General features: G+C 39.6%; 1 protein-coding gene across 1 annotated transcript; it reads right to left on the bottom strand.

The window, feature by feature from the left end:
- Nucleotides 1-46,709: 46,709 nt before the first annotated feature.
- Nucleotides 46,710-109,941, bottom strand: postnb (periostin, osteoblast specific factor b). Its single transcript, XM_061972521.1, has 22 exons — nucleotides 109,770-109,941; nucleotides 106,849-106,947; nucleotides 80,084-80,148; nucleotides 76,655-76,812; nucleotides 76,421-76,585; nucleotides 76,204-76,350; nucleotides 74,305-74,446; nucleotides 73,382-73,594; nucleotides 71,329-71,463; nucleotides 68,393-68,541; nucleotides 68,183-68,319; nucleotides 67,904-68,034; nucleotides 66,029-66,159; nucleotides 65,778-65,880; nucleotides 65,642-65,709; nucleotides 63,275-63,320; nucleotides 62,998-63,024; nucleotides 58,566-58,718; nucleotides 56,542-56,589; nucleotides 56,349-56,426; nucleotides 56,235-56,273; nucleotides 46,710-47,169 (listed from the first exon to the last, which is right to left on the bottom strand). The coding sequence occupies exons 1-22, from the start codon at nucleotides 109,889-109,891 to the stop codon at nucleotides 47,141-47,143; spliced, it is 2,385 nt and encodes a 794-aa protein (XP_061828505.1). The 5' UTR covers nucleotides 109,892-109,941; the 3' UTR covers nucleotides 46,710-47,140.
- Between the last annotated feature and the right edge of the window lie 5,945 nt (nucleotides 109,942-115,886).

Below are 115,886 nucleotides of genomic sequence, written 5' to 3'. Positions count from 1 at the left end.
ACATACCGGTATAGTGAGTTTACATTATTCACCCGAGGAACTTTAGTTATTAGAGTTTCGGTCGGACGGTTTTTGACGGGATACATTTTTGATGTGGTTGTTTCCGGATGAGGAGACGCTGCTCCGTTATTGATTTAAAGGGGAACATTATCACAATTTCAGAATTGTTAAAACCATTAAAAATCAGTTCCTAGTGGCTTATTATATTTTTCGAAGTTTTTTTCAAAATTTTACCCATCACGCAATATCCCTAAAAAAAGCTTCAAAGTGCCTGATTTTAACCACCCGTCCATTTTCCTGTGACGTCACATTGTGAAGCCAACACAAACAAACATGGCGGAAAGAACAGCAAGCTATAGCGACATTAGCTCGGATTCAGACTCGGATTTCAGCGGCTTTAGCGATTCAACAGATTACGCATCTATTGAAACGGATGGTTGTAGTGTGGAGGCAGGTAGTGAAAACGAAATTGAAGAAGAAACTGAAGCTATTGAGCCATATCGGTTTGAACCGTATGCAAGCGAAACCGACGAAAACGACACGACAGCCAGCGACACGGGAGAAAGCGAGGACGAATTCGGCGATCGCCTTCTAACCAACGATTGGTATGTGTTTGTTTGCCATTAAAGGAAACTAACAAATATGAACTAGGTTTACAGCATATGAAATACATTTGGCAACAACATGCACTTTGAGAGTGCAGACAGGCCAATTTTCATCAATTAATATATTCTGTAGACATACCCTCATCCGCTCTCTTTTCCTGAAAGCTGATCTGTCCAGTTTTGGAGTTGATGTCAGCAGGCCAGGGAAGCTAGGGTCGATATTCTTCTCTTGATCATCTTCGGTGGCATAAGGGACGGTGTGAGCCAAGACATCCAGGGGGTTTAGCTCGCTCGTCTGCGGGAACAAACTGCCGCCATTGCTTGCCGTGCTACCGAGGTCCTTTGTCCCTGAATTGCTCACACACTCCGGCAAATTCAATGGGGGTCTGGCGGCAGATTTCTTTGACTTTATCGTTGGAAATGCATCTGCTTTGAGTGTCGCAGGATATCCACACATTCTTGCCATCTCTGTCGTAGCATAGCTTTCGTAGGTAAAGTGTGCGGAACAAACGTCCAATTTCTTGCCACTTTCGCATCTTTGGGCCACTGGTGCAACTTGAATCCGTCCCTGTTCGTGTTGTTACACCTTCCGACAACACACCGACGAGGCATGATGTCTCCAAGGTACGGAAAACAGTCGAAAAAACGGAAAATAACAGAGCTGATTTGACTCGGTGTTTGAGAAAATGGCGGATTGCTTCCCGATGTGACGTCATCGCTCCGAGAGCGAATATTAGAAAGGCGTTTAATTCGCCAAAATTCACCCATTTAGAGTTCGGAAATCGGTTAAAAAAATATATGGTCTTTTTTCTGCAACATCAAGGTATATATTGACGCTTACATAGGTCTGGTGATAATGTTCCCCTTTAAGAAACTCCGCCCTGACAGCTCCGCAAAACACGACATGTCCGGTGAAAAGAGGACGTATGGTCAGTCTATCGTAGCCCGTTAGCTGCTAGCATGCCGTGTGTTGTGCCTTGGTGTGCATTGTTTATACAACGTGCGTTACGCTACTTAATATGTCCGTGTGGAAAGTCGTTCGGTACACCTCCGAACCGAACCGGAACCCCCATACCGAAACGGTTCAATACAAATACACGTACCGTTACACCCATAGTGACTTGTAGATTACCTTCATGTATCTCGCAAGGCATCTTTGGGTTTTGTTTGTTTGAATTTGAACAAAATTACCACCATACTTGTTGTCACTGGTTGTGAAAGTTGTATTGTTTTTATCTTCTACTGTTAACAGTATTTAATTCTGGCTACACTTGTGTGGTATAAATATTACATTATCCATCCATCCATCCATCTTCTTCCGCTTATCCGAGGTCGGGTAGCGGGGGCAGCAGCCTAAGCAGGGAAGCCCAGACTTTCCTCTCCCCAGCCACTTCGTCCAGCTCCTCCCGGGGGATCCCGAGGCGTTCCCAGGCCAGCCGGGAGACATAGTCTTCCCAACGTGTCCTGGGTCTTCCCCGCGGCCTCCTACCGGTTGGACGTGCCCTAAACACCTCCCGAAGGAGGCGTTCGGGTGGTATCCTGACCAGATGCCCGAACCACCTCATCTGGCTCCTCTCGATGTGGAGGAGCAGTGACTTTACTTTGAGCTCCCCCCGGATGACAGAGCTTCTCACCCTATCTCTAAGGGAGAGCCCCGCCACCCGGCGGAGGAAACTCATTTCGGCCGCTTGTACCCGTGATCTTGTCCTTTCGGTCATAACCCAAAGCTCATGACCATAGGTAAGGATGGGAACGTAGATCGACCGGTAAATTGAGAGCTTTGCCTTCCGGCTCAGCTCCTTCTTCACCACAACGGATTGATACAGCGTCCGCATTACTGAAGATGCCGCACCGATCCGCCTGTCGATCTCACGATCCACTTTTCTCTCACTCGTGAACAAGACTCCTAGGTACTTGAACTCCTCCACTTGGGGCAGGGTCTCCTCCCCAACCCGGAGATGGCACTCCACCCTTTTCCGGGCAGGAACCATGGACTCGGACTTGGAGGTGCTGATTCTCATCCCAGTCGCTTAACACTCGGCTGCGAACCGATCCAGTGAGAGCTGAAGATCCTGGCCAGATGAAGCCTTCAGGACCACATCATCTGCAAAAAGCAGAGACCTAATCCTGCAGCCACCAAACCGGATCCCCTCAACGCCTTGACTGCGCCTAGAAATTCTGTCCATAAAAGTTATGGACCTTTTATAGGCCGTATTTTCCGGCCTATAAGGCGCACTTAAAATCCTTTTTTTTCCCTCAACTCGACAGTGCGTCTTATAACCCGGTGCGCCTAATGCAAGGAATAATTCTGGTTGAGAATACCCACCTCGGAGCTATTTTATTCGGTAAATGGTGTAATGGTAAGTGTGACCAGTAGATGACAGTCAAACATAAGAGATACATGCAGGCTGCACTATGATGGGTCTCAAGTAAACAACACCAACATTTTAAACGTTCCATTAAAAATATAGAACATTACACACGGCACTCAAAAATCTATCAAAATGTTTTAGTACGACTTTGGTAAGCTATGAAGCCGCACTGCTTGAAGGATTGTCGGCGCATTAAACATACGAGCATTATTATGGTGTGTGTATAAGGTAAGACATGTTATAAGGCGTTTTGTTTGACAATATTATGCAAAAGCACCTTCTCTTACCTGCTGATCTGTATTTGGGATCTGCATAAGTCCTGAAAAATTGTGCACGTCTGTGCCGACACCGTAGTCGATAAGCGTCTCTTTCTCTATCTTCTTGTTATGGGACATGGTGGTTCTACAGACTGCTGCCATTTCTAATATAAAGTAGTGTAAAGTTCTTACTTATATCTGTCAGTAAACTCGCCATGAAAGCGCTAAAACATACCGGTATAGTGAGTTTACATTATTCACCCGAGGAACTTTAGTTATTGGAGTTCCGGTCGGACGGTTTTTGACGGGATACATTTTCGGTGTGGTTGTTTCCGGATGAGGAGATGCTGCTCCGTTATTGATTGAAGTAAAGTCTGAATGTCATTAAAACAGTTAGCTCCATCTTTTGGCACTTCTTGCACTCCCGTTCTTGCACGCTACACCGCTACAACAAAGATGACGGGGAGAAGACGCTGTCGAAGGTGAGCCACTTAAATACCCACAAAACATTGCACCCGGAAGCGACTGTCAGAAAGTTACTTGAAGATGATCTGTAAAACATAATCTATGCAACATTTTGAACAAAGAACCACCATTACATGTTATGTAGACCACATGGAAGTGTTTTACATTTAGAAAAAAATTATAATAATATCCATCCATTTTTTTTCTACCGCTTGTCCCTTTTGGGGTCGCGGGGGGTGCTGGAGCCTATCTCAGCTGCATTCCGGCGGAAGGCGGGGTAGACTCTGGACAAGTCACCATCTCATCGCAGAGGTGGCGATGAGGTATTATAATATTATGACTCCTTTAATGCGCCCTATAATCCGTTTAGGCGTCCTATAGACCAGTGGTTCTCAAATGGGGGTACGCGTACCCCTGGGGGTACTTGAAGGTATGCCAAGGGGTACGTGAGATTTTTAAAAAATATTCTAAAAATAGCAACAATTCAAAAATCCTTTATAAATATATTTATTGAATAATACTTCAACAAAATTAATGTTTAGAATTAAGTTCATGAATCCAATCTCCAAAAAGGGCACTTTAAGTTGATGATTACTTCTATGTGTAGAAATCTTTATTTATAATTGAATCACTTGTTTATTTTTCAACAAGTTTTTAGTTATTTTTATATCTTTTTTTCCAAATAGTTCAAGAAAGACCACTACAAATGAGCAATATTTTGCACTGTTATACAATTTAATAAATCAGAAACTGATTACATAGTGCTGTATTTTACTTCTTTATCTCTTTTTTTCAACCAAAAATGCTTTGATTAGGGGGGTACTTGAATTAAAAAAATGTTCATAGGGGGTACATCACTGAAAAAAGGTTGAGAACCACTGCTATAGACCATTCATCGGCAGTGCGCCTTATAATCCGGTGCGCCCTATGGTCCGGAAAATACGGTATGCCCTTTGTTTTACCGCTTAGTTGGTCATGTTGTTTTTGATTTGAACAATTAATTTTTACACTTGCATGACATGTTAAAATCTGACTTATAATGTTGCCTGTACAGTTTGATGACGTCAACAGTTTTATTTCCATTTTTGAAATCCGTACAAGTCGATCTTTGTCCCAGAATGGATTGTGTTTGCCTTATGAGGTTTGACAGTATTCCAAGTGAATTGAAGACAAATTAGAGCAGCATGTCCAAGCTTTTTTCCACGTAAGACCAAATACAGAAAAAATTGAAAAATGCGACTGAGTCCTTACAAGTTTTTGTTTTTTGTTCGTAATTCCTTCCCAAAGGTCAGACGAAGAAGAAAACCAAAAATATTTCCACTTTTCTTTATCAAAGTGCTGGCACGTGCAACTTTCTTTGGTCTCATGATGGCTCATTTTGCAGGCATTAGAGAAAAACTAAATGAACAGAGATGGAGACTGCCTGCCAACGTACTTGTTATTTTACTGCTGTGCTTTTATTTTACTTTACCAGCTACAGAATGTGGAAGTTGTGCCGTGCCCGAGAGGGTTATTTAATGTTTATGAAAGTAGAAAGAAATACAGAAAATATATTACAACTGTAGGTAGGGCTGGACGATTAAGGCAACAATAATAATCACAATTATTTTGCATTTATATTGAAATCACGATTAATAACACAATTATTCATTATTTTGAAGAAAGTAGTTATAATTGTATCACCGAAAGTCAACTTTGAATATAATTGAGAAGAACAACCGGAGAGAAATTAGTAACAAACAAGTACACAAAAATAGTAGCAACAAAAAATTACAATAACAATAGCAATACAAAAAAAATGAATTAATTTTATTCTATTTTTTTTACCTTTTACACTCATTTTATCACCACAGAGTGTGTGTAATAACAATTTAATAAAATATTTGTTAAATAAATGCAAAAACCCTTACATGTATTGGTGCAATATATCTGTGGAAGTTGCGTCCTCGCAGTCCCACTGTCAGACACGGCACAGGAGCCCAGCGTTCAGGTTTTAACAAGTTTTTAATGATTGTATGTTTTCACAAAGTTCTCTATCCAGCAGGATGCGACTTTTCAGCCACGTCCGTATCCTCTCTCCCCTCCTGCTCCCGGCCGCTTACTGTTAAAGACAACAGATTATTAGATTAACACGTGTACTACCTGTGAAATCTAATCACCTGCCAGCTGTGTCTTGCCGTCAGCACTGCCACGCCCCCGTCTGATGGTGCTCTGTCCTCAGCACCATGGACAGAGGCGGTGACCTTTGCTCCTGCAGGCAGCGCTGGCCACATCTCGCTCCACAACATCTTTGGACAATTTTTTGGACCAAAAATACGAAAAACTAATCTGTCTGGAGGCGCAAAAAATGAATAGCCGTATATAAGTCTTGTATTGAATGCAACACATGATATAAGTGTCTATATTAGCTATAATAGCCTACTATCAAAATGACTATGTGTCGCAGGCTGGAGCAAATCTTTGTTGACAGAAATGTTGAAATGTAATGTTTATTCTACACATTTTGACAACATTGGAAAACATTAGTAAATCAGAGGCTACTCAGAAGGTGAGATTACTCCTTGAAATGCGTCCAAGTTAAAGGAACCGGCAGGCTGTCTACTTTTAATAGATTTTGATGGATTTATTACAATCTTTGGCAAGCTAGGTAATGTTTGCTGTGGTCTGGAACAACATGGCACACAAACAACTATCAGAAATGCAGCCAATATTACATACAAATAATGTGTCGTGAGAAATCCATCCATCCATTTCCATTTTCTACCGCTTGTCCCTTTTGGGGTCACGGGGGGTGCTGGAGCCTATCTCAGCTGCATTCGGGCGGAAGGCGGGGTACACCCTGGACAAGTCGCCACCTCATCACAGGGCCAACACAGATAGACAGACAACATTCACACTCACATTCACACACTAGGGCCAATTTAGTGTTGCCAATCAACCTATCCCCAGGTGCATGTCTTTGGAGAAGGGAGGAAGCCGGAGTACCCGGAGGGAACCCACACAGTCACGGGGAGAACATGCAAACTCCACACAGAAAGATCCGGAGCCCGGGATTGAACCCAGGACTGCACAGGACCTTCGTATTGTGAGGTAGACGCACTAACCCCTCTTCCACCGTGCTGCCTGTCGTGAGACATGCAAAACTAAATTGTATACAAAGAGGATACGAGTAAAGGATATTAAATGAGCTCAAATATACCTACAAATGAGGCATAATGATGCAATATGTACATACAGCGAGCCTAAATAGCATGTTAGCATTGATTAGCTTGCAGTCATGCACTGACCAAATATGCCTGATCAGCACTCCAACAAGTCAATAATAATAATAATAATTGTATTTGTAAAAAGCACTTTATATTGAGTAAACAACCTCAAAGTGCTACATTGTATTACAAAAATAAAAAAGATAATAAAGAAATAAATAAAAGATTAAAAACTAGAACAGCCAAATAGCTACAGCTAGCATGCACATCTAAAAAAAGGCTTTTTTAAAAAGAAGGGCTTTTAAACCTTTTTTAAAAGCATCCACAGTCTGTGGTGCCCTCAGGTGGTCAAGGAGAGCGTTCCACAGACTGGGAGCGGCGGAGCAGAAAGCCCGGTCTCCCATTGTTCGTAGCTTTGTCCTCGGAGGTTGGAGGAGGTTAGCCTGTCCGGAGCGGAAAGGTCGTGTGGAGGATTTGGGGGTGAGTAGTTCTTTGAGGTAAAGGGGGGCATTTCAATTGGAGGCACTGGTGGGTTAGCAGGGAGACTTTGTATTAAATCCTGAGTGGAACAGGAAGCCAGTGAACGGATTTGAGAATAGGGGTGATGTGGTCATATGTGGTAGAAGTAGGTCTTGCCCAGTTGTTTTATTTGAGCCTCAAAGGTCAAGTGAGGGTCCATTCTAACACCCAGATTAGTGATGAGGATGAGAGGTGAATGTCGTGGCCGAAGAAGGTGATGCTGGTGATGGTGTATGACTGAGTCTGATGTGGGGTGCCGACTAGAATGGCTTCGGTTTTGGAGCTGTTTAGTTGAAGAAAATTGTGTTTCATCCAAGCCTTTATCTCCTCCAGGCAGTTGGTAAGTGTGGATACAATAACATCAACAAAGCTCACCTTTTGTGCATTCACGCACAGCATAAAACCTTTGGTGGACAAAATGAGACAAAGAAGGAGTGGAAGATTGTACATGTAAACAAACTGTTGCGTCACAGTCCACACTATGGTGAGTTCAAGAACCGCCAAAATTAGTAGGACAAAATGATGTTCACCAAATACTGTCATCAGTGAAGCATACATATTAAACTGTGGGCTTTCTAACAATTGGGAAGGTTGTGTCATGTTTGTACTCAAATAAAAAACATACTAAAACAAAACTAATATTTTTCCCCCATCTTTTTCCATTTTCAATCCTTTAAAAAAAAAAAAGCTCCTGGGAGCCACTAGGGGGGCACTAAAGAGCCGCATGCGGAGAAAATGCAGTCGTTTATAAATTATTTAATGTTTCTCTGCGGCCCGGTAGCAAATGCGTCACGCCCCGGACCGGTGGTTGGGGACCACTGCTTTAGGTGAATAAACCCCACAGCTATACGGTACTCATGACTCAGCCTTTTGGAGGCGGCCAAACTCTCCCACGGACACTAAAAGTGGACAAGCATCAACAGGTGGAGCAGCCGACCTACAGAAAGAAATAGTTAGTCATTGGCCAAAGTGTCAGGGCACATCAGGTCGCCGCTCGCGTATTTCATTTTAATGCACGTGATGTCAGCTCGCTAGCTGGCGAGGTCACACTCTGCTGCTGGCGGCGAGCCCGCGGGAATCTTCTCAGCGAGAGTACTAACTTGTTTTCTTACCAGCTGTGTGATTTAGGAATCTTTGAGCCAACATGCATGTTTGAGATCGGATCATATTTAGTTCATGTATTCGGCGTAGTTGCGGATGAGGACGGGGACAAAGTGTTTTTCCAGACAAAAAGAGCCTCTTTCATCTCTGGAAGTCGTTGGGAATAACTGGATCCCTCGCCTCGTAAATCACGGAAAAAAGACGGTTTTACTGGCTGGACGACGATTAAGTTCCTTTGCCTTCATCCACACCACTAAAAGACACTTTTGTTTTTTCCATCCATCCATCCATCCATTTTCTACCGCTTATTCCCTTCGGGGGAGCTGGAGCCTATCTCAGCTACAATCGGGCGGAAGGCGGCGTACACCCTGGACAAGTCGCCACCTCATCACAGGGCCCTTTTGTTTTTTCAATTAAGAATAAAATAACAATTAAAGAGAACAAATACAGTTGCAGTTAACACATTTTCAATTATTCAAAGAGAGAAAAACAATTGTACTTTTTACGTATGGGTAATAAATCCCTATGGATTTGTAGCTGAGATATGTAGCATGTTTTGTTTGGAACATCTTTATATTTTCTGCGTAATTAACACAGCAAAAACAGCACAAGTAGAATTAGAGATGTCCGATATTATCGGCCGATAAATGCTTTAAAATGTAATATCGGAAATTATTGGTATCTGTTTCAAAAAGTACAATTTATGACTTTTTAAAACGCCACTGTACGGAGTGGTACAGAGCGCCAATAAACCTTAAAGACACTGCCTCTGCGTGCCAGCCCAATCACATAATATCTACGGCTTTTCACACACACAAGTGAATGCCCCGCATACTTGGTCAACAGCCGTACAGGTCACACTGAGGGTGGCCGTATAAACAACTTTAACACTGTTACAAATATGCGCCACAGTGCGAACCCACACCAAACAAGAATGACAACCACATTTCGGGAGAACATCCGCACCGTAACACAACAGAACAAATACCCAGAACCCCTTGCAGCACTAACTCTTCCGGGACGCTACAATATACACCCCCCCGCTGACTCCCTAACCCTCCACCTCAACCTTCTCATGCACTTTGTGACTTCAATAATAAATATGGCAGTGCCATGTTGGCGTTTTTTTTCCATAACTTGAGTTGATTTATTTTGGAAAACCTTGTTACATTGTTTAATGTAACAAGGTTCACAACATAATTAGGCATAATAATGTGTTAATTCCACGACTGTATATATCGGTATCGGTTGATATCGGAATCGGTAATTAAGAGTTGGACAATATCGGAATATCGGATATCGGCAAAAAAGCCATTATCGGACATCTCTAAGTGGAATAAATTTTTTGTAAAAGGGTTAAAATGTTAATTCACTATTTTCACCAATATGTAGAGCATCAACTAATTCCCCGAGCTTTATTTCTATGTAAAGTTAAGCCATACTTGCCAACCCTCCCGGATTTTCCGGGAGACTCCCGAAATTCAGCGCCTCTCCCGAAAACCTCCCGGGACAAATTTTCTCCCGAAAATCTCCCGAAATTCAGGCGGAGCTGGAGGCCACACCCCATCCAGCTCCATGCGGACCTGAGTGACGTGTCGACAGCCTGTTTTCACGTCTGCTTTCCCACAATATAAACAGCTAATGATCGAGGGCGAGTTCTTGGTTTCTTATGTGGGTTTATTGTTGTTTCATTAACGTCCTCCCAGCGCGGTAACAACACACAACAGCAGTCAAGTTTTCGTCTACCGTAAAGCAGTTCGTCTGCCGTAAACAGCAATGTTGTGACACTTTTAAACAGGACAATACTGCCATCTACTGTACATGCATATGTGACCCACCCATAATGTGTCACATTTTTGTGTTGATTTATTTATTTTATTTTGTGGTTTGAATTCGTTTTTGGAGCTGTCATTACACATTTATCAGTATTCACATTGGTCAGTAGGGGGCAGTAGGGCGTTTCTTCCCAATTGAATGCTATCACCTGCAGACCGGAAGTGTCTTGTCATTCTGATGAGCGCGACCAGTCTGTGAACAATTGAAACGTCCTGTGTGCTTTTTCCTGCTAGTTTTGGTGAATCAACTCACTGAATAATATCCATGTGATCTTTATAAGTTTAAGTACACATTCTGATGGTGGAGCCTAACTCTAAAGTGTTTGTGAGTTGTAGTTTGTATTTGTGAATGAATCCAGTGCACAGCTGCAGTAATCAATACAAAAAGGCAACGTGAGTGCGCAATGTTTATATAGGAACTTCTGATCCTAATTCAGACTCCCAAATTAGAGCTCCCGTTTTCTTATTGATTTTATAATGTATATTTGTATAATGGGTGTGTTCTGAAATACTGACAGAGAATAGAACAAGGATGGACAATTCAACCCTTAACTCAACAATGAGTAGATGAGTGTTATGTGTGTGTATATGTGTAAATAAATGAACACTGAAATTCAAGTATTTCTTTTATTTATTTATATATATATATATGTAATAATATATATATATATATATATATATATATATATATATATATATATATATAGCTAGAATTCACTGAAAGTCAAATATTTCTTATATATATATATATATATATATATATATATATATATTTATATCTTAACCACGCCCCCAACCACGCGCCCCGCCCCACGCCCGACCACACCCCCCACCTCCCGAAATCGGAGGTCTCAAGGTTGGCAAGTATGAGTTAAGCTCACTGGGGCCACTTGTCAGGTTGTTTTCAGTGACTTATTTGCAACATGACATTAAAGGAATTTTTCCTATCGTTTACAATCATTATGAGGGACAAGAACACACATCTTTTTCTTAAGGCTTCTAAAGATGTTAAAAATAACGCTTGCAAAATGCGGTTATTGGCAGTCCCCGCTGTAGCCTTCAAAGCCCTCTAAATCAACTTAAAAAAACCTCCATCAACGTTTTATATACACACTGCAAGTATATATTTAATGTAGTAATAGACATGTTCATAACAATATGTAATATGTTCAATATTAACCGTATTTGGTTAATATTAGGATTATTCATGTTTTTCAGTCAGTACAGGTTGTTGTTCTATCGCATTGTGTTGTGTACTACAAATTCAAACGCGTTTCATATTGACGTAGAAGTTCGCTTATCTCTTGCCATCGCTAGTTTTTACGGCTATTTCCGAAGCATGCCGATTAGGGCTTCAACGATTAGTCGACAAATGCCGGCCAGATATAATTTGTCACTGACAATTATGTTTGTTGACAATAAAACAACAAACAGCAGTCCAAGCAAAGCAACAAACAATTTGTTGTTGTTATCAGTGTTGGCGCTAGGAAGTCATATAAAGGGGTCCCACAGTACATTTTTGGGGCCCCACTTTTTTGTAAGCGTTTTGAAAACAAATGATAAATGTATGCATTATCTCACATTCTATTTTGTGTTTTGGAAAAAGGTTGTCATAAACGTTACTTAATTCATTACAAAAAAAAATACAAAAGAAAACAAATGTTTATGCATATGTAAATGTATTCAGTTATAAACATTCATTCACTTTCTTCTTTCCTCCGCTGCAGGTATTTTTTTCTATATTTTTATTGAATAAGTTGTAGGTGTATTTATTTCAGTATAAAAGTGTAAAAAGTTATTTGCTTCAGTCATGAAATTATGACAATGGTGTGCCAGGGCATGCATGCATATAACAAATTTGATTGATTATTCTCACCTGTATGTAGATCATCAGTCCTTTGAAAACCGCCACATCTACACTTTCATGGCAAATAATGCCAACAAACTTAGAATTTTGCATGTTAGTTTCAATGTCATTTACAAACCCCGTTTCCATATGAGTTGGGAAATTGTGTTAGATGTCAATATAAATGGAATACAATGATTTGTAAATCCTTTTCAACCCATATTCAGTTGAATATGCTACAAAGACAACATATTTGATGTTCAAACTGATAAACTTTTTTTTTTTTGCAAATAATCATTAACTTTAGAATTTGATGCCAGCAACACGTGACAAAGAAGTTGGGAAAGGTGGCAATAGATACTGATAAAGTTGAGGAATGCTCATCAAACACTTATTTGGAACATCCCACAGGTGAACAGGCAAATTGGGAACAGGTGGGTGCCATGATTGGGTATAAAAGTAGATTCCATGAAATACTCAGTCATTCACAAACAAGGATGGGGCGAGGGTCACCACTTTGTCAACAAATGCGTGAGCAAATTATTGAACAGTTTAAGAAAACCTTTCTCAACCAGCTATTGCAAAGAATTTAGGGATTTCACCATCTACGGTCTGTAATATCATCAAAGGGTTCAGAGAATCTGGAGAAATCACTACACGTAAGCAGCTAAGCCTGTGACCTTCGATCCCTCAGGCTGTACTGCATCAACAAGCGACATCAGTGTGTAAAGGATATCACCACATGGGCTCAGGAACACTTCAGAAACCCACTGTCAGTAACTACAGTTGGTCGCTACATCTGTAAGTGCAAGTTAAAACTCTCCTATGCAAGGCGAAAACCGTTTATCAACAACACCCAGAAACGCCGTCGCTCATCTAAGTGGAAAAGTGTTCTGTGGTCTGACGAGTCCACATTTCAAATTGTTTTTGGAAACTGTGGACGTCGTGTCCTCCGGACCAAAGAGGAAAAGAACCATCCGGATTGTTATAGGCGCAAAGTTGAAAAGCCAGCATCTGTGATGGTATGGGGGTGTATTAGTGCCCAAGACATGGGTAACTTACACATCTGTGAAGGCGCCATTAATGCTGAAAGGATCATACAGGTTTTGGAGCAACATATGTTGCCATCCAAGCAACGTTACCATGGACGCCCCTGCTTATTTCAGCAAGACAATGCCAAGCCAGGTGTTACATCAACGTGGCTTCATAGTAAAAGAGTGCGGGTACTAGACTGGCCTGCCTGTAGTCCAGACCTGTCTCCCATTGAAAATGTGTGGCGCATTATGAAGCCTAAAATACCACAACGGAGACCCTCGGACTGTTGAACAACTTAAGCTGTACATCAAGCAAGAATGGGAAAGAATTCCACCTGAGAAGCTTAAAAAATGTGTCTCCTCAGTTCCCAAACGTTTACTGAGTGTTGTTAAAAGGATAGACCATGTAACACAGTGGTGACCATGCCCTTTCCCAACTACTTTGGCACGTGTTGCAGCCATGAAATTCTAAGTTACTTATTATTTGTGAATGTTTATGAGTTTGAACATCAAATATCTTGTCTTTGTAGTGCATTCAATTGAATATGGGTTGAAAAGGATTTGCAAATCATTGTATTCCGTTTATATTTACATCTAACACAATTCCCCAACTCATATGGAAACGGGGTTTGTAATACTGTGTCACTCTAGCATTTCATCTCTGGCTTCGTGATGACCATAAGCTGTGTGTTCCCCTTTAAGAATGGCGGTATGTGGGGTGAGTGACATGTGTAAGTGAGTGGGCAAGTTAGGAGAGGGAGCGCTAGCATGTTCAGGAGTGTTACTAGCATGGTGGATGTCCGGTTGCTTTGTGGAAAACATAAATAAAGAGTTGTAACTAATCGACAGCTTCGTCATTCCCCGCGCTCCTCGACCACGGTCTGGGAGCAGACAATTAGAAAAAGGTACACCTTTAACATGATGTTTCTTGGTGCCTGGTGAGGCTGGATCTTTGAAAATCAGTGCACCCGGTCGTAAAGGTGTTCTTTTTAGTAGCCCGTTTACATGGCGTGCAAAACATATTTCCATCGTCATAAGTGAGCCATTTGCTGAAAAGTGGTTCCTGAAGTCACTTTTCATTCTTGAGTTTATTGCTCGCCATGACAAAAACAATAACACGCGGGAGTCCTAATACCGGAAATGCAGTATTTGTTATCGATAAATTTTGATAATATTTTGATTTCGGCGAATCAAAATTTAAGAAATTGTATCGGAAAGTGCATTACTTTGAAGTCGACCAATAATTAATAATTATTAATTTGACCCGGCAAATATAAACAAAACAAAACACTGGCGGAAAGCGATAATCGGATTAAAACGAAACAAAAAAACAAGCAAACCGGGCGGTAAAAAAAATAAAATCCGGAAATTCGTGTCCTTTCTGATTTTAATGCGTAAAAAGACGCCAACACTGATTATGATAGAATATACATTCAATGACAGCTAACGCTAGCTATCCAAATTGCTATTATTAGCTAACATCACCTAAAGCTAATGTGCTTGCATGTGTTACGTACGTATACGTATTTACGTCCTGCTGTGTAAAATACATTGGAAGGTTGGCGCCCTCTAGGCATCTGTGTAAGTGTTGCAAACAGCCCCTTTAAGTATATTAATAATTTTGTTTTGAGAAAATAATACAACTGAAAATGTTGCAAAATGTTACCGCATATGTCAGCAGCCAAATTAGAAACATTGTAACCCATTTTGAAATGGTGCTATTATCATTTGTGTACTACCGTATTTTTCGGATTATAAATCGCTCCGGAGTATAAATCGCACCGGCCGAAAATGCATAATAAAGAAGGAAAAAAACATATATAAGTCGCACTAGAGTATAAGTCTAATTTTTGGGGGAAATTTATTTGATAAAAGCCAACACCAAGAATAGACATTTGAAAGGCAATTTAAAATAAATAAAGAATAGTGAACAACAGGCTGAATAAGTGTACGTTATATGAGGCATAAATAACCAACTGAGAAGGTGCCTGGTATGTTAACGTAACATATTATGGTAAGAGTCATTCAAATAACTATAACATATAGAACATGCTATACGTTTACCAAACAATCTGTCACTCCTAATCGCTAATCTAAATTTTTTACAAGTTACCGCCAATGTTGAAATGATACATTTTCATAGGAACGGAAGTAGTAGCAGGTAGCATCTTTTTTTTCACAATGCACTTCTGCCATGACCCGCCCCCGCCAAATGTTTATTGGTTGACGTGTGTCTGTGACGATTGTTGATATACGCCTAGTCTTTTACAGGAATGAGCTAAATAATATTATTTGATATTTTACGGTAATTTGTTAATAATTTCACATAGGGATGTCCGATAATATCGGCCGATAAATGCGTTAAAATGTGATATCGGAAATTATCGGTATCGTTTTTTTTATTATCGGATTCGTTTTTTTTAAACTTATTTTTTTAATTTTTTTATTAAATCAACATAAAAAACACACGATACACTTACAATTAGTGTACCAACCCAAAAAACCTCCCTCCCCCATTTACACTCATTCACACAAAAGGGTTGTTTCTTTCTGTTATTAATATTGTGGTTCCTACATTATATATCAATATATATCAATACAGTCTGCAAGGGATACAGTCCGTAAGCACACATGATTGTGCGTGCTGCTGGTCCACTAATAGTACTAACCTTTAACAGTTAATTTTACTCATTTTCATTAATTTCTTATTTCTATGTAACTGTTTTTATATTGTTTTACTTTCTTTTTTATTCAAGAAAATGTTTTTAATTTATTTATCTTATTTTATTTTTATTTTTTTTTAAGTACCTTATCTTCACCATAACTGGTTGTCCAAATTAGGCATAATAATGTGTTAATTCCACGACTGTATATATCGGTTGATATTGGTATTGGTTGATATCGGTAATTAAAGAGTTGGACAATATTGGATATCGGCAAAAAGCCATTATCGGACATCCCTAATTTCACACATAAGTCACTCCAGAGTACAAGTCACCCACACACACACACATCCGGCCAAAACTAAGAAAATAAACTGCGATTTATAATCCGAAAAATACAGTAAATAATATACCATGATTTATATCATTATTGCAGGAGACTGCAATATAAATCTCAATATGGATTTTAGGACATATAGGTCATCCTCACCAATCAGTGTTAAAGAAATGAATGTAAACAAAACTCTTTTTGTTTTATTCATACTGATACATCCTTGTTATGAAATTATTTAGAAAAGACTTACCGAAGCAGAAAAAGTCAGACAACAATAATTTAAATCAAAGTTACAGTGTATATTAAAACACATATTTTAATGCCAGTGGAAAATAATGTGTTCATGCAGCTGAGCTTTCATTTACAGTAATTCATAATTATCTCTGGTTTCACTGCTGTATATGCTATGTGTGAGTCTTTTTTTCCACATAAATGTCACTTTTTTACAAGCGTTTGCCAAAAAAAAAGCGCATTAACGCTCGCAGCTGCGTCTACTTTACAATAGTCATATATCTAAGACTATAATAGACTACAGGCGGACGGCAGGTTTATTTACTGCGCTACCTGGCACGCAAAACCACACAATAGAAGCACCTCCGGTCTGATTCCTTTCAACTTTTAAAGGAACAAGAAGAACCTGCAGCGTGTTAAAACACAAAACTAAGGTTTAAAAGAAATTATAGTCCCATGACATACGTGTCCATTTATTTCCTCGCTTGTACGAACAAACGCAACGTTAAAACAGTCAGCTCATTAATCTTACCTTTTGTTTAACCTCACAATAATACGCTGCAGGTGTTAAGCTGCAATTCTTATGGTCTGTAGTTCTTGTGATGACACGTGAAGATGTGCCAGTTTTAGAGTTTTTCTCTAAAGTTATAGATGGCGCTAAATTGTTGACAGGGCTTTGGATAGTGTGGTTACCATGGTAATCATGTATAATTATCTTATAGGATTGGAAGTAGCATGTGTTTGTACAAACCCCGTTTCCGTATTCCATCCATCCATCCATCCATCCTCTTCCGCTTATCCGAGGTCGGGTCGCGGGGGCAGCAGCTTAAGCAGGGAAGCCCAGACTTCCCTCTCCCCAGCCACTTCGTCCAGCTCTTCCTGTGGGACCCCGAGGCGTTCCCAGGCCAGCCGGGAGACATAGTCTTCCCAACGTGTCCTGGGTCTTCCCCGCGGCCTCCTACCGGTGGGACGTGCCCTAAACACCTCCCTAGGGAGGCGTTCGGGTGGCATCCTGACCAGATGCCCGAACCACCTCATCTGGCTCCTCTCCATGTGGAGGAGCAGCGGCTTTACTTTGAGCTCCTCCCGGATGGCAGAGCTTCTCACCCTATCTCTAAGGGAGAGCCCCGCCACCCGGCGGAGGAAACTCATTTCGGCCGCTTGTACCCGTGATCTTGTCCTTTCGGTCATAACCCAAAGCTCATGACCATAGGTGAGGATGGGAACGTAGATCGACCGGTAAATTGAGAGCTTTGCCTTCCGGCTCAACTCCTTCTTCACCACAACGGATCGATACAGCGTCCGCATTACTGAAGATGCCGCACCGATCCGCCTGTCGATCTCACGATCCACTCTTCCCCCACTCGTGAACAAGACTCCGAGGTACTTGAACTCCTCCACTTGGGGCAAGATCTCCTCCCCAACCCGGAGATGGCACTCCACCCTTTTCCGGGCGAGAACCATGGACTCGGACTTGGAGGTGCTGATTCTCATCCCAGTCGCTTCACACTCAGCTGCGAACCGATCCAGTGAGAGCTGAAGATCCTGGCCAGATGAAGCCATCAGGACCACATCATCTGCAAAAAGCAGAGACCTAATCCTGCAGCCACCAAACCAGATCCCCTCAACGCCCTGACTGCGCCTAGAAATTCTGTCCATAAAAGTTATGAACAGAATCGGTGACAAAGGGCAGCCTTGGCGGAGTCCAACCCTCACTGGAAACGTGTCCGACTTACTGCCGGCAATGCGGACCAAGCTCTGGCACTGATCATACAGGGAGCGGACTGCCACAATCAGACAGTCCGATACCCCATACTCTCTGAGCACTCCCCACAGGACTTCCCGAGGGACATGGTCGAATGCCTTCTCCAAGTCCACAAAACACATGTAGACTGGTTGGGCAAACTCCCATGCACCCTCAAGGACCCTGCCGAGAGTATAGAGCTGGTCCACAGTTCCACGACCAGGACGAAAACCACACTGTTTTCCGTTAAATATAAACGGAATACAATGATTTGCAAATCCTTTTCAACCCATACTCAATTGAATGCACCACAAAGACAAGATATTTGATGTTCAAACTCATAAACTTAATTTTTTTTTTTGCAAATAATATTTAACTTAGAATTTCATGGCTGCAACATGTGCCAAAGTAGTTGGGAAAGGGCATGTTCACCACTGTGTTACATGGCCTTTCCTTTTAACAACACTCCGTAAACGTTTGGGAACTGAGGAGACACATTTTTTAAGCTTCTCAGGTGGAATTCTTTCCCATTCTTGCTTGATGTACAGCTTAAGTTGTTCAACAGTCCGGGGGTCTCCGTTGTGGTATTTTAGGCTTCATAATGCGCCACACATTTTCAATGGGAGACAGGTCTGGACTACAGGCAGGCCAGTCTAGTACCCGCACTCTTTTACTATAAGCCACGCGGATGTAACCCGTGGCTTGGCATTGTCTTGCTGAAATAAGCAGGGGCGTCCATGGTACCGTTGCTTGGATGGCAACATATGTTGCTCCAAAACCTGTATGTACCTTTCAGCATTAATGGCGCCTTCACAGATGTGTAAGTTACCCATGTCTTGGGCAGTAATACACCCCCATACCATCACAGATGCTGGCTTTTCCACTTTGCGCCTATAACAATCCAGATGGTTCTTTTCCTCTTTGGTCCGGACGACACGACGTCCACAGTTTCCAAAAACAATTTGAAATGTGGACTCGTCAGACCACAGAACACTTTTCCACTTTGTATCAGTCCATCTTAGATGAGCTCAGGCCCAGCGAAGCCGACGGCGTTTCTGGGTGTTGTTGATAAACGGTTTTTGCCTTGCATAGGAGAGATTTAACTTGCACTTACAGATGTAGCGACCAACTGTAGTTACTGACAGTGGGTTTCTGAAGTGTTCCTGAGCCCATGTGGTGATATCCTTTACACACTGATGTCGCTTGTTGATGCTGTACAGCCTGAGGGATCGAAGGTCACGGGCTTAGCTGCTTACGTGCAGTTATTTCTCCAGATTTTCTGAACCCTTTGATGATATTACGGACCGTAGATGGTGAAATCCCTAAATTCCTTGCAATAGCTGGTTGAGAAAGGTTTTTCTTAAACTGTTCAACAATTTGCTCACGCATTTGTTGACAAAGTGGTGACCCTCGCCCCATCCTTGTTTGTGAATGACTGAGCATTTCATGGAATCTACTTTTATACCCAATCATGGCACCCACCTGTTCCCAATTTGCCTGTTCACCTGTGGGATGTTCCAAATAAGTGTTTGATGAGCATTCCTCAACTTTATCAGTATTTATTGCCACCTTTCCCAACTTCTTTGTCACGTGTTGCTGGCATCAAATTCTAAAGTTAATGATTATTTGCAAAAAAAAAATGTTTCATTAGTTTGAACATCAAATATGTTGTCTTTGTAGCATATTCAACTGAATATGGGTTGAAAAGGATTTGCAAATCATTGTATTCCGTTTATATTTACATCTAACACAATTTCCCAACTCATATGGAAACGGGGTTTGTAGAAGCGCTTCTTTAAAGATTCTACAACATCCCGAGGATGCTTAATTTAAGAATTGCAATTTTAACAACGCTTGTTTTAACTGTTTTTGTATTGTTTTACTTTCTTTTTTATTCAAGAATTTTTTTTTAAATTTATTTATCTTATTTTATTAATTTTTTTAAAAAGTACCTTATCTTCACCATACCTGGTTGTCTAAATTAGGCATAATAATGTGTTGATTCCACGACTGCATATATCAGTTGATATCGGTATCGGTAATTAAAGTGTTGGACAATATCGGAATATCGGATATCGGCAAAAAGCCATTATCGGACATCCCTACGAAAAAACTAAAAGATTTGCTAAGTCTTCCGGTATCATAAAGCCCTCCAAAATGAGTTTAAGTTGACGGAATAATAATAATAGTAGTAGTGAAGATACATTTATACATTTATTCAGTAGCTTAGCATACCTTGACCCACATTGGATTGATATTAGATTGTTTATTTAATTAAAATATAAAGGATATCACAGCTAGTAACCACGCTTATGGTCAGTGGTGTGAATACACTATATTGCCAAAAGTATTTGGCCACCTGCCTTGACTCACATATGAACTTGAAGTGCCATCCCATTCCTAACCCATAGGGTTCAATGTGATGTCAGACCACCTTTTGCAGCTATTACAGCTGCAACTCTTTGTCATGTCTGTGTAATCATGTTTTGCTTTAGTCATGTTTTGTTTTGTTTAGTTATTGGACTCTTTAGTTTCTGGCTTTTCACTACCTTGTCTTGTTTCCATGGTTACCCATTAGTTTCACCTGTTTCACGTTTGGACTCATTGTGCACTCTTGTTTGTCACCATAGCAACCCATTAGTTTTCACCTGTCACGTCACGCACCTGTTTCACGTTTTGAGTCACGCACCTGTTTTCGTTAATCATGTCTGTAGTATTTAAGTTCATTGTTTTCAGTTTGTCTTTCTGGCGACATCCCGCATTTATGCTTCTGCACACTCTCCACACACCCTTAAGACCCTTGCTGCTCTTTTTTCATGCCGGTTTCTCGTACAAGTAAGTTTTCTTTATTCATGCTATAGTTTGCAAGTTTTGTTTAATTGTTCATAGTTTCTGCCTTTGTGCAAGTTTTGTGTTTATAGTCAAGTAGTGTACTTCCGCCCCTGTGCGCGCCTTTTGTTTGATCCTTTTTTTTTGTAGTTATAGTGTTTAAATAAATCATGTACTCCCCTTCACGCCACGTATGGTCCAAATCTTTTGCACCTCGGGAGAACAAACCACGCCACAGTCCCAGTCGTGACACTCTTCTGGGAAGGCTGTCCACAAGGTTGCGGAATGTGTTAATAGGAATTTGACCATTCTTCCAAAAGCGCATTGGTGAGGTCACACACTGATGTTGGTGGAGAAGGCCTGGCTCTCAGTCTCAGTTCTAATTCATCCCGAAGGTGTTCTATCGGGTTCAGGTCAGGACTCTGTGCAGGCCAGTCAAGTTCATCCACACCAGACTCTGTCATCCATGTCTTTATGGACCTTGCTTTGTGCACTGGTGCACAGTCATGTTGGAAAAGGAAGGGGCCCGCTCCAAACTGTTCCCACAAGGTTGGGAGCGTGGAATTGTCCAAAATGTTTTGGTATCCTAGAGCATTCAAGTTAAGTTAAATTACCAATGATTGTCACACACACTAGGCGTGGTGAAATTTGTCCTCTGCATTTGACCCATTCCCTTGTTCACCCCCTGGGAGGTGAGGGTAGCAGTGGGCAGCAGCGGTGCCGCGCCCGGGAATCATTTTTGGTGATTTAACCCCCAATTCCAACCCTTGATGCTGAGTGCCAAGCAGGGACGTAATGGGTCCCATTCTTATAGTCTTTGGTATGACACAGTTCCTTTCACTGGAACTAATCCTGAAAAACAACCCCACACCACAATTCCTCCTCTACCAAATTTCACACAATGCAGTCCGAAATGTACCGTTCTCCTGGCAACCTCCAAACCCAGACTCGTCTATCAGATTGCCAGATGGAAAAGCGTGATTCATCACTCCAGAGAACGCGTCTCCACTGCTCTATAGTCCAGTGGCGACGTGCTTTACACCACTGCATCCGACGCCTTGCACTGGACTTGGTGATGTATGGCTTAGATGCAGCTGCTCGGCCATGGAAACCCGTTCCATGAAGCTCTCTGCGTACTGTACGTGGGCTAATTGGAAGGTCACATGAAGTTTGGAGCTCTGTAGCAACTGACTGTGCAGAAAGTCTTTGCACTATGCGCTTCAGCATCCGCTGACCCCTCTCTGTCAGTTTACGTGGCCTACCACTTGGTGGCTGAGTTGCTGTTGTTCCCAAACTCTTCCATTTTCTCATAATAAAGCCGACACGACTGGATTTGTTGCACAGGTGGCATCCTATGACAGTTCCTCGCTGGAAATCACTGATAGCGGCCCATTCTTTCACAAATGTTTGTAGAAACAGTCTCCATGCCTAAGTGCTTGATTTTATACACCTGTGGCTGGGCCAAGTGATTAAAACACCTGATTCTGATCATTCGGATGGGTGGCCAAATACTTTTGGCAATGTAATGTAGGTCTCCACTCACTGGGTCGCTTTAGGACGTGACAGAACACGACTTGGCAAGTGTTAGTAACCGCAGCGTGTGCATGTTTGACCCGGCTTGTCATCGTCTTGAGTCATCACTCACACAAGAAGACATCCTGTCCTGTCTCTCCGTCTGCCAATGAAGGCCGTCCAGCAGTTCAAACTGTTTACATGAGATCCAAATGTTATAAAAAAAATTGCGTAACTATAAGAGATATAACTCGTTCTCCAAAAAATGGCGCTGCAGCTGCAGCCGGGAAGGAAAGCGTGCCAAAGAAGTAGTTGGAGGAGCGCGACGTCGATGGCTCCTCAAAAGGGAGATATTTAGGGATACAAACACAAATGTTCAAAGGGGACATTTTGCACTTTTATGTCAATAAAAAGGAAGTATTTGGAATAATGTCTCTTTGGATAACAATTTCCTCATAATACATGCCAATGAGTTCTAATCCAAACCACCCAGCTTTAGGTTTAGCAAAGGTTTTGTCAGTAGAGGACGCTTTTGCATAATCAAATGCAGAACAGCGACTTTGAGGGCTCCTGAGGTCATGCAGTTTTTAAATGAAAACCAAAGTTTTGCTGGAAAAATCCCACTAAACTTCAAAGTAAAAATGCATGTCTGCGGCAAGCATCAAAGGTTTCATTTGTGGTGCCTTGCTTTTGATTTGGCTTTTTGTGCGAAGTTTTCCACAGAAGTGGAGAGTCGTCACACATGAATACCTTAAAGGGGAACATTATCACCAGACCTATGTAAGCGTCAATATATACCTTGATGTTGCAGAAAAAAAGACCATATATTTTTTTAACCGATTTCCGAACTCTAAATGGGTGAATTCTGGCGAATTAAACGCCTTTCTATTATTCGCTAATTATTTAGCCTAAGCCCCCGTTTCAGCCACACTAAACTATCGTTTAAGGTTCCCCTCCTCTGACAATTTTTTACACTGGTAAGTGCGCTGTGTATTTCTTGAATCTCCGGCTCTTAGCTTTGTATGGACTCATCGATCGTTTACAAACTGAGTTCGGAGAGGAAGTGACGTCAGCGGTTTCGTAACTCGGAGGTAACTACTGGAAATAATATATAATAATAGATTTTATTTGTAAAAAGCACTTTACATTGAGTAAACAACCTCAAAGTGCTACAGTGTATTAAAAACATTAAAAAAAAATAAAAAAAAAATAAAAAATAGTCAAAAAATAAAATAAAAATAAAAACTAGAACAGCCAAATAGCTAAAAATAGTATGCATATATCTAAAAAAAAAGGCTTTTTTAAAAGGAAGGGTTTTTAAGCCTTTTTTAAAAGCATCCACAGTCTGTGGTGCCCTCAGGTGGTCAGGGAGAGCGTTCTACAGACTGGGAGCGGCGGAGCAGAAAGCCCGGTCTCCCATTGTTCGTAGCTTTGTCCTCGGAGGTTGGAGGAGGTTAGCCTGTCCGGAGCGGAGGTGTCGTGTGGAGGATTTGGGGGTGAGTAGTTCTTTGAGGTAGAGGGGGGCATTTCCATGGAGGCACTGGTGGGTTAGTAGGGAGACTTTGAATTCAATCCTGAGTGGAACAGGAAGCCAGTGAAGGGATTTGAGAGTTGGTGTAATATGGTCATATTTCCGCACTCTCATCAGGATCCTAGCAGCACTATTCTGTATGTATTGCAGCTTCTGGATGTTTATGCTGGGGATCCCGACAAGAAGTGTGTTGCAGTAGTCTAGCCTGGAGGAGACAAAGGCGTGGACGAGCCTCTCGGCATCAGAGAGAGTGAGTGCGGGGCGGAGTTTAGCAACGTTCCTGAGGTGGTAGAAGGAGGTCTTGCACAGTTGTTTTATTTGAGCCTCAAAGGTCAAGTGAGGGTCCATTCTAACACCCAGATTAGTGATGAGGATGAGAGGTGAATGTCGTGGCCGAAGAAGGTGATGCTGGTGATGGTGTATGACCGAGTCTGATGTGAGGTGCCGACTAGAATGGCTTTGGTTTTGGAGCTGTTTAGTTGAATAAAATTGTGTTTCATCCACGCCTTTACCTCCTCCTATATGGAAGCGAGTCATCCAGACATGCCCGTGTTTCTTCTTCCGTCTCTACAGACGTTTGTGGAAATCACACATGAATACCTTAAAGGGGAACATTATCACCAGACCTATGTAAGCGTCAATATATACCTTGATGTTGCAGGAAAAAGACCATATATGTTTTGAACCGATTTCCGAACTCTAAATGGGTGAATTTTGGCGAATTAAACACCTTTCTATTATTCGCTCTCGGAGCGATGACGTCACGTTGTGACGTCACATCGGGAAGCAATCCGCCATTTTCTCAAACACCGAGTCAAATCAGCTCTGTTATTTTCCGTTTTTTCGACTGTTTTCCGTACCTTGGAGACATCATGCCTCGTCGGTGTGTTGTCGGCAGTGTTGGGTTAGTTACTGAAAAACAGTAACTAGTTATAGTTACTAGTTACTTCATCTCAAAAGTAACTCAGTTACTAACTCAGTTACTTACACCAAAAAGTAATGCGTTACTGTGAAAAGTAACTATTTAGTTACTTATTTTTTTCTTCTTTTTTTTTTAAAGCTCCAATTAATGCCCTTTTAGCTTTCATGTCAGTACTGTTATTGCACTGGAGAATTATACAATCTGTTGATCAACTTGACATACATTTGTATCACTGAACTCTGCTAAGCAATGTGGTCGACATACAACACACAAAGACAAAGATATGTTACAAAGGCCAATTTGTTTCTGGCCAGAACAAATTGACAAAACTATTTTAAATAGCTGCAACATAACATACATAAGTAACAAACAGCATAATAACAGCATAGCTGTAAAGCAAGAAAGGCACACACTACATACACAAAGCCTAACCAGGCATTTTTTCCTCAAGAAATTCTGACACAAAATCATGTCTGAAGCCCAGAACACTCTACACATTTCCCCAGTTTTAGTTTAGAGATAAGGAAAGATTGGCCTGGCCCACTAGCATCCCTCTTTATGATTGACAGAGTGTGTGTACCTTCAGTTCTGAAAGATGAGCAGAGGCAGAGTTAATCCTTACGTGGTGAAGTGTCATTGGAGTCTCTGTCTCTCTTTACTAGCTTCGTCGAAGCATGTTGCTATGTAGCTTGTTTCAGCAGATTTGAATTGCTGTTTTGGGCAGTAGATGGGATCTTTGATCCAAAGTACAATTTACATTTAACTAAATTGTTATTTTCTTTGTGCTCGACAAAAGAAAAGTAGTGAAAATATCTCCATGTTAGCAAACTCGACTTCTGGCTCCGCCATGATCAGACACGCCCCCCTCCCCCCTCTCCTCCCTCCACACACTCACACTCACACTCACACACAGAGCGCGTGTCTCTCTCTCTTCTCCGGCTTGTGACACAAGAAGAATCAGAACGATGACACAGCTAGCAGCCCTCCGATAAAACACACTTTATACTACAAAAAAAGTAACGTAAAATAACGCAGTAACGCATCATGTAGTAACGGTAACTGAATTACTGAATATAAAAAAATAACGCGTTAGATTACTAGTTACCGCCGAATCTAACGGCGTTACAGTAACGCGTTACTTTGTAACGCGTTAGTCCCAACACTGGTTGTCGGAGGGTGTAACAACACGAACAGGGACGGATTCAAGTTGCACCAGTGGCCCAAAGATGCGAAAGTAGCAAGAAATTGGACGTTTGTTCCGCACACTTTACCGACGAAAGCTATGCTACGACAGAGATGGCAAGAATGTGTGGATATCCTGCGACACTCAAAGCAGATGCATTTCCAACGATAAAGTCAAAGAAATCTTCCGCCAGACTCCCAGGAAAAGAGAGCGGATGAAGGTATGTCTACAGAATATATTAATTGATGAAAACTGGGCTGTCTGCACTCTCAAAGTGCATGTTGTTGCCAAATGTATTTCATATGCTGTAAACCTAGTTCATAGTTGTTAGTTTCCTTTAATGCCAAACAAACACATACCAATCAAAGCAGATGCATTTCCAACGATAAAGTCAAAGAAATCTTCCGCCAGACCCCCAGGAAAAGAGAGCGGATGAGGGTATGTCTACAGAATATATTAATTGATGAAAACTGGGCTGTCTGCACACTCAAAGTGCATGTTGTTGCCAAATGTATTTCATATGCTGTAAACCTAGTTCATAGTTGTTAGTTTCCTTTAATGCCAAACAAACACATACCAATCGTTGGTTAGAAGGCGATCGCCGAATTCGTCCTCTCTTTCTCCCGTGTCGCTGGCTGTCGTGTCGTTTTCATCGGTTTTGCTTGCCTACGGTTCAAACCGATATGGCTCAATAGCTTCAGTTTCTTCTTCAATTTCGTTTTCGCTACCTGCCTCCACACTACAACCATCCGATTCAATACATGCGTAATCTGTTGAATCGCTTAAGCCGCTGAAATCCGAGTCTGAATCCGAGGTAATGTCGCTATAACTTGCTGTTCTATCCGCCATGTTTGCTTGTATTGGCATCACTATGTGACGTCACAGGAAAATGGACGGGTGTATATAACGATGATTAAAATCAGGCACTTTGAAGCTTTTTTTAGGGATATTGCGTGATGGGTAAAATTTTGAAAAAAACTTTGAAAAATAAAATAAGCCACTGGGAACTGATTTTTAATGGTTTTAACCCTTCTGAAATTGTGATAATGTTCCCCTTTAAGGCCGATGGATTGTGTAAATTGACGATAGTTGTTTTTGTTTGTTTAGACAAGAAGCTGTTTTAGCAATTAGCAGCAGGCAAACTGACAAGAATGAGGCAGTGAGGCAAGGCAAGTTCATTGATAGAGCACCATTTGTACACAAGACAAGTCAAAGTGCTTTACAGAAAATACAGTCAGAACTAAAAAAATTTATATACATACAGCCGAGATCAAAAGTTTACATACACTTGTGAAGGACATAATGTCATGGCTGTCTTGAGTTTACAATACTTTCAACTCTTACTACAACTCTTATTTTTTTCTGATGGAGTGATTGGAGCACATAATTGTTGGTCACAAAAAACATTCATGAAGTTTGGTTCTTTTATGAATTTATTATGGGTCTACTGAAAATGTGACCAAATCTGCTGGGTCAAAAGTATACATACAGCAATGTTAATATTTGGTTACATGTCCCTTGGCAAGTTTCACTGCAATAAGGCGCTTTTGGTAGCCATCCACAAGCTTCTGGCAAGCTTGTGGTTGAATTTTTGACCACTCCTCTTCACAAAATTGGTGCAGTTCAGCTAAATGTGTTGGTTTTTCTGACATGGACTTGTTTCTTCAGCATTGTCCACATGTTCTCAGTTTTTGTTTCATCTGACCACAGAACTTTCCTCCAGAAGGTCTTATCTTTGTCCATGTGATGTCAGATGAAACAAAATTGGAGCTATTTGGCCACAATACCCAGCAATATGTTTGGAGGAGAAAAGGTGAGGCATTTAATCCCAGGAACACCATTCCTACCGTCAAGCATGGTGGTGGTAGTAACATGCTCTGGGCCTGTTTTGCTGCCAATGGAACTGGTGCTTTAAATGGGACAATGAAAAAGGAGGATTACCTCCAAATTCTTCAGGACAACCTAAAATCATCAGCCCTGAGGTTGGGTCTTGGGCGCAGTTGGGTGTTCCAACAGGACAATGACCCCAAACACACGTTAAAAGTGGAAAAGGAATGTCTAAATCAGGCTAAAATTAAGGTTTTAGAATGGCCTTCCCAAAGTCCGGACTTAAACGTGTGGACAATGCTGAAGAAACAAGTCCATGTCAGAAAACCAACAAATTTAGTTGAACTGCACCAATTTTGTCAAGAGGAGTGCTCAAAAAATTCAAGCAGAAGCTTGTGGATGGCTACCAAAAGCGCCTTATTGCAGTGAAACTTGCCAAGGGACATGTAACCAAATATTAACATTGCTGTATGTATACTTTTGACCCAGCAGATTTGCTCACATTTTCAGTAGACCCATAATAAATTCATAACAGAACCAAACTTTTTGTGACCAACAAGAATGTGCTCCAATCACTCTATCACAAAAAATAAGAGTAGTAGAAATTGTTGGAAACTCAAGACAGCCGTGACATTATGTTCTTTACAAGTGTATGTAAACTTTTGACCGCGACTGTATGTAAAAAGGGGATGAAGTACACAATAGCGCTTCTTGGAGACACACTGTCGGAAACAATTAATATCGTAGAAAGTTTTGATATTAGTTAATATTCTGGGATCCAATATAAGTGGCCGCCGGCTACATAAAACAGGTGGGTGGTAAAAAGCTTGATAACATTACTTATTTCTGCGGGGGGGATTTTTGTGGCTCCATCCATTGACCGGTGGCCGCTAACCAGAGGTGGGTAGAGTAGCCAGAAATTGTACTCAAGTAAGAGTACTGTTACTTTAGAGATTTATTACTCAAGTAAAAGTAAGGAGTAGTCACCCAAATATTTACTTGAGTAAAAGTAAAAAGTATGTTGTGAAAAAACTACTCAAGTACTGAGTAACTGATGAGTAACATATTCATATCATATATATATATATATATATATATATATATATTTATATATATATATATATATATATATATATATATATATACATACATATACATTGATATATACAGTATATAATTTATAAGTATTTATTTTGCTGTTTTTGTTTACATGTTAAAGGTGTTTTAATGAATATACATGCATGTTTAACATATAGATTCCTTTCTTTAATGAAGACTAGAATATAAGTTGGTGTATTACCTGATTCTGATGACTTGCGTTGATTGTAATCAGACAGTCGTGATGATAACGTCCACGTTTTCAAATGGAGGAGAAGAAAAGTTCCTCCTTTCTGTCTAATACCACATGAAAGTGGTGGGTTTTTGGCATCCTATTTGTCCAGCTTCCATATTCGTTTTTATACACTTTACAAGAAATATGTTGGTGTCAAACTCCGTAGCTTGCTAGCTTGTTTACGCTGGCTTTCGGAGACTCTTGTTTTGAAAGCGCAGGCGCGATGGCGCAGCACTTTTATTGTGAAGACAGGAACGTCCTCATGTGCGGTCAGTCTTGAGGCTTTTGACGGTACGGTTGAAATAAAACAAGTATCTTTTTTCCTTCACACTTTTGATTGATTGATTTGAACTTTTATTATTAGATTGCACAGTACAGTACATATTCCGTACAATTGACCACTAAATGGTAACACCCCAATAAGTTTTTCAACTTGTTTAAGTCAGGTCATGTGACCACCTGGCTCTGTTTGATTGGTCCAACGTCTCCAGTGACTGCATCTGATTGGTGGAACGAAGTGAAACGTCACCAGTAAGGCAGGCACTTTGAAGGTCTGTCTGACAGACCAAAACAAACAGAGCGTGCATTAACAGATCGATAAAAATTAGTAGCGAGTAGCGAGCTGAATGTAGATAAAAGTAGCGGAGTAAAAGTAGCGTTCCTTCTCTATAAATATACTTAAGTAAAAGTAAAAGTATGTTGCATTAAAACTACTCTTAGAAGTACAATTTATCCCAAAAGTTACTCAAGTAGATGTAACGGAGTAAATGTAGCGCGTTACTACCCACCTCTGCCGCTAACACAGGTTTGACTACAGTCCGTTTGTCTGTTTATTGTCCCCCAAACAAACCTAAAACTAGGATTATTGTCCATAAAATGGGTTTTGTGTTAACAATGTTTGTGTATCCGAAACAGATTTATTGTTTTTACTATATTTTTAACTATTTTGTTCCGAGGGCTGTGGTGAGTGAATCATTTTATTTACTTCACTCGGTTTTTGTACGAATCAGCCCTCGTTAGACAAACACTGAGGCAGCACTGTATTTTTATTGTCGTTATTTGCTTTTCGAGATCGCCGTATTTCACTTGTGTCACGTTCTCAACCATTTTGGCGGGGAAAATGTGGCAGGATGAGCAACTGGACAGCTTCTGTTGATGTCAGGCTTTCCTCCAATGGCGCTCTTTGGGTTTTCCGTTATTTTTCCCCGCCAGTAACAGTTGCTTAAAGACTTGTGGTTTCTTATTTTGGGCCAGACATAGTCCCACGTGTCCAGCGAGGTGCCAAGGCCACGCAGATTTATGTTCAATGAATCCTGTTAGACGGCGTTATAGTAAAAATATTACACAGTAACTGTGGGAGATCATTCTCGTATTTGTTGGCCAAACACAAGCTTTACTCTCCAGCAGACACTTATATTGAGGCTCCAGTCGACTGTTTTGCTGAGGTATCTCCTGGTCACTCAGTAAAATGTGATCCAAAGTGTATATGAGGATGATGATATCCTCAGAAGGACTATTGGACCAACTTGCATCACGGAGGAACATCTCAATTCAAAGCTCCCAGTGACCCCTCTGTGACTTCCTTACGTAATTATGTTTGCCAAAACCACAAACTTTTGTTTTCAAACGTGGAGTAGCGGGTAAATATTAACCAAAACGATGGACGCCCTGTTGAATCATGCCCATAAAAGCCACTGACCTGGAAAATAGTGTCTGGCCTGTTTATAAAGTGACCAGAGGTTTACCACACTTTGGAAGAGTCACTTAAAGCAGGGGTGTCAAACTCAAATACAGAGTGGGCCAAAATTTTAAACTGAACAAAGCCGCGGGCCAAGGTTGAACAAATTAACCTTTTAATAGGGACCCAAACAAGTTTTGCATTAAATATTGAACAAGCAAGGCTTATATAACTTTATAGTGACATGCAAAATCGAGTTTCAAATAATAATAATTAAAAAATGTCAATGGCATATCAAATACAATTTAAATAAAAAATGGAATGCCTCTTTTTTATTTGCAGCCTTCTGAGGTAAATATCAACATTAACTTTTTCCACAGGCTAATAAATTTGAAAATAAAACAACAATGAAAAAACCAACCATTCAGTACTTTAAACTGCTCAGTTTGCAACACACTGATCTAATCTGATGTGCCCTGGCAGCTTTTCTTGGATGCTAATTCATTAATGTCGGGGCTCAGGCTTTGAGCTGAGGCAACCTTCATTATCGACGAAGGTGTTTATCAGTCATTATATCTCGTAGTCCACAGTCTTGGGGGCGTGCCTTAAAGGCACTGCCTTTAACGTCCTCTACGAGCTGTCGTCACGTCCGCTTTTCATCCATTCTAACAACGTGCCGGCCCAGTCACAAGATATGTGCAGCTTCTGTACGCACACACACGTGAATGCAACGCATCCTTGATCAACAGCGATACAGGTTACACTGAGGGTGGCTGTATAAACAACTTTAACACTGTTAGAAATATACGCCACACTGTGAACCCACACCAAACAAGAATGACAAACACATTTCGGGAGAACACCCGCACCGTATCACAACATAAACACAACAGAACAAATACCCAGAACCCTTTGCAGCACTAACTCTTCCGGGACGCTACAAGGTGTGTGGGTGGGGTGTATTTTGTACCCTCAGTGTAACCTGTATCGCTGTTGATCAAGTATGGATTGCATTCACTTGTGTGTGCGTGCAGAAGCCACACATATTATGTGACTGGGCCCGCACTCGTTGGACTGGATGAAAAGCGGATGTGATGATTTTCGGGAGGGGCACTGAAATTTGGGAGTCTCCCGGGAGGGTTGGCAAGTATGAGAATTAGCGGTGTTACCGCGGCACCGCCGCTGTATATAATCAGCGGGCCAGCTCTAGTGTTAATTTGATATCGCCTCAAGGGCCAAGTGAAATTACACGGCGGGCCAAATTTGGCTCGCGGGCCAGAGTTTGACACCCATGACTTAAAGTATGTATTCCCTATTGAGTCGTTTACCTTGCAAGAATCATAGACTTCTTTAAAGTACCAGTATAACGGGAAAACAAGTTGACTTCATATGCTGAATTGTGTTTCATTTTATCCGTTATACCATATTCAATTATATTTCCAATCCGCAAAGTATGTGAAAATGTTGTCTAAACCAGTGTTTTTCAACCACTGTGCCGCGGCACACTAGTGTACCATGAGATATTGTCTGGTGTGCCATGGGAAATGATGTAATTTTACCTAATTGGGTTAAAAAAAAAGCTATGCAAACCAGTAATTATAATCCACAGATGTGCCGTTGTTGAGTGTCTGTGCTGTCTAGAGCTCGGCAGAGTAACCGTGTAATACTCTTCCATATCAGTAGGTGGCAGCAGGTAGCTAATTGCTTTGTAGATGTTGGGATCATGGTTTGTCGTGATCCCAATATGCAGACAACAGCGGGAGGCAGTGTGCAGGTAAAAAGGTATCTAATGCTTAAACAAAAAGGCATTGAAGCTTAGGGATGGCTATGCAAAACGCTAAGTAAACAAAAACAGAATGCTGGACGACAGCAAAGACTTACAGCGTGGGGAGCAGACGCCGTCCACTAAGTACATCCGTACATGACATGAAAATCAACAACAAAATAGGAGCGCAAGACAAGAACTAAAACACTACACACAGGAAAACAGCAAAAAACTCAAAATAAGTCACGGTGTGATGTGACAGGTCGTGACAGCACACCTACTTTGAGACAAGAGCTATAGTGATGCATGCTTGGTTATGATTTGAATTCATATCCAACAATTGCGAGAACGACTTTTTACTGTCAATATCGGCTGCTGAGTTTCATTTTTTTAATGTTTTCTGCTGGTGGTGTGCCTCAGAATTTTTTTAATGAAAAAAATGTGCCTTGGCTCAGAAAAGGTTAAAAAACACTGGTCTATACATCCACAAAACACCACAATTTCTAATGACCATTTGAATATTCTGCTCCAAAAGACTTCGGCAATTTCCGTAGATTCTGGATCTGATGATGTCACGGTGGGAAGCAGATCAGTCATACTGGAAATACGCAAACATTTGAAAGAGATCTGCTGTCTATCAAATTCTTTCGTGAGATATGGCGTCAGGGGATAAGCTTGGTCACCCAAAATAAAAAAAGGAACCGGATCTTCATCTTCCAGCAGTTGTTTGGGTAACGAGGGGAAGGTTCCATCTTTCAGCTGCGCGCTAATGGCGGAGTTGGTGAAGATGCGGACATCATGCACGCTGCCTGGCCATTTCACAGTCACATCCATAAAGCAATATTTGTAGTCACACACTGGCTGTATCAGATCCACGGGAGGAAGAGACAAAGTGTTTCTGTAAATAGACTCACAGCTGATGCTGGCTTTTCAACTTTGCGCCTATAACAATCCGGATGGTTCTTTTCCTCTTTGGTCCGGAGGACACGACGTCCACAGTTTCCAAAAACAATTTGAAATGTGGACTCGTCAGACCACAGAACACTTTTCCACTTTGTATCAGTCTATCTTAGATGAGCTCAGGACCAGCGAAGCCGACGGCGTTTCTGGGTGTTGTTGATAACCGGTTTTCGCCTTGCATAGGAGAGTTTTAACTTGCACTTACAGATGTAGCGGCCAACTGTAGCTACTGACAGTGGGTTTCTGAAGTGTTCCTGAGCCCATGTAGTGATATCCTTTACACACTGATGTCGCTTGTTGATGCAGTACAGCCTGAGGGATCGAAAGTCACGGGCTTAGCTGCTTACGTGCAGTGATTTCTCCAGATTCTCTGAAACTTTTGATGATATTACGGACCGTAGATGGGGAAATCCCTAAATTCCTTGCAATAGCTGGTTGAGAGAGGTTTTTCTTAAACTGTTCAACAATTTGCTCACGCATTTGTTGACAAAGTTGTGACCCTCGCCCCATCCTTGTTTGTGAATGACTGAGCATTTCATGGAATCTACCTTTATACCCAATCATGGCACCCATCTGTTCCCAATTTGCCTGTTCACCTGTGGGATGTTCCAAATAAGTGTTTGATGAGCATTCCTCAACTTTATCAGTATTTATTGCCACCTTTCCCAACTTCTTTGTCACGTGTTGCTGGCATCAAATTCTAAAGTTAATGATTATATGCAAAAAAAAAATGTTTATCAGTTTGAACGTCAAATATGTTGTCTTTGTAGCATATTCAACTGAATATGGGTTGAAAATGATTTGCAAATCATTGTATTCCGTTTATATTTACATCTAACACAATTTCCCAACTCATATGGAAACGGGGTTTGTAGTTAGCTCTCTGTGATCACAGCACCGCTAAAGGTATTTCCTCAGCGTTACCACTTGTAATAGCAATATTCCTAATACTTGGTTAATGTGAAGGTCACGAGATGTAAATGGAGTATTGTTGGCGGTTTTTGGGTGCATTGTTAGCCACCTCGTACTAGCCATATATGACAAATTAGAATGCATGAAAAAAGAAAGACATACTTGTTTTTGTCTTACATTAAATAAGGATTGTGAATGATCGGCACAATTCCAAGATAATTGGCAGTTCCTGTATGATGACATCACAGATAAATGGTGTGTGACCGCATCAAATCCACAGCAGATATTTACAACATTCTTACATGTCACGTCTACCCAACCGTGAAATGAGATCCGCTCGTGTCATCGATAATCCTCGCAAGCGGAACAGCCAGGCGCACCTGGAGGCACGGTAAAGAATTCCTCCATCTGTGGCGCCGGCGTGCCGAGCCAACTTTTTGTTCGCTCACGTTGTGTCGAGACAAGCCTTTTGTCTTTGCACATTCACACATCACCTTCACACATCAGAACAAAACCTTTGCACTCAATTGTCTTTAATATCGTGCAAGTTTACAAGATCCAAGCATGAGTATTAACACCTGTATGATGGCGACTTGTTACGCAGTAGTCGTACAGTAAGTATCTCACTGCAGTACTTGTCATCTTCTGCAAACTTCTAGAGGATTATTTTCGGTGTCAAAGCACCAACTCTGTTTAAAGTAATTTAGGGTGACTGGGATTTACTCACAGCTTTCGGCCAAAAACAATAAAGTAGTGAGCCTGAGTGTAAATATCTATTTAATAGCCATAATTTATTCTCACTTTGAAATGATTGCCGTCAGTCTGCTGGCACATTGCTGTTTTTTTAAACCTGATGACTCGTCTTGTCAGTTTGACCACATGTCATCATAGCTTATTGTGGCTTGAAGATGTTCCGTAGTGGTAACATACTCAAGCTATTATTGCGAAGAAAGCCACAACACCTTTTTTTTTTGAAGAACATTTTATTTTATAATATTTAGAAAAAAATTGAAAAAGTTGTAGTCTCTTTCTTTGGTTTATTTGCATACCGGTATAATGCATAAATACTCAGTGACGTGCGGTGAGGTTCATGACTGGTGAGGCACTGACTTCATCACAGTCAGATTTACAAACATATGAACCCTAAAGAGTACCTTATTCACCATTTGATTGGCAGCAGTTAACGGGTTATGTTTAAAAGCTCATACCAGCATTCTTCCCTGCTTGGCACTCAACATCAAGTGTTGGAATTGGGGGTTAAATCACCAAAAATTATTCCCGGGCGTGGCGCCGCTGCTGCCCACTGCTCCCCTCACATCCCAGGGGGTGATCAAGGGGATGAGTCAAATGCAGAGGACAAATTTCACCACACCTAGTGTGTGTGTGACAATCATTGCTACTTTAACTTAACTTTAACTTTACACATACAAACTGTAGCACACAAAAAAGCACATTTAATAAAAAAAAACGTTATTATGGTCTTACCTTTATGTAATATATTGGGTTGGAGGCAATAACCAGGCGAGGTGATGAAGTACGTCTCTTTACTGTAGACTTCAGAACAGACTCAACACACTTGACGTCAGGTGCGCAACACCAGGTAAATCGTTGGCCAACCAAAAAGTAACCACAGTACGCTATAGCCAACATTCACCAGGAGATGGCAACAGACAAACATAGATCACTCTATTACATTCCTCCCCTTTTAGAAATGTAGAAGTAAGTTACTCAAAAGAAATAAACAACCCAACCAAAAAATGCAGCAGCTCAATAAGAAGCCAAAAAGTGCAAAAACAATAATGTTCGTGTTGGAGGAGTTGTGAATGAATGAAATATGAAATCCGTGCTGCAGTCTGCAGGTGTACCTAATGTTGTGGCCCTGCAGTCATTCACAACTCCTCCAACACGAACATTATTGTTTTTGCACTTTTTGGCTTCTTATTAAATAACTTTTTTAAATAGATTCAATCTTGCACGTGGAAAGTTTAAGTGTGGGCTTTAGTTGATATAACACTCCAGCCAGGGGTGCATTCTACGGCGGGAGTACATTCTCTACCACCAGGAGGCGGGATTACTGCGAGCCTCACAAAGTGCGTCTTCGCAGCAGTTTTATGATTGCTCAGCACAAGAAATACGTTACACACATACAGTTGTTGACAAAATACACTGTACATTATATACCTCAGCTAACTAAACTATGGAAATGTATAATATAATTCATATAGCAATACGGTCTCACTGCACAGCAGGCCAGCAGTTAGCCGAGTCCGCAATCCATGGTGAGGCACAACGCAGTGACATGCCTCAACTGGCTGCTGTTCACCGCACCGTCTCTTCTCAGTATTTGAACGGAAAATGTGAAAATTCATCGATTTTGAATAAAAATTATCTAAAACTGGTGAAGTTAAATGGAAAATAACTTTATAGTATAATCACTGGATACATTTAACAATTTAATTTATTTTTTTTCTTTTTGCATTTTTTTTCTTTCCATGATGGCAGGTGAGGCCCCGCCTCACCTGCCTCTAGTGACTGCACGTCACTGTAAATACTGTAAACATTGCATTTACTGTATTAGTAACCCAACTGTCAGTGTTGTATCCCTATTAATGTTTCTACTGGTACTATTGTGAAACTCATACTATTAAATTTTTTTACAAAGGAAAAAAGATACAATAAAAATAATTAAATATACAAAAAGTAATAATAATAATAATTCATTGTAGAATCAGATATGTTTATTCTGTTTAGATTTTAATTTTAGCTGTATTCGAGTAACCTCTAAAATAAAATTCTACAAATAGAAATTAAGATTATTATTATTCATTATTTAAAAGAATTAAGGTCCAATCTTTGTAAAAAAAAAAACATATATATTGAAAAAATATTAATTAAAAAAGCTGTTTATAGGATGATTTTAACTATATGTTAAAGCTACTGTCATTTTCATTCTAGTTTTTAGAACCCTTACAAGATCTCTACAAATGAAAACGATTATTATTCTGTTTAGATTTTAATTTTAGCTGTATTTGAGTAACCTCTAAAATAAAATTCTACAAATAGAAATTAAGATTATTATTATTCATTATTTAAAAGAATTAAGGTCCAATCTTTGTAAAAAAAAAAAAAAAAAACATATATTGAAAAAAATATTAATTAAAAAAGCTGTTTATAGGATGATTTTAACTATATGTTAAAGTTACTGTCATTTTCATTCTAGTGTTTAGAACCCTTACAAGATATCTACAAATGAAAAGGATTATTATTACTTTTATTATTTTTGGTTAGAATTTAAATCCACATTTTTGTAAAAAAAAAAAAAAAAAAAAAAAAAAAAAAACACAAAAAATCTATATTTTTTGTTAATTAAAGTATATGCACTTAATTTGATTAATTTAGTCTGGTGTTCTACAAATAAAAATGTTTAAAAGTTGTAAAATATAAAGTATATTTTTGTATTATTGTGTCTTGCTCAAGGACACAACGGATGTGGCGCGGTTGGGAACCTGAGGGTTCCTGGTTCAATCCCCACCTTCTACCAATCTAGTCACGCCCGTTGTGTCCTTGAGCAAGACACTTCACCCTTGCTCCTGATGGGTCGTAGTTAGGGACTTGCATGGCAGCTCCCGCCATCAGCGTGTGAATGTGTGTGTGAATGCGTGTGTGAATGGGTGAATGTGGAAATAGTGTCAAAGCGCTTTGAGTACCTTGAAGGTAGTAAATAGCATTTATTTAAAAATGTTTAAATATATCATAATACATTGTTCATTGGATTATTTTAAAATAACCTGTTAAACTGTCTTTGAGTATCCGGAAATAAATCTATATACTGTATTGTATTGTATATAGACTTGGCCTTGACCTGGAATCCCTCTCCAGTGGCCCAGGCTTAGACTAAATATTTAAAAAAAAAAAAAAAATGTATCCCCAGACTGTTTCCCACTTTTTTTTGTAAGGGGTGCCAGTTGGCAGACCCTCCTGTTCTGTCTCCCTGTAATGTTTGTCTGCTCTTGAATGGGATTGTGCTGAAAATCTTAGTTTCCCCTCGGGGATTAAAGGGGAACATTATCACAATTTCAGAAGGGTTAAAACCATTAAAAATCAGTTCCCAGTGGCTTATTTTATTTTTCGAAGTTTTTTTCAAAATTTTACCCATCACGCAATATCCCTAAAAAAAGCTTCAAAGTGCCTGATTTTACACCCGTCCATTTTCCTGTGACCTCACATAGTGATGCCGATACAAACAACCATGGCGGATAGAACAGCAAGCTATAGCGACATTAGCTCGGATTCAAACTCGGATTTCAGCAGTTTAAGCGATTCAACAGATTACGCATGTATTGAAACGGATGGTTGTAGTGTGGAGGCAGGTAGCGAAAACGAAATTGAAGAAGAAACTGAAGCTATTGAGCCATATCGGTTTGAACCGTATGCAAGCGAAACCGACAAAAACGACACGACAGCCAGCGACACGGGAGAAAGCGAGGACGAATTCGACGATCGCCTTCTAACCAACGATTGGTATGTGTTTGTTTGGCATTAAAGGAAACTAACAACTATGAACTAGGTTTACAGCATATGAAATACATTTGGCAACAACATGCACTTTGAGAGAGCAGACAGCCCAGTTTTCATCAATTAATATATTCTGTAGACATACCTTCATCCGCTCTCTTTTCCTGGGGGTCTGGCGGCAGATTTCTTTGACTTTATCGTTGGAAATGCATCTGCTTTGAGTGTCGCAGGATATCCACACATTCTTGCCATCTCTGTCGTAGCATAGCTTTCGTCGGTAAAGTGTGCGGAACATACGCCCAATTTCTTGCCACTTTTGCATCTTTGGGCCACTGGTGCAACTTGAATCCGTCCCTGTTCGTGTTGTTACACCCTCCGACAACACACCGACGAGGCATGATGTCTCCAAGGTACGGAAAACAGTCGAAAAAACGGAAAATAACAGAGCTGATTTGACTCGGTGGTTGAGAAAATGGCGGATTGCTTCCCGATGTGACGTCACGTTGTATTCCGAGAGCGAATAATAGAAAGGCGTTTAATTCGCCAAAATTCACCCATTTAGAGTTCGGAAATCGGTTAAAAAAATATATGGTCTTTTTTCTGCAACATCAAGGTACATATTGACGCTTACATAGGTCTGGTGATAATGTTCCCCTTTAATAAAATATTTCTGATTCTGTACTGTAATATTGGCAAGGGACGGGCAAGTGTCCTATGATTGTACTGTACTATATTTACCTATTGGTAGTAGCAGTATAAAGTTATTAAGATTTGACTTGGCATTATTGTTGTTTATGTTTGACATCATGGTTACACAAATGTGTTCTCTTTGGGACATTTTCATCTTTTTTTTTCTGCCCTATGTGATTTTTGGTGCTAACAGAAAGTGTTGAATTAGGTTTAGCCACACATATTCTACACAATACTATCACAGAGTACAGAAGTAGTAGAACTAGTTGATATTGTCCACTTCCAGGAACTTCTTGTTGTCCGCCGCAGTCAACGTTGCAGCCGTTGGACCATAGGCGCCGATCCCCGTGGGTGCTTCGGGGCCCGAGCACCCACGGACAATGCAGAGCACCCATGTGGAATTGATGGCAAATGATTTCTCACCACCTAGCAAAAACCGCACATGCTAAGGTTATCCTTGTCCACACACACACAATGGTCGTTTAAGACCCCCTGCCCCCTCCGTCCGCCGGCGCAACGTGACCTAGTACGCATGCGCGGAAAATGCGCACGTCATAGTCACCTCCAGTGTTGCTTTGTGTACAAGTTCTTAAATTGAACTTATCTGAACAATATCCAATGTTGTGGTATTTCAATTAACTGGAATCCAGTGTGCTGTGGGACCCTATTGTAGTGTATCACACCTAAGCCATCATGAATTAATCAAATCTTTAATGGACATGTCAAAGTAAACAATGTGATAAAGAACATTTTACATCAATCAAACTAGGGATCTAGATATCTGGTCAGGACACTCCTCACTCTTGTGCCTTCACCTTCATTGTCCATTCGTTTTTGGTGACTTTATATACTCTGGACATAGACGTTCAGTCCGCGACATACATGGCGGACTATAACTGATACAGTCTGCTTTGCCAGTCCAAATGCATTAGCCATTTTTCCCGAAGTCTTCTCTCGTCAGCCAGGTAATACAAAGCACACCCTACATTTTTTATCACATCCACGGGAGCACGCATTCTCGTTGACTCTCCTTCGACAAATGGACAAAGTTTTTCGGTAAGTAGAATCACAGCTGACCTCGAAATAGGAAAGTTATCTTGCCGTCTGAGAAGTGTTGTATCCCAAATAGCTGCAATCGCTTTCTCTTAAAGGGGAACATTATCACCAGACCTATGTAAGCGTCAATATATACCTTGATGTTGCAGAAAAAAGACCTTTTTTTTTTTTAACCGATTTCCGAACTCTAAATGGGTGAATTTTGGCGAATTAAACGCCTTTCTAATGTTCGCTCTCGGAGCGATGACGTCACAACGTGACGTCACATCGGGAAGCAATCCGCCATTTTCTCAAACACCGAGTCTAATCAGCTCTGTTATTTTCCGTTTTTTCGACTGTTTTCCATACCTTGGAGACATCATGCCTCGTGGGTGTGTTGTCGGAGGGTGTAACAACACGAACAGGGACGGATTCAAGTTGCACCAGTGGCCCAAAGATGCGAAAGTGGCAAGAAATTGGACGTCTGTTCCGCACACTTTACCGAGGAAAGCTATGCTACGACAGAGATGGCAAGAATGTGTGGCTATCCTGCGACACTCAAAGCAGATGCATTTCCAACGATAAAGTCAAAGAAATCTGCCGCCAGACCCCCATTGAATCTGCCGGAGTGTGTGAGCAATTCAGGGACAAAGGACCTCGGTAGCACGGCAAGCAATGGCGGCAGTTTGTTCCCGCAGACGAGCGAGCTAAACCCCCTATCGACCCTAGCTTCCCTGGCCTGCTGACATCAACTCCAAAACTGGACAGATCAGCTTTCAGGAAAATAGCGCGGATGAGGGTATGTCTACAGAATATATTAATTGATGAAAATTGGGCTGTCTGCACTTTCAAAGTGCATGTTGTTGCCAAATGTATTTTTATATGCTGTAAACTTAGTTCATAGTTGTTAGTTTCCTTTAATGCCAAACAAACACATACCAATCGTTGGTTAGAAGGCGATCGCCGAATTCGTCCTCGCTTTCTCCCGTGTCGTTGGCTGTCGTGTCGTTTTCGTCGTTTTCGCTTGCATACGGTTCAAACCGATATGGCTCAATAGCTTCGGTTTCTTCTTCAATTTCGTTTTCGCTACCTGCCTCCACACTACAACCATCCGTTTCAATACATGCGTAATCTGTTGAATCGCTTAAGCCGCTGAAATCCGAGTCTGATTCCGAGCTAATGTCGCTATATCTTGCTGTTCTATCCGCCATGTTTGTTTGTATTGGCATCACTATGTGACGTCACAGGAAAATGGACGGGTGTATATAACGATGGTTAAAATCAGGCACTTTGAAGATTTTTTTAGGGATATTGCGTGATGGGTAAAATTTAAAAAAAAAACTTCGAAAAATAAAATAAGCCACTGGGAACTGATTTTTAATGGTTTTAACCATTCTGAAATTGTGATAATGTTCCCCTTTAAGGGGTTATCCGGTTTAGTGTAGACATAGCCTCAGAAAAGTAGCGTCAGATTTACCGCCCGTCCGAGCATCTACTGGCAAAAATGTAGATCGGCGCCTATGCGTTGGACTCTTCCCAGGTAGACTGGAACCATTCACAAAGAGCGAAAAAGCCTTGTGTGACGGATGTGCACCGTTTGTAACCTTTTCTCACCTCTACTGTCCAACATAAGCCAACTTCAACGGTGCAGTCGTATATTCTTGTTCTACTAATTAACAATGACAATTTATTGGGAAGAGTCATTCCTTCAGTTTGAAACGCCAGTAAATGTGTCGCCGGTTTCACTTAACGGCGGGACCACATTCACTGTGCCACATCAACAGAAACCTGAATCCCTGACTAAATCATTGATTGGAGTAATAGTGCTGAGTTGTGTGGAAAAGGACCAGAAAAAAAAAAGCCAAATGGAAAAGCCATTGAGTCCTCCAGCAGATGTTTTTTCAATCCTCCATGTTGGATATGTGCTGCTGATGAATTCACTGGCAATGTAAAAAAAATAATGTATGTGTTTTTGAATGGTGTTATGTAGCATGAAGTGGTATAAATATGTAAACGATGTGTACTGTACATTGTTTGCCAATGCGATGCAGTCTTTAGTCTATCTGGGATTTCCTTAACAGAGATCCTAACTGGCTTTCCATTGCACCCCCGTTGCCAAGACGCGTTTAACACATCATGTTAAGCGATGATTGATGCAGCATGAGGGGGTTGAGGTCATTTCCCATGTTTGCGCGCGATCAGGTTGCAGGTGCGTGCTCCATGACTGTGCAGGTTGTGTTACCGCCGAGCTAATGTGCTTAAAGTTGTCGCATAAGGTGAGAGAATGAGATCGCATTAGAGGGAACTACAAACTTTTTGATGTTGGGTCTTTTGTCTGAGTACGTAAGAAGACAGAAACTGTTTTGGTTTGGACTTATGTGTGTAGTTGTATAGCACTGGAACGTTACCCTGTGGTGTCCCACAAGGCTTAGTTCTCCGACCACTGTCATTAAAACATGACATGTTTCTTCAGCCATTATTACTAACTGTTGGTTGGCTTTATGCACATGCAAATGCAGACGACAGCAAATATTGTTGTAATCGATTAGCTTCCATTAGTTATCTTTTACAAAAATCCATCCATTTTCTACCGCTTGTCCCTTTCGGGGTGGCGGGGGGTGCCGGAGCTGGAGCCATAACCACGGTGAACTCTCATAGGCACTGATTCTATAGTTTAGCACCTCTCTGTGTGCAATTTTTACTTTCCACCCACAGTCTGAATGCTTATGTATATAGTATCCATCCATCCATTTTGGGGTCGCTGGAGCCTATCTCAGCTGCATTCGGGCGGAAGGCGGGGTAGACCCTGGGCAAGTCGCCACCTCATCACAGGGCCAACACAGATAGACAGACAACAGTCACACTCACATTCACACACTAGGGCCAATTTAGTGTTGCCAATCAACCTATCCCCAGGTGCATGTCTTTGGAGGTGGGAGGAAGCCGGAGTACCCGGAGGGAACCCACGCAGTCACGGGGAGAACATGCAAACTCTATACAGAAAGATCCCGAGCGCAGGATCGAACCCCAGACCTTCGTATTGTGAGGCAGATGCACTAACCCGTCTTCCACCGTGCTGCCCTATGTGTATATAGTATAATATTCAATATTTAAACAACACATTCAGAACATTCGTTCCCAGGACTGGACTGTGCACCTTACCTCCTTTTGCACTATTTTTCTTTTCTTTCCTTCTCATGTTTTGCATATTTGTAGACTGTCATACTGATACTGGAGTTGCTTTTAATCTCATTGTACCTGTGTATAGTAACAATAAAAGGCATTCTATTCTACAAACCCTGTTTCCATATGAGTTGGGAAATTGTGTTAGATGTAAATATAAACGGAATACAATGATTTGCAAATCATTTTCAACCCATATTCAGTTGAATATGCTACAAAGACAAGATATTTGATGTTCAAACTCATAAACATTTTTTTTTTTTGCAAATAATCATTAACATTAGAATTTGATGCCAGCAACACGTGACAAAGAAGTTGGGAAAGGTGGCAATAAATACTGATAAAGTTGAGGAATGCTCATCAAACACTTATTTGGAACATCCCACAGGTGAACAGGCAAATTGGGAACAGGTGGGTGCCATGATTGGGTATAAAAGCAGATTCCATGAAATGCTCAGTCATTCACAAACAAGGATGGGGCGAGGGTCACCACTTTGTCAACAAATGCGTGAGCAAATTGTTGAACAGTTTAAGAAAAACCTTTCTCAACCAGCTATTGCAAGGAATTTAGGGATTTCACCATCTACGGTCCGTAATATCATCAAAGGGTTCAGAGAATCTGGAGAAATCACTGCACGTAAGCAGCTAAGCCCGTGACCTTCGATCCCTCAGGCTGTACTGCATCAACAATCGACATCAGTGTGTAAAGGATATCACCACTTAGTCTCAGGAACACTTCAGAAACCCACTGTCGGTAACTACAGTTGGTCGCTACATCTGTAAGTGCAAGTTAAAACTCTCCTATGCAAGGCGAAAACCGTTTATCAACAACACCCAGAAACGCCTTCGGCTTCGCTGGTCCTGAGCTCATCTAAGATGGACTGATACAAAGTGGAAAAGTGTCCTGTGGTCTGACGAGTCCACATTTCTAATTGTTTTTGGAAACTGTGGACGTCGTGTCCTCCGGACCAAAGAGGAAAAGAACCATTCGGATTGTTATAGGCGCAAAGTTGAAAAGCCAGCATCTGTGATGGTATGGGGGTGCATTAGTGCCCAAGACATGGGTAACTTACACATCTGTGAAGGCGCCATTAATGCTTAAAGGTGTCATGATCCGTTACCCGGCTCATGGCATGAATTATGTTGATTATGTTTCTGGTTTTAGTCGGTTTCCTGGGTGCACCCTCTTTCCCTGTTTACTGCTGGTTTCCATGGGCACTGATTCTCCTCACCTGTCTTAGTTTTGGCAATTAGTGTTTCCACCAGGTGTTTTGGCTAATCACTCCCCTTTATAGTTTCCTGTCACCCAGCAGTAAGTGCTGGGTCAATGTTTGCTCTACGCAACATTTACGTTTCCCCTGGTTTTCTCCTCATAGTAAGTTTGTGCACGCTAGCATTCCTTGTTTATCACCCTTGGTGACATTTTGGTTTTTTTTGTTTAGCTCCACGCTTGCTAGCGTCCTCTGTTTTGTATTTTTGTCCTGCCTTTTATTTATTAAATATACTTAAAATCTTACCTGCACTCCGCTCCTGCTTATCTTCTGTATTGGAAGGAACAAACATTCTCAACCATGCGTCCAAGACGTAACAAAAGGTACATACAGGTTTTGGAGCCATCCAAGCAACGTTACCATGGACGCCCCTGCTTATTTCAGCAAGACAATGCCAAGCCACGTGTTACATCAACGTGGCTTCATAGTAAAAGAGTGCGGGTACTAGACTGGCCTGCCTGTAGTCCAGACCTGTCTCCCATTGAAAATGTGTGGCGCATTATGAAGCCTAAAATACCACAACGGAGACCCCCGGACTGTTGAACAACTTAAGCTGTACATCAAGCAAGAATGGGAAAGAATTCCACCTGAGAAGCTTAAAAAATGTGTCTCCTCAGTTCCCAAACGTTTACTGAGTGTTGTTAAAAGGAAAGGCCATGTAACACAGTGAACATGCCCTTTCCCAACTACTTTGGCACGTTTTGCAGCCATGAAATTCTAAGTTAATTATTATTTGCAAAAAAAAAATAAAGTTTATGAGTTTGAACATCAAATATGTTGTCTTTGTAGTGCATTCAATTGAATATGGGTTGGAAATGATTTGCAAATCATTATATTCCATTTATATTTACATGTAACAATTTCCCAACTCATATGGAAACGGGGTTTGTATTCCATCTCTATTTCACTAATTATGTATCTGACAATTAAGAATGATAACAGTTTCTCCCTTCAGCATGAACTTCACAGCCGTAAATTGTTTGATCCAAAACATTTTCAGAGCCTGCAGACCTCCTAGCTCTGGTTCTAAACATTTGGATACAAATTAAACACTTTTTTTTTTTGTATCTAAAATCGCTTCCTCAGCGGTTTTCCAGAGTCGACAGCCAGCTTCTGGAGCTGCTATTAATTATTATGACATGGCCACTGAGGAAGAATTCCCCTTGATTAAACACTTGTACTTGGAAACACTTGTAAATATATGAAAGAGACATCATTAGGACTCCATCCTGGATATGCGAGACCTTTTGCAAATCTCTTGTAAACCTTTTAAGGACTTTAGCAATACTGCCAGGCCGTCATGGTCAGGTGTCTTTTCCAAAAAGTGGCACGTTTATATCAAAGAATGCACTTTATTGGAAAATGTTTGGGGGGGAAAAGAAAGCAGGAAAACTTTATATGGATACATGGATGGAAGTGAGAGACTTTTAACAATAAAGAAGCCAGACAAGATAAGACATTTTACTACTTCTTTACCATGCTTGGATTTACAAAATATTTTACTTACGTTTTATGGCTTTAGCTCTTGCATAGCAATAGAAAAAAGTGTAGAATCCCCCCCAAAAAAGTTTAATAGCTACCCCTGATGTCTTGTATTTATAGTCACTCCAAATTGTTCTTTTTATGTACATTTGCTCAACCAAAACACTCTTAAACTGAATATGCATTCAAGGTACCGTTAGTTTTTTTTACGAGAACAGCTTCGATCTTGATGGACGTTTAAAGTGCGTCCACCCTGAGTTGGCACGTGAGTTTCAACCCGTGGTTCGCTGTCTCGCTGCCTCAGTCCCTTCCTCTTCGCCTCCTGCCAGCTTGGGAGAGAAGGAAAAAGATAGTTTGAGACTGGGCTGTTCTGGCTCTCAAACTAACAAATGGCATGTTTAGCAAAGCAAGTATTCAGAGCAGACGATGCTACAGCGTTAGTCAGTTTAGCAATCAGGTGCAGCAGCAAGCATGACAGCAACCAATTAAAAAGCAAAAAGCACATTTTAATGATGGAATTACTGTTTCTTGCTGAGAGTTATGATTTTTTTTTTAGGTCATTACTGCAGGTATTTTACTTGGTTTTGTATAATTTTTCATCGACCAACCGAACCCATATTTTCCGTACTATAATCCGCTACTTTTTTCCCCAAGCTTTGTACCCTGCGGCTTATACAAAGGTGTGGCAATTCTATGGATTTTTCTACGCTAGCGGATAAATTATGGAATGGATTAAGCAAAGAAATCAAACAATGTACTAAAATGATCCACTTTAAGAAACTGTTCAAACTCAAAGTGTAAATAAACATTTCCAAAATATTTCTATGTAAATATCTAATTTCACGATGTACCATATACCGTATTTTTTGGACTATAAGTCGCAGTTTTTTTCATAGTTTGGCCGAGGGTGAAACTTATACTCAGGAGCGACTTATGTGTGAAATTATTAACATATTACCGTAAAATATCAAATAATATTATTTAGCTCATTCACGTAAGAGACTAGACCAGGGGTCGGCAACCCGCGGCTCCGGAGCCGCATGCGGCTCTTTGATCACTCTGATGCGGCTCAGCAGCTTACTTGCTGAACCCCCCAATTTTCCCGTTAGACTTCCGGATTTCAGTGCCTCTCGCAGAAAACTCCCGGGATCAATATTCACAGATTTTCACCCTTACATATATAATAAGGGCGTGCTATGATGGTACAACATTTGGCGCCCTCTACAATCTGTATTAACAGAGTGCCAGCCCAACACTTGTTATACAATATACATCTCCTGCTTGCACACGTACGTGACAGCAATGCATACTTGGTCAACAGCCACACAGGTTACACTGACGGTGGTCATACAAAACGACTTTAACACTCTTACTAATAATGCGCCACACTTTGAACCAAAACCAAACAAGAATGACAAACACATTTCGGGAGAACATCTGCACCTTAACACAACATAAACACAACAGAACAAACACCCAGAATCCCATGCAGCCCTAACTCTTCCGGGATACATTATACACCCCTGCCAAACCCCGCCCCTACCCCAAGCCTGTTCCCTCACACATCAACCCCCCCCCCTCCCCCTCTCTCTCTGTGCGACGGTTGAGGTGGGCGGGGTTTGGTAGCGGGGGTGTATAATGTATCCCGGAAGAGTTAGGGCTGCATGGGATTCTGGGTATTTGTCCTGTTGTGTTTATGTTGTGTTACGGTGCAGATGTTCTCCCGAAATGTGTTTGTCATTCTTGTTTGGTGTGGGTTCACAGTGTGGCGCATTATTAGTAAGAGTGTTAAAGTTTTTTTTTATACCGCCACCGTCAGTGTAACCTGTGTGGTTGTTGAGTAAGTATGCCTTGCTGTCACCTGTGTGAGCAAGTGGAAGCCCCATACAACATGTGGCTGATCAGGTACGCTGGTTGTGGTGGTCGCTATATGCTGTACCATCACGGCACGCATGACGCTGACAAGCGCTAATCATATAAAACTCGCGTGCTGCACCAGTTTAAAAAATTAATATAAAGGTGTGGGCAGCGTGTCTGAGACCCCTGATTTATATATAGCACAAAGCAAAAAAAAAACTTTGTATGCAGTGTTATATCATTTAAAATTTCTAAAGTTTTTGCGGCTCCCCATGTTTTCCATAATTTGTGAAACTGGTCAAAATGGCTCTTTGACTGGTAAAGGTTGCCGACCCCTGGTGTAGGAGGACAAACACGACACAAACCTTCCTAAATGTTATAAAGTCCACTGTTTAATATGTTTGTGTTTATGCTTCACTGATGAGAGTATTTGGCGAGCGCCGTTTTGTCCTACTAATTTAAGCGACCCTTGAACTCACCATTGTGTGGACTGTGACTCAAAAGTTTGTTTACATGTATAACTTTCTCCGACGCTGCCACAGAAAGACGTGTTTTATGCCACTCCTTCTTTGTCTCATTTTGTCCACCAAACGTTTCATACTGTGCGTGAATGCACAAAGGTGAGCTTTGTTGATGTTATTGACTTGTTGTGGAGTGCTAATCAGGCATATTTGGTCACTGCATGACTGAAAGCTAATCGATGCTAACATGCTATTTAGGCTTACTCTATGTACATGTTGCATCATCATGCCTCATTTGTAGTTATATTTGAGCTAATTTAATTTCCTTTACTTATGTCCTCTGTGTATTTAGTTTATTTTTCCCATGTTTCATGACACACTATCTGTATGTAATATTGGCTGGATAGTTGTTTGTGTGCCATGTTGTTCCAGACCACAGCAAACGTTAGCCAGCTTCCATTTGAAGAAGCCATTTCCTTTAACTTGGACAAACACATGTATACCTTTGGCCATTCTAAGACAGTTTTTTCCAGGAGTTATCTCACCCTCTGAGAAGTTTTACTAATGTTTTCCAATGTTGTAAAAATGTGTCGAACAAATATTACATTTCAACATTTCTGTCAACGAAGATTTGCGTCAGCCAGCGACACATAGTCATTGTGATAGTAGGCTAATATCGCTAATATAGACACTTACATCATGTGTTTCCATCATTGTAACCCTTATATAAGTCTTTTAATTTTTTGCGGCTCCAGACAGATTACTTTTTTGTATTTTTTGTCCAATATGGCTCTTTCAACATTTTGGGTTGCCGACCCCTGGACTAGACGTATAAGATTTCATGGGATTTAGCGATTAGGAGTGACAGATTGTTTGGTAAACGTATAGCATGTTCTATATGTTATAGTTATTTGAATGGCTCTTACCATAATGTTACGTTAACATACCAGGCACGTTCTCAGTTGGTTATTTATGCCTCATATAACGTACACTTATTCAGCCTGTTGTTCACTATTCTTTATTTTAAATTGCCTTTCAAATGTCTATTCTTGGTGTTGGGTTTTATCAAATAAATTTCCCCCAAAAATGCGACTTATACTCCAGTGCGACTTATATGTTTTTTTCCTTCTTTATTATGCATTTTCGGCCGGTCCGACTTATACTCCGGAGCGACTTATACTCCGAAAAATGCGGTACATCTGCATCTTGTAGTCCGGTGCGGCTAATATATGAAAAAATATTTTTTCTTCTACAATTTATGGGGTGCGGCTTATATACCGGTGTGGCTTATCATCCGGAAAATATAGTATCTGCAACTTGTAAAGCTTTATGGAGCCTACAAAAAGTCAAAATTAAGACAAAATATGTCCGTAATCTGTCCCTCCAGGGTTTTGCGGGCTTTTTTATGGTTGTCGTGGCCTAAAATGCCTGAATTGTGAATGAATGAAATTGTTAGTGTTCCTTAACATGAAGAAATCACAAAATTTCAACAAAAATTGGAAATAAATCCCAAGTTAACGTACTGTTTTAATTCATTACAACTAATATTAGTATTTTTTAATTATAATTACATAAAAAAAACAGTGTCTGAATGTTTATTTTACACTTAGTCCATTTTTACTCAGTGGCCTAGTGATTAGAGTGTCCGCCCTGAGATCGGTAGGCTGCAGTCTGCAGGTGTACCTAATGTTGTGGCCCTGCAGTCATTCACAACTCCTCCAGCACGAACATTATTGTTTTTGCACTTTTTGGCTTCTTATGAAATAACTTTTTTAAATAGATTCAATCTTGCACGTGGAAAGTTTAAGTGTGGGCTTTAGTTGATATAACACTCCCGTCAGGGGGTGCAAATTCTACGGCGGGGGTGCAGGAGGCGAGCCTCAGCCAGTGCGTCTTTTGCAGCCGTTTTATGATCGCTCAGCACAAGAAATACGTTACACACATACAGTTGTTGACAAAATACACTGTACATTATATACCTCAGCTAACTAAACTATGGAAATGTATAATATAGTTCATATAGCAATACGGTCTCACTGCACAGCAGGCCAGCAGTTAGCCGAGTCCGCAATCCATGTTGAGGCACTGAGTGACGTGCCTCGACTGGCTGCTGTTCACCGCACCGTCTCTTCTCAGTATTTGAACGGCAAATGTGAAAATTCAGCGATTTTGAATAAAAATAATCTAAAACTGGTGAAGTTAAATGGAAAATAACTTTATAGTATAATCACTGGATACATTTAAGAATTCTAACAGTGACTGCACGTCACTGTTAGAATGCAAACAAAAAGAAAACAACCTTTTGTCTTCTTTTCTCTGATAAGGATTGTGAACAATAGGCACAATTCCCCCCAAAAAGTGCAGTTCTTCTTCAACCTTAATCCCTGAATCAATTTATAGCTGTAGAAAATCCAATTCTTGGTCTTTTTCCATTGTATTACGGGTCTTAAATGTGGGTGTCCTATAAATCTGAGGGACACAACGGAATGCAATTTATAAATTGTAATAAATCTGTTGCTTAAGCTTCTGAGGTGCTGCACGATGCCTTCAGTTACCTCGCAGATTGCCGCTCACTCATTTCCAGAAACTCTCCGACATTAGGCCAAGCTGTTTGGCAGGATTCTTCAGGATTGTCCTTTCAAGCCGAATGACTTGTGTAAAAATATTTGTCGCTATCTTTCAGCAGCTGTGAGAAGTCTGTAAGAGGAGGCAAGGTTGGGACGGTGATCGGGTCCCTCGAACTAAACTCCTTTTTTTTGAACACCCTTTGCCAATGGAAACTGGAGACTGTTGTCTGAATGAGACATGTTGCGGTGGCACACGCTGGAATATGTCAATTATTTTCACCACTAAATCCTAAAACTTCAGATAGCCCTCAGCAAGAAAATAATGCATTCAGCATCTTGCAGCTTGTTGGGAAGTCGGAAATAGGCCTCTTGGATATGACTTGTTTTCGTAAAGAACAACATGACTGACAAATGTAAGATGTTAGTGTTTGGTTTGTGGGTCAGTCTTGACGACATACCCAGCGTTTCTTATTCTAAATGACCTAAAGCACAGATAAACCTGCTCAGTGGCCTTGTGGTTAGAGCAGTGGTTCTTAACCTTGTTGGAGGTACCGAACCCCACCAGTTTCATATGCACATTCACCGAACTCTTCTTTAGTGAAAAATAAAATGTTTTTTTTTTTTTCAAACTCAAGACAAAGTTATATGTTTTGGTAACACTTTAGCATGGGGAACATATTCTAAGTAACAAAGACTTAATTTAGAGTTATTTGGACACTAGGGGGAACATATTCTAAGTAGAGATGTCCCGATCCGATATTTGGATCGGATCGGCCGCCGATATTTGCAAAAAAATGCGTATCGGCAAGGCATGGGAAAATGCCTATCCAGATCCAGTTAAAAAAAAAAACGCCGCTCCGTGTTTTCCAACGCACCGATTTAAATAGTACATTCCACTTTTCTGCTGCTCCATAATTTACGTTCCGCATTTTCCAGCACACCTTCAACACATCCACAGGTTTGTGGATTCGAACGCAGTTGCTTTTAGCTGCTGGCATTACACGACAGGCTCTTCTCACTCTTTTCTGTGTCTGTGCTTCTCACAGACAGCGAGCGCACCTTCTTATACACGTCACATACTGTCACGTCATACGTCACATACGTATACGTCCTCCCCGAGCAGAGAGGTAGCAGCATGGCTAACGTTAGCTGTGATGCTAGCGCAGCCGTGTAACCAACGTTCTCTCTAAGGTGCTCGCCTGTGCAATTGCGCACTGTTTAAGCGTCCTCTGCGCATAGCAAATCTATACCACGCACAAAATCAAATAAAAAAATAAGCGCATAACAATTTTCGACACACGGACACGACAGAGAAAACAGTTTTCGTCATCATTGTTCAAATATTGTGACGTCTGTCGAGACGCTTATCTCCATTCGGTGCCACACGTCCACACCATCAAAATGCTGAGGCAAAAATTTCCACATCAACACCGTATGAAAAAATTAGTGATTTTTTTAGTTGTGATTTCCTACTCTGCATGAAAGTTTAAAAGTAGCATATATTAATGCAGTATGAAGAAGAATGTTTTAATGTAGACATGCAAGCCTTGAAAGAACATTTTGAAAATCAAGACTACATTTCCTGCAAATGGGTGCATTTCTACCCTATATTTTAACTTTAGATTTATTCTCATATCAAACTTTTTTGGCTGTCTTTTTGACACTTACATCCGGCGCCCCCCTCCACACCCTGGATTATAAATAATGTAAATAATTCAATGTGATTATCTTGTGTGATGACTGTATTATGATGATAGTATATATCTGATAGTATATATCTGTATCATGAACCAATTTAAGTGGACCCCGACTTAAACAAGTTGAAAAACTTATTCGGGTGTTACCATTTAGTGGTCAATTGTACGGAATATGTACTTCACTGTGCAACCTACTAATAAAAGTCTCAATCAATCAATCAAAACACATAGAATCATCATACTGATGTGATTATATGCATCAAGTGTTCATTCAAGGCTAAGGCAAAATATCGAGATAAATATCGTGTATCACAATATGGCCTTAAAATATCGCCCAGCCCTTGTTTCAATGATGCCATTTCTGTTTGTCATGTATAATTTTGTCTATTTTGTGTTTATCCTTGAATAACCAGGTCAGTTTCTTGTTACCAACCATTGTGTATTATGCAAACTCACCTAATTCAGCTGGCTAGTTGTTATCAAGAGTACTAAAACCCTTTTCAACATGATTCTGACAACTAAGTAGGCTAAATAACTTTAAACTTTAATACATGCTCGGATAGGCCAGTATCGGTCAGTATCGGTCGGTATCGGATCGGAAGTGCAAAAACAATATCGGTATCGGATCGGAAGTGCAAAAACCTGGATCGGGACATCCCTAATTCTAAGTAACAAAGACTTAATTTAGAGTTATTTGGTTAGGGTTAGGGTCAGGGTTAGAGGGTTAGGGCCAGGGTTAGAGGGTTAGAGTTATAATAACGCTATGCCGAATAAGGCATTAATAAGTACTTAATAATGACTAGTTAAGAGCCAATATGTTACTAATTTGCATGTTAATAAGCAACTAATTAATAGTGAATATGTTCCCCATACTAAAATGTTACCATGTTTTTTTACTGGTGCATAAAATGAACCGTGCATGAACATCACCTTGTTCAAAGAACAAAACCAACACAGTGCATAAACTCACAACAAATTACACACCTGCAAACCAGTGTGACTTCTGCTGTTGCCGTATCCGTAATACGCCGATAGGGAGAAGTTTGTGTTTACACGATGAGTCGGGTGTGTTTTGACCTCCGCCGAACCCATGAGGCCGACTCACCGAACCCATAGGGTTCGATCAAACCCAGGTTAAGAACCACTGGGTTAGAGTGTCCGCCCTGAGATGGGTATGTCGTGAGTTCAAGCCCCGGCCGGGTCATACCAAAGACTATAAAAAAGGAGCCCATTACCTCCCTGTTTGGCACTCAGCATCAAAGGTTGGAATTGGGGGTTAAATCACCAAAATGATTCCCGAGTGGGGTGGGGATAAGGGGATGGGTCAAATGCAGAGGCTAATTTCACCACACCTAGTGTGTGTGTGACTATTAGTGCTACTTTAACTTGTAATACTGTAATGTTATTACGCAGTATTTGTAATGTTAACAGTCAGTTAAATGGATAGCACAACAAATATGTCTCTCTGTTATTATATTATGTTGTCAGGCTACTGCATTTTGGCCTTCACGTCCCTCCGCAATACATTTGTCCTGCACGCATACTTGCCAACCCTCCCGAATTTTCCGGGAGACTCCCGAAATTCAGCGCCTCGCCCGAAAACCTCCCGGGACAAATATTCTCCCGAAAATCTCCCGATTTTTCAGCCGGAGCTGGAGGCCACGCCCCCTCCAGCTCCATGCGGACCTGAGTGAGGACAGCCTTTTTTTCACTACGGGAGGACAACAGGGTGACAAGAACTAAATCATCCAGACTAGAGATAAATTGTATTATTATGTTTATCTTACCTAAAAATAAATATATTTATTAATTTAAAAAAAAAATTTTTTTTTTTAAATAAATACATTTTTACTATATTTTGCTAAAAACATCAAAATTAATTGTATTTTTTCTGACTCCTTATTACATCCAGCCATAGAATTATACATTAAAATAAACATATTTGAAATAATACATTTTAAATTATCATAATAATTCATTTAAAATGACCATATTTAATTATTAAAATAATTGCTTGTTTATCAACAACTTTAGCATTTTATTCATTACATTTTGAAGCTCTCAGAAGCCAAGTTATGTTATATTCATGTTATATTTATGCAAGTTTGAAGTATCAATTAACTAAACCAGTGGTCCCCAACCTTTTTGTAGCTTTTTGTCCCGCGGACCGGGGGGTGGGGGAGGGGTGATTTTTATTTTATTTTTTTTTTATTTTATTTTTTTTTCAATAAAGAAATACAATCATGTGTGCTTACGGACTGTATCCATGCAGACTGTATTGATATACATTGATATATAGTGTATATATTGTGTTTTTATGTTGATTTAATTAAAAAATAAAAAATAAAACATTTTTGATTTTTTTGATTTTTTTTTTCTTGTGCAATCAGTCCGCGGACCGGTACCGGTTGGGGACCACTGATCTAAACACAGTTTTGTTTGCATATTTTCAGGATGTAGATATATATATATGTATGCAATACTTGACTTGGTGAATTCTAGCTGTCTATATACTCCTGCCCTCTTAACCACGCACCGCCCCACCAACGACCACGCCCCCACCACCCCACCTCCCGAAATCGGAGGTCTCAAGGTTGGCAAGTATGCCTGCACGGCAGTCTAAAATTTCCGACTTCCCAGTGTTTTGGAATGCAGCATAAGCACACATGTAGGCAGCGATCCTTACAAGCCACAAACATTGACTGACAGGGTTTTAATGCAGGTATTAACTATCAACGTATAATAAGATGGCAAGCTTGCAATAAATGCATTCTTGCAGCATTCTCTCACACCAAATGAATCGTTTCATTACCTAAAACTCTTCGGGGAGAGGTTCTCCTTGAACCACCCTCTATGAAGGCAAGCAATCGTCATCAGGTTACACAGCAATGGTCAAACACTGGACCAATTGGCCTCAAAAACTCACCTCTGATCATTTTGACGAGCCGATCGTTGTCAAAATTCGGATTTGTTTCGATAGTGGAAATTTCTGCCAAATTAGACCCTACAAGAGAAAGGAAAGATGCATTTATGAATACACTTTCGTTGTTTGGCCTCAGGTGCTTCACTTTATAACGTTCTAAAATGTTCAGGATGTGCTGTAAAATAGTTTGACTGACCGTCAAGGCCGACGTTGACGGTGCCACTGCTGACTGAGTATTGAGGACCTGGAAACAACAAAAGTATTATAAGTGATGTTCTGCAAATAAGGAAAAATACTATATTGTGATATACATCGTTATTGTAAGTAAGTAAGTAAGTACATTTTATTTATAAAGCGCTTTTCACAGATAAAATCACAAAGCGCTGTACAAAACATAGGTAAAGTAAAGCAACAATTCAATTTAAAACATAACATAGTGGAATAAAAATGATAGTTAAAAGGTGCATACAACTAAAAGCTTTACTAAAAAGAGAAGTTTTCAAATGTTTCTTAAACGTTTCAACACAGTCAAAATCGCGGAGGGATTGGTGCAAATTGTTCCAGAGTCTGGGAGATGTAGCCTGTAATGCCACGGGTTTTAAAACGAGTTTTCGGGATCTTTAGAACAGTGTTTTTCAACCTTTTTTGAGCCAAGGCACAATTTTTGCGTTGACAAAAATCCGGAGGTACACCACCAGCAGAAATCATTAAAAAAAGGAAACTCAATTGACAGTAAAAAGTTGTCGTCGCAATTGTTGGATATGACTTTAAACCATAACCAAGCATGCATCAATATAGCTCTTGTCTCAAAGTAGGTGTACTGTCACCACCTGTCACATCACCCCCTGACTTATTTGGACTTTTTTGCTGTTTTCCTGTGTGTAGTGTTTTAGTTCTTGTCTTGCGCTCCTATTTTGGTGGCTTTTTCTCTTTTTTTTGGTATTTTCCTGTAGCAGTTTCATGTCTTCCTTTGAGCGATATTCCCCGCATCTACTTTGTTTTAGCAATCAAGAATATTTCAGTTGTTTTCATCCTTCTGCATGGGGACATTGTAGATTGTCATGTCATGTCCGGGTGTACATTGTGGACGCCGGCTTTGCTCCGCAGTAAGTCTTTGCTGTCGTCCAGCATTCTGTTTTTGTTTACTTTGTAGCCAGTTCAGTTGAAGTTTCGTTCTGCATAGCCTTCCCTAAGCTTCAATGCCTTTTCTTAGAGGCACTCACCTTTTGTTTAATTTTGGTAAAAGCGTTAGACACCTTTTTACCTGCACGCACATCCTGCTGTTTGCAACATCTACAAAGCAATTAGCTACCGGCTGCCACCTACTGGTATGGAAGAGTATTACACGGTTACTCTGCCGAGCTCAACAACAACACATCATTTGCAGACTATAATTACTGGTTTGCAAAAAAATATTTTTAACCCAAATAGGTGAAATGACATAATCTCCCAGGGCACACCAGACCGTATCTCACGGCACACTAGTGTGCCGCGACACAGTGGTTGAAAAACACTGCTTTAGAAGACCCTGGCCTGAAGACCGGAGGCTGCGTCCCGAAGAGTAGGGGCATAACAAGTATTTATCGTAAAAATCATGCTGTTCCAAAAATAAGGTTAGCTGGTTAGCTACTTTTTCAATGATTTTTGACATAAAGGGAAGTCTTCATATGGGTAATTTATAGGCTCCACCGGATCAAGATTGTTTTTTTTTAAGAATGGGATATTAGGATATTGGGATGTGAAATTACCCATCTCAGGATATATATTTTGTCTATATTGTACAGCACTAACTTGTTCTTTGTCCCATTTCTAAAAGTTCTTGAATATTTAATAAAACCCCATAACTTTGAGTTAATCCATAGCAGAATGCAAGAATTGGAGTGAAGCCTTTTTTTTGTCTTTGTAACAGCCTAACGAGCAGCACAGTTATAGTATACATTAATTTGTATTATTCATCTTTACTAAATAGCACATGCCTAAAATATTTTAATTGTAATTTGAAAACAGATGGCTGAACTACTGCCACTGAATTGTTTTATGCTTCATAATCCGATTAGTCGACTAATCGTTAAGATAATCGATGACTAGTCGACTAAAATGTCATTAGTTGCAGCCCAGTTTGGACACAGCACGCAATGAGTGGACAGACTACAATATTGGGGAACTGTACCAAACAACTAAATGTGCTAAGTTAGTCTTCCTTCCATTTGGACTACTTACCCGACACAACTTTAGTCACTTTGGTGAAGCTGGGGTCACTTTCAATGACCCTGGTCACATGGGTGACCGACGGTTGAGCCTCGATGACCCTGGTAACCTTGGTGATGGAAGGCTCCTGTTGGATGACCCTCGTCACCTTGGTCACGTCAGGGACTAAATAAGTTGAAACACAAGAACACGTTTCACTACCGCCTACAATTAGAGCCATGGTACGCTTGGTTGACCCATGAAATAGAGAAGCTACCATTTGCATGCATGTATAATAATTAGAGATGTCCGATAAGATCGGCCGATAAATGCGTTAAAATGTAATATCGGAAATGATCGGTATCGGGGTTTTTTTTTATCGGTATCGGTTTTTTTTCCGTTTTTTTTTTTATTAAATCAACATAAAAAACACAAGATACACTTACAATTAGTGCACCAACCCAAAAAAACTCCCTCCCCCATTTACACTCATTCCCACAAAAGGGTTGTTTCTTTCTGTTATTAATATTCTGGTTCCTACATTATATATCAATATATATCAATACAGTCTGCAAGGGATACAGTCCGTAAGCACACATCATTGTGCGTGCTGCTGGTCCACTAATAGTACTAACCTTTAACAGTTAATTTTACTAATTTTTATTAAATACTAGTTTCTATGTAACTGTTTTTATATTGTTTTAATTTCTTTTTTATTCAAGAAAATGTTTTTAATGTATTTATTTTATTAATTTTTTTTAAAAGTACCTTATCTTCACCATACCTGGTTGTTCAAATTAGGCATAATAATGTGTTAATTCCACGACTGTATATATCGGTTGATATCGGTATTGGTTGATATCGGTAATTAAAGAGTTGGACAATATCGGATATTGGCAAAAAGCCATTATCGGACATCCCTAATAATAATAATATTGTGGATATTATTATTTGTAATATTATACAATGTCATGACAAATGGACCTTTCACTGGCTCAGAAAGGTTTGAATGAATGTGATTCCCAATCAGAGGATTCCTGACATTTTAGCTTTTAATTACAGTAGTTAAGTAGGCAAATTAGTTGTGATTTAATTGATGTGTTTTAAGCAGGATAATCCAAAATCGTATTCAGGCTTTTGCGAAAGATGGGTGCCTCTGCACAATTTAATACTGATCCAAATATTTGTTAGCGGTGCTATGATCCGATTCTGATTTCTTATTAGAGCTGGGCGATATATCGAATATACTCGATATATCGTGGGTTTGTCTCTGTGTGATATAGAAAATGACTATATTGTGAGTATTCGAGTATCAGTCTCACGCAGTTGCTTTTAGCTGAGGGCATTACACTTTCAGGCTTTTCTGACTCTTTCTTGTCACTCCTTCTCACAGAGAGATAAAACAAGCGCACCTTCTTACATACTGTCGCGCGTGCAACGTCATACGCCCTCGCCGAGCAGAGAAGTAGAGACATGGGTAAAGTTAGCTGTGGTGCAAGCGGAGCGGTGCGAGTGGTAATATGAGAGAGAGACAGGGTGCGAATCATTAATTCCCAGGAAAAACAGCACGGGGTCCATCGTATGGCGGTGGTTTGGCTTCAAGTGGGAAGATGTTGAACAGACAACCGTAATATGTCAAGTATGCGGCAAAAGCGTTGCTACAAAAAGTAGCAGCACTGCTAATTTGTAGCATCATTTGAAAAGTCACCCGCTAGAGAATGAAGAGTGCTTGAAACTCTGCATGTCAACATCTCCGGCCTGTGCCACACCCAACAAGCAACCAGCACTGACACAATTGAGCCTGGCATCTTCCATTTCCACATCAACATCGTATGAAAAAAATAGTTAACAACAGAAGGAGATAACGTCCGCAGTAAACTACCACATAGCGAAGGACATACACTATTTGATTTCCTATTATGCAGCTCATTTTTATTTGACAGTTATTGAAATATCTTGTGTGACATCATGCACAAAAGTGCACTTTGTTTGTTTTAAACTATTGTAGTGGTGTTCTGTACAAAAAGTGCACTTTAATGTAGTGTTGTTTTGATATGTCATCTTAGTGACATCATGCACAAAAGTGCACTTGTGTTTAAAATGTCTCTGACAATCTTGCACTTTCTCTTTTGGAAATTACATGAATGTTTGTGCCACTGATTAATAACTGTTTAATAAATACACTTTTGGTCAATTGACTTAGTTGTGATTTCCCTCTCTGCATGAAAGTTTAAAATGAGCATATATTGATGAACAAGAATGTTTTTATGTAGACACATAGAATCATCATACTAGTGTGATTATATGCATCAAGTGTTAATTCAAGGATAAGGCAAAATATCGATATATATCGTGTATCGTGACATGGCCAAAAAATATCGAGATATTAATATAAGGCCATATCGCCCAGCCCTATTTCTTATACCTTAAATTCTGTTGGTTTTCACAATGTAGTCGGTCTGTTTTTGCTTTTAAAGGCCTACTGAAATGCGATTTTCTTATTTAAACGGGGATATCAGGTCCATTCTATGTGTCATACTTGATCATTTTGCGATATTGCCATATTTTTGCTGAAAGGATTTAGTAGAGAACATCGACGATAAAGTTCGCAACTTTTGGTTGCTGATAAAAAAGCCTTGCCTGTACCGGAAGTAGCAGACGAGTAGCGTGACGTCACAGGTTGTGGAGCTCCTCACATCTGCACATTGTTTACAATCATGGCCACCAGCAGCGAGAGCGATTCGGACCGAGAAAGCGACGATTTCCCCATTAATTTGAGCGAGGATGAAAGATTTGTGGATGAGGAAAGTGAGAGTGAAGGACTAGAGGGCAGTGGGAGCGATTCAGATAGGGAAGATGCTGTGAGAGGCGGGTGGGACCTGATATTCAGCTGGGAATGACTAAAACAGTAAATAAACACAAGACATTATTAGCCACAACACAACCAGGCTTATATTTAATATGCCACAAATTAATCCCGCATAACAACCTCCCCCCTCCCGTCCATATAACCCGCCAATACAACTCAAACACCTGCACAACACACTCAATCCCACAGCCCAAAGTACCGTTCACCTCCCCAAAGTTCATACAGCACATATATTTCCCCAAAGTCCCCAAAGTTACGTACGTTACATGCACATAGCGGCACGCACGTACGGGCAAGCGATCAAATGTTTGGACGCCGCAGCTGAATGCGTACTCACGGTACCACATCTGCGTATCCAACTCAAAGTCCTCCTGGTAAGAGTCTCTGTTGTCCCAGTTCTCCACAGGCCAATGGTAAAGCTTGACTGTCATCTTTCGGGAATGTAAACAATGAAACACCGGCTGTGTTTGTGTTGCTGCAGCCGCCCGCAATACACCGCTTCCCACCTACAGCTTTCTTCTTTGCTGTCTCCATTGTTCATTGAACAAATTGCAAAAGATTCACCAACACAGATGTCCAGAATACTGTGGAATTTTGCGATGAAAACAGACGACTTAATAGCTGGCCACCATGCTGTCCCAAAATGTCCTCTACAATCCGTGACGTCACGCGAGACGTTTTCAGCAGGATATTTCGCGCAAAATTTAAAATTGCACTTTAGTAAGTTAACCCGGCCGTATTGGCATGTGTTGCAATGTTAAGATTTCATCATTGATATATAAACTATCAGACTGCGTGGTCGGTAGTAGTGGGTTTCAGTAGGCCTTTAATGCAGTATGAACAAGAATGTTTTAATGTAGACACATAGAATCATCATACTGCTGTGATTATATGCATCAAGTGTTAATTCAAGGATAAAGCAAAATATCGAGATATATATCGTGTATCGTGACATGGCCTAAAAATATTGAGATATTAATAAAAGGCCATATCGCCCAGCCCTATTTCTTATACCTTAAATTCTGTTGGTTTTTCACAATGTAGTCGGTCTGTTTTTGCTTTTAAAAACCACACTGCAGTTTGTGGAGGTGTGCAGCGCAGGCGGGGAAGAAAGCATTACATCATTGGGCACATCTGTTAAACGTTGCAAAAAAAAAAAAATGGGCATCTGTTTTTCACGTTACATTTTGACAGACATTGCTGCGAGTTCCTCGTCCCTCTGCAGGAGCGCTCCAGCGGGGGAGAGCAACCACTCCTCAGAGGTCTGGAGGAAAACACACCATGGAGGATTTTTTTTTTTTGTTTCCGGTAGCGGACTACTTGATAAAAGGGTGAAAATAGGGGTTTAAATGCCCGTGCTCACTTGCACATGTCGCGCCTAATTCAAACTCGAGGCCACAAATTAACGCGTCGTGGCCTGGAGCTTTAGTTCTGTTGAGCGTAAATAGGATTTGAAGGCGATGATTGCTGCTCGAAGCCATGCTTTCACTTTCATTGTGGACTTACAACAGGAGCTCTTGCTGACTTAACATTGTGTGTAAAGGATTTTCTAATGGGGAATCACATGATGATGATGCTTGATCATCATTACTGTACCTTCAACGACGCGCGTGATGATCCTCTCTAATGACAACAGGAGATATAAAGGCATCAATTAACGTGAACAGGGATTTGAAAAAAAAAAGGAATACCGTATTATTCGGAGTAAAAGTCGCACCTGCCGAAAATGCATAATAAAAAAGGAAAAAAACATATATAAGTTGCACTGGAGCCCGGCCAAACTATGAAAAAAACTGCGACTTATAGTCCGAAAAATACGGTACATGGTATTTTGATCACATAACATAACAGTTTTAATAATTGTGTGACTTACTCAGAAACGTGAGGGGGATTTCCTTGTATCTGAATCCTGGAATGTACTGGAAATTCAAAGGTAGAAGTCAAAGTTAGTGTGGATTACACCTATTGTTGTACAGAACAAATACAAATATTTGAGTAAAGCATGGGATTAGAAGTGGATAGTCGGCATTGACCACCGTTATATTCCTATATCATACAACATACAGTCTTGGTCAAAAGTTTACATACACATGTGAAGAACATAATGTCATGGCTGTCTTGAGTTTCCAATAATTTCTACAACTCTTATTTTTTTGTGATTGGAGCACATACTTGTTTGTCAGAAAAAACATTCATGAAGTTTCACATGGAAAAAGATAAGACCTTCTGGAGGAAAGTTCTGTGGTCTGATGAAACAAAAATTGAGCTGTTTGGCCACAATACTCAGCAATATGTTTGGAGGAGAAAAGGTGAGGCCTTTATGTTTAACCTGTATGTTACTGTAATAAAGCACTGTACAAGTACTAAGTAAAATAGTGAATGATATGTCTGGGCTAGATCAGAAGAAACTAAACTCAGCTCTAGGAATGGAGAGTAATAAAGACTGAACACAGGATTTATGTTTAAGTGGTACCAAATTATATTAAAGAATAATAGGAAAAATAACAAACAACATTAAACATGTAAATTCAAATGGCCATTCACATATACATCAATTCACACAACGTTCAGTTATTTACAATATCAGTATACGTGATTTAGTCCTTGTTTTTTACCAACGATGGTATGAGCGCAACACAAATTCATAGTTCATTAAACAGGCCCCGCAAAGTCCACGTTGTGGTGGCAGTGTCCAGAGGTTTTAGTGAAGGGACGGGGGAAAAGTTAATGTTCAGGAGGACCGCAATGAACTTGTTGCATTTTGGCAAAAAGAAGGGAAAAACAGAGGGCGGCTGCTGAGAAGCCTCCTACCAGCCCGGGGTTCGGTTGGGTGGATTCAGTTCAGGTGGTTCGGTTCCAGGGATAAAGCTTCAGACTCTAGTTAAGGGCTCTTATCTCGCCATCCAACCTGGCCAATTCCGCAAATAAATCACTCTCAAACACTCCCGCGGACGACCCACGGCTCCGGTAGTCGGCTCCTGCAGCAACCTCACAGTGTGTCCCTCTCGCTCTCACCGGTAGCAGCCGACTTCCGGGTTTTATGCTCGTCTGACAGCCGCGTTAAGTCACGTGACCGCGTGACGTAATGACGCACGCAAGAACAGTTTAGACGAAAAATAAATAGAAAGGATATTTAAATGGGGTTTTGTCACCCGGGTTACACCTTTAATCCCAGGAACACCAGGCCCACTGTTAAGCATGGTGGTGGTGTTATTATGCTCTGGTTCTGTTTTGCTGCCAATAGAACTGGTGCTTTAAATAGGACAATGAAAAAGGAGGATTATCTCCAAATTCTTCAGGACAACCTAAAATCCTCAGCCCGGAGGTTGGGTCTTGGGCGCAGTTGGGTGTTCCAACAGGACAATGACCTCAAACACACGTCAAAAGTGGTAAAGGAATGGCTAAATCAGGCTAGGATGAAGGTTTTAGAATGACCTTCCCAAAGTCCTGACTTAAACGTGTGGACAATGCTGAAGAAACAAGTCCATGTCAGAAAAGCAACACATTTAGCTGAACTGCACCAATTGTGTCAAGAGGAGTGGTCAAAAATTCAACCAGAAGCTTGTGGATGGCTACCATCCATCCATCCATCCATCTTCTTCCGCTTATCCGAGGTCGGGTCGCGGGGGCAGCAGCCTAAGCAGGGAAGCCCAGACTTCCCTCTCCCCAGCCACTTCGTCCAGCTCTTCCCGGGGGATCCCGAGGCGTTCCCAGGCCAGCCGGGAGACATAGTCTTCCCAACGTGTCCTGGGTCTTCCCCGTGGCCTCCTACCGGTTGGACGTGCCCTAAACACCTCCCTAGGGAGGCGTTCGGGTGGCATCCTGACCAGATGCCCGAACCATCTCATCTGGCTCCTCTCGATGTAGAGGAGCAGCGGCTTAACTTTGAGCTCCCCCCGGATGGCTACCAAAAGCTCCTTATTGCAGTGAAACTTGCCAAGGGACATGTAACCAAATATTAACATTGCTGTATGTATACTTTTGACCCAGCAGATTTGCTCACATTTTCAGTAGACCCATAATAAATTCATAAAAGAACCAAACTTCATCAATGTTTTTTGTGACCAACAAGTATGTGCTCCAATCACTCTATCACAAAAAATAAGAGTTGTAGAAAGTATTGTAAACTCAAGACAGCCATGACATTATGTTCTTTACAAGTCTATGTAAACTTTTGATCGGGACTGTATATGTAGTCCCCCTATTACTTTCAAAGCGATGCCATGAGGTAATAACCAACCTTGGGCTGTATGTAGGTGATGATTCTCCTCAGTAGCGAAAGGAGATCCTGGCTTCCGACGGGGATATCTGCAGGCAGGGCAGGCATTTAAACGAAACAGAACAAAGGGGGTGTGCGGTGCAGGTTAAGATTATACCTGCGGGATACAAGAGCCGGTTGACAGTGTGGACCACGCCATTCGTGGCCATGATGTCGGATTCAGGAATTTGAACCGAGTTCACTTGCATGCTGTTGTTTGCCTGACAAAGACACAACCACACATTTTAGAAAAAGACTAAGGTTGAATTCGAGGTAATAGTTACAAGCTTGCATAAGCTTCTTGAATGTACTCTGTATCCTGCTTTGCTAAAAATGTAAAGACGTGCAGCGCTAAAGTACGGTACTCACAAACATCACTTTGAGGTTGCTGCCCTGCAAGGACTTGAGTAGGTTCGTCACTCCGGGCTCCAAACCCCCGCCGATGAAGATGCCGTTGTTGATATGGTACAGAAGGATGGTTCTGAGAGCATTGATATCACCTAATTTAAAAAAAAAAATGCAAAGTGTGAGTCCATACTTGCCAACCTTGAGACCCCCGATTTCGGGAGGTGTGTGTGTGGGGGGGGGGCATGGTTGTGGCGGGGGCGTGGTTAAGAGGGGAGGATTATATTTACAGCTAGAATTCACCAAGTCAAGTATTTCATATATATACTGTATATATATATATATATATGTATATATATATATATATATATATATATATAATAAATACTTGACTTTCAGTGAATTCTAGCTATATATATATATATATATATTTATTTTATTATATATATATATATATATATATATATATATATATATATATATATATATATATATATATATATATATATATATATATATATATATATATATATATATATATATCCATCCATCTTCTTCCGCTTATCCGAGGTCGGGTCGCGGGGGCAGCAGCCTAAGCAGGGAAGCCCAGACTTCCCTCTCCCCAGCCACTTCGTCCAGCTCTTCCTGTGGGACCCCAAGGCGTTCCCAGGCCAGCCGGGAGACATAGTCTTCCCAACATGTCCTGGGTCTTCCCCGCGGCCTCCTACCGGTCGGACATGCCCTAAACACCTCCCTAGGGAGGCGTTCGGGTGGCATCCTGACCAGATCCCCGAACCACCTCATCTGGCTCCTCTCGATGTGGAGGAGCAGCGGCTTTACTTTGAGCTCCCCTCGGATGGCAGAGCTTCTCACCCTATCTCTAAGAAAGAGCCCCGCCACCCGGCGGAGGAAACTCATTTCGGCCGCTTGTACCCGTGATCTTGTCCTTTCGGTCATAACCCAAAGCTCATGACCATAGGTGAGGATGGGAACGTAGATCGACCGGTAAATTGAGAGCTTTGCCTTCCGGCTCAGCTCCTTCTTCACCACAACGTATCGATACAGCGTCCGCATTACTGAAGACGCCGCACCGATCCGCCTGTCGATCTCACGATCCATTCTTCCCTCACTCGTGAACAAGACTCCGAGGTACTTGAACTCCTCCACTTGGGGCAATATATATATATATATATATATATATATATATATATATATATATAAATAAGAGAAATACTTGAATTTCAGTGTTCATTTATTTACACATATACACACACATAACACTCATCTACTCATTGTTGAGTTAAGGGTTGAGTTGTCCATCCTTGTTCTATTCTCTGTCACTATTTTTCTAACCATGCTGAACAACCTCTCTGATGATGCATTCTGCTTCGTCTCCTTGTTGTGTGCGCAGTTGTGCACTGCACTCTCTAAAAGCCCTAGATGTTATTGTCACATATGCATGTACAGTAGATGGCAGTATTGTCCTGTTTAAGAGTGTCACAACATTGCTGTTTACGGCAGGCAAACTGCTTTACGGTAGACGAAAACGTGACTGCTGTTGTTGTGTGTTGTTGCCGCGCTGGGAGGACGTTAATGAAACTGCCTAACAATAAACCCACATAAGAAACCAAGAACTCGCCCTCGATCATTCTACAGTTATAACGTGATTGGGCAGGCACGCTGTTTATATTGTGGGAAAGCGAACGTGAAAACAGGCTGTCGACACGTCACTCAGGTCCGACTGAATTTCGGGAGATTTTCGGGAGAAAATTTGTCCCGGGATGTTTTCGGGAGAGGCGCTGAATTTCGGGAGTCTCGCGGAAAATCCGTGAGGGTTGGCAAGTATGGGTGAATCTCAACAGGCAAAGTGCTGCAGTGTGCTTGGTGTTGAAGACCTACTTTTCAGCAGTTGGAAATCTCTGTCTCTCAAACCAGCAAAAGCCTTGTCAGTGGGAGCAAATAAGGTGAAGTCTCCCTCTTGCCTCAGCACGTCAGTCAGTCCGGCATCTTCCATCAGAGTCAAAAAGATCCTGCGGCACAGAGAGACACTTTATTGACATACTGCAGCAACAGCACTTTCTCATAGCAATACATGCGCCATTAATGGAAAGACAAACAATGTTGCGGCTTAAAGGGGTAACGCAGCATTTTAATGTTGTGGTTTGCCGATGCACTCACTTGAACTCGCCGTTTTCGCTCAGGATCTCGTACATGGTTTTTTCTGCCGGTTTAAGGAAGCTCCTCATGAGATGGAGCGCTCCGTTGCTTCCCTCTTTGCTGCCTCTTATAAGGCAAGAATTCTCAATGCACACAGCCTGCAGGAATAATGCACAATGTGAAGCGCTTTAAATCAAACACGTACATGATGTGAGTGACGCGGGGGCTCACTGTGCGATAGATGAAGACCCGCAGATGTTTGCCTCCGATAGTTTCCAGTCTCTGGCCATTGTACAGCTGACCCAGGATTATCTTTTTCTTCAGGATGTGGTTCTCTAGGATAATCCTGAGCAGTCTCTGGTCCATGGACATCACTTCATCTGCAAAAAGAGGAATCAGCTTTGAAGTGCTGTATAAAACACAAAACACACGATGCCGTCCAGGAACCACAGGCATAAAAATAGTGCAATATTATTTTAGTTTTTTTTCCTAATTTTTTAATTTTTTTTAATTTTTTAAATTTATTTTTAATTAAAAAAAAAAAAATTGTCCTGTCCAGCTTCTCAGGCAAATCATATAGTTGATGTAGATGCCCATATCGTCTGTTCAGATTTACTTTACAAAAGAGAAGTGTAAGATACTTCTCTTGTTGCCTTATTTGTATTTGACTTTATTAAATGTATTTATATTATCATTTGATGCAGCCGGGCCGGAGCATGAGGGGATAGAAAGAGGAAAAAAGGAAGACAAAGGGGGAAATTGTGGGGACAAGACGGGGATTAGACAGAGACAAAAATAACAACAGCAAACACAACAATAACAACAACAATAGAGCAACATCAGCAAGTACGATATGTACAAATATGATGGTAAAAGTGATAGCAAAGAAGCAGTTAGCGAAATAAATAATAATACAGAAATGACAATGAGCATTATTACACTACAAATGGAGCAATACAAATACCAATAGAAATAGCGCTATTGATAATGAACAATACCAATAATTTACCTCTATTATCAACAATACATATACGTAATGATGACTAGAGATACAAAAGAATGCAGAAAAATGGAGGGCAAGAAAGAGAAGCAACCTATATTAACCTTGTAGATTGTTTTAGTAACAATAGGTTAAGCTTTGTCAGTGTGCCATGGTACCCAGTTTACCCTAGAGCAACAACGTTAATATATGTTTGATGAAACGTGATTATGTGCACGCTTGTATGTATGTATATGTACAAAATGTGTATATGTATGTTTGTACAGTGAATGTATATGTACAGTATTTTTTTCTAATTTTGCTTGCATGCACAGTAGGCCCCATTCAGCAATAAGTTCTTTACTTTTCCTCTTATCTTTCTTCCGAAGTGATTTTCTAAGAGGAGTCCATTCAAATTCATGACGTGTTCTTAAACGGCCAAATTGTTCCCACCTGCTGTTCTTAAGTTGCTGAATGCCAAATGGTTAGCGTGTGCGTTTTTTCCTCATAATTTGCATATAAACACGCCCTTATTTCCCCAATATGCATATGTAAACACCCTTAATTCCGTAATTTGGATAGGTAAACGCCCTTAATTCCCCATATAAGGGCACAATTTCGGCGGAAAAGCCGAACATCAAACACACGGAGAAAACACAAACAGATTACAAAGTTTGAAAAGAACAGCTCTCGGTAGCCTAAAGCGTTCAAATTAATATTCGTCACTTCGGGCAAATAGGTCTACATGGTCGTGAAATATGCGATCTATCTATATATATATCTATCTATCTATCTATGATATTAATTAGACAATAGAAGTAAGGGAACTTGTCACACTTAAGAACAAATAGGCCACCCTAAGAGTGCTCTGGAGCACTCGTAGATTCTGTTCTTACCTACGAACAAATCCCAGCTAAGAAAACGTTAGTGAATACAAACATTTCCTTAAAAACTTCGTAAGTGGGCCTAAGAACAAAATTTGTTCTTAAGAACGGTTGCTGAATGGGGCCCTATGTTGGGGTGGGTAACATCTAGGGATGTGGGAAAAAATCGATTCGAATTCAAATCGCCATTCTCACGTTGTACGATTCAGTATCGATTCTAATTTTTCAAAAATGTATTTATTTTTAATTTTAATGTTTTAGTTTTTATTTTATTTTATTTTTTCGTATTAATCAATCCAACAAAACAATACACAGCAATACCATAACAATGCAATCCAATTCCAAAACCAAACCCGACCCAGCAACACTCAGAACTGCAATAAACAGACAACACAAACACGACACAGAACAATTCAAAAGTAGTGAAACAAAAATGATTATCAACAACAGTATCAATATTAGTAACAATTTCAACATAGCAGTGATTAAAAATCCCTCATTGACATTATCATTAGACATTTATAATAAAAAATAAAAAAATTAAATAAAAAAGAACAATAGTGTCACAGTGGCTTACACTTGCACTTGCATCTCATAAGCCTGACAACACACTTTGTCCAATATTTTCACAAAGATAAAATAAGTCATATTTTTGGTTCATTTAATAATTAAAACAAATGTACATTATTGCAATCAGTTGATAAAACATTGTCCTATACAATTATAAAAGCTTTTAACCAAAATCTACTACTCTGCTTGTATGTCAGCAGACTGGGGTAGATCCTGCTGAAATCCTATGTAATAATAATAATTGTTTTGAATCGGAAAAATATCGTTTTTGAATCGAGAATCCGCGTCGAATCGAAAAAATCGATTTATAATAATGACCCCAACAATCGATATTGAATCGAATCGTGGTAGACCCAAAGATTCGCAGCCCTTGTAACATCCCACCTGGTTTTATGAATATTTACTCTATTTTGCTCCGTTACATCGCTCCCTGCACAAACAGCAATCAGCAACTCAGAGCATGAATGAGCAAAGACGGCACAGCTCAGTCGGTGCACCACAACAACAAGCTACAATTTACAGTTCATCCTCCGATTGGGAGGAATTTACAGTCTCAGCATCAGATTTCCTGTTAGTGCCAGCTGTTGTTGCCTTGTGAATTCCTAACGCTCATTAAAAACCTGTAAAAATGAAAGTATTCAGACCCCATTGACTGTACATACATGTTTGACAAACATATTGCTTCATCCTAAGAGGGAGGACAAGAATGTGTTCTCGTGCAATGAATGGCTTACCATTGAAGGCGGTGTTGAGAGGGGCCAGGAGAGTGTACTCTGCCTCGGGTCTCATGGCGCCAGTAATTCCCAGCTCGGACACCATGTCACCAAAGGTAGACTGAGAACTTCCCACCAGTTCCATCACCTGTTTGGCTTAAAAGGCAAAAAGAATCCGGAATTGTTTGAAAACCTAAATATTGGTATTACTTTTGTGTAGTGCATCAAACTACAGGACTACATAAAATGTGCTTTTAGCCTTTTATTATTACTGATACTGTAGTTGTGTTCCCTTACTAATAAATATCAACTGTCATCTTAAAACAGAGGTACTGTATGTACTATGGATGTCCCGATCCAGGTTTTTGCACTTCCAATCCAATACCGATATTGTTTTTGCATTTCCGATCCGATACCGATACTGACCGATACCAATACTGGCCTATCCGAGCATGTATTAAAGTTTAAAGTTATTTAGCCTACTTAGTTGTCAGAATCATGTTGAAAAGGGTTTTAGTACTTTTGATAACAACTAGCCAGCTGAATTAGGGGAGTTTGAATAATACACAATGGTTGGTAACAAGAAACTGACCTGTTTATTCAAGGATAAACACAAAATAGACAAAATTATACATGACAAACAGAAATGGCATCATTGAACTAGGGCTGGGCGATATGGCCTTTTTTTAATATTGCGATATTTTAAGGCCATATTGCGATACACAATATATATCTCGATATTTTGCCTTAGCCTTGAATGAACACTTGATGCATATAATCACAGCAGTATGATGATTCTATATGTTTTGATTGATTGATTGAGACTTTTATTAGTAGGTTGCACAGTGAAGTACATATTCCGTACAATTGACCACTAAATGGTAACACCCCAATACGTTTTTCAACTTGTTTAAGTCGGGGTCCACTTAAATTGATTCATGATACAGATATATACTATCAGATATATACTATCATCATAATACAGTCATCACACAAGATAATCACATTGAATTATTTACATTATTTATAATCCAGGGTGTGGAGGGGGGCGCCGGGTGTAAGTGTCAAAAAGACAGCCAAAAGAGTTTGATATGAGAATAAATTTAAAGTTAAAATATAGGGTAGAAATGCACCCATTTGCAGGAAATGTAGTCTTGATTTTCAAAATTTATTTCAAGGCTTGCATGTCTACATTAAAACATTCTTCTTCATACTGCATTAATAGATGCTACTTTTAAACTTTCATGCAGAGAAGGAAATCACAACTAAATAATCACTAATTTTTTCATACGGTGTTGATGTGGAAATTTTTGCCTCAGCATTTTGATGGTGTGGACGTGTGGCACCGAATGGAGATAAGCGTCTCGACAGACGTCACAATATTTGAACAATGATGACGAAAACTGTTTTCTCTGTCGTGTCCGTGTGCCGAAAATTGTTATGCGCTTATTTTTTTATTTGATATTGTGCGTGGCATAGATTTGCTATGCGCAGAGGACGCTTAAACAGTGCGCAATTGCACAGGCGAGCACCTTAGAGGGAGCGTTGCTCGCACGGCTGCGCTAGCATCACAGCTAACGTTAGCCATGCTGTTACCTCTCTGCTCGGGGAGGACGTATACGTATGTGACGTATGACGTGACAGTATGTGACGTGTGTAAGAAGGTGCACTTGCTATCTGTGAGAGGGAGACACAGGAAAGAGTGAGAAGAGCCTGTCGTGTAATGCCAGCAGCTAAAAGCAACTGCGTGAGAATTCACAGACGTGTGGATGTGTTGAAGTTGTGCTGGAAAATGCGGAACGGAAATTACGGAGCAGCAGAAAAGTGGAATGTATTATTTAAATCGGTGCGTTGGAAAACACGGACCGGAGTTTTTTTTAAAACTGGATCTGGATCGGCATTTTCCCATGCCTTGCCGATACGCAATTTTTGGCAAATATCGGCTGTCGATCCGATCCAAATATCGGATCGGGACATCCCTAGTATGTACCAAACAGTGATGATTAACAATACTAGCAGGAGTGAGTTGGAGTACAGTCATATTTCACGAAGGAAAAAAAGAGTCGGGTCTCACCTGAGTCGGGAACGAGCACTTGGTCAATGAGGTGGATGACACCGTTGGTTGTGACAATGTCCTTCTTGCGCACCATTTTAATGCCATTGACCGTCAAGCTCTCTCCATCGCAGCCGATTTCGATATTATTGCCCTCCAAGGTCTCGTAAGAGGTGCCGGCCATGATGGCCTCGGAGCACTGCACCGAGTCCAGGAGGTGAAAATTCAGAAGAGCTGGAAAAAGAAGATAAATGTGGCGTAAAATGGGCAGTTTTGATGCTGTTTTAGGTAGTATTGTTGGCTGCTTCAGTTGCTACACTACAACGCTCTTGGGAACCAGAAGACCCTTGGATCCTTCGGGCCCTCTGAGGGATTTTACCACACTTCTGTTTAACTTTGTGTGAGATTGTCTGATCTGACATCACTGGCCATTAAAATATTTGCGGTAGACCAGCGTTTCTCTTAGTAGCTGTCGCTTCCAAAGAAGCTCTTCTTTAATGTTGCTGCTGTCATGTACAACAACACCTTGTGAATTACATCCAAACATCATAGGATTAGCTACCTCACAAAAAGACTATATAAGTCTGAATGGGGAAAAAAATATGTGTATTACAGCATGACGTGACTTTCCATACACTAGGACATGCCGGATTTGAAAGTGGAGACTAATTTTTGTGATTAGTGTCCTACCAAATGTTGTTATGTATAGCTTGCCAAAACTGTGTCCACAACCCACAACCCATCGTCTTCATTGCACAGAATATTGTGTTTTCAGCTGTTTCAAATTGTTGGGAATTGAACTTGTGACAAAAAGTCAATTTTCGAAGCATGCAGATGTTTTTGCTTGCAACTTTTTAGATACAAAGACACACTCTGTTATGGTTTTAGACTCTACTGTAGTGTTTGGACAAGTCAAGATCCCTGGGATCAAACATGCGATGTACCTTGGAGGACCTGCTTGTCGCTTTGAAGCCTCTTCAGAACGTCACCTCCCATCTTGGCAAAGGCTTCATTGGTGGGAGCGAAAAGAGTGAAATGTCCAGGCTGGCCCAGCTTGTCCAACAAACCAGATTTCTGAGCAACACTCTGGATGGGAAACCCAGAAGGAAGGTTTAGCACAAATAGTATTCTCGTGGATGGATGCATAAACATGGATGTGAATTAGGGATGTCCCGATCCGATATTTGGATCGGATCGGCTGCCGATATTTGCCAAAAATTGCGTATCGGCAAGGCATGGGAAAATGCCGATCCAGATCCAGATTAAAAAGAAACTCCGGTCCGTGTTTTCCAACGCACTGATTTAAATAATACATTCCACTTTTATGCTGCTCCGTAATTTCCGTTCCGCATTTTCCAGCACACCTTCAACACATCCACAGGTCTGTGAATTCTCACGCAGTTGCTTTTAGCTGCTGGCATTACACGACAGGCTCTTCTCACTCTTTCCTGTGTCTCCCTCTCACAGACAGCAGCGCACCTTCTTACACACGTCACATACTGTCACGTCATACGTCACATACTGTCACGTCATACGTCACGTACGTATACGTCCTCCCCGAGCAGAGAGGTAGCAGCATGGCTAACGTTAGCTGTGATGCTAGCACAGCCGTGCGAGCAACGCTCCCTCTAAGGTGCTCGCCTGTGCAATTGCGCACTGTTTAAGCGTCCTCTGCGCATAGCATAAAAATCAAATAAAAAAAATAAGCGCATAACAATTTTCGACACACGGACACGACAGAGAAAACAGTTTTCGTCATCATTGTTCAAATATTGTGACGTCTGTCGAGACGCTTATCTCCATTCGGTGCCACACGTCCACACCATCAAAATGCCGAGGCAAAAATGTCCACATCAACACTGTATGAAAAAATTAGTGATTTTTTTAGTTGTGATTTCCTTCTCTGCATGAAAGTTTAAAAGTAGCATCTATTAATGCAGTATGAAGAAGAATGTTTTAATGTAGACATGCAAGCCTTGAAAGAACATTTTGAAAATCAAGACTACATTTCCTGCAAATGGGTGCATTTCTACCCTATATTTTAACTTTAGATTTATTCTCATATCAAACTCTTTTGGCTGTCTTTTTGACACTTACATCCGGCGCCCCCCTCCACACCCTGGATTATAAATAATGTAAATAATTCAATGTGATTATCTTGTGTTATGACTGTATTATGATGATAGTATATATCTGATAGTATATATCTGTATCATGAGTCAATTTAAGTGGACCCCGACTTAAACAAGTTGAAAAACTTATTGGGGTGTTACCATTTAGTGGTCAATTGTACGGAATATGTACTTCACTGTGCAACCTACTAATAAAAGTCTCAATCAATCAATCAAAACACATAGAATCATCATACTGCTGTGATTATATGCATCAAGTGTTCATTCAAGGCTAAGGCAAAATATCGAGATATATATCGTGTATCGCAATATGGCCTTAAAATATCGCAATATTAAAAAAAGGCCATATCGCCCAGCCCTAGTTCAATGATGCCATTTCTGTTTGTCATGTATAATTTTGTCTATTTTGTGTTTATCCTTGAATAAACAGGTCAGTTTCTTGTTACCAACCATTGTGTATTATTCAAACTCCCCTAATTCAGCTGGCTAGTTGTTATCAAGAGTACTAAAACCCTTTTCAACATGATTCTGACAACTAAGTAGGCTAAATAACTTTAAACTTTAATACATGCTCGGATAGGCCAGTATCGGTCAGTATCGGTATCGGTCAGTATCGGTATCGGATCGGAAATGCAAAAACAATATCGGTATCGGATCGGAAGTGCAAAAACCTGGATCGGGACATCCCTAATGTGAATAAAGTATACTCACACTCAGTGTTGTCAGGTCATCGTCAATATCGATAACATCTTGAATAGTGTTCCCGACAGTGCTGATGACACGGTCAATCACATGCACAACCCCATTGGTGGCCACTTGGTTGCCATGGATAATCCTTGCACAGTTGACGGTCACAACCTATCGACAAAACGATTAAAGTCAACGCCATGAGGCGAGGTGACAAATGCTACCGATTGATAGCGCTTACCCCATTGGAGTAATGGTTGATGAGGAGGCCGAGGTCGTTGTACATGGAGGTGACCGTCATCCCATTGCGTAAGTCTTTGGTCAGGAGGCGCTTGTTGACCATGTGGTAGTGCAGAGCATTGTACAACTCAATGTTGACATTGCTAACAAGCCCGCTACGGACGGTCTGTTACGGCAAAAAAAGAACAAGATGTCAAACTTGTAAGATAGACGTTTTTTGGTCCGTTGGATTTACCTCATCCAAAAGCTCCCAGGCATCATTGCTCGGCGCAAAGAAGGTGAAAGATCCAGATCCTTCGATCTCCCCCCTTAGCTTGGAGATTTCGGAGTATCTCTGGGTGGAAGAGGCCTTCACCAAGCCCAGCGTGCCGTACACATGGTCAATTGGGGCCACTGTGAGAGGAATTAAAAAGTTTGATCACGGTTGTGCCTCAAAACGACCCAAAACGTCGCATGATTTGGAAACTCGGAGGTTGAACCGACGTCATACGAGAACTTGAAAGACTTCACTTGCAAAGTCCGAGCATACCTTCTATGAGTTCAGTTCAGTCCACATAAAATTATTAACTACGCATGTATGCTTTGCTTTGTCTTTGGCTTTTTTACAATACTTAAAAAAAGAGAAGTCTTAAAGGGGAACATTATCACCAGACCTATGTAAGCATCAATATATACCTTGATGTTGCAGAAAAAAGACCATCTATTTTTTGAACCGATTTCCGAACTCTAAATGGGTGAATTTTGGCGAATTAAACGCCTTTCTAATGTTCGCTCTCGGAGGGATGACGTCACATCGGGAAGCAATCCGCCATTTTCTCAAACACAGAGTCAAATCAGCTCTGTTATTTTCTGTTTTTTCGACTGTTTTCCGTACCTTGGAGACATCATGCCTCGTCGGTGTGTTGTCGGAGGGTGTAACAACACGAACAGGGACGGATTCAAGTTGCACCAGTGGCCCAAAGATGCGAAAGTGGCAAGAAATTGGACGTTTGTTTCGCACACTTTACCGACGAAAGCTATGCTACGACAGAGATGGCAAGAATGTGTGGATATCCTGCGACACTCAAAGCAGATGCATTTCCAACGATAAAGTCAAAGAAATCTGCCGCCAGACCCCCAATGAATCTGCTGGAGTGTGTGAGCAATTCAGGGACAAAGGACCTCGGTAGCACGGCAAGCTATGGCGGCAGTTTGTTCCCGCAGACGAGCGAGCTAAACCCTAGCTTCCCTGGCCTGCTGACATCAACTCCAAAACTGGACAGATCAGCTTTCAGGAAAAGAGAGCGGAGGAGGGTATGTCTACAGAATATATTAATTGATGAAAATTGGGCTGTCTGCATTATCAAAGTGCATGTTGTTGCCAAATGTATTTCATATGCTGTAAACCTAGTTCATAGTTGTTAGTTTCCTTTAATGCCAAACAAACACATACCAATCGTTGGTTAGAAGGCGATCGCCGAATTCGTCCTCGCTTTCTCCCGTGTCGCTGGCTGTCGTGTCGTTTTCGTCGTTTTCGCTTGCATACGGTTCAAACCGATATGGCTCAATAGCTTCAGTTTCTTCTTCAATTTCGTTTTCGCTACCTGCCTCCACACTACAACCATCCGTTTCAATACATGCGTAATCTGTTGAATCGCTTAAGCCGCTGAAATCCGAGTCTGAATCCGAGCTAATGTCGCTATAGCTTGCTGTTCTTTCCGCCATGTTTGTTTGTGTTGGCTTCACTATGTGACGTCACAGGAAAATGGACGGGTGTTTATAACGATGGTTAAAATCAGGCACTTTGAAGCTTTTTTTAGGGATATTGCGTGATGGTTAAAATTTTGAAAAAAACTTCGAAAAATAAAATAAGCCACTGGGAACTGATTTTTAATGGTTTTAACCATTCTGAAATTGTGATAATGTTCCCCTTTAACAATAATCATTAGAGAATTAGAAGGTGAGACTTTGCAACACTAAATTGGCCTTAGTGTGTGAATGTTGTCTATCTGTGTTGACCCTGCGATGTGGTGGCTACTTGTCCAGGGTGTACCCCGCCTTCCGCCCGAATGCAGCTGGGATAGGCTCCTGCACCCCCGCGACCCCGAGAGGGACAAGCGGTAGAAAATTGATGGATGGACATACAAAATATGAGGATTATGAATGTTAAAGAGGACCTCTGATGATTGTCCTCATTTCTGGTTTTACAATGCTGGATACTCCTGTTAAACAATGCTATGAGCATCAAATAATAATGTTCATGCCTTTGGGCTTGAGCTTGCGCACAGTTTTCGATGCAGTACCTCTGAACGCTTTGTGACGTCACAGATTGATGGACGTACTTGTGCGGGCATCCTTGTACATGTCCCTTTCTCCCCCCACCCCGCGACTGCTACCTAGAGCAGTGGTTCTTAACCTGGGTTCGATCGAACCCTAGGGGTTCGGTGAGTCGGGCTCAGGGGTTCGGCGGAGGTCAAAACACACCCGACTCATCGTGTGAATAAAAACTTCTCCCTATCGGCGTATTACGGATACGGCAACAGCAGAAGTCAGACTGATTTGCAGGTGTGTAATTTGTTGTGAGTTTATGCACTGTTTTGGTTTTGTTGTTTGAACAAGGTGATGTTCATGCACGGTTCATTTTGTGCACCAGTAAAAAAACATGGTAACACTGTAGTATGGGGAACATATTCACCATTAATTAGTTGCTTATTAACATGCAAATTAGTAACATATTGACTCTTAACTAGTCTTTATTAAGTACTTATTAATGTCTTATTCGGCATGGCCATATTATAACCCTAACCCTCTAACCCTGGCCACTACTCAGTGGCCTAGTGGTTAGAGTGTCCGCCCTGAGATCGGTAGGTTGTGAGTTCAAACCCCGGCCGAGTCATACCAAAGACTATAAAAATGGGACCCATTACCTCCTTGCTTGGCACTCAGCATCAAGGGTTGGAATTGGGGGTTAAATCACCAAAATGATTCCCGGGTGCGGCACCGCTGCTGCCCACTGCTCCCCTCACCTCCAAGGGGGTGAACAAGGGGATGGGTCAAATGCAGAGGACAAATTTCACCACACCTAGTATGTGTGTGTGACTATCATTGGCACTTTAACTTAACTTTGACCCTCTAACCCTAACCAAATAACTCTAAATTAAGTCTTTGTTACTTAGAATATGTTCCCCATACTAAAGTGTTACTTGAATTTGAAAAAAATAAACATTTTATTTTTCACTAAAGAAGGGTTCGGTGAATGTGCATATGAAACTGGTGGGGTTCGGTACCTCCAACAAGGTTAAGAACCACTGGCCTAGCGTCTTATGTGTTGTTCCTATAATCTCATGCCTTCTGATGTCTATAATAAATATGTTTGTGTTTGTAAAGGTTTGATAATGGCAACAGTTTGACCCTGTAACATATCTCTTATGCAGAAAAGGTTTTGCATCCTTTTAGGGATTGTCTTGGACCTGTAAAATTTGACTGGCACAGGCTGCCTTTAACCTTTAACACATCCGTGCCTCAAAGAGTGAGACTACATGTGTCAGCAGCATGTGAGGGCATCCTTTACTGCCAGTTGGCCTCATTTCAACAATAGCAAGCAGCTGCTTTTGGGGCTTGGAGGATATGCCCCGGTAAAACTTTAATAAATTCACTCAAATAAAGTTGTTAATGTGAAACATACCTGCAGGGCAACCACGCATGCCATCCAGCTTCATGTAGCCTGGGCAGCACTCGTACAGTACCATCCTGAAAGCACAATATATATATTTTTTAAATCACCCCCGGCAGGTAGCACATCCTTCAAAAGGATTTCATTGTCACGACTTAAGTGTATTTTATCTGGCTACCTACGGCATCGTCCAGTGTTTCCAGATGTGACAGTATGTCTGCGTCAGTACCTAAAACCGGTCGGGCCAAAACCTAATGGAAAAGCTGCCTCCAAGATTACACTGGTATTTTTTTTTTTTTCTTAAGTATTAATGTTACAGAGAGTGCCCCTTTTGAAGTTTGGATGCTGCCTGGATTTTGGTTAACCTCATTTTGGCAAGTCTAAATGCAGGCTGCTTAAAGTAGGATTTTAGAAAAATGTGTTCAGCACAAAGACCCTTCTAAGGATTGTTCTCTAAAAACTGCTGAACCAATAAACAGCAGTGTTGCGTTCATTATAAAAACTACACATTACAACACCATCCATCCATCCATCCATCCATCTTCTTCCGCTTATCCGAGGTCGGGTCGCGGGGGCAGCAGCCTAAGCAGGGAAGCCCAGACTTCCCTCTCCCCAGCCACTTCGTCCAGCTCTTCCTGTGGGATCCCGAGGCGTTCCCAGGCCAGCCGGGAGACATAGTCTTCCCAACGTGTCCTGGGTCTTCCCCGCGGCCTCCTACCGGTTGGACGTGCCCTAAACACCTCCCTAGGGAGGCGTTCGGGTGGCATCCTGACCATATGCCCGAACCACCTCATCTGGCTCCTCTCGATGTGGAGGAGCAGTGGCTTTACTTTGAGCTCCCCCCGGATGGCAGAGCTTCTCACCCTATCTCTAAGGGAGAGCCCCGCCACCCGGCGGAGGAAACTCATTTCGGCCGCTTGTACCCGTGATCTTGTCCTTTCGGTCATAACCCAAAGCTCATGACCATAGGTGAGGATGGGAACGTAGATCGACCGGTAAATTGAGAGCTTTGCCTTCCGGCTCAGCTCCTTCTTCACCACAACGGATCGATACAGCGTCCGCATTACTGAAGACGCCGCACCGATCCGCCTGTCGATCTCACGATCCACTCTTCCCTCACTCGTGAACAAGACTCCGAGGTACTTGAACTCCTGCACTTGGGGCAAGATCTCCTCCCCAACCCGGAGATGGCACTCCACCCTTTTCCGGGCGAGGCGAGAACCATTACAACACGTCCCTTACAAACTGCATTGAAGTCCTGAGTGATACCTTAAAGCAGTGGTTCTCAAATGGGGTTACGCGTACCCCTGGGGGTACTTGAAGGTATGCCAAGGGGTACGTGAGATTTTTTTAAATATTCTAAAAAATAGCAACAATTCAAAAATCCTTTATAAATATATTTATTGAATAATACGTCAACAAAATATGAATGTAAGTTCATAAACTGAACATCAAATCAAGTAGGCCAGGGGTCGGCAACCCGCGGCTCTAGAGCCGCATGCGGCTCTTTAGCGCCGCCCTCGTGGCTCTCTGGAGCTTTTTCAAACATGTATGAAAAATGGAAAAAGATGAGTGTAAATTTTTTTGTTTGTTTGTTTTAATATGGTGTCCGTAGGAGGACAAATATGACGCAAACCTCCCTAATAGTTATAAAGCACAGTTTATATTAAACATGCCTCACTGATTCGAGTATTTGGCGAGCGCCGTTTTGTCCTACTAATTTTGGCGGTCCTTGAACTCACCGTAGTTTGTTTACATATATATAACTTTCTCCGACTTTCTAGGACGTGTTTTATGCCACTTCTTTTTCTGTCTCATTTTGTCCACCAAACTTTTAACGTTGTGCATGAATGCACAAAGGTGAGTATGTTATTGACTTGTGTGGAGTGCTAATCAGACATATTTGGTCACTGCATTAGTGCAAGCTAATTGATGCTAACATGCTATTTAGGCTAGCTATATGTACATATTGCATCATTATGCCTCATTTGTAGCTATATTTGAGCTCATTTAGTTTCCTTTAAGTCATCTTAATTCAATTTATATCTCATGACACACTATCTGTATGTAATATGGCTTTTTGCGGCTCCAGACAGATTTGTTTTTGTATTTTTGGTCCAATATGGCTCTTTCAACATTTTGGGTTGCCGACCCCTGAAGTAGGCTATTCCATTCATTACCATAAACCCAGAGTTTCCCCCATGCCATGATGGTTTGACCCTACCTGGCGGCAGGGGCGCCGAAAAGGGGGGGTAAAGGAGATGGATTCTAGGAGCCCATGATGGAGGGGGGCCCAGAGAGGCCCCTAATGATGATGAAATTATAATACAGAAAAAATAATGACACTGTGTTGGGGGCCCTATAAAGATTCTTTTCATGGGGCCCAAAATCCCTAGCGGCGCCCCTGCCTGGCGGTGCCACACGGCACCAACTGTCAATCAACTAAAAGATCCTCAGTGAAGCACAAGCTCAGGTTTCCCACTAAAATGTCTGTCAAAAAGAACTGTGAAAAGAAATGCAACAATGCAATATTCAGTGTTGACAGCTGGATTTTTTGTGGACATGTTCCATAAATATTAATGTTAAACTTTTTTTTTTGTGAAGAAATGTTTAGAATTAAGTTCATGAATCCAGATGGATCTCTATTACAATCCCCAAAGAGGGCACTTTAAGTTGATGATTACTTCTATGTGTAGAAATCTTTATTTATAATTGAATCACTGTTTATTTTTCAACAAGTTTTTAGTTATTTTTATATTTTTTTTTCCAAATAGTTCAAGAAAGACCACTACTGTCATGTCTGTGTAATCATGTTTAGTTTTAGTCATGATTTGTTTAGTTATTGGACTCTTTAGTTTCTGGCTTTTCACTCCCTTGTCTTGTTTCCATTATTGCCCATTAGTTTCACCTGTTCCACGTTTGGACTCATTGTGCACTCTTGTTTGTCACCATAGCAACCAATTAGTTTTCACCTGTCACATCACGCACCTGTTTCACGTTTTGAGTCACGCACCTGTTTTCGTTAATCATGTCTGTAGTATTTAAGTTCATAGTTTTCAGTTTGTCTTTCTGGTGACATCCCACAATTATGCTCTACACACTCTTCATCCTCTTAGATCCTGCTTCATGTCCCATGCCAAAGTAAGTTTTTGTTCCATGTTTATAGTCTTTTTGGTTTCATAGTTTGTTCTCCGCCATTGTGCGCCCCTTTTGTTTACTTCCTTTTTTTGATAAAATTAAATAAATATGTTCTCACATTCCCGTCTTGCCCGAGCCAACTTTCCGTTGCCTTCTAGAAAAACTAAACCCCAGGACCAAGTCTTGACAACTACAAATGAGCAATATTTTGCACTGCTATACAATTGAATAATTCAAAAACTGATGACATAGTGCTGTATTTTACTTCTTTATCTCTTTTTTTCAACCAAAAATGCTTTGCTCTGATTAGGGGGTACTTGAATTAAAAAAATGTTCACAGGGGGTACATCACTGAAAAAAGGTTGAGAACCACTGCCTTAAAGGATCCAACATGCCAGTGGAAAATAGCATAAGTAGTATAAAAAGCCAAATATTATAGCACTCCCAAGATAGCATGCCAATACCCAGAGTAGTGTTGTCTCCATACCAATATTTTGGTACCGGTACCAAAATTATCTCGATACTTTTCGGTACTTTTTGCTACTTTTCTAAATAAAGGGGACCACAAAAAATTGCATTATTGGCTTTATTTTCACAAAAAAATCTTACAGTACATCAAACATATGTTTCTTATTGCAAGTTTGTCCTAAAATAAAATAGTGAACATAAAAGACAACTTGTCTTTTAGTAGTAAGTAAGCAAACAAAGGCTCCTAATTTAGCTGCTGACATATGCAATAACATATTCGGTCAAAATTATTAAGGAAATGAATTATTAATCTACTTGTTCATTTACTGTTAATATCGGCTTACTTTCTCTTTTCACATGTTCTATCTACACTTCTGTTAAAATGTAATAATCACTTATTCTTCTGTTGTTTGATACTTTACATTAGTTTTGGATGATACCACAAATTCGGGTATCAATCTGATACCAAGTAGTTACAGGATCATACATTGGTCATATTCAAAGTCCTCATGTGTCCAGGGACATATTTCCTGAGTTTATAAACATACATTTAAAAAAAAAACAAAAGACGTAATCATAGTAGTATCGACTAGATACGGTCTTGTACTTGGTATCATTACAGTGGCTGTCAGGTGTAGATCCACCAATGGCGTTTGTTTAAAAGAGAAAGTAAGCAGATATTAACAGTAAATGAACAAGTAGATTAATACACAGCTATCTAAAGCAGCTGTTATTTTGGTCTTTTGAACAGCTCTTTAGCATGAACAAAAAGTACTAACTCATAGAATAGTATTATACTAGGCCACCTACTCAGTGGCCTAGTGGTTAGAGTGTCCGCCCTGAGATCGGTAGGTTGTGAGTTCAAACCCCGGCCGAGTCATACCAAAGACTATAAAAATGGGACCCATTACCTCCCTGCTTGGCACTCAGCATCAAGGGTTGGAATTGGGGGTTAAATCACCAAAATGATTCCCTTCACCTCCCAGGGGGTGATCAAGGGTGATGGGTCAAATGCAGAGAATAATCTCGCCACACCTAGTGTGTGTGTGACAATCATTGGTACTTTAACTTTAACTTTATAATAGTTCACTCGATAGCTGCTAAACATCTCTAAACAACAGGCAACAAAGGCGAACAAGAGAAATCTCTGGTGTTTTCAGTTCCTAATGTGAAATACCAGAAAGAAACGTAAACTGAAATACAAGATTGAGATGAACAAAATTGTTCTCTTTTGAAATTTTGGATCGTAACATTTCTGACAAAACAACCTTACTCAGTTTGTTTGGGTGGAATTAAGCTATACAAGTACCGTATTTTTCGGACTATAAGTCGCAATTTTTTTCATAGTTTGGCCTGGCTCCAGTGCGATTTATATATGTTTTTTTCCTTCTTTATTATGCATTTTCGGCAGGTGCGCCTTATACTCCGAAAAATACGAAACACAAAGAAAAAAGGTTGAAGATCCCTACATTAGGAAAAAAAATTCTAGAAAACTGTCAAATCCTCAACTGAGAACAGTAGAATGCCGCATAAAGTCAAAGTTCCAATTTGCAAAGTAACTTGACAGCGATGCAAAAAATCCAAGGTCACCCAGCAAAACCCATCTCAACTATATTCATCAGTATCAATTGGTTAGAATGAACACCACTGTTTAAGACTTTACCAAACACCTGGAAATATGTGCATTTGCTTTTGGACTGTCATGTCTTTTGATCATGTTTTTGTTTGGCTATGTTCTGTTTGGTTCTTGGACTCTTTTTAGTTCCTGTTTTCACTCCCTTGCTTTGTTACCATGACAACAAATACTAATAGTGTCACCTGTTTCACGTTTGGACTCACGCACCTGTTGCTAATCATGACACATTATTTAAGCTTGCCTGGCGACATTACCCTTGTCACTCATGCTAGTCTTCCATGCCATTGTTCCATGCTCGTTTCCATGCTTTTTCCAAGTACCGTATTTTTCGGAGTATAGGTCGCACCGGAGTATAAGTCGCACCTGCCGAAAATGCATTATAAAGAAGGAAAAAAACATATATAAATCACACTGGAGCCTGGCCAAACTATTAAAAAAAACTGCGACTTATAGTCCGAAAAATACGGTAAGTTTTTGTTTATTCGTGTCACGTTTTGTTCTTTTTTTTCATGTCCATAGTCTACGTTAAGTGTAAGTTTTTGTTCATAGCCAAGTTTGTTCTCCGCCTTGTGCGCGCCATTTGTGTTGTTCTTTTGATAGAGATTAAAACATGTCTTTACCTTCACGCCTTGTCCAGTCTTTTGATCATGTTTTTGTTTGGCTATGTTCTGTTTGGTTTTTGAAATCTTTTTAGTTCCTGTTTTCACTCCCTTGCTTTGTTACCATGACAACAATTACTAATAGTGTCACCTGTTTCACGTTTGGACTCACGCACCTGTTGCTAATCATGACACATTATTTAAGCTTGCCTGGCAACATTACCCTTGTCACTCATGCTAGTCTTCCATGCCATTGTTCCATGCTCGTTTCCATGCTTTTTCCAAGTACCGTATTTTTCGGAGTACAAGTCGCACCGGAGTATAAGTCGCACCTGCCGAAAATGCATTATAAAGAAGGAAAAAAACATATATAAGTCACACTGGAGCCTGGCCAAACTATGAAAAAAACTGCGACTTATAGTCTGAAAAATACGGTAAGTTTTTGTTTATTCGTGTCACGTTTAGCAGTTCTTTTGTTTCATGTCCATAGTCTACGTTAAGTGTAAGTTTTTATTCATAGCCAAGTTTGTTCTCCGCCTTGTGCGTGACATTTGTTTTTGTTCTTTTGATAGAGATTAAAACATGTCTTTACCTTCACGCCTTGTCCAGTCTGGTTCGCTTGCATTCCGGGAAAGCAACGCACGCAATAATGTGCGTCGCCAAAGTCCATGTCCTGACATGGGCAAGCCATTAAAAAGCAGCGATGAACACTCTTGGCAGCAGCCAGAGGAGGATAGTAAAAATAAAAAGGTGCAGCTGCTGGATGTAAACACGACTATACCCACGGTGTCAGCAGGTATGGACATGTTTAAACATAACCTCCACTATTAGAAATATTTGCAACTGTACATTGCACCTTGAACATATAAATATGAAGCCACAAGTTAGCATCGCAGTAAAATACATCGTAAAAACCTGCTCAGTGGCCTAGTGGTTAGAGTGTCCGCCCTGAGATCGGTTGGTCGTGAGTTCAAACCCCGGCCGAGTCATACCAAAGACTATAAAAATGGAACCCAATACCTCCCTGCTTGGCACTCAGCATCAAGGGTTGGAATTGGGGGTTAAATCACCAAAACAATTCCTGAGCGCGGCCACCGCTGCTGCTCACTGCTCCCCTCACCTCCCAGGGGGTGGAACAAGGGGATAGGTCAAATGCAGAGGGTAAAGTGTGTGTGTGTGACTATCAGTGGTACTTTAACTTTAAGTTGGCTTCACTGTTCTGTACAGCTCAACAAAAAGTATGGAAAAAAGTACGACACCTCTAGGGGTGTCACGGTTTTGGTACGTACCTCGGTTTTAAGGTCACGGTTTGGTTCATTTACGAAGATGCGAAACTTAAAACTGTTGAGCTTTTCACTTGAGTGAGTTTTCAAATGAAACATAAAAAAAAGGGTAACACTTTAGTATGGGGAACATATTCACCATTAATTAGTTGTTTATTAACATGCACATTAGTAACATATTGGCTCTTAATTAGTCATTATTAAGTACTTATTAATGCCTTATTCTGCATGGCCTTATTACACAACCAGTAAGCCATTAACTAAGAGTCTTCCCTCAATAACCTCAGAATTATTGCTTATTAGTAGGGATATTATCGGCCGATAAATGCTTTAAAATGTAATATCGGAAATTATCGGTATCGTTTTTTTTATCATCAGTATCGTTTTTTTTTTTTTTTTTTTTTTTTTTGTATTATTATTTTTTTGTTTAATAAATCGACATAAAAAACACAAGATACACAGACAATTAGTGCACCAACCCAAAAAAACTCCCTCCCCCATTTACACTCATTCACACAAAAGGGTTGTTTCTTTCTGTTATTAATATTCTGGTTCCTACATTATATATCAATATATATCAATACAGTCTGCAAGGGATACAGTCCGTAAGCACACATGATTGTGCGTGCTGCTGGTCCACTAATAGTACTAACCTTTAACAGTTAATTTGACTCATTTTCATTAATTACTAGTTTCTATGTAACTGTTTTTATATTGTTTTACTTTCTTTTTTATTCAAGAAAATGTTTTTAATTTATTTATCTTATTTTATTTTTATTAATATTTTAAAAAAGGACCTTATCTTCACCATACCTGGTTGTCCAAATTAGGCATAATAATGTGTTACTTCCACGACTGTATATATCAGTATTGGTTGATATTGGTATCGGTAATTAAAGAGTTGGACAATATCGGATATCGGCAAAAAAACATTATCAGTCATCCCTACTTATTAGTAACCCTAACCCTTATATGTTCCACTAGTGTCCAAATAACTCTAAATTAAGTCTTTGTTACTTTAATAAGCAACTAATTAATGGTGAATATGTTCCCCATACTCAAGGAATCCGACACATGTACAGTTACACACTTAGTTACATCCTATTCTCAATTCAGAATCAAATCCAACGGATCTCATCAAAAGCATTTTTGATAAGGAAAACACAGATAAACAAAGTCGGCAAGAGGACGACGACCTTTGTTTTAATACAATGTCCACATGAAAGGAAACCCGAGAAGCAGTTTTTCATGCGAAAGCTGCAAAACAAACGGGAGAGAGGGCAAAAAAAGCTACATGTGCGAGTCACCTGCTCGTCCAAATGGTCAATAATAGTTAGCCTGTGTGCGTTCATTCCAGCATTCTCCAGGACAAACACAAATGTCGCATGCTGGAATAATCTGATGGGAAAAAAAAAAGTTGCTGGATCGGATGCAGTCAGATGACAGAAACACCGGTGTTGGTTAAAAACAAAAACACACACACCAGGCTATTAGTTATACCATCCTTTCTATTCTGCCATATTGATGCAATTTATCCGACTTTATTGGTTCTGATCATTTCCATGGAGGAAGAAAGCGGCTGTCATGTATTACTTGCAAGGGCAGGGATCGCAAATGACACAAATGTAGCCGCAGGTTGCAAGTGAGAGAGTAGGGATGTCCCGATCCGATATTTGGATCGGATCGGCTGCCGATATTTGCAAAAAAAATGCGTATCGGCAAGACATGGGAAAATGCCGATCCAGATCCAGTTTTAAAAACGCACCGATTTAAATAATACATTCCACTTTTCTGCTGCTCCCTAATTTCTGTTCCGCATTTTCCAGCACACCTTCAACACATCCACAGGTCTGTGGATTCTCACGCAGTTGCTTTTAGCTGCTGGCATTACACGACAGGCTCTTCTCACTCTTTCCTGTGTCTTCCTCTTACAGACAGCGAGCGCACCTTCTTACACACGTCACATACTGTCACGACATACGTCACATACGTATACGCCCTCTCCCAACAGAGAGCGAGGTAGCAGCATGGCTAACGTTAGCTGTGATGCTAGCGCAGCCGCTAAGGTGCGCGCCTGCTCAAGCGTCCTCTGCGCACGGCAAATCTATGCCACGCACAAAATCAAATAAAAAAATAAGCGCATAACAAGTTTCGACACACGGACACGACAGAGAAAACAGTTTTCGTCATCATTGTTCAAATATTGTGACGTCTGTCGAGACACTTATTTCCATTCGGTGCCACACGTCCACACCATCAAAATGCCGAGGCAAACATTTCCACATCAACACTGTATGAAAAAAATTTTGATTTTTTTTTTTTGTTGTTGTTGTTGTCATTTCCCTCTCTGTATGAAAGTTTAAAAGTAGCATATATTAATGCAGTACGAAGAAGAATGTTTTAATGTAGACACATAGAATCATCATACTGCTGTGATTATATGCATCAAGTGTTCATTCAAGGCTAAGGCAAAATATCGAGATATATATCGTGTATCGCAATATGGCCTTAAAATATCGCAATATTAAAAAAAGGCCATATCGCCCAGCCCTAGTTCAATGATGCCATTTCTGTTTGTCGTGTATAATTTTGTCTATTTTGTGTTTATCCTTGAATAAACAGGTCAGTTTCTTGTTACCAACCGTTGTTTATTATTCAAACTCACCTAATTCAGCTGGCTAGTTGTTATCAAGAGTACTAAAACCCTTTTCAACATGATTCTGACAACTAAGTAGGCTAAATAACTTTAAACTTTAATACATGCCCGGATAGGCCAGTATCGGTATCGGTCAGTATCGGTATCGGATCGGAAGTGCAAAAACAATATCGGTATCGGATCGAAAGTGCAAAAACCTGGATCGGGACATCCCTATGAGAGAGCAAACCGTGGGTTTGACTTTTGGAGTATTTGAAGTATTTCTGTTGTATTTCTATTATGAACAATATTAGGCCGCAACAATTCAGTTCAGTTCAGTTTATTTCGAACATGCATACGATACAATGTAATAGGGTTGTACGCAATGTTCCCTCTAATTTTTCTTGTGTGTGAGCAAACGCACAAACACCCTGAGCATTCAGTGGAATACAGACGTGCACACTGTGGTCATACGAGCAGCACATTTGTCTCAAACCTGACATAACAATTTAAATGTCTTATTATTATAATCAAATAACTAGTCAATTTCAAGAGATTATTTTCTAATATATGTGATTTGGCCCACTTAGATATTGTTTTTTTTTTAAATCAGCTATGCACTATATTATTTTATGCCTGGGTGGGGGTCCTGTTTGGAAAGATTGTGTACCCTCTTCAGAGATCACATTTAGTTCCCCTTAAAACATTCACATGTTGCATGAGATAAAGTGTTTATTAACTTTCTGTCCGTAAAATAAATATTTTTATTAGCAATTATGTAGTCCTGTAACATAATTTCATGATTAATATCCGAAAAATAACATTCTTAACAAATGACAGTAGAATAAGCACACTGATTGAGGAGTCATAGTAAAACGACCTGAAATTTACACTTTACGTGTAGTGTTGGAGTTGTCCAACTTTTTGTGTGGCCATAAACGCACCAGTGGCTAATTGCCATAGTGCGGTGGTCGGCAACCCGCGGCTCTAGAGCCGCATGCGGCTCTTTAGCGCCGCCCTTGTGGCTCTCTGGAGCTTTTTCAAAAATGTATGAAAAATGGAAAAAGATGAGGGGAAAAAATATATTTTTTGTTTCAATATGGTTTCTGTAGGAGGACAAACATGACCCAAACCTCCCTAATTGTTATAAATCAAATTGTTTATATTAAACATTAGAGAAGATAAATGCGTTAAAATGTAATATCGGAGATTATCGGTATCGTTTTTTTTTATTATCGGTATCGTTTTTTAAAAATTTTATTAAATCAACATAAAAAACACAAGATACACCTACAATTAGTGCACCAAACCAAAAAACCTCCCTCCCCCATTTACACTCATTCACACTCATTCACACAAAAGGGTTGTTTCTTTCTGTTATTAATATTCTGGTTCCTACATTATATATCAATATATATCAATACAGTCTGCAAGGGATACAGTCCGTAAGCACACATGATTGTGCGTGCTGCTGGTCCACTAATAGTACTAACCTTTAACAGTTAATTTTACTCATTTTCATTAATTACTAGTTTCTATGTAACTGTTTTTATATTGTTTTACTTTCTTTTTTATTCAAGAAAATGTTATTAATTTATTTATCTTATTTTATTTATAAAAATTTTATCTTCACCATACCTGGTTGTCCAAATTAGGCATAATAATGTGTTAATTCCACGACTGTATATATCGGTTGATATCGGTATCGGTAATTAAAGAGTTGGACAATATCGGAATATCGGATAGCGGCAAAAAGCCATTATCAGACATCCCTATTAAACATGTTTCCCTGATTCGAGTATTTGGCGAGCGCCGTTTTGTCCTACTAATTTTGGCGGTCCTTGAACTCACCGCAGTTTGTTTACATGTACAACTTTCTCCGACTTTCTAGGACATGTTTTATGCCACTTTTTTTTCTGTCTCATTTTGTCCACCAAACTTTTAACGTTGTGCGTGAATGCACAAAGGTGAGTTTTGTTGATGTTATTGACTTGTGTGGAGTGCTAATCGGGCATATTTGGTCACTGCATCAGTGCCAGCTAATCGATGCTAACATGCTATTTAGGCTAGCTATATGTACATATTGCATCATTATGCCTCATTTGTAGCTATATTTGAGCTCATTTAGATTCCTTTAAGTCATATTAATTCAATTTATATCTCATGACACACTATGTATGTAATATGGCTTTTAATTTTTTGCGGCTCCAGACAGATTTGTTTTTGTATTTTTGGTCCAATATGGCTCTTTCCACATTTTGGGTTGCTGACCCCTGCCATAGTGTATGTGTTGGTGCAGGTGAGAGAGAGAGCAAGCGGGTGCTGTTGATATAACAGATGACAAAGAGGTGCTTTTGGCTTGGTTTGTACGGTAGACAACGACCGGTTTTGCTAGATAAAAGTATTTTACACATTGTTTTGGTGTGGTTATGGCCGACAAACAATTTCGCTAAATAAAGGGACCGATGGAATTCCTGTCCTCCTTTAAGTGTCTCCACAGAATTTAAGTGTTGACAAACATTGTTTTATCTGTTGTGGCCGCCTTTCGTCACCTGTTACTCACAGTTGCATTGCAAAATCATACAAAACAAACGATTTGTTTATTTTGTTTAGAGTGGGATTTGATTTTTTGCGCGGCATAGATTTGCTGTGCGCAGAGGACGCGTGAGCAGTGCGCAATTGCGCAGGTGCGCACCTTAGAGGGAACGTTGGTTGTACGGTATACCGGTATTAGTGTAGTACCGCGATACTAATGAATAATTTTCGGTACTATACAGTCTCTGAAAAGTACCGGTCCTGCACCCCCCTGCGCCCGCGTCGTCGTCACGTCATGTCAATCAATCAATCAATCAATGTTTATTTATATAGCCCTAAATCACCAGTGTCTCAAAGGGCTGCACAAGCCAATGTCATTGCTGGTTTACGAGCAGAGGATCATGTTCGGCAGCGCACAATCACGGAGTACTTACAAGCAGACACAGTGTGTAGACAGAAAAGGGAGAACGGACGCATGTTGGCTTAAAAACTGACGATAAAGGTGAAGTTATAACACTGAAACGCCCTCAGGAAGAGGTGCCTTAAGACATGGCTAGCTAGCTAGCGGCTAACGTCCATCCGCAGTCTGCAGTGTTTTAGCTACTTCTAAATCACTAATCCTCGCCTCCATGGCGACAAATAAAGTACATTTCTTACAAGTATCATCCCTGCAGGACGAGGAATAGCTAAACATGCTTCACTACACACCGTAGCTTACCGGCATCAAAATGTAAACAACGCCATGGGTGGATCTACACCTAACACTATAATGATACCAAATACAGGCACGTATCTAGTCGATACTACTATGATTACGTCGATATTTTTTGGCATCACATCTTCTTTCGATTTTTAAAAAATGTATATTATGTTTATAAACTAGTGATACCACTAAATTTGTGGTATCATCCAAAACTAGAGATGTCCGATAATATCGGCCTGCCGATATTATCGGCCGATAAATGCTTTAAAATGTAATATCGGAAATTATCGGTATCGTTTTTTTTATTATCGGTATCGTTTTTTTATTTTTATTTTTTTTATTAAATCAACATAAAAAACACAAGATACACTTACAATTAGTGCACCAACCCAAAAAACCTCCCTCCCCCATTTACACTCGTTCACAAAAAAGGGTTGTTTCTTTCTGTTATTAATATTGTGGTTCCTACATTATATATCAATATATATCAATACAGTCTGCAAGGGATACAGTCCGTAAGCACACATGATTGTGCGTGCTGCTGGTCCACTAATAGTACTAACCTTTAACAGTTAATTTTACTCATTTTCATTCATTACTAGTTTCTATGTAACTGTTTTTATATTGTTTTACTTTCTTTTTTATTCAAGAAAATGTTTTTAATTTATTTATCTTATTTTTTTATTTTTTTTTTATTTTTTAAGTACCTTATCTTCACCATACCTGGTTGTCCAAATTAGGCATAATAATGTGTTAATTCCACGACTGCGTATATCAGTATTGGTTGATATCAGTATCGGTAATTAAGAGTTGGACAATATCGGAATATCAGATATCGGCAAAAAAGCCATTATCGGACATCCCTATCCAAAACTAATGTAAAGTATCAATCAACAGAAGAATAAGTGATTATTACATTTTAACAGAAGTGTAGATAGAACATGTTAAAAGAGAAAGTAAGCAGATATTAACAGTAAATGAACAAGTAGATGAATAATTCATTTTCTACCACTTGTCCTTAGTAATGTTGACAAAATAATAGAATGTAAAATGACACAATATGTCAGCAGACTAATTAGGAGCCTTTGTTTGCTTACTTACTACTAAAATACAAGTTGTTTTGTATGTTCATTATTTTATTTAAGGACTTAAGTGCAAGAAGAAACATATGTTTAATGTACCCTTTATTTAGAAAAGTATCGAAATAATTTTAGTACCGGTACCAAAATATCGGTATCAATGCATCACACATCTCCAGTTGTTTCATTACAGCACGTCCGAAAAGGAGTAGGAAGAAGCAGAGCTTATTTAATCCTACCCCTTTTCATACCATAGCAATTTTATCCAATTTCCTTGTGCTCTGTAACAGAACAGTGAACAAATAATACATAAATAATATACCATAGTAAGCAAACAAATATTAAATACATAAATAATCTTTGTCTCAAAAAAAGAAAAAAAGAAAGTTTCAAGATGTTCATCATAATTCTTGTTCTGTTTACTTAGTGAACACTTTAAAGTGAATCATATTGGTGCTTTGTTTGATTTATTTGGTTAATCCATTCTATAATTTAATTCCTCATACTGATATGCTAAAGGTTTTAAGTGTTGTGCGTGCATACAAATGTTTTAAATTCGATTTTTTTCTAAGGTTATATTTCTCCTCTTTTGTTGAGAAAAAATTGTTGTACATTCTTGGGTAGCAGGTTATAGTTTGTTTTATACATCATTTTAGCTGTTTGCAAATGCAACAAATCATTGAATTTCAATAATTGTGATTTAATAAATAAAGGGTTTGTATGTTCGTTATATCCAACATTATGTATTATTCTAATTGATCTTTTTTGTAACACCGTTAGTTAATGAAGTGTACATTTGTAGTTGTTTCCCCATATTTCTGCACAGTAACAATCCCAAAAAAATCCTGCAAAATCTTGGGAGAGCGTTTAATGGTCAAGGATTAAACCTTAGACTCGCCCTGGCTCATGACTGCATGCTTATGTGTGTGGTTTGTATCAGACTTGGAGGCACTCGGGCCAAGTCACACCAGTCCAGTTTGGGGCAGAGTCAGCACAAAAAAAAAAAAAAAAGACATCGTTACATCGCTCTCTCCCACACAGAGGGATTGTGTCTGGCCGAGCATTCGGAAACTTTTGACTCGTCAGCGTCTCCTAAAAAAGGAAGCGTTCCTCTGAGAATTCCAGTGAATTGGGCTCAAGTCTAATATATTATTCCCCCTTTTGGCTGCATTCCAATACAATTACTGATCAGCAGTGGGCACGGTTGTCCTTGACGGCAGAACGTGGCAACAATTTTAAGGCTTACGGTGTATTTATAGGAATCTTACAACAACTCACAATGCAATTTATTTTTATTTTTGGGGTGACAAGTAGTCTGAATTGATTCTTGACTCAGCACTATCCATCCGTCCATTTTCTACCGCTTGTCCCTTTCGGGGTCGCGGGGGGTGCTGGAGTCTATCTCAGCTGCATTCGGGCGGAAGGCAGGGTACACCCTGGACAAGTCGCCACCTCATCACAGGACCAACACACATAAACAGACAACATTCACACTCACATTCACACACTAGGGCCAATTTAGTGTTGTCAATCAACCTATCCCCAGGTGCATGTCTTTGGAGGTGGGAGGAAGCCGGAGTACCCGGGGAGAACATGCAAACTCCATACAGAAAGACCCGGGGATCGAACCCAGGATCTTCGTATTTTGAGGCACACGCACTAACCACCGTGCTGCCCCGATTCAAAACAATTCTTGCAAAATATTATTTGGTATTAGTGCTCTCAAATGATAAAAAAAAAAATCTGATTAATCCCGCTTTTTGATTTGGATTAATTGTGATTAATCACACTAAATTATTTGCTTACCTAATCAAAATTAAACGGAAAAAAAGAGTCAGATATTTTGACGCACATGCAATTTGTTGTTGTTTTAATGTTTTACTTAAAATGACATATGGGTAGTTTATTGGCTGGTAACAGTTTTACCTAAAGTTCTGTCTGGGTTTTTTAGGCTAAATTATGTATGTCTATTAGGGATGTCCGATAATATTGGACTGCCAATATTATCGGCCGATAAATGCTTTAAAATGTAATATCGGAAATTATCGGTATTGGTTTCAAAAAGTAAAATGTATGACTTTTTAAAACGCCGCTGTGTAAACTGACGTAGGGAGAAGTACAGAGCGCCAAGAAACCTTAAAGGCACTGCCTTTGCGTGCCGGCACAAGCTATACTTGGTCCACAGCCATACATGTCACACTGAGGGTGGCCGTTTAAACAACTTTAACACTGTTACAAATATGCGCCACACTGTGAAGCCACACCAAACAAGAATGACAAACACATTTCGGGAGAACATCCGCACTGTAACACAGCATAAACACAACAGAACAAATACCCAGAATCCCTTGCAGCACTAACTCTTCCGGGACGCTACAATATACACCCCCCGCTACCCCGCCCACCTCAACCTCCTCACACTCTCTCAGGGAGAGCATGTCCCAAATTCCAAGCTGCTATTTTGAGGCATGTTAAAAAAAAATAATGCACTTTGTGACTTCAATAATAAATATGGCAGTGCCATGTTGGCATTTTTTTCCATAAGTTGAGTTGATTTATTTTGGAAAACCTTGTTACATTGTTTAATGCATCCAGTGGGGCATCACAACAAAATTAGGCATAATAATGTGTTAATTCCACGACTGCATATATCGGTATCGGTTGATATCGGAATCGGTAATTAAGAGTTGGACAATATCGGATATCGGCAACAAAGCCATTATCGGACATCTCTAATGTGTATGCATTGACCTGATCACTGACCTTAAGTAACAAGTTTCTGTTAATTAATTAATTTGAATTTTTTTTTATAAATTGCGTGATTAATTTACAACTATACATAGTTTATGTGATACATTTTTGGGATTATTCACCTGAGTTAACTCGTTAAATTTGACAGCCCGAGGATAAAAATGAGGATAAAAACTTTTCAAAACAGGTCACAGGTTACGTGCAGCCTAATAAACATATTTCAAAAAAATTGAGTCTTAAAATATTTTTTAAATACATTTTGGGAGAATTATGAATTGATTTAGAATTCAATTTAGAATTGGATTAAATAAGAATCGTAATTCGGATGTGAATCTATTTTTGTGAGCACCTTTGATGTATTGGAACTATATTGGATTAAAGTTAAAAGTTAAAGTACCAATGATTGTCACACACACACTAGGTGTGGCGAAATTTGTCCTCTGCATTTGACCCATCCCCTTGTTCACCCCCTGAGGGGAGCAGTGGGCAGCAGCGTTGGCCGCGCCCGGGAATCATTTTTCGTGATTTAACCCCCAATTCCAACCCTTGATGCTGAGTGCCAAGCAAGGAGGTAACGGGTCCCATTTTTATAGTCTTTGGTATAACTCGGCCGGGGTTTGAACTCACAACCTACCGATCTCAGGGTGGACACTCTAACCACTAGGCCACTGAGTAGGTTTGGTATTGGTTTAAGCACTGGAAATGCCCAGAATGCATCAATGAAAGTGGTATTCCAATGAAATGTTTTGGACACATCTGGTCGAGGTGTGTCTAATGAAGTGTCCTAATGTTCATTTTGAAGCTTTCAAAAACCCCCAAAATACACGAGGGGCAGAGTGTGTATTGTGGGATGAGGGACTGTGTTTAACAAAGATGGATGACAAAGAAAACAAAACTTCCATCCACATTTTAACATGAAAGTGCTGAGGAGTCTGGAACTAACGAGCAGGGGGTGGGAAGCCATGTATTTAGATTCAACAGGGGTCTTTTTCATTCATGGTGCGTGTCAGCAGTTTAGAGCCACATCCTGGAGTCAGTGGTTCACCGCAGGGACACACGACAGTGGCCAGCCTCCATACGTCTTGGAAAACAGCCCATGCACGAGACTATCTGTAGTACAAAGAGTCTACATTGGATGTGATAAACGTTTTCAGATGCGTTACTCATCATGGAAAATGTCTAACTCCCCTGACAAAAACCCAATGTGAAACAGAAATGGACAGCTATTTAACATACGGTAAGTTGTGACATGCTTTATTGGATTGAAAACATTGGAAATAATTTGTTACAGCATGGGTGTCAAATCCAAGGCCTTGGGGCCAGATCTGGCCCGCCACATCATTGTATGTGGCCCGCCGCGAAAGCCTGGAAATAATATGCGTTAAGTACTTTTCTTCCTAAATGTATATTTATATTTCCCATTTTGGCATAAATATATTTTATATGCATATATTTTCAACTTTAATATTATCTAATAATGCAACAATACAAGCAAGTTATCCATCAAATTGTACACTAGGGTTGTACGGTATACCGGTATTAGTATAGTACCGCGATACTAATGAATCATATTCGGTACTATACCGCCTTTGAAAAGTACCGGTTACATTTTAACAGAAGTGTATCGTAAGATTTGTTGTTAAAATAAAGCCAATAATGCAATTTTTTTGTGGTCCCCTTTATTTAGAAAAGTATCAAAAAGTACCGAAAAGTATCAAAATAATTTTGGTACCGGCACCAAAATATTGGTATCGGGACAACACTAGTAGACTGTAAAAATGACACTGGACTTCACGGTTACATTTTAACAGAAGTGTAGATAGAACATGTTAAACGAGAAAGTAAGCAGATATTAACAGTAAATGAACAAGTAGATTAATTTTTTCATTTTCTACCACTTGTACTTAATAATTTTGACAAAATAATGGAATGGAAAATGACACAATATGTTATTGTATATGTCAGCAGACTAAATTAGGAGCCTTTGTTTGTTTACTTACTAATAAAAGACAAGTTGTCTTGTATGTTCACTATTTTATTTAAGGACAAACTTGCAATAATAAACATATGTTTAATGTATCGTAAGATTTGTTGTTAAAATAAAGCCAATAATGCAATTTTTTGCGGTCCCCTTTATTTAGAAAAGTATCAAAAAGTACCGAAAAGTATCAAAATAATTTTGGTACCGGTACCGGCACCAAAATATTGGTATCGGGACAACACTAGTACACTGTAAAAATGACACTAGACTTCACGGTTACATTTTAACAGAAGTATAGATAGAACATGTTAAACGAGAAAGTAAGCAGATATTAACAGTAAATGAACAAGTAGATTAATAATTCATTTTCTACCACTTGTCCTTAATAATGTTGACAAAATAATAGAATGGAAAATGACACAATATGTTCCTGCATATGTCAGCAGACTAAATTAGGAGCCTTTGTTTGCTTACTTACTACTAAAAGACAAGTTGTCTTGTATGTTCACTATTTTATTTAAGGACAAACTTGCAATAACAAACATATGTTTAATGTATCATAAGATTTGTTGTTAAAATAAAGCCAGTAATGATAAATGATAAATGGGTTATACTTGTATAGCGCTTTTCTACCTTCAAGGTACTCAAAGCGCTTTGACAGTATTACCACATTCACCCATTCACACACACATTCACACACTGATGGCGGGAGCTGCCATGCAAGGCGCTAACCAGCACCCATCAGGAGCAAGGGTGAAGTGTCTTGCCCAAGGACACAACGGACGTGACTAGGATGGTAGAAGGTGGGGATTGAACCCCAGTAACCAGCAACACTCCGATTGCTGGCACGGCCACTCTACCAACTTCGCCACGTAATGCAATTTTTGTGGTCCCCTTTATTTAGAAAAGTACCAAAAAGTATCAAAATAATTTTGGTACCGGTACCGGCACCAAAATATTGATATCGGGACAACACTAGTACACTGTAAAAATGACACTAGACTTCACTGTTACATTTTAACAGAAGTGTAGATAGAACATGTTAAACGAGAAAGTAAGCAGATATTAACAGTAAATGAAAAAGTAGATTAATATTTCATTTTCTACCACTTGTCCTTAATAATTTTGACAAAATAATGGAATGGAAAATGACAGAATATGTTACGCCATGTGTCAGCAAACTAAATTAGGAGCCTTTGTCTGTTTACTTACTACTAAAAGACAAGTTGTCTTGTATGTTCACTATTTTATTTAAGGACAAACTTGCAATAAGAAACATATGTTTAATGTATCGTAAGATTTGTTGTTAAAATAAAGCTAATAATGCAATTTTTTGTGGTGCCCTTTATTTAGAAAAGTATCGAAAAGTACCAAAAAGTATCAAAATAATTTTGGTACCGGTACCGGCACCAAAATATTGGTATCGGGACAACACTAGTACACTGTAAAAATGACACTAGACTTCACGGTAACATTTTTGGTGATTTAACCCCCAATTACAACCCTTGATGCTGAGTGCCAAGCAGGGAAGAATGCTGGTATGAGCTTTTGAACATAACCCGTTAACATTAACTACAAGTTGACTTACCTGGCACTCGCTGTATTGTTGAGGATGGTGGTTTCGGAGTTGGCTCATCATGTTTGGAGTGTTGCCTCCCTTCACGGGTACTTTTTTCCCTACATTTTCTGGTAATGGGCTGACTATCCTCAATTATTCTACCCACAGCATACTTTACGAATCCAAAATATGTCCAGAATTCATATTTTGTCAGTTTTACAAGGAGGGGAACATCTCAAGAGCGAGGTCCTTGTGTTGTTTCCCGCCATTGCATGAGCACTAGTGTCTTCTTCGTAGGCGCCGTCGCTGCTGCGTTTTCAAGAAGTGAGCAATGTCGCTTAAAATGTATTAATAAATGACGGTTTTTCGATAATTAAAAAATTCAACGGTTTTACTGACCGTCCGGAATTGCTGCTCACAAGGTCACTGAGGTGGGGACTATGCAGAGGTGGGGAGAGTAGCCAGAAATCGTACTCAAGTAAGAGTACTGTTACTTTAGAGATTTATTACTCAAGTAAAAGTAAGGAGTAGTCACCCAAATATTTATTTGAGTAAAAGTAATGTTGTGAAAAAACTACTCAAGTACTGAGTAACTGATGAGTAACCTGTTCGTTTAATGATGACGGCAACAAATAATGCACAAAAACATAAAAATAGCAATGAGCAAATTCAGAGCCAGAAATATCTCTTAAGCAACTAAAACAATAATACATATTAAATAATAATACATTAACATAAAAAAAATTAAGGCAAATTGAGCCACAATAACTTAACAGCACCATAGGCTCAGTAGGCGGAGATTACAAAGGAAAATAACAAGTTAGCCTTTACGCAAAGCATAAACTGATAGGTGTGGGCTGCATCTGGGAACACACTGTGCACTTCTGATTGCTGTTTCTATGCATGCGTGTGTGTGTGTGTGTGTGTGTGTGTGTGTGTGTGTGTGTGTGTGTGTGTGTGTGTGTGTGTGTGTGTGTGTGTGTGTGTGTGTGTGTGTGTGTGTGTGTGTGTGTGTGTGTGTGTCTTTGTCTGTCTCTCTATGAGGCTGCAGTGCGTTAATAAATGTCCCCACACGATGTACATTTGACAGTGATTCATAACAGGGAAGCTAACATCAGCCTACGGTGACAGCCAAAATATCTACTAACATTACTTACCGCGATGTGCTTCCTCAAATTTGACGTTGAGTTCATGTAAGCTTAAGCTTGTTGCCGCTGAAACTTTATGTGCTGTTAATCACGTGACCGCCTGGCTCTCTTTGATTGGTGAAACGGAGTCAAACGTCACCAGTGACTGCATTTGATTGGTGAAACGGAGTCAAACGTCACCAGTGACTGCATCTAATTGGTGAAACGCAGGCATGTGATAGATCCTACTTTGAAGGTCTGTCTGACAAACCAAAACAAACAAAGCGTGCATTAACAGATCGATAAAAATCAGTAGCGAGTAGCGAGCTGAATGTAGATAAATGGAGCGGAGTAAAAGTAGCGTTTCTTTTCTATAAATATACTCAAGTAAAAGTAAAAGTATGTTGCATTAAAACTACTTTTAGAAGTACAATTTATCCCAAAAGTTACTCAAGTAGATGTAACGGAGTAAATGTAGCGCATTACTACCCACCTCTGGGTGTGGTTGTATTGTATAATAAGTATGTGTCATTGAAAGGGCATTTTATGAATTTCTTAATTTGATTACATGCTATAGTATAATTGTATTGTTATAATTGTATTGCATGATTTTTGCATCTCTTTAATTTAGATAGCCAGGGACTGCAGATGGAAATGAGCTATTTAGCTATAATCTGGTGCAGAACATATCTGTTTTGAGCTTAATATTTCTGTGCATTGTCCCTTCAAATAAAGACTACACTTAACTAAATTGTCCGGAAATTTACCGCGGTTTATCATTATACCGTTTACCGTTACATCCCTAGTATGGCATCAGAGGATTGGTATCGAGTTGGATAAGAAGCTATGTAACCAACAGGAAGCAGTACGTGAAGCAAGGGGAAAAAAACGTCAACAGGACTAAACATATCTTGTGGTGTACCTCAGGGATCAACACTGGGACCAAAATTGTTCAACCTTTATATAAAACGTTGGTATTGTTTGCGGACAACACGACCGTGTTTTGTTCAGGAGCGAACACACAGAAGCTAAGATAAAATAAAAAGAAGAAGAAGTTAACAAATTAAAAGGATGGTTTGAAAAAAAACAGACTATCCTTGAACCTCAGTAAATGATATTAGCTAACAGTAGAAGAGAAAGTCAAACACAAATACAAATAGACGGAGTAGACAATGAAAGGGTGAAAGACATCACATTTTTGGATTAAATAATAGATGATAAAATAAACTGTAAATCTAATATAAAATATGCTTCAAAGGATGGCAAGACATATTTCAATAATATCACTTCAAAAAGTCATTTCATATTTTCTACTGCTCGCTGGTGTTACCATATCTGAGTTAATGTGCAGAAATAGTGCAGAAATATTGGGAAATAATCACAACAATATATTAATTCACTAACGGTGTTACAAAAAAGATCAGTCAGAATAATGCATAGTGTAGGTCACGGGTCGGCAACCCGCGGCTCTAGAGCCGCATGCGGCTCTTTAGCGCCGCCCTAGTGGCTCTCTGGAGCTTTTTTAAAAATGTATAAAAAATGGAAAAAGATGAGGGGGAAAAAAAAAAAATTGGTTTCTGTAGGAGGACAAACATGACACAAACCTCCCTAATTGTTATAAAGCACACTGTTTGTATTAAACATGCTTCACTGATTCGAGTATTTGGTGAGCGCCGTTTTATCCTACTAATTTTGGCGGTCCTTGAACTCACCGTAGTTTGTTTACATTTATAACTTTCTCCGACTTTCTAACACGTGTTTTATGCCACTTCTTTTTCTGTCTCATTTTGTCAACCAAACTTTTAACGTTGTGCGCAAATGCACAAAGGTGAGTTTTGTTGATGTTATTGACTTGTGTGGAGTGATAATCAGGCATATTTGGTCACTGCATGACTGCAAGCTAATCGATGCTAACATGTTATTTAGGCTAGCTATATGTACATATTGCATCATTATTCCTCATTTGTAGCTATATTTGAGCTCATTTAGTTTCCTTTAAGTCATCTTAATTCAATTTATATCTCATGACACACTATCTGTATGTAATATGGCTTTTATTTTTTTGTGGCTCCAGACAGATTTATTTTGTATTTTTGGTCCAATATGGCTCTTTCAACATTTTGGGTTGCCGACCCCTGGTGTAGGTTATCAAGAACATACAAACACTTTATTTATTAAATCACAAATATTGAAATTCAACGATTTGAAGCATTTGCAAACAGCTAAAATTATGCACAAAGCAAACTATAACCTGATACCCAAGAATGTACAACACTTCTTAACTAAAGAGGAGAAATATAACCTTAGAGGAAAATGTCATTTAAAACATGTGTATGCACGCACAACATTTAAGACCTTTAGCATATCAGTATGTGGAATTAAATTATGGAATGGATTACATCAAGATGTCAAACAATGTACTAATATGATCCAATGTAAAAGGGCTGTTCAAACTACAAGTGTCTACAAAGTACAATGAAGAAGAATCTTGATAAACATCATGAACCATCTTTGTTATAAATGAGATATTATTCATCTCAATATGTGAATCATGACTGGTTTAACTATCAAGAGAATTGTTGCGTTTCATTGATGTAAATTGTGGTACAATTACAAGATCAGAACAGTAAGTGAACAAATGTGTTTGTACTCGCTATGAATTTGAAAAAGGGGTTGGATTAATTAAGCTTTGCTTCTTCTTTCTCCAAGTTGTAAAGAGAAATGAGAATATGTAGATCATATGATGTATTATATTGTATCTGTATACTTGTTCATAATAAATTAAAGCATAACCAAAGTGTAAAAATAATTAGGGATGTGCCGATCAGTATCGGCTGATTTACATGGAAAAATAATTGATCGCCATTGACACTTAATACCTTTTCAAAGGTTATTACAAATGCTGATCCCCTCTTGCTGACACTGTATTTATATTTGGTCCTCGAGCTAACAGACTAACTGTGTGTCCCCATACACAGTGTGGAGCCGCTCCTCACAATCATCACATCCATTGTGGCAAATAAACTGCATTTCTTAGTACAGGGTAGGGTTGTACGGTATACCGGTATTAGTATAGTACCGCGATACTAATGAATCATATTAGGTACTATACCGCCTCTGAGAAGTACCGGTCCACATGAGGACTTTGAATATGACCAATGTATGATCCTGTAACGACTTGGTATCGGATTGATACCCAAATTTGTGGTATTATCCAAAACGAATGTAAAGTATCAAACAACAGAAGAATAAGTGATTATTACATTAACAGTAAATGAACAAGTAGATTAATAATCCATTTTCTACCACTTGTCCTTAAAAATGTTGACAAAATAATAGAATGGAAAATGACACAATATGTTACTGCATATGTCAGCAGCTAAATTAGGAGCCTTTGTTTGCTTACTTACTAATAAAAGACAAGTTGTCTTGTATGTTCACTATTTTATTTAAGGACAAACTTGCAATAATAAACATATGTTTAATGTACCGTAAGATATTTTGTTAAAATAAAGCCAATAATGCAATTTTTTGTGGTCCCCTTTATTCATACTTGCCAACCTTGAGATCTCCGATTTCGGGAGGTGGGGGTCGGGGGGGCGTGGTTGGGGGCATGGTTAAGAGGGGAGGAGTATATTTACAGCTAGAATTCACCAAGTCAAGTATATATATATATATATATATATATATATATATATATATATATAAGAAATACTTGACTTTCAGTGAATTCTAGCTATAAATATACTAGTATATTTACAGCTAGAATTCACCAAGTCAAGTATTTCATATATATATATATATATATATATATATATATATATATATATATATATATAAGAAATACTTGACTTTCAGTGAATTCTAGCTATAAATATATATTTCTTTTATTATATATATATATATATATATATATATATATAATATATAATATATAATATATATATATAATATATATATATATATATATATATAATAAAAGAAATATATATTTATAGCTAGAATTCACTGAAAGTCAAGTATTTCTTATATATATATATATATATATATATATATATATATATATATATATATATATATATATATATATATATATATATATATATATATATATAAGAAATACTTGACGAAATACTAAGTCAAGTATTTCATATATATATATATATATATATATATATAAGAAATACTTGACTTTCAGTGAATTCTAGCTATAAATGTATATTTATTTTATTATATATATATATATATATATATATATATATATATATCAAATAAATGAATTTCAGTGTTTATTTATTTACACATATACACACACATAACACTCATCTACTCATTGTTGAGTTAAGGGTTGAATTGTCCATCCTTGTTCTATTCTCTGTCACTATTTTTCGAACCATGCCGAACACCCTCTTTGATGATGCATTGCTGTGTGGCACGCACAAAAGTGCTTTCATCAAATGCACTAGATGGCAGTATTGTCCTGTTTAAAAGTGTCACAACATTGCTGTTTACGGCAGATGAACTGCTTTACGGTAGACAAAAACGTGACTGCTGTTGTTGTGTGTTGTTGCCGCGCTGGGAGGACGTTAATGAAACTGCCTAACAATAAACCCACATAAGAAACCAAGAACTTGCCCTTGATTATTCTACAGTTATAACGTGACTGGGCAGGTACGCTGTTTATATTGTGGGAAAGCGGACGTGAATACTGAATTTCGGGAGATTTTCGGGAGAAAATTTGTACCGGGAGGTTTTCGGGAGAGGCGCTGAATTTCGGGAGTCTCCCGGAAAATCCGGGAGGATTGGCAAGTATGCCTTTATTTAGAAAAGTATCGAAATAATGTTGGTACCGATACCAAAATATTGGTATTGGGACAACATTAGTACAAGGGTTTTTAAACCTTTTGACCTCGCCGCCCAACTTTTTCACTAAAGAGGAACTCTGAATTAGAAATATTACTCTTGAATTTAATCGTATTCAATAATTATATCTATTTATTTAACACATAAACCTTAAGCTCAGGACAGGCTTTTTAAAACAATTAGTATGAAACATTTATTTACATAGCATTATGTTTTGCTAAAATAAATAAACTGAATAAACACTGAATATGTTTCTTAACTAAAGTATCAATAGAGTAAAAGTGGAAACTAAAACACAGCTTCACCACTTTAGTTGTAATTTGTTTTGCTTAAGATTGTGTGTACAGAATGTGGCTTCACTCCCAAAGGACAAACTTTTCCTCGATGAAATGAAACACTCAAAGACAAAAGTAGTACTCACGCTTTCTTTCCGCAGATGGACCCCTGGTACCAGTTCCGACAAGTGCTGAAGTACTTCTTCTTGGTCCCCATGACTTGCTGCAGAGCGCACACATTGGGCCTGAGGAATGCGCAAGGTGTTAGAAACAGCAGGTAAAACACAGAACTAACACTCTTAAATAGAGATGGCCGATAAATGCTTTAAAATGTAATATCGGAAATTATCGGTATGTTTTTTTTTATTATCGGTATCGTTTTTTTTTAATTGATTTTATTTTTTAATTTTTTTTAATTAAATCAACATAAAAAACACAAGATACACTTACAATTAGTGCACCAACCCAAAAAACCTCCCTCATTCACTCATTCACACAAAAGGGTTGTTTCTTTCTGTAATTAATATTCTGGTTCCTACATTATATATCAATATATATCAATACAGTCTGCAAGGGATACAGCACACATGATTGTGCGTGCTGCTGGTCCACTAATAGTACTAACCTTTAACAGTTAATTTGACCCATTTTCATTAATTACTAGTTTCTATGTAACTGTTTTTATATTGTTTTACTTTCTTTTTTATTCAAGAAAATGTTTTTAATTTATTTACTTCTTTTATTTTATTAATTAAAAAAAAAAAAAGGACCTTATCTTCACCATACCTGGTTGTCCAAATTAGGCATAATAATGTGTTAATTCCACGACTGTATATATCAGTATCGGTTGATATCGGTTTCGGTAATTAAAGAGTTGGACAATATCGGAATATCGGATATAGGCAAAAAGCCATTATCGGACATCCATCCATTTTCTACCGCTTATTCCCTTTGGGGTCGCGGGGGGCGCTGGAGCCTATCTCAGCTACAATCGGGCGGAAGGCGGGGTACACCCTGGACAAGTCGCCACCTCATCGCAGGGCCAACACAGATAGACAGACAACATTCACACTCACATCCACACACTAGGGCCAATTTAGTGTTGCCAATCAACTTATCCCCAGGTGCATGTCTTTGGAGGTGGGAGGAAGCCGGAGTACCCGGAGGGAACCCACGCATTCACGGGGAGAACATGCAAACTCCACACAGAAAGATCCCGAGCCCGGGATTGAACCCAAGTCTACTCAGGACCTTCGTATTGTGAGGCAGATGCACTAACCCCTCTGCCACCCTGAAGCCTTATCGGACATCCCTACTCTTAAATTATTAAATTCAGTTTGTGTGCACCCATCCAGCTATATAAAGACAATGTATGAGACACACTGTGCCAATGCAGTGGTTTTTATACAGTACGCCCCACTTTTCGTAGGATTTCGTTTTTGACGGAACATTTTCGCCAACATTTTACCGGGTTTTGGTTTACCATCTCTGCTATCGAAAAGCCAAACATTGGGCCCCATTCAGCAATAAGTTCCTAACTTTTCCTCTTATCTTTCTTCCTAATTTCCTAAAAGGAGTCCATTCAAATTCATGGCATGTTCTTAAACGGCCAAATTGTTCCCACCCGCTGTTCTTAAGTTGCCGACTGCCAAATGGTTAGCGCGTCCGTGTTGATCATAATTTGCATATAAACACGCCCTTATTTCCCCAATATGCATATGTAAACACCTTTAATTTCGTAATTTGCATAGGTGAACGCCCTTAATTCCCCATATATCCCAGCTAAAAAAACATTGGTGAATACAAAAATCTCCTTAAAAACCTTGTATGTGGGCCTAAGAACAAAATTTGTTCTTAAGAACGGTTGCTGAATGGGGGCCCCTTGTGCCTAACAAACAATCGCTAGGAGTGTAACGGTACTTGTGTTCATATTCAGATTTATTAGTACGGAACATTCGCTACCCCAAGCTGTCTGTACAATGGTACCATGGTTTTCTTACGCACCAATTTTCATACGACTTAGTTTTTGACAAACATTTTCACCAAAATTCTGCCCCGGGTTTTGGTATTTCGGTTGTCGTACGGCCAAACACTGCGTGTAATAAACTAGTCGGTTCGCCTCCGTATTGTTCCAAAGAATAGTGCGCCCAGAGTATCCCACATGTTGGTGACTCAGTCGCTGAGATTTTTTTTTTTATATAACCGCAAGATAATCCACCATGGGGCCAAAGAAAGTCACGAGTGCCAGCACTTTGATAAAGAATGTAAAAAAAGCCACTGATTAATTCAAGAAATAACTTGAGGCAAAGGTACCTCCTCCCTCTCTGCTTCTCGCGGTCTTTGCCAGGAGTCAGTCTTCAATCAAGGTAAAAGTGATGTTAAATGTTCATGTATCCATTTCATTGGTCATCTATATGTATTTTTGCTTTGTTTTCTGCATTTTAACTTGTAATTATTTCCATCTGTTTGGGGTCTGGAACTGATCAGTTTGAATTAACATTATTTCTTATAAGAGCACGATTCGGTTTTGATTGAACCCTTTTGGAAGAAATTACAAAGAAAAAACAAGGTAAAACTGCAATATCTGTATAATATTTGCCATGCATTAGCTATCTTAATTTATCAGGACTTAATAAGTTATTGCTGAGTTCAGTGGTTCTCCAACTTTTTTCGTTAAGTACCACCTCAGAAAACACTCCCAAGTTTCACCATAATGACCAACATTAAAATACAGTAGCGTAGTAGACGTACGTGTTCATTAAAAACAAGGCAGAGGTTTTATTTAACATGCATATATAATATTTTGGCCACTGTAACATTACACACCGTTTGAACAGTAACATTGTGTTTAAATATAGGAACATAAAACACTACTTTAATTAAGTGATTTGGCATTTAAATAGGCAAACTATCACTAATTGCAGAGACACAGAGAAGGTGTAGTATTAAATAAGCTCTGCTTCTTCCCGCTCCTTTTCATAGATGTAGCGAGTCAAGCATGCCCCAAATGTATAAAGGTCATATATAAAAGTCTGCAATAAGAAAAAGAAATTATATATTTCCTTACCCCTCTTTCCTTGCACGGATGCGACTGTGCGCGACTATTTTGTCATAGGCTGACGTGTCGGCCTCGTCCAACACGCAGGAGAGCACAAAGAGTGCAAAGGTGGCGGCAAAGACGAGCTGCATCCTTTTTTTTTTTTTGATTCCCCCGCTTGCCCTTCCAGACCCAAAGTGATGAGGGCTTGACTCAGAGTGGGAGTTTATATACGCGCTCTCACTCTCCTCCAATCCAGGAGGATGACAACATCATGCATGCACTACCAGGAACCTCTCAGAAGAAGGCACCACACACACACACACACACACACACACACACACACACACACACACACACACACACACACACACACACACACACACACACACACACACACACACACACACACACACACACACTCTTGTATTTCTTGCCTTCTTGAGACCTGAGAAAAATGCCTACCTCTTTAGGACCAGCCTTTCTAGATATATAAAGATTTGTATTTACAACATTAATAATATATACATACTATGCAAATATAAAAAAGCTTGTTGCAAAAAATTAGTTAGAAAAACGTAGAATTTTGGCAGTATTATAATAAGTCCTCATTTTACTCAACGCAAGTCGAAATTTCACAAGAAAAACTGAACATTTGTGTGATATTATGATAAAAAGTTGGAATTTCACTCAATTACAATCGCACTTTTACAAGAAAAGCTAAAAAAAATTGGCAATTTTATGAAAAAAGTAGTACAAAAGTCACAATTTTATAAAAAAAAATAAAATGTTGGCAATATTATAATGACCTGAATTTTACTGGGTAAAATTATGATGAAAGTCATAATTCTATTAAAAAAATTTCACTATTTTACAAGATCAACAAAAACATTGGCAATATTGTGATAAAAGTCCGAATTTTATATGACGAATGTTGCCATTTTGCGTTTAAAAAGTAATAATTTTACATAATAATTTTATAATTTTACGAGAAAATATTGCAATATTACAGAAACAGAAAGAATATGAGGAATTGTTCCCAATTTTATAAGAAAAAAGTCGACACCTTGTGAGAAAAACGCTGCTTTTAGTAAATTGTATTTATTTATTTGTAATTGGTTATTAATCTTCATTATTTACTTTAAGTTATTACAGTATGTCTCTACATACATATTTATTTTTATTTTGTTATTAATTTTGGCCAAAGGGTGTACATTTAAATTTGTTACGCACACTTGTTATTTCATATGTTGGCCAGACGGGGAGCACTTTTGATTTTAAAAATCCCTCCTTTTTGGGACCACCCTAATTTTGATAGATTTCACCACCAGGGGTGCCATTGAGACATTCTCTATTAGATGCAACGTTTTTTTTCGTATTGGGACCATGATTTATGTCCTAACTTGTTCACACCTCCTCATATAATAATGGAAGGTACTTTTCCCTGTTGATGTCTCAAGGAGGGTAGAAATACAATAACACACACACACACACACACACACACACACACACACACACACACACACACACACACACACACACACACACACACACACACACACACAACGACAACACACACACACACACACACACACACACACACACACTCTCTTGTATTTCTTGCCTTCTTGAGACCTGAGAAAAATGTCTACCTCTTTAGGACCACCCTTTCTAGATATATAAAGATTTGTATTTACAACATTAATAATATATACATACTATGCAAATATAAAAAAGCTTGTTGCGAAAAATTAGTTACAATTTTACAAGAAAAACGTAGAAATTTGGCAGTATTATAATAAGTCCTCATTTTACTCAACGCAAGTTGAAATTTCACAAGAAAAACTGAACATTTGTGCGATATTATGATAAAAAGTTGGAATTTCACTCAATTACAGTCGCACTTTTACAAGAAAAGCTAAAAAAAAATTGGCAATTTTATGAAAAGAGTCGTGCAAAAGTCACAATTTTATAAACATTTTTAAAATGTTGGCAATATTATAATAATCTGAATTTTACTGGGTAAAATGATGACGAAAGTCATAATTCTATTCAAAAAATGTCACTATTTTACAAGATCAACAAAAACATTGGCAATATTGTGATAAAAGTCCGAATTTTATATGACGAATGTTGCCATTTTGCGTTAAAAAGTAATAATTTTTACATAAAAGAATTATAATTTTACGAGAAAATATTGCAATATTACAGAAACAGAAAGAATATGAGGAATTGTTCCCAATTTTATAAGAAAAAAGTCAACACCTTGTGAGAAAAACACTGCTTTTAGTAAATTGTATTTATTTTTTTGTAATTGGTTATTAATCTTCATTATTTACTTTATATTATTACAGTATGTCTCTACATACATATTTATTTTTATTTTGTTATTAATTTTGGCCAAAGGGGGTACATTTAAATTTTTTACGCACACTTGTTATTTCATATGTTGGCCAGACGGGGAGCACTTTTGATTTTAAAAATCCCTCCTTTTTGGGACCACCCTAATTTTGATAGATTTCACCACCAGGGGTGCCATTGAGACATTCTCTATTAGATGCAACGGTTTTTTCGTATTGGGACCATGATTTATGTCCTAACTTGTTCACCGGTCCTCATATAATAATGGAAGGTACTTTTCCCTGTTGATGTCTCAAGAAGGGTAGAAATACAATAACACACACACACACACACACACACACACACACACACACACACACACACAGACACACACACACACACTCTTGTATTTCTTGCCTTCTTGAGACCTGAGAAAAATGTCTACCTCTTTAGGACCACCCTTTCTAGATATATAAAGATTTGTATTTACAACATTAATAATATATACATACTATGCAAATATAAAAAAGCTTGTTGTGAAAAATTTGTTGCAATTTCACAAGAAAAACGTAGAATTTTGGCAGTATTATAATAAGTCCTCATTTTACTCAACGCAAGTCGAAATTTCACAAGAAAAACTGAACATTTGTGCGATATTATGATAAAAAGTTGCAATTTCACTCAATTACAGTCGCACTTTTACAAGAAAAGCTAAAAAAAATTGGCAATTTTATGAAAAGAGTCGTACAAAAGTCACAATTGTATAAACATTTTTAAAATGTTGGCAATATTATAATAATCTGAATTTTACTGGGTAAAATGATGACGAAAGTCATAATTCTATTCAAAAAATGTCACTACTTTACAAGATCAACAAAAACATTGGCAATATTGTGATAAAAGTCCGAATTTTATAAGACAAATGTTGCCATTTTGCGTCAAAAAGTAATCATTTTTACATAAAAAATTTATCATTTTACGAGAAAATATTGCAATATTACGGAAACAGAAAGAATATGAGGAATTGTTCCCAATTTTAAAAGAAAAAAGTCGACACCTTGTGAGAAAAACACTGCTTTTAATAAATTGTATTTATTTTTTTGTAATTGGTTATTAATCTTCATTATTTACTTTAAGTTATTACAGTATGTCTCTATATACAAAATTATTTTTATTTTGTTATTAATTTTGGCCAAAGGGGGTACATTTAAATTTCTTACGCACACTTGTTATTTCATATGTTGGCCAGACGGGGAGCACTTTTGATTTTAAAAATCCCTCCTTTTTGGGACCACCCTAATTTTGATATATTTCACGACCAGGGGTGCCATTGAGACATTCTCTATTAGATGCAACGGTTTTTTCGTATTGGGACCATGATTTATGTCCTAACTTGTTCACCGGTCCTCATATAATAATGGAAGGTACTTTTCCCTGTTGATGTCTCAAGAAGGGTAGAAATACAATAACACACACACACACACACACACACACACACACACACACACACGCACACATTTTTTTCTGTCATTCACAATCCTTATGAGAGACAAGAACAGATATGTATATATTTGTATTTATTTATTTATTTTTTGCATTTTGATTTTGTAATAATCGTCTCGTTTTACGTGGCTAACAATGCAGACATTGGAATTCATCCACTGTAAAAATGCATCCAAAAACCGCCAACAATACTCCATTTACATTCTTGTGACCTGAATATTAACCAAGTATTAGCAACGTTGTTATTATAAGCGCTAACGCAGACAGACTATCTGTAGCTGCGATCACAGAGCGCCACACTGTTGACATACTGAGCTGCTGCATCATGATCACCTGTAAATTGGTCAAAGTTAATTATACTTTATAAATCATGCCTCTCACCTGCATAGGAGAAGGTTGTGGCCAAAAACTGGGAAGTTGTTCATCTGTGACATCCAACTTGTGGAGAGAAAAACACGAAAATACGTTTTCTTTAACCCTTCATGTGTGGATTATGATTACTTCTTTATCTAAACGGGAAGATATAAACATCCCATCAGTTGGCATCCCAGTGAGAGCAGATATTGTACAGTAAGTGATTGTTTTATTATGTTCATAGTTTGTATTTCTTGTTCAGCACTTAGCAATACTGCTACATGATGCTTGTTCTACTAAAGCTGTTTATCATACAGCATTGAAAACACGTTGCTCATCCTCCTTATATTCAGGCTAAAAAAAAAAAAAGGTTCTGGTGCTTTTTCTCGTGAAGTCCGCTACGATTAGCAGTGTTGTTGCTGTTGAAGGGAAAAGCGAATATCTGCAATATGAATACTTCTAAAATTATCAAAATACGTAAAATATGACATGTTATTATGAAAGTTCCTGTTACTACTATACATATATACATACAACTTATATATAAAATATACACCTACTCAGTGGCCTAGTGGTTAGAGTGTCCGCCCTGAGATCGGTAGGTTGTGAGTTCAAACAGGTGGTGGTCGGAGGGGCCGTTGGCGCAAATTGCAGCCACGCTTCCGTCAGTCTACCCCAGGGCAGCTGTGGCTATGAAAGTAGCTTACCACCACCAGGTGTGAATGATTGATGGGTTCTACATGTAAAGCGACTTTGGGTACTTAGAAAAGCGCTATATAAATCCCAGTTATTATTATTATTATTATTATTAAACCCCGGCCGAGTCATACCAAAGACTATAAAAATGGGACCCATTACCTCCCTGTTTGGCACTTAGTATCAAGGGTTAGAATTGGGGGTTAAATCACTAAAAATTATTCCCGGGCACGGCACTGCTGCTGCCCACTGCTCCCCTCACCTCCCAGGGGGTGAACAAGGGGATGGGTCGAATGCAGAGGACAAATTTCACCACACCTAGTGTGTGTGTGACAATCATTGGGACTTTAACTTTAACTTTAAATACTAATGGAAGTTTTTAGAGGTTTTTAGAGCGCTTTATAGGCGGAATAGAGAGACTCTTGTTGACTACATTGTTAGGGGACTTCTGTTAACGTTTTTCTACGAGTTAAAGTGTATAAAAAAAAGGAAAACGTGTGTTCTTGTCTTACATAATGATAGGCAAAATCAATTTTAAAAAGTGCAGTTTCTCTTTAAGAATTTGTGAAGTTCTAAAATTGCATTTACAAACCCCGTTTCCATATGAGTTGGGAAATTGTGTTAGATGTAAATATGAACGGAATACAATGATTTGCAAATCCTTTTCAACCCATATTCAGTTGAATGCGCTACAAAGACAACATATTTGATGTTCAAACTCATAAACTTTTTTTTTTTTTTGCAAATAATAATTAACTTAGAATTTCATGGCTGCAACACGTGCCAAAGTAGTTGGGAAAGGGCATGTTCACCACTGTGTTACATGGCCTTTACTTTTAACAACAATCCTTAAACGTTTAGGAATTTGAGGAGACACATTTTTTAAGCTTCTCAGGTGGAATTCTTTCCCATTCTTGCTTGATGTACAGCTTAAGTTGTTCAACAGTCCGGGGGTCTCCGTTGTGGTATTTTAGGCTTCATAATGCGCCACACATTTTCAATGGGAGACAGGTCTGGACTACAGGCAGGCCAGTCTAGTACCCGCACTCTTTTACTATGAAGCCACGTTGATGTAACACGTGGCTTGGCATTGTCTTGCTGAAATAAGCAGGGGCGTCCATGGTATCGTTGCTTGGATGGCAACATATGTTGCTCCAAAACCTGTATGTACCTTTCAGCATTAATGGCGCCTTCACAGATGTGTAAGTTACCCATGTCTTGGGCACTAATACACCCCCATACCATCACACATGC

This window comes from Nerophis lumbriciformis, linkage group LG17 (assembly GCF_033978685.3).
Source record: "Nerophis lumbriciformis linkage group LG17, RoL_Nlum_v2.1, whole genome shotgun sequence".
NCBI classification, from domain to species: domain Eukaryota; kingdom Metazoa; phylum Chordata; class Actinopteri; order Syngnathiformes; family Syngnathidae; genus Nerophis; species Nerophis lumbriciformis.
Note: the sequence above shows the minus strand (reverse complement) of the source record. Positions and strands in the feature narration are given on the sequence as shown.

Bases quoted from the DNA above. Each gene is read 5' to 3' on its own strand.
- postnb (XM_061972521.1), bottom strand. From the start codon at position 109,891: ATGCAGCTCGTCTTTGCCGCCACCTTTGCACTCTTTGTGCTCTCCTGC. The intron at 66,160-67,903 runs GTAGGTCTTCAA...TTTTTAAATTAG, and splicing joins AGATTTCCAACTGCTGAAAA to GTGATATCAATGCTCTCAGA. The intron at 65,710-65,777 runs GTATAATCTTAA...CCCTGCCTGCAG, and splicing joins CCGGCTCTTGTATCCCGCAG to ATATCCCCGTCGGAAGCCAG.